The sequence below is a fragment of the Dendrobium catenatum genome, unplaced genomic scaffold (assembly GCF_001605985.2).
Source record: "Dendrobium catenatum unplaced genomic scaffold, ASM160598v2 fragScaff_scaffold_1029, whole genome shotgun sequence".
Taxonomy (NCBI): Eukaryota; Viridiplantae; Streptophyta; class Magnoliopsida; order Asparagales; family Orchidaceae; genus Dendrobium; species Dendrobium catenatum.
In genome coordinates, this window is record NW_021319491.1 from 393906 (window position 1) to 538084 (window position 144179).

Below are 144179 nucleotides of genomic sequence, written 5' to 3' on the forward strand. Positions count from 1 at the left end.
TTCTTCATTGTAAGCATTGAACCAGATTCCTATCCTACAACACTAATAAAAGCGTGTAAAAGTAGTTTTTTGGTGCACTGTAAATGCCGAAATTGAGCTTTTGGATCACCAAATTCGTCGCTAGCAATGAGACGCACTTCCTCCCACCACACTAACAAAAGTGTGTATATGTGGTTATTTTATTGTATTGTAAGCATCCAAGGAGGGTTCTCTTAGTTTTAAGATTTAGAGGGGTTATTCCTTAGTGACTGGTGAGGTGAAGTTGATACAAAGATCGAAGCAAGAGATGCATTCTTTTTTTCATTTCTTATTTTATAATTAATTATAATTAAAATAATTAGTTAAATACAAAAATTAATTAGTTACACTTAGGTTTAATTAATTATAATTAATATATCATTAATAAAATAATTTATTATAATTAAAAAAGGAATTAATTATAATTAAACTTAATTAATTATGATTAAAATAATTTTAATTATAAGTAATTATAATTGAACATAATTAATTATAATTAAATTTAACTAATTATAACTAATTCATAATTAATTATAATTAATTATAACTAAAATAATTACTTATAATTAAATCTAATTAATTATATTTAAATAATAAGTTTTAAGCAGGATTAAAATAGTATTTGATACGATATATGCACATAGGTGTCGGATATAGGATTTGTGCTGATTTGAGAAGGATTTAACAATATTTAAACATAATTTAGCACAAGATATTGTTGGGTTCAAAGATATATATAAGTATTGAACATGATTTATGATAAATCCTATTAAATAGAGAGTTAAGCCCTCTGTTTCCTAAGAGTTTGACGGCTTTAAGGGATTTGACCAAAGAAGCATGCGAAAGGGGAAAGTTACCTTCATAGCGAGAGAGCTCCCGTCTTGGCTTTCGATATAAAATATCGTAACTTCTGATCCCATAGGAATGGGAACATCATCGAGGGAGAAAAGTCGGTTAACAATTAAGGAGGTGGAGAGGGGTTTGGTGGTTAGAGGTCAGGGTGGGGCCAGTTGAAGAGTCAAAAGGAGATGAAATCTTATAAGATTAAATCACATGAAGAGATGGGTGTTGGGCTATGGGTTCGGTTGGAGAAGGTAGAGGCAATGACTAGGGCTCATTGGAGATGGATTCGGGTTGGAGATGCCTGGCTATAGGAGTTTAAACACGGTGTAGGCAATAGTTTCGAGGAGTTTTGGGACATGGTTGGATGATTGCTATGGCTTGGAGGAAGAAGGGAGGTATCAAGTAAAGGAAAGGAATGGAGGTAGAAGTGGTCTGAGGTCATCGAAATAGAGAAGAGGTCTTTGGGTGTTCTGTGATATGGAAGAAGCGTGCAAGAGGAAACCAAAGGATTTAGCTCCTTCTCCATTTATTGATGCAAAATGGACTGAGCTTGAGGTAAAACAAAACTCAATCAAATCCATGCTAAAACAGAACTCTACATCGAAATCACTAAAAAACTAGTAAAAGAAAGAAATCCTATACGCAAGTTAATTAAATCAAACACATTAATTAATCAAATTAATTTTGTAAAGTAATGTCCATAAGCAAAATGCCCCTTTATTACAACTCATTATTTATAGAAATTAAAAGTGGTCGGGCACTACTAACAACAAACCTAAATTCTAATCTTAGGATCGACGCAAGCTGACTTTGAGCACTCTTTATTTTCAATTCTTCATCCTTCTCCTCTTCAGGGTCGTTAGATTCATCGTACCTAGATACCCAAATGAAAAATAAAACTCATCCCCGGAAGGGGAGGTTATTCTTTTCACTAAGGGATATTGTTTCTTCATTCGAATCCAGTTTTGAAAATATGTATTCTGATTCAAAGGCTAACTTTCACAACTCTTAACTTTAAATAAATTATAGTAATATAAAAGTTAAAAAAACTAGACTGTCATGTAAGGTTATCCTAAGCAATCAAATATAAATAAATATCCCAAAAAGTTTAAATATGTGCATTAAAAAGTAAATCATACTTGGTCATGCTCTTATTTATTTGGGCGTTAAGAAGCTAAAGCACCTATAGCAGTTATAATAAATATTTATTTAGCCCCTTTTCTTGCCCTAAACGAGCATGACCACCTGTAGAAATGCCCGGGAGAAACCAGATCAGTCCCAACCTAATGGTATATTATCACCCATCACATTAATACATAGAGTATGGTAATTGTAAATAAATATATTAATCAATTTTCAATCACAACATAGAAGGAAAACTCAAAAAAACTTCAAACACAGTGGTAAATTAGACACCAGGCTAGCCTAAACTAGAGTTGGTTGTCTTACCAAATCATCTAAAGTATGCGTAAAAGGCCGTGTGGCTAGGGTAGATCCTTAATTTGGTAGTTTGTTAAAGTTATATAGTATTCGGGTTTGTTAAAGGTCAAAGGAAAAAATTCATATTTAAGTTTAAATATTAATGTATTAAATCTTAAATTAGATATATTTTAACGATTAAATAATTACTACCTTTATTGCTCATTGAGGCTGTGATGTTTATTTCACCCTCCTTAAGACTAAGCTAATAGCCTTGTTGGTTTGGGTTATCTAGTAGTAATCGGGATTGATTAAGTTATATTAGTTGATTGGAGATTAAGGGTTAATAATTTTTAATCTAATTGAATGATTACTGATTTGAATAATTAGATTTAGATTTTCTAGAATTTTGAAGTTAATTATCAAATTTTGAAATTATTCCAATTATTTAATGTGTTAATTAAGTGGTTAAAAGATGACTTTTAAAATTAAAATGATTTCTGGAATTTTCATTTTTTTCTTAAATATTAGATCTTAAGGTGAGTAATTAAACTCTCAATTTTCTCAATTTGGAATTTTCTACCTTAAGTTATGATTTTTTTAATTTTTGATCTAGTTTTGAACTACGGTTGACAAGAGAGTTTACTTTTTGACTTTGACTTAATTTTGTGGTTTTGATATTTTTATAAAATATTATATTTTAATTAGAGTTAAATTCATTTTAGTTTGATTGAATTGGATTTTTCTAGAATTATGTGTGATTTTTCAGATATTTTTGGATTTTCTTAAATTGCTTAAATAGGAGGGATTTTTAGGTTTTGATCCAAATTATCCCAAACCACTTGGAATCACCCCCAAACGTTATAAATGACCTAAGGGAATGTTTCCAAGTATTTAGGAAATTTTTGAATTTTAAATATTTTTTAATTAATTAATTCAATTAGTTATCAATTTTTATTAAAAACTAAATTAAAGTTAAATTAAGAGTGATCTAATGGGGCTTTTATTTTTCATGGGTTAAGGGTTCAATTAGGATTAATTAGAGCCTTAAGTTTTTTTATGATTTAATAAGAATTAATTAAGAATTAATTAATGTTCTAGAGAAATCTAAAAAAGGATTTTGGGATCCCTAGTTGCTGGACCAAATGGGCACCAAATCAAGTGAATTTTGGATGATAAGATCACCTGATATCAAGGTAAAATTCCTCGAAATTTGAGCTTTAATAGAGCTTTCTATGGTTTCTAACCAAGCCACATGAGGAAACCTCTTAGTCACCTTAAAAAATTCTTATGTTACTACCCTAGGCTTGGATGGAGGTGCAATCAGTCATTCTAAACTCCTTAGACTAAGCACAATTAACACAAGAACATCCAACCATTAATTCTCATTGGAAAGATCATAATGCTAATTTGAAATTAAGGGTTAAATTATGACCCCTAATCCCAAATTAACTCAAAGATCCTATTAAACTTATCAAACATGGGAGGAAAATTTTGGACATGTCAGAGACATGCCCAAATTTGTTCTCCCAAAGTCCCTTGCCATGGTGACATCGAATTAACCTACAAATTCAATAATATTAAAAAATTCAAATTAGAATTGACATTAACACGGGGATAATTGGGACTTGGGACCATATGGCTTTTGAAGATCTCCCTGAGACCTTTTCAATGAGCTTAAGGACACATAATATGGTTAAGTAGACTAGGAGATATGAATTTTTGAAGCTTATCTTAATTTCTTATGAAATTAAATCTAGAATTACATAGTCAGACGGTACTTTATACACGGGTGCCAGCCAATTGACTAACCAATCATTACATCTAACTGTATAAATACTGAATTGATTACAACCATTGGAGAATTGATCGAGCGGCTACAATTAAATGGGCTCTAGAATTGTGTGATCTATTCCAAACCATTTATTAAAATTAATAGTTAGGATTATATCATTAACCTCCCACATGGACTCAAGTCCGTTTATATTTTCTAGCGTGATGCAGGAGAATGCGCTAATGAACTTTCATATAATTTAATAAGAAGGATCAAGATTATAAGGACTTTCAATCCAATTGTGGGATTGCATTAGATTAAAAGTTCTTTTTACACTTGACCAACAATACCTAATTAGGAGCTCGGGAGAAGAATTTACCAAAGAGAAATCCCTAACGAATGGCTTTTTCTCACAGGAAGCTTAAGAGGATGAAGGCAAAGACTTGTCCTTCAGAAGTCTCTACAGAAGGACCACCTTATGCATGAATTCAAGCAGAGGATGGAGATCTTTCACTAGAGTTCACTCGAATGGATGGTTAGAAGAGGCTGGGAGGCTATGGAACAGGAGAGGAATGCTCAGTGATCTCTAGGGAGTGTTTTCAAAAGCTTGGATGTGAATGAGGTGTTATGGTTGGAAGTACCATATTCAAATCATTCATGTGGCCATGGACGACCAGGATCACTTGACGGAACGGTCAAATGGATGGAAAATGGAAAGGGACACCTCCTCCGAGGTATGTGAGCTCGAAGCTAATGAATTGAATCACTAGGCAACCATCGGGATAGTTTAAAATTTTATTTGGGTAGAGGTAAGTTACATTTTTTAAACATTATTTTAATAATTCAAAATTTTGGGGATTTCTTAATGTTCTAATTAAAATTTTGACAAAAAATGGATATATCTTATCACTAGGTAAATTTTCACCACATAACTTTTGATGTATCATAGTTTGAAATAATTAACATATTTTAGTATTTTATTTATGAAGTTTTTTTGGATAATTTTCAAAATATGTCACTTTATTAATCTAAAAAAAATGCTCTAACACATATATATCATGTTGTAGTACAATAAAATCTTCAAAATATAGCTAGGAATAACGTGTGGTAATTTGATAAATTTTTTTAAAATATTAAATTTTGAACATGGATTTCCCCTAAATTTTTGTTGATTTGGTTATTAGTAAAATATTATAAGAAACATTATAATAATTTGTAAATTGAGTACTATACTTGAAATTTCATTTATATATATGCTTAGATACATGTAATGTGCGAATCTAGAGTAGTTTCGATGATTGGTAGAGAAATAATATGTTATCTATTCGGAGTTATAAAGGCCTAAAATATTAGAATGTTTTTGGTGTTATGAATTAGGAGTTATATGGGTATATCATCTAATATGCTTGTACGAGAACTAATAAGGTCCTAAATTCTAAATTATGACAAGGGAAATATTTTGATATGAGAAATTATTATGAAGTGTTTGTTGTTAAACTTCTTTACTATTTTGTTATTTTTCTACTTCTCTACTACTATGATACTTATGATTGGTGTGTTAAAGACAATATTTAATATTTTGTACATATTTAATTAATTTTCAAAATTTTATTGGACCTCTATATGGATGGGTTTCATTTACTATTACTACTTTATTATTTGTAATTTTAATTATTAAGACTTGGAAAGGTTAAATGTGTCCTACTGAGCTGTGATTGCTCATGCCTACTTTTTGTATCTATTTTAGATTAGGAAAAGTAAATGGGATAGGTTGAGTAGAGGAAATGTTATAATAATTGAGATCAAAGTCTAGTATGGCAGATGGAATTTGAAAGTCATGGATTTTCTTTCTTATGTGTTATATGTGCCATGTTATTCTTGTAAATAATTATATTGGTTATAAATATTTATGAGATGAATAAAAATGAGTTTAATTATGAGTATTTATATACTTTAATTAAAGTTTTAGTAGTTTTGTAGTGCATAAATAAATGAAAATTCTATAATTCTCTCCAATTATTTCTTTAAATTTCTATTCTATCACCATTCAAAATGGTATGACCCATTCTATTTGTTGGTTATATCAGGTCGAGTTGTGAAAGATTTTTTAATATCATATCAATGGTTTGGTGGAAGTAACTATAATAGAGCCATAAAATTGATATGTAGTTAGGGAGGGAGAGCTCATGGTAGTATTATCATGTATTCATTTTGTTTTATTTTCACATGAATGTTTCATTTAGTACTATGCATTATATGATTGTACCTGATGAATCTGTCAAAACTAGAAATGATAGATGGGTAAATTTCTAGTTAGACATTGCTAGTATAGAATATGATAGAGGTAGTTAGGTTTGATTCCATTTCTTAATTTGTTTAGCAACACAGCTGATGGGCGAGGCCTCAAGCAAGATTTTTTATATTAGATATGATGACACACACAAGCATTTAGAGATGTTTCTAAGTTTAATTCCTTTAATATTTAAGGGTGTTGTGAAACCCAAGGAAATAAAGGATTAGCTTATGAGATTGGTGAAGACATTCTATAGGGACGTAATGTCTAGCTAATAGGAGAGTTCCTTTAGATATTTTTTTTTTATTTGATGGGGAAGATGAATGTTGGTGGTTGGGACACCATAAAGAAATATTCTATCAAAGGTTGACTTTTTTAATATCTATGAAAGGTTGAATGCTCTGATACCTACTTTTGATTGGTTACAAATGTAGAGGATATATGTGAGGATGGTATATATAAGTAGATTTGTGATGTAGTATGCGATTGGATTTACTATAATGGATTGTTATGGTTCATAACTTGTTAGTACTTCTGGAGAGAAGTGCTATCATTTTTAGAGAGGAATCTGAGATAGTTCAAGGTAGCCCTTTGTACCATTCAACATTACTAACTTTTTTTATGGTGAAGAGGGCTTAATTAATAAAGAATGATCATATGGATACTCAGTAGCAATAGTTTGTTAGTATGAATAGATTTGAAGGAGATGCTTCTAATATTTGCTACAATGGGAATACGAGTAGGTTTTAACCTAGAGATTCTAAGAGATACCCATCTATATTTATTCTTGTGGGTGGCAGTGGAGTAAGTTCTAAGGGATCTATTAGTAATTTTCCTTTATATCAATATTATGGTTGAAGACATCCATGTTAATGTTAATAGATGACTAGGTAATGGTTCTAATGCATGCATATAAGATATATGATTATTAATTATCCTTAAAATGGACCTAATAGAGATTCTGAGGTTAGAGCTAAGAGTTCTACATAAATACAGAGACTAAAGGTTGTTCCACCTAATTCATTTTTTTGAGAAATTTTAGCAAAGATCGTGGTATATTAATAGGGAGATAGATTTTTAGTAGCTAGAGATATCTTAGTAGCTCTATTACTCTAACCTTGATAATAGTCAGATTGTACAGCTTGACTCATATGAGGCTAGGGATATATCTAACATGGCTATAGGTACTAATTAATGTTTTTGTTTTTTTATGTGATGTTAAATTTTATTTAACATAGGTGTTATCCATTCCTTTATTTATAAGAAGTAGTATACTCATATACATCTATCTTTTATACTTTTACCTTATGCTTTAAATATTATTTTAATTACAAGTGATTCTATAGTGGCTAGCAATATCAATTTGAGTCATGAGAAAAAGATTTTTGTCAGGTCTAATAATATCACTTCTTTTTAGTTTTTTATCATTCTGGGTATGAATTGGTTGAGATAAAATGAAGCTCAGATTGATTAAATGAAGAAGATGGTGACTTTATTTATAGGAAATGACAGTTTTATTTTTAAAGGAGTCAGAGAAGTATTATCTTATCTAACATATGCTTTGCATGTATATAAGTTGAGAAGGAAAGGGAATATGATATATTTGGCTTATGTGAATGATCAAAGAATGAATCTTAAAAGTCTTGATGAAGTTCTTATTGTTGAGATTTTTCCTAAATAGTTTGTGAGTAAGTTATCATATAAGGAGATAAAATTTTGTGTTGAGGTTAGTCCTATATAGAGGTAGGAGAAAAAATCTTTTTGGGCCAGCTCTGGTAAGTGATATTACAGAGAAGATCTGTTGATCTGATAAAGGTTAAAAATTGTCATGGATAGGAATTATAAATACTATGATTTAAAACATCATTATAGAGAATTTTAGGCCAAAGACTATAACATCTACAATATAAGATCTTTTTTTATTACATAATATATTAAAAATTCAATGATGACATTTTTCTGAGGAGGGGACATAACTCCTACAGAATTTATGTGTGATTGCACCTATTCCAACCAAGTCTGGTAAGTAAAATTTTTTCATTTATAATATATACGTGTGTCTATGAGTACTCTATATGCATAAGTATGTTTGAAATTATTCAAAAATAGGTCTCAAAAGTTTGTGTTCTTGTGTATGAAAATCTAGAATTTTTTTAGACCACTGATCTCCTTGGCTATTGACACATGACATTGAGCCTTCCAATCAATTTTGATTTGAACTATCACTATGGTGTTATGGTTAGGTGCTATGGCTTTGCTGAAAGTTTATGAGGGTTGTGAAACCCTAATGAACTTGCCAAAGGCTAACTAAGACAGGGGTGAATTGGTATTTTAAAAAAAATTAAAATAAAAAAGAAAATCTTTTTTAAATATTTTTAAATATTTTAAAACAAACGATTCTATCCCACAATGTGAAAGCATAACTAACTAAAATCAAAGATTTTCAACACATAACAAATCACAAATAAAGATGCAGAAATTAAATGCAGAAAAGTAAATAGAAAGAACATAGAAGAATTATAATGGTTTGGTCAACTTGACCTATATCCACTCCCCAGAAACCTCATTTTCAGGTATTGCACTAAAATTACTGTCTCTATTTTTACCCCCTTCGCAAGGCGGAGAATCCTTTACAAAATCATTCTACCGACCAGGTGAAGCAGAGAACCTTGAATCCTTTTACTCTCTCCAGGAGTAGGTAGAGAACCTGGAAATCCTTTTACTCCCTCATGGAGTAGGTGGAGAACCTTAGAATCCTTTTACTCCCTCCTAGAGTAGGTAGAGAACCTTAGAATCCTTTTACTCACTCTTGGAGTAGGCAGAGAACCTGAATCTAATGCTAATGATTGTCTTTCCCAGAGCCACCAAGGAACCTGAAAAGAAACTTGAGGAAGATGATGGAGACCTTGCTTGGAGCAACATTTATGAACCCCTACAAAACTCCCCCTCATAATAATCTCTCTCTCTCTCTCTCATACAAGCTCTCTCTCTTCCTTCTCTAAGCTCTCTCTCAAGATAGGAAACTAGCAAAAGATCATCTCAAGTGATATAATTACTTAAATAGTCGGCTTGTGAAAACCCTAAATTTTCAACTTGCCGTGATAGATAGTCTTGAACGATTAATACAAAATAGCCCTTTCAGTCAAGATGGTCACCTTTGCCATATACAATTAGTTCAAGTATTTATACAAATCATTCAATATGATCCTGCAATCATCTAGGATGATTAGTTTAAGATATTATATTGATCATCCAATACTATAGGGGATGCTGGGTGGCAATCTTCATATCATCCTACAACCCTCTCAAGATGTCCAGTATGATCTTCCTAGATGATTAGAATAAAATTATGATTTTCATCTTGGATGATATGGGATCATCCAACAAAATATAAAAGATCATACAGGACGATCTATATGGATCATCATGTATGATATGATTGATCAATTTGACCATAGTTAGTCTCATAATCATCAGATCAATTTAGGCATAATTTCCATCAATCATCCTGAATGATGAATGTCATCCTGTATGATTATAATAAAATTTGAAAATGAAAATATTACCTAGATTGTGATTGGCGCCTATTTTTTACATTCTAAATTAATTTTTATACGATATTTGATCATCTCGTATGATTAGTTATTTAATAGGGATTCCCTAGTTAGGATTTTTCTATTATTAATTAATCATCTAGGATGATCAAAATCATCTTGCATGATTAGGTCAAAGAAAAGAAAAAATCTCTAACTCACCAACTCACTCCCTTGAGTGTATGTGTGCAAGGTTACTTAGCCTGGGTCCACCAGATACATAACTTGACTCAAGAAAAGTAAAATGTACATTTAAATTAAAGTTACAGACAGACTCAATATAGTCAACCTAATCTCAAATTGATTTGCATTTCAAGAGATCTTATGGACCTAAAATATTAGTAAGCAGGGCAAACAAAATAGATATGTAATAATAGTAGTAGTAAGGAAATAATAATATTTGTTATCATCAAAATCATAATACTTGAGTCTAGATTTGTAACAATCTTCCCCCTTTTTATGATGGCAAATATTATTGTTAAAAATTTCTAAGCAAGGAAAATTTTTTTATTTTTCTCACTTTTTTAAAAGAAAAAATGAGACATAAAAAATATATAATAGAAATCGAATTAGGAAAATTCTACTAAAATATAAGCAAACAACACACTACTCCCTCTTTTGACATCATAAAAAAGAGGGAAAAAAAATAAAAACACTAAAATAGAACAAAGTATATAATGGGAGTAATATGAATTTGATCCCTAGCTTTTGGAATAATTGAGGTGTGAAGAATGAGTTGGATAGTTCAGGCATCTTTCACTAAGGTACTGGTTGCAGAGTCATGATAGGGGGCACTAGTTTCTCTAAGAAGAGTATTAACACAACCCCAATTAAAATTATGATTTGAAGCCAAAATATGGATTTTTTCTCTAGTGGTGGAGAGATAAGAAAATTCAAAGATATCCTAATAGGTTATTTCAACAGGTAGTCTATTAACATATAATTGGAGTGAAGTAAAGTCAAAATTTAGATGGAGATTGGTGAAGAATTCAAAAGTAGTTCATAATTAAAAAAAGCAAGTGTAAGAATAAAGTCAAGAGTGGTTTGAGTGAATAGGTTTAGTACCTGATAGGTCAAAACCTCCTTATTGATAACTTATATAGGATGAGCACATGTATCGTCTAAGATGATTAGTAATAATGGATTGGCCTAATAGCATTCAAATCATCCAATGACTCCTACCACGTGTATCGTCAAGTACGATGTATGAATCATACGTAACGATCACTAATAATTTATTTATATCAGCTATTGGATGTAATGTGATTTGAGTGTTGTATCTTTGTTCATAATGTATAGGATGATGTGAGCAAAACTAGAAAAAATGCAAGACATAGAGTGTGATGATCAAGAGGATTTTAAAATAAAAATAAGAACACTAAAAACATAAAAACACACACAACAACCAAATAAAAATTAGTCATAAATCAAAATAAAAGAACCCATTTTTTTTAATTGATCAACTCTAGTAAATGATAAATTTTCCTTATGAGTAGACTAAAAATTAGTAAGAAATAAATTAACAACATTGAAATTCATAAAGGGTAGAAAACTAATCTTGTGAACCCTAACTCGGACTCCTTACAGGTCAAAATTCTTTTTAAAATAAAAATCTAATTAAAAAAGAAATTAGACAGGAAAATTGATCTTTTCAAACTTCATTTAAGAAAAATATTTGATAGAATAATATTTTTACATAATTAACCAAAATTATGATTTTCAAATTCAAGTGTAAGAAATTATCAAGTGACATATTAATTCTTCTCATATTTAATGATTTGAAAGGGAAGGAAGCTTATTTTTGTGAGCTCATTTTGTGCCTCTTTTTCAATTATTTGGCACATTTTGTACGTCTTTTGATTTTTGATATAATGTGTATTTTGTAAATATTTGGGGTTCATTGTGCACTTTTTTTAGTTTTCTTTAGGGCTCATTTTGTGCCTCTTATCATTTTTACAAGCTGGCTTTCTTTCAAAACCTTTTTAGACTCACAGTTATGTGATTATCTTCTACATATAAGAGAAAAAAACTCACTCTATAATATAAGAAAGAATAAATCACAAATCAAAAGCATATCTATATGATAAATGCAATAACCTGATCAAGAAAACTTGAAAGTAGTTTAATGGCTTTTAGTATTATTCATATGAAATAGATTAATGTAAGAAGATAAAATAAATCTCAATTTCAAAGTCCAACTTTTTAATTTGAAAAAGATTTTGCTTCAAAAGAAATTAACACAAAGGGAGTTAGAGGAAGACATATAATCATTGATGTTTATTCCTTTAACTAATTTAGGGAAGTCAATCAATGCTAGCTAAATTCTAAAATCAAAATTAAGGCAAAAATGTCATTTAAGAAATCAATATCAGGAGTGAGCATTGAAATAATTTTTTTTAAAACATTGAAGGACAAACCACAAAAAATTAAAAACATAAAATAGAAACACAAAAATAAATAGACATACAAAAAAAAAACAAAAAAAAAGATAAAAAGAAATATAAAGCATCAATTTTAAGCATGAATATCTATTACACCTAATTTAGTTCTTAAGATGCTAAAAGTTTCAAAGAATAATGGTTTTATAAAGATATCAGCCATTTGTTTTTAGTGGATACATGGTGCAGCTCTATGTCTCCTTTAGTAATATGGTCCTTAATGAAGTTGTGACATGTCAATCTATTTGGTCATGGAGTGTTGGATTGTGTTATTTGAAATGCATATGGCACTAGTATTATCACATAGGATTGAAATTATACTAAAGGTAATAATAAATCCAAAATTTATTTATTTAACCAAAGGACCTGGGCCACATAACTTCCTAAGGCTATATAATCAGCTTTAGCAATAGACAGGGCAACTGAGTTCTATTTTCTACTAGACCAGGAGAGTAAGGATTGTCCTATAAATTGATATGTTATAAAACTGCTTTTCAATCAACTTGGCATCTTACAAAATCTGAATCAGAATATCCTAAGATTTCAAAGGAGGTGCTATGCCTAGGATACCAAATTCCTAAGTCTTGGGTCCCTAAGAAATACATAATGATTTTCTTAACATGAGTCCAATGAGACTCTTTTGTATCGGCCTGAAATCTAACACAATGAAAAACACTAAACATAATATTATGTCTATTAGCAGAGAAGTAAAGAAGTTATTTTTAATTATTCCTCTATATTTCTCATGAGTGTTGATTGGCTTGGCTTTATCCATTTCATATTTCTTAAGAATGACTTTAATGTATTTTGATTGACCAAGAAAAGTTACATCATCCTTCTACCTTATGCTAAATCCTAAAAAGTAAGTTATTTCTCTTATCATACTCATTTCAAACTCCTTATTATTTTTGAAATTTTATCACATAGATTTTTATTAGAGGATCCAAGTAAAAAATCATCAAAATAAATTTGGATAATAAGTAGTTCAACTCTTACCTTTTTTAGAAACAGGGTAGTGTATACGTTCCCCTTAACAAAGGTTCTTTCTAGTAGGAATGTGCTTAGCCTTTCATACCATGCCTTTGGTGTGTTTTAGTCTATAGAATGCCTTTCTTAATTTGAACACATGATTAGGAAATTATGAATTTTCAAAGCCTCAAAGTTGTTCAAAATATACATCTTCTTTAATCACCCCATTCAAAAAAGGTAATTTTGACATCCATTTGGTATAGTTTGAATTCTTTAAAATAAAAAAAGCTAGCAACATCCTAATGGATTTCAATCTAGCTATAAGGAAAAAAGATCTCTTCAAAGTCAATCACTTCCATTTCGTTATACCCCTTAGCCATCAATCTTGTATTATTCCTAACCACTACACTAGAATCATTTATTTTATTTTTGAAAACTCATTTAGTTCCAACCATGCTCTGGTCCTTAGAGCTTTTAACTATTTCCCAAAAATCATTCCTTATAAATTAATTTAACTCTTCTTATATGACTAGGATCCATAATTCATTAGATAAGGCTTGATTTATATTGGTGGGTTAAGTCGTTGAAATGAAGGTAGAGTGATTTACTTCTTTTTTAAAGCCATGCTTAGTTCTAACACCTTCAAATTATTACAAACATGTTTTTGGATTATGATTTTGATGATAGCAAACAAATCTTATTTCACTACGACTGCCTTTTTTCTACTAACTTTTCAGGACTCAACGATCGGACAGAAATCGGAATCAGCTCAAGACTGGGTAGATTAGGATTGAGTTAGTCTATAATTTTCTTTTTTATTTTTTGAGTCAATTGTAATTGCTTGAAATGACTGACGTTAAGTAACCCTACACACACACACTTGAGAGATTTAGAACTAGTGTTTTTACTCACATTGGCCTGGGCGATAATTATATCATCGTGGACGATCGAGTTCAAAATAGAAGATCTAATTAGGATTTCTTAGTTAAGGCATCCGTAATTAACTGATCAGCCTGGACGATACCTATATCGTCCAAGATGATATGCTCAATATAGAAAGAAATTGCCGCCATAATCAATTTAGGTATTCTGTATTTTTAGAAATCGGCCAGGACGATTATGAGATCGGCCTGGACGATATTACACAATTATGCCTAAATTGATCCAGGAATCAAGGAAGTAATTAAGGATAATTGATATGATCACATCATCCTGAACGATCGCAGGATCGTCCAGGATGATCTATTTAAAAACCCTTAGTTGCTTCTGGACTATAAATATCGGCCAGCTCAATTCAGGGTGATGCTCTGGACAATTTTTCTCTGATTTAAACTGATCGGTCGGGACGATCGTGAGATCATCCAGGATGATCCAGCAAATTTTCAATCGTCCAGTTTGCATTCAGGGCGATGCTCTGGCCGATCTTATGAGATTTGTACTGATCGGACAAGATGATTTCTATATCATCCTGGATGATAAAGTCAGCAACTTATAATTAATGAGCCCCTTTGAAGCTCTTCTATTTAAGAGTCTTGTTCAACATTTTTTAACATCCTTGGCTGTTGTCTTAACCTGAGAAAACCTAAAGAAGAGAGAGGGGGAGAGAGAGAGAGAGGATTTTGTGAGGGGGAGCTTGTGAGGGGATTCACAAGGGTTGCTCCAAGCATTGTTCCACTTCTTCTTCCCTAGAGTCTCTTGTCCTTGGAAGGGTTGGGAGAGGTAAATTTTAGTAAGTGATCGTGGTTCCCTGCCTGCTTAAGGAGAAAGCAAAAGGAGTTGGGTTCTCTGCCTTGCCGGGTGTCAAAAAGGTGGTGTTTTTGTGAGGGCTTCTCCGCCTAGCTATGGGTGCTAAAGGAGAGTCACGTTGGTAGTGCAATACTCGAAGGGCACCTCCGGGGAGTGGACGTAGGTCGAGTTGACTGAACCACTATAAACCCTTGTGTTCTTATTTTTACTGCTTTCGCATTTATTTTCTTTCGCACTTGTTTTTGTAGTGATTTTGTTTGTGAGAATCATTCTTTTTCCTTAAAGAAATTTTTAAAAACCAATTAACCCCCCCTCTTGGTTAGCCTCGGGCTAGTTCTATAGGGCTTAACATCCCTAATGAACTTTCAAGTGGTATCAGAGCACTTTTTAGTGCTATCTGAGCACTTTCAAGTAGTATCAGATCAGGATTCCTAAAAACTAAGTTTGAAAACTTTTTGAATTTTGATCAATGGCTAACTTTGTGAATCGTAATACACCGAAAGGGTATTCTATTACCCGACCACCTTTGTTTGATAATATCACATTTTATTTTTGGAAAACTCGCATGTCTACATTTTTATAATCTACTGATTATCACATGTGGATGCTTGTTAAGGATGGTTACACACCTCTAATTGGTAAACTTAACGGCATTACTGTTCCACTTCCTTTTACTGAATGGACTTTAGATGATAGGGATTTAGCTCAATTAAATGCAAAATGTCGTAATTGTTTTTTCTGTGCTTTAAAATCAGAAGACTACATGCGTGTTTCCACTTGCAAAACTGGTAAAGAAATTTGGGATAAATTGTGTATCACTTATGAAGGAACTAATGAAGTTAAACAATCTCGTTTGAATATTTTCTTGCATGACTATGAACTTTTTTGTATGAAACCTCATGAATCAATTTCCAAAATGTATACGAGATTTACTCAGATTGTTACTTCTTTGCATGCCTTAGGAAGAGAACTTTCAAACTATGAAAAAGTGAACAAGATTTTGAGATGCTTGCCTTTGTATTTTGATGCTAAAATCACTGCAATACAAAATCTAAATATTTGAATACGTATTCAATTGACAACTTACTTGGCTCACTCATTTCTTACGAGCAAGGAGTGAATCAAAGAAATCTTGATGCAGGTGAGAAAAGAAAGGAGAAAACAGTGGCACTGAAGGCACACAAATCCCGCATAAGGGTTTGTTAAAGAGTTTTTAGCTTGCAAAAATTAAAAAAAAAAAATGGCCAATGACACCAAATTGAAAAGAAAAGTATATACACGAAAGTGTATCAAAAATCAAAAGATGCTCAAAGAGCCAATCAAAGTGACAAGAGGCATAAAATGAACCCACTAAATACAAGCTATCCTCTCTTTTGAAAACTTTTTAAACTTAGAAGGACTCATGGGTTATTTGATATTTTTAAAGGCTTGATTTCAAATTGCATGATAGAGACAAATTACTTTTGGTATACTATTTTATAAGATATTTTATTTGTAACCAAGTTTTGAATGGATCTTCTTTTTATCCAATTTATTCTTAGTTAGACCTCTTATTTTCAAAAGATAATTTTTATCCTAAAAGAAGTCCGAGCTAGGGTAAATAGGATCGGATTTTCTACCATTTTCAGATTGTGACATTGTTAACTCATTGATCATTCAAATCTTTAAAATTTAATTATTTGTGAAATTTTTCATATGCTTGCTTTGCTAAAAATAAAAAAATAGAAAAATTAAAAACCAAAAACTTTGTTTTTTTTTCTCTTGTTTTTATCTATTTTTGTTGTTTTTTTGTATTTATTTTTATTTGGGGTTTTCTTTGATCATCCCCATCTGTCCTATGATTTTCAATTCTTGTCACATTATCCTCGATGAAATATCTATCGTTCTGGATGATATGATATTTTCTCTTCAAAATTTTATCTGCTGAACTTTTCTGACCTTTTTATAACTCATCGTCCCGGATTATCCTTTATCATCCTAGCCGATATGATCGAACTCTGTTACAATCATTTTTTATCATCGTGGCTGATACAATGTTCATCTTGGCCTGTGCATTTATGGTCATCGTCCTGGCCGATACACCTGATCGTCCTGGACGATCCACATGTCAGTACATTTAAATCCTTAAAACTGGCCCCGGACGATCCATTATTGGACAATCGTTCTGGCCGATACACTGTTCATCCTGCACGATACATGTGGCACAGATTTAAAATGTTTTAACTTCGGCCGGTATGATCAATTATTGTGCATCATCCTAGACGATACACCTAATCAGCCCGGACGATCTGCTTTTTCAATGGTCATCCGGCTTGACTCCTTGGGATGATCGCCTGTGTCTAATCGTCCTGGCCGATATCGGATTGGCCCTGACAATCGGACCGCCTTTTTGACCAATCGGCCTGTACGCAATAATTGAACCAAATCGTCCTGGATGATTCTTTGATCATTTTGGACGATGTGACCGTTTCTTTAAATTCAGGCCATTCCAGCCATTATTTTCACCTCAAGCTTCTTCTTATCTCATTTTTACTTACTAATTTCTTCCTATGGCTGGTGAGAAGCGAGTCCAACAGGCTTCTGGAAGTTCCTCGAGGGCCACTCTGGACCCTCGATTCAGAGAAGTGGAGGATCAAGCAGCTTACCGTCGATACAAGGAATGCAGCATCACTCTCTCCAGGATAATCAATCCTGCCTACCTTTCATATCCGATACTAAATCTCTTCGCTCACACTTCTCTCTACTTCATTCTTACTCTAGAAGTCCCTTTTGCCTCCAAACTTCTATTTGAATTTTTTGCAAATCTCCAAATTAATGCTGCCTACACTGCCCTAACCTCCTATGTGAATCGATGTCCAGTCGAGATCACATATCAAGACTGTGCTGAACTACTGCAACTATCCACCACCAGGGATAAGCTGCATTTAACTATCTTTGATCCTGACTTCAACTGGTCCGCTGCAAATCATTTTCTACGCCAAACAAACTTTCCCTTTCATGTTGGAAAGACTAGCTCTTTAGTCAAAGATACTAGGACAATCCAACATGTCCTTCGCACTTACATAATTCCAAAAGCCGGGAATCGAATCCACATCACCCCATTACTTTCTCTTACCACCTTTTACATCATGGCCCATAGAGATTTTAATGCTACTGATCTAATCTTTTGATATATTGATCATTTAACTACAATCCATGATCTGGGTCATAAGAGGAAACCCAATCTGGCTTTGGGACACATCATCTCATATGTCTTGAAACCAAATACAATCTTCAATATCCTACTCACCCCAACCATCTTCCTCCCTGCTACTCAAACAATTCGCTCAATCTCCTTCACAGTACTTGTCTCCACCCAGGAGATGGGGAACCTCAGGGTGCCAAGGTGGAGGAGGCTCCCGCTTCCGTTCTCGATTATGTTCCTCTTCGCCAGCACTCATAGTTTGACTAGTTATTATAGATATTTGATCATTGGGAGAGCCATTTCGATGCTTAAGTTGCTGCACAGGAGCAGCAACATTCTGAGGACATGACCCGCTACGAGCAGCACCGCACAGAGGACTTAGCCCATTTTGATAGCTACATTACTCACCAGCAGCAGCATCAGCTTGACCAGGATATAGCCTGGTTCAATGCTCAGTTTACTACGCTAGCTAGCTACTTTTAGCAGGCTCCACCACCTCCACCTCCATCTGATGATCAGGATCCCTTATTTTTTAAGTTTTAGTTTCTATTTTCTGTGGATTGCTTTCTTTTTCTGCATTGTGTTTTTAGTTGTTTTAGTTTTTATTTTTAGTTTTCTCCTCCTTTTTCAGATGTCAAAAGGGGCAGTAGTATGTTTGTACTTGCTCTTGTAGTATGTTTTTACTTGTTCTGTTCAAAACTTTGAAAGCTTGTTTAGTTTTGCATTACTGTTTTAGAATTGATTATCGATATGTTTGCCATCATCAAAAAGGGGGAGAATGTTATAAACATGTTTTTTGGATTATGATTTTGATGATTGTAAAGAAATCTTATTTCACTACGACTGCCTTTTTTCTACTAATTTTTCAGGACTCAAAGATCGAATAGAAATCAGAATCAGCTCAAGACTGGGTAGATTAGGATTGAGTCAGTCTGTAATTTTCTTTTTTTTCTTTTTTGAGTCAATTGTAATTGCTTGAAGTGACTGATGTTAAGTAACCCTACACACACACTTGAGAGATTTAGAACTTGTGTTTTTACTCACATCGGCCCAGATGATATTTATATCGTCCTGGACGATCGAGTAGGATTTCTTAGTTAAGGCAGCCGTAATTAACTGATTGGCCTGGATGATACCTGTATCATCCAGGATGATATGCTCAATACAGAAAGAAATTACCGCCATAATCAATTTAGGTATTCTGTATTTTTGGAAATCGGCCAGGACGATCATGAGCTCGGCTTGACGATATTACACAATTATGCCTAAATTGATCCAGGAATCAAGGAAGTAATTAAGAATAATTGATACGATCACATCATCCTGGACGATCGCAAGATCAGCCAGGACGATCTATTCAAAAACCCTTAGTTGCTTCTGGACGATAAATATCGGCCAGCTCAAATTCAGGGCGATACTATGGATGATTTTCCTTTGATTTGAACTAATCGGCCGGGACAATTATGAGATCGTCCGGGATGATCCAGCAAATTTTCAATCGTCCAGTTTACATTTAGGGCAATGATCTGGCCGATCTTATGTGATTTGTACTGATCGGCCAGGATGATTTCCATATCGTCCTCGATGATAAAGTCGACAACTTGCAATTAATGATCCCTTTGAAGCTCTTCTATTTAAGAAGCTCTTGTTCAACATTTTTTAACATCCTTGGCTGCTGTCTTGACTTGAGAAAACCTAAAGGAGAGAGAGAGAGAGAGAGGGAGAGAGAAAGAGAGGATCTTGTGAGGGGGAGCTTGTGAGGGGATTCACAACGATTGCTCCAAGCAATGTTAGACTTCTTCTTTCCTAGAGTCTCTTGTCCTTGGAAGGGTTGGGAGAGATAATTTTCAGCAAGTGATCGTGGTTCTCTGCCTGCTTCAGGAGGAAGCAAAAAGAGTTGGGTTCTCTGCCTTGCCGGGTGTGGCAAAAAGGAGGTGTTTTTGTGAAGGCTTCTTCGCCTAGCTGTGGGGGCTAAAGGAGAGTCACGTTGGTAGTACAATACTCGGAGCGAGCCTCCGGGGAGTAGACGTAGGTCGAGTTGACTGAACCACTATAAACAATTGTGTTTTTGTTTTTACTACTTTCGCATTTATTTTCTTCCGCACTTATTTTTGTGGTGATTTGGTTTGTGATAATTATTCTTTTTGCTTAAAGAAATTTTTAAATACCAATTCACCCCCCCCCCCCTCTTGGTTAGCCTCGGGCCAGTTCTATTGGGCTTAACATCCTTAACAAACTTTCAAATGGTATCAGAGCACTTTTTAGTGTTATCTGAGCACTTTCACAAATGTATCTCCTAAGATCAATTCATTAGGATGACTTGAAGAACATCTCCAATCTCTAGGACTTATATTTTTCAGGTTTTACCCTTTCTGCAACCTCTTCTTCTTCTACCCTGGACCCTTTAGAATTATCAAATTAATGAAATATAACATGAGTGGTTTCCTCTACCACTTGTGTCCTTTTATGGATTTCTCTAAAGGATTTTCGTACATTTGAGTATCCTAAGAAGACTCCATCAGATTTTGGTTCAAACTTTTCTAATAGAGATTTTCCATTATTAAGAATGAATGCTTTACATCCAAAGCAATGATGGTGTGAAAGGTTGGGTGTCCTACCCTTAAGAATTTCATAAGGTGTCTTATTCAGTTAGTATCTAATATTAACCCTATTCAGAACATAACAGGTTTGTTCACCACTACTGTCCAAAAGTATTTAAGAAGTGAGTATTCAACTAACTTGGCTCTAGTGGTTTCTACTACAGTCCTGTTCTTCCTTTCAGCTACCCGGTTCTACTAAAGGGTTCTAGAAGATGAATTATTATAATCTATCCCTTACTCCTTACAATAAGATTCAAATTTCTCATTTTCAAATTCTCCACCATTGTCACTATAAATGGTTAAAATTTTACAACCTAGTTTTCTTTGAATCTAAGTGGAAAATGTCCTAAATTTCTTGAACTATTCACTTTTATGAGATAGGAATCTAACCCAAGTAAACCTCAAATAATCATCAACAAATACATACCCAAAGACTTTCCCTCCTAAGCTTATAGTGCTGACAGGTCCAAGACAACCATGTGAAGGACTTCTAAGCATTTGTTAGTGTTAATATCTTTGATTGAGTGGAAGGAGGATTTGACTTAGTTTTTTAATTAACAGACATCACACAGTTAGTCTTTATTGAAATCTAGTTTGGAAATTCCTCTCACTAAGTTGTTTTGGGTGATCTTTTAAGGTTTTTCATTCTTGCATGACACAATCTCCTACGTCATAATCAGGATTCATCAGCAATAGTTTTAAGTAAAAAGTAGCATCAAATTTTAAGCAATTTAGATCAAGCAATGTTATTTATTCTTCTTCCCTATAAAACAATGTTATCATTTAAGCTTATAATACAGCTGGTAGATATGAATTTGATGCTAAAGCCTTTATCACAAAGCTGGCTTATTCTGAGCAGGTTATATTTTAAGCCATCAACCAATAAACTATTTTCAATGATGAAATTTTTGGAATTATCAATTATACCTGAGCCCGCCACTCTCCTGGTGGTGTTATTTCCAAGTGTCTCCTTGCCTCCTATCATGACCTCCAACAAAATGAATTGATTTGCATCTCCAGTCATGTGCCTTGAACATCTGCTATCTAGATACCACAGGCTCTCATGAGGCCTTCTGTGAGAGCATCCCTATAAAATCATCAGATGTAACATTTGGAAACCCAAATAGGTTTGGGTCCCATCTTATAGAAAGAAGAATGAGATGCATGCATGCTATGCTGTGAATTTTAAACTTTTGTCTCCACACCAAATGTGTTCTATAGTGAATGGTGCAAGTGTGGGAGATATGTCCTAGCATGCCACAAAAAAAATATCTAAGACTAGGAAAAGGGTTTACTAATCTATTTGGGTTATGGTACCTCTTTCTAGGTTTGAGTGATACATGTTATGATGAAGAGTTTTAAAATTCTTTAATTTAAATTGGTTGCTTATTATTATCTAATGCAATGACTTTTGTTCTTAATAACTCATTAGATTTTTTATATCTTGAAACATCAAATTTTAAATAATGTTCACTACTATCTAACTGACATGCAAGAGTTTTTAAATCCTTACATATATTTTCTAATTCAATATATGATGTTTTAAGGAATCATGCTCATTAGTTAATTCAGAATGCTTTTGTTCAAAATAGTAAATTCATCTAACAAATCCATGTGATTGTTATCAAGAGTGGAATGATCTTTTCTTAAGCATTCATGCTCTTTCTGTATAATTAAAAAGTCAGATTTAAGGCTAGCATGTGATTTTATAAGCTTCCTATGTGTAGTATGAATTTTTTTAGAAACTTCAAATAATTAATCATAGGTAAGCTCACATACCTCCTCTTGATTAGAATAATCATGATGATCTGACATTAAGCATAGGTTGGTTACCTCCTCTTCTATATTAATTTTAGAAGAGTCTGCCCAAAAAGCCTTTTGGGTCATTTGCTTGCCCTTCTTGAATTTAGGCTTTTTGTCACCCTTCGCCTTGCTTGGGTGAGCTTTAAAAGTTGGCCAATCAGACTTCAGGTACCCTGGCTTCCTGCATTCAAAATATATAACATCAAAAGAATTTTTAGAATTTTTATCATTTTTACCTTTATTCCATTGCTAATGATATTTTTTATTTCTCTTTAAAAAGCTCTTGAATTGCCTAGTCATCAGTGCAATGTCATCATCGTCTTGTCTCTAGAGGAGTCACTATCAGAATCATTAGCCTTGAAAGCTACTATTTTCTCCTTTTTCTTTTCTTCTGTATCAAGCTGCTTTTGACTCGCTCATAAGCAATAAGTAACCTAAGTAAGTTATCAATGTAATAAACATTTAAATCTTTGGATTTAGTAATGACAATTATTTTCGCATCACAAGAAGAAGGTAAACTATGAAGAATTTTATTAACTTTTTCATAGTTTGTAAGTTCTTCTTCTAAGGCATCTAGAGATATAACAATCTGAGTAAATCTAATATATAATTTAGAAATTAATTCACTAGATTTCGAGCAAAAAAATTTGTAATCATGAAGAAGAATGTTTAGCCTAGATTATTTGACTTTCTTTGTTCCTTCTGAAGTAATGCAAAGTTTGTCCCAAATCTCTTTTTCAGATGAACAAGTGGAAACTCACATATAATTTTCAGATTTTAAAGTATAAAAAAAATAGTTCAAACACATGGCATTCAGTTGTGGTAAACCTCTATCATAAGTAGTCCATTCAGCAAATAATATTTCAGTTTTAATGCTATTTACTAATCTAAAGGGTGTAAATAATCATTCTGAACTAGCATCCACATGTGATAATTAATTGATTGTAAAAAGGTGGATATGTGAGTTTTCCAAAAAAACAAAAGGAATATTACCAAATAAAGGTGGTCTAGTGATTGAATATCCTTCTGTGGTGTTACGATTATAAAAGTTAGTTATTGATCTTTTTTCAAAAGGTTTCTAAAAGCTTAATTCATGAATCCCGCTTAACACCACTTGAAAATTCGTGATGGTTGTGAAACCCTAAGGAACTAGCCCGAGGCTAACTAAGAGGGGGTAAATTGATTTTTTAAAATTTTCTTAAAGAAAAAAGAAAACCATTTTGAAATCTTTTTAAATAATTTAAAACAAATAATTCTATCCCACAATGTATAAGCATAACTAATTAAAATCAAAGTGTTTCACCCCAGAATAAATCACAGATAAAGATACATAAATTAAATGCAAAAAAGTAAACAAAAAGAACACACCAAAATTATAGTCGTTCGATCAACTTGACCTATGTCCACTCCCCAGAAACCTCCTTTCCATGTATTACATTAAAAGTAGTGTCCCTCCTTTTGCCCTCTCAGCAAGGCAGATAACCCCTTACAAAATCTTTTCACCGACCCGGTGAAGTAGAGAACCTTGAATCCTTTTACTCCCTCCTAGAGTAGGGAGAGAACCTTGAAATATTTTTACTCCCTCCTGGAGTAGGAATAGAATCTTGGAATCCTTTTACTCTCTCTTGGAGTAGGAAGAGAACCTTGGAATCCTTTTACTCCCTCTTGGAGTAAGCAGAGAAACTTGAAATCCTTTTACTTCCTCCTAGACTAGGCAGAGAATCTAGGAATCCTTTTTCACTCTCCAGATGAAGGTAGAGAACTTAGATATGATGATGATGATTGTCTTCCCCATAGCCACCAAGGAACCAGAATATAAACTTAAGGAATTTGATGGAGACCTTGCTTGGAGCAACCTTTGTGAACCCCTCACAAAACTCCCCCTCACAATAATATCTCTTTTTCTCCCAAGCTTTCTCTCACTCACTCTTCCTTCTCTAAGATCTCTCTCAAGATAGGACACCAATAGAAGATCATCTCAAGTGAAAATACAATTGCTTTAATAGTGGGCTTTTAAAAAACCCTAAATTTTCAACTTACCATCAATTATCATCTAGGACGATCGATAGATCATCCTGTATGATTAGTAAAAAATAGCCCTTTTAGCTAAGATGATCACTTTTACCATGTACAATCAGTTCTAGTATTTATACGAATTATCTATAACGATCCTACAATCATCCATGATAATTAGTTCAAGATATTATATTGATCATCCAGTACTACATGGGACGATGGGTGGTGATCTTCATATCATCATGTAACCCTCTCGGGATATCCAGTATGATCTTCCTGGATTATTAGAATAAAATTATGATTTTCATCTTTGACGATAGGGGATGGTCTAACAAAATATAATAGATTGTCTAGTATGATCAATGCAGATCATCCAATATGATATGATTGATCAATTTTACTAATAATTAGTCTCCTAATCATCAGATTAATTAGGCATAATTTTCAATAATCATCCAGGATGATATCATCCTGTATGATTAAAACAAAATTTGAAAATTAAAATATTATCTAAATTGTGATTAGCAACTTTTTTTTATAATCTGAACTGTGATTCATGTTCAATCTTTAATTAATTAGTGTGATTTGTTAAGCAAACTTTTTTTTGGCAAAACCCACAAAGGGGCCTAGCGTTAACAAAAAAATAGATTACAAGGTCCTTAAATGGAACCTTCAGCTCGCTACTGCTCAGAAGATCTATAAAACAAATTAAAAGAAAACCTACAACTTGACTACTCTGTTTTCTACAATTTATAAAATAACCTAATAACATTCTAAGTCTGTAAGAGAAAAGCACCCAAAAAAGGAAGAAAAAAGTCAACAGTTTCAGCGCATCCTTCCTACCAAAATTATCCATTTATCCCCAAAATTCTCAATTCCTTCAATCTGCATGATAATCAATTTGTAAAACTAAAACATATATAACAGGATACATGCAAGATTATAACTAATCAAAATAAAAAACCAAAGGATATAAATACCTTTGATGTAATCCATTTGCAGCCTACCAGCTCTATAGAGCAACAAGTAATTAGCCATACTATAAACATCAACAAAATATACAAGAACACTATTGAACGAATGATAAGTGCAAGAAATGCTAATAACCGAATGCAAAAATAAGTTAAGGTCAAAATGACAAAGTTTCAAAAACAAAAGGAATTCAAAGTGTACTCCTTTGTGTGAGAAATTGTGATTTCACATAATAAACTGCCTAGGAAGCAAAATATGAAGAACCAAAATACTAGGAGACTGAATAATCCTCAAACAAGGCAGACCCCTGTATGGAAAAATGACATTGTATATGTCCTGCCACATTAAAAAAGGAAACAAAACAATAATAATATCCAAATGAATCAACCCAGCAATAAGTAACTCCTGCCCATCATGGAGGAACCAACCCAAATATATATGAGCAGAACATAAAGGTAGCAGAAAGTAAAACCCCATAAAGATCCATCCATATAGGAATAAATAGAAATAAATAACCAGCAAAACATACCAATTACCGGAATACGAAAGAAGCAATAAAGAGTATATCTAAACTGAGAGATAGTGAGCACAAGCACCAAATAAAAATAAAACTGGCAAGAACCAAAAAGAAAAGAATTAAGAAACTCTAATATAAGGTATTCCCATAGAATCAAGCCTTGTTAAACCCAATAGTTTGGGGGAATAGAGGATCCCCCAAATTTCATAAAATTCAACAGATTACAACCCAATTCAGCTAAATAATATGTATTAGCTTTTCCTTCCCTATATATATGAGTTATAGAAAAATTAGTAAGATACAACCACAATTTAATCTCTCTAATAGTATAGAAATAAGAATGATTAGCAATGCCATTTCTAGAAAGAAATTGGATAACAAGCTTAGCATTAATTTTAATCCAAATATTACTAATCTCAAAAAAAATGCATAATTGTAACCCGTACTTTAAAGCCTGAACTTCAGCCATAATCACAGTGGTAATAACAGAGGGACCCATAAAGGCAACAATAATATGGCCATTGAAGTCACGCATGATACCACCATAACCAGCATTCAACTTTTTGAACACACCATCAGTATTAAGTTTATAACAACCAATGCTAGGTTTAATCCATCTAACTAAAATGTCTTTAGAACTTGTTATTAGGCCCTGGACCCAAAATACCAAATTGCTCAGCAATTTTAGAGAAGTTGTTAAAAAAAATCTAAATTAGTCAACTTAGCCAAAAATAATTGTCTCACTTTATCCTTAATCACAAGGGCAACGGATGAGGCTTTCATAATAATATTCTCATGTTTAGCCTCATTCCTACTTTTCCCAAGAAACCAACAAATAATGGTGGGTAACAAATTTTTAATATGCCTCTTTATAGGAACCACCCACTCATGCATGATACTAATGATGCCATTATAGTTCTTACAAAATTTATTGGTAAACAAATTGTCAAAATAAAGCCAAACTTTTAGAGCAACAGACCCATTAGCAAAAACATGATTCATATTCTCAATATAATAGTAGCATTAACATTTATAAACAATATAAAAACCTTTTTTTATCAAGATAGTGTCTACAAAGATATAATTATTGAAAATCCTCCACATTAATATAGAATAAGAAGTCAGGATACCTCTTTGCCAGATGGAAGATAAAATCTTATAATCAAGTTGCACATTCCTAAAAGAATGCCACACCACTTTGAACACAGAGCTCCCATTGTTAGATTTATAAAATAAAATAAAATCTTTCTAATCAAGTTATAATGGCACTTTCAAGATGAGATTAATGACAAAATCAAGAACTATATCAGCAAGGTAATTCGAATTCCAACTCCCATCATGAATAAAATTAGCAGTTTACAGGCACGGTTGGTATGATATTGAGTAAATTATTAATAGAAGAGAAACCAAGCTAGTTATCCTGCCAAAAAAAATGTCCTTTCACCCCAAACCCCATTGAATGAAATTTTTGGCAGAGCATTTAATTGAACAAAGCATTTTCCAATTGGAAGAATCCCCATTTTTGAAAAAGCAATTAAGAGGATATTTAACAACACAATATTTTGCATTCAGAAACTTTGACCAAAGGCTTTCTTAGACCTCAAATTAAACCCGAGTTTATATGAAAAAATAAGAGCCATGTCACTTAAATTCTTAAAACCCAACTTTCCTTCTTCTTGGACACCAGAGAATCTACCCCAAGAGGCCCATAAAATAGCAGATTTACTATCTTTGGCACCCCAACAAAATTTGTTAAAAATCCTTTCAATTCTAGTGCAAGTATTCTTAGTTGGAGATAAAGCGTGAGATAAATATATTGCAATAGAGCAAAGAACACTTTTAATTAAAACTAACCTTCTTCCAAAAGAGAGAAAATTAAAAGCCCAAGTAGAAAGTTTTTTATGAATATTAGAGAATATATCCCAAAATAAATGAGATCTCCTCCTACCTTTATAAAGAGGAGTACCTAAGTACTTAAGGGGTAATTTCTTATGTAAAAAACCATACTTGTCCTAAATAAAAGAGATTCTGGGTTGAGTTATGGATTTAGCAGTGATAAAGCAACTTTTTATAGGATTAAAAATTAAACCACTAGCCCTTTGAAAAAGAACAAGAAATTTAAAAAGGATTTTAAGCATCTTCTTGGAGCCATTAGTAAAAATAATAAAATCAACAGAAAAACTTAAATGAGACACCAAAAAACCACCAATAGTACGATACTACAAGTTAAGGTGATTTCTAAAAAGTTCATTAAGAATTCTAGAAAGAAATTTAGTAGCTATAATAAACAAAACAAGATGTAAAGGATCCCCTTGTCTAAGGCCATGAGAAGAGTTAAAAAAAACCATGATTCCTACCATTGATAATAACAAATAAAAATCAATGTTCAATATTATTCTTAGTGATCCTAATAAAGTATTTATTAAAATCAAAAGAATGAAGCATAATGTAAAAAAATTCCCAATTCATATTATCATAAACTTTGGTAAAATCAATCTTAAAAATGACATTCCCACCCATAATTTTATCTTCTAAATCATGCACAAGCCACTAATCTAATAAAACATTACCAAAGATAGAACTACCTTTAGGAAAAACTATTTATTCAATAAAAATAATATTAGGAAGAATTAAAGCTAATATAAACATAATTAATTTGGCAATGAGCTTGTTGAAAAAATAGCACTGACTAATCGAGCAAAAATCACTCCAAAAGTTAGTACCCTCACTTTTGGGGATCAAAATAATAGTAGTAGAGGTAAAACATTTTGGGTAAGAATTACCTTTAAAGACATCAACAACAACATTAAGTAAATCCTCTTTGATGATATGCCAAGTTTTTTGAAAGCATTTAGTAGTTAAACCATCTAGCCAGACCACAAAATCAATATTCATCTCTTTAATAACCAACTCAATCTCATTTTCAGACAAAATTTTAGTGAACATAATGTTATCCTCTTCAAACACAAGTGACAGTATAAAAGAAAATTTCAAATCAAAAGCATAAATAAAGTTTTTGTTAAACACCTCCTTAAAATTCTTAACATGAGAATCATAAACCAAATCAGGAGACTCAAAATGTTGACCTTCAAGAGTGGAAATCTTATGAATATAACTAGTAACTTTTTTATGGTTAGAAATATTGTGAAAAAAATTAGTGTTTCTATCTCCCTCGGCTAAAAACTTACAGGCAATTTTTTTTTTCAATATGCTTCTTCTTGATCTTGAAGATTAACTAAGATGTCCTTGACCTTATTTAAAGAAGAAAGGTTTTGTGTAAAAGGAATATTCATATAAAATATTATCAGCAAAATCAACTTGCTTCTTAGCTTCCACAATATTAGTAAATAAATTCTTAAAAACATATTTATTCCACCAATTTATATTTTATTTTAGCCATTTGAGCTTAAGCCAAAGCCAAATCATATCAAAATAATTATTATTGGGAAACAACTGAGCATGCCAATTAGCTTCAACATTAGTAAGGAATAAATTATGCAAAAGCCACATATTTTGAAACCTAAAACTAGAAGTAGAATTATCCTTCATAGAAATGTTCAAAAGTAAAAGAGCGTGATCAAAGAGGGTTCTAGACAAATGCTTAATATGGGTCTTTTGGTACTTAGAAATCAAACATTATTAAAATTAATATGATCTAATCATGTAAATTAGAAGCTAATAATGTATCATTAAAATTCTCCATGGCTTGGTTATTTTGTAGTTTCCCCCCAATTCTCTCAGAAATATTAGTGATAGTATTGAAGTCACCACCAACCATCCACAGTTCAAAATTATTAGAAGAAAAATCCATAATTTCATTCCATCAAATCCTTCTTTCAAATCTAAAACAAAAAGCATACACAAAATAAGCAATCAAGAAAATTGATATTAGTGTGCACAATTTTAGGAAAATCATTAAGAATGTTTAAAGTAACCCAATATTTCCAGAAAATCCAAAATTTTTTGGTACAACTACTAATAGAGCAATCAAACCCAAGTTTAGTATGCATGGAAATAATCTTGGAAGCTGGAATTAAAGGTTCAAGTAAAACCAAAACATTAAAATTATAAATCCTACATAAGTTCTTAACCCTGTCCCAATAAGGATGGTTTCCCATGCCTCTTGTATTCCAAATGAGAGCTTTAACCATTGGCAGAAGAATTATAAGAAGATCAGGTAACTCTAAAAGTTTGACATTCAGAGAGTTTATTGCTTTTAGATTTCTTCTTCCCCACTTTAGTATAACCCTCATCCACCTTATTAGCATTTGAAGGAGTAGACAATATAGAGACATCATTCATACCTATAGATTTCCATAATAAAGCAGCATCTTTGTTAGAAATAATTTCTCCTTTCTCTCTGTGCTCCTCCTCATCTCCTTCCTCATTCTCTACTTATTCACCATTGCTGACATTTCACATTGATTATGCATTACATTTTCATCACAATTAACATTGGAAGAATCAATATCTCTATTTCCATTTTGGAGTGAATCCTTCATACGCAATCTTCTAGAATCCAAAAATTCATCTTCTATGTCTTGACCAAATAATCCATCCTTTGGGGCCACAAGATGAGATTCTCTTAAAGAATTATTTCCATCATTAGTTTCCTCCTCAATATTAGGAATATCTGTAGGTATTGTAACAATGTTGTCGTGATCAATCATATTATCATTGTTCATTCCTAAAGGGATATGAATCTCATGATCAATACCATCATTCTTACCAAAATGATCCACATTTTTTCCTCTTTTCTCCCTGTTAAACTTTAAAAAGTGTAATTTTAAAAATATATTAATTTTCTTTGGGAAATATTTAATTTTTGGAATTTTTAGTTTTGAAATCAAATTCATCTTTATGAATAATATATAGCCTCAAGAGGTGAACATATCATTCCCTAATGGATTTAATTACAAAACTTTGAATTTATTCTAATTATCATAGTTAAACTCGGGAAAGAATTACATGTGACCCCGAAGGGTCAAAATAAAATTTAATCAAGTATTTGACTATAATGATCTGAATAAAAGATCATTAATTTCATAATCAAACTTATTATAATAGAATGATATATCTTCCCAAGAAAAGAAAATATTATCTACAATCAATCAATTGAAAATGACGATAATGATTGTCATGTTTAATTTTCTTAAAGATAATTAATTGAAGTTTTGAAAATAGATTTTGAATAATTAGATCTAGGTTTCTAAATCTTTTATGAGCATAAACCCTCGTAGTTAATTATATTATAGGGAAACTGGAGTATTCCTATGAATACTCTAAATTAAAATAGTGGTAGAAAATTTATTTAAGAATCAAATATCGATATCAAAGGAGATAAGGATTGAAATTTTCAAGTGGGATTGGATCAAAGTTAAGCACTTATTTCTAAAATCAAAAGAGGAAGGGTAGGAGGAACCCGGGATTTTAAAACAATTTAGAAGTGCCCCACTCTAACCTAAGTGTTGGGCTTGAATTTGATTGAAAGAGATTTAAGTTTGAATGGTTAAATTTATTAGATAGTTGGGATTATATTCACAAAGGTTGAGGTCTTATAACCTGAACATGCTTAAGAACCTAAGTCTACATTGGGTACTAAAAATTAATGACCCGAACCTAGCTAATACAATGCAAATTTGGACTTACCCTGACCTGGATTAGAGAGCTAACTAACCACCTAAGCACTTCAAAACCATGAGTTTTGTCTTTTATGTAAGAGTGATAAAGCTATTGTTTAAAGTTAAGTTTGAGGAATCAGGGCCGACACCTAGAGCAGATCCTAATTTGGCCCCTTAATATATATTGGGTTATATGAAACATGAAATAAAATATAATTAAATTTTAGACACTTTTAAGTTTGTATCTAATGCAATGCATGCAAATTGACTCGATAAATATTTGAAATTTGAATGAATCAATTTTAAAAAGGCTTAAAAATAGATTTTATCCTAGAAGAATGCATAGATTCCCCTTGAAAAATCTACACCCTCATAGGTCAGGTGGTCTACCAGAACCCGTAGGCGGGGATGTGTCTAACAAGTGGAAAGAAAATGTAATGAATATGCATATGAGAACTCCTGATGAGCCTGAGCTTACTTCTTAAAATGTTAGAATTTTTATGTGAGTTTAAATTTTTTAAATTTAATTGAAATAGAAAAAGTTTTAACGATCCCTCGTAAGCCTTTGATTGAGTTCAAGGCTAAAACAAAATTGACATACAAAATGCACAAAAAACTACTAAAAGTAGGCAATCCTAATCATAATCAACATCAAACATTAATCAAGTCAATTAATAAATGAATCAATTAAAACTTAATGTCCATAGGCAAATGCCTTTTAATATTACAAACTCATGTTTTGTGAGAAAAGTAAAGTGGTCAGGTACCACTAAAAATAAGCCTGGATTTCTAATCCTAAGACTCAGTGACTTTGAGAGTGGTTCTTCTCATTATTCACTTCTTTGTCCTTCTACAACCCCTTAGATCGTCGGGTCCCGATATCCGAATGAAAAGAAACTCTCCCTTGGAAGGGATGTTATCTTTTCTCTTTGAATATTTTGAAATCATCATAATTTGGTTCTCCAAATGGAGAGGGACTCTCACCTGAGGGATATCCCATCCTCTTTGGATTCCAAATTAGATGTCTAATCCCATTCTCAAAGCACTTTTGATATTTATAACTCAAATATTTAAATTATATATGAATATAAAAGGAAAAATCTAGACTCAACAACCTATAGGTTTATCTTAAATAGTTATAATCAAATAATCTCAAGCACTTAATATATATATCAAAAAAACTAAATGATCAAATTCATAGCCATACCTGACCATGTTCTTTTAATTTAAAGGGGGACTCAGCATTTCTGAAGCATCTATAGAAAATATTTGTCAATTTAAAACTTAATTTTATACCCCCTTTATTTTAATTATCCTCTATGAGCATGGCCACCTGCATAAGATTGAATTAGCATAAATCATCCCTAACCTAGGGGTAGATCTAATGTACAATCAATCACTTCATAGATTATAAAAATTAAGTAAATAATCAATCAATCTAAGCTAGCAAATAATATGCAATGAAAGCTTAAAAAATCTGGCACACAGCAGAAAAGTAAACACTAGCCTAACCTAGATCTTGAAGTGGTGTCCTAGCAAACCATCTAAAGTGTGTGAGGTAGGTTGTGTGATTTAGATATGTCTTATGTAAAGTAATTAGTTATAGTTGCTCGATTTTCTGGTTGGTTGAAAGGCTTAAGGAAATATTTAATCAAAGTTTAAATATTAATAAATTAAGATTATTTTTAATATATATTTAAAGGTTGAGTGATTACTACCTTTATTATATTAGGGTCATGAAATTTATTTCACCTTCCTTGGGGGGCTAAACTAATAGCCTCGTAGGCCCGGGTTACCTAGTAGTAATCAATATAATTAAGTATTTTGATTTGATTAAAGTTCAAAAATTGATAAATTTTAATTAAGGTTGGCTGATTACTTATTTTAAAGTTTGATTAATATTTTTTGAATTTTTAAATCAATTATTGAATTTTTTTGAAACTATTTGAGTTATTAAAATGCATTTAATTAAAGGGGTCAAATTTTAAATTTTTTATTAAGCTTAAATTTTGGAAAGTGAGTATTTTTTATAAAATATTAGACCTTAAGATGATCAGTAGTTGGACACTAGTTATGAAGGTTTGAAGTTTTGACTTGATTTTGACTTAAGTTTGACCAAATAGTTGACTTTTTAACTTCAACTAATTTTTAAGGATTTGATATTTTTAATAAATATTAAATTTTAATTTGACTTAAATGCCTTTGAGTTTTCTCAATTTAGAATTTTCTAGAATTAGTTATTATGTTTCAAAATTTGAGTATTTATTGAATTTATTTAAATGGTTTAATAAAGGGGCTTTTATTAATTTTGCTCCAAATGAACTTTACACTCCTTGAAATCAACTCCAAAGGTCAGGAATAATATAAGGAGAAATTTTCCAGTGTTTAAAAATTTTGTGTAATTTTTCATTATTTTTAAATAATTAAATTAATTAAATATTAATTTTTAATTAAAATTAAATTAAACTTAATTATATAATCAAATTAAAGGGTTTTATTTTTCTAAAGGTAAGGTTTCAATTTTAGTCTGTTTGAGATATTATATGTATTTTTTTGAATTAATTTTGATTTATTAAAAAAAAAGTTAATTTTTTAATGTCTAATTAAAGAATTCATTAAATAATTAACTTAATAATTTTTTAAATCAGTGAATATTCTTCTATGGGTTGTATATATCACTAAGTTCAAGTGTTCAAAGTTTTAAGTCAAAAGAATGTATATCCTAATTTTTAAAATTAATATAAGTTTTTTAGCCTGAGGTCTTTAATTATTATCCTTAATGGTGCCACTAAGTTACGTATATTTGAAATAGGTTTTACTAACCCTTGACATATATATGCATGCACATATATACATTACAATCCAATCCAAGACTTAGGAGAACCTTAAAGCTTGATGAGTGTGTGCACCCTAAGCATGCAAATCAAGTTAAAACTTAATTAATTGAAATATTAATTAATGAACAATTAAAAAGTTTATTATTCATTGATTAATCATCACTCTTCATAAATTATATTCAATCATGCTCAATCTAGGTTTAAAGTTTCAAGGGATCTCTCAAAATTCAAAGATTTAATAAATATATATTTTTAAAAATAAAATTTAAAACATATATGTATAAACCTATATATAAGAATATAAGAAATTAAAATATTTAAAATTATGAAAATTTGGATATATTAATTGTATTTTTTATATGAATTTTATTTGAATTTTCAAAGTTTAAGGCAATTAAATGTATTTAAAATAATTCAAAATTAATTAAAATTAAAAATAATTCTTAAATTGAGTTTAAATAAATCTTAATGGTTTCTAAAAATTTAAATTGTTAATTTATTTAAATTCAACTTTAAATAAATAAAAATTAAATATTTAGCTTGATAGGAGTTTGATTGGATGTATGGATTGATTTGACCAAGATATGTAAGTTTAACCAAGTTCATGGCATTAACTTGGTCATACCCACACTGGTATGACTCATGCAAGATTTGAATGGGTTTAAGGTATACTATTAAATGGTCTTTGAAGGTTTGAAACTTTTCTTGAATTGAATTTGAGTGTGTATAGTGAATGGAACTTATATTGACTGGATTTGACCAAAAATAAATCTGATTGACCAAGTCAACTAATGACTAGCTTAGGGTGTCCAGTCATGTCCACATCATTAGGGGGAGTGATAAAGGGGTTTTGAGTGGATTTGACATTGATTTAAGGCTTGACTTTATATAAAAAAGCTTAAGAGTTGATCTTGTCAACCTAGGTTGACTTTATAAACTAGGTTGACCCAGAGCCAAGGTTTAGACTTGACATATTTGAAATGATGTTTGGGGACCAATGGAGGTGATCCCAAGGTTTGGAGAGCTCAATTAGATCAAATCACATGTATGGATCCTTAAGGAGCCTTTAGGTCAACCTAGGTTGACTTGGTCAACCAGGTTGACTTAGGGTATGGGATTGGGTATAATAGGTTTGGTTTGACATTTGAAACTTGCTGGAAGTGGTTGCATTCAATTTGGATATCATTTGGTCAAGAGTCACTATTCACACCCCTAAAGAGTATTTGGTCATTTTGGGCCCTAGTCAAGTGGGGGTCAAAGTGGGTCAATCAAAATATAGTTTATCACTCAACATGACATAATCAAGGGTCCATAAGTGATCAAAGAGCTTGGAGAAGGCTCCAAGGTCAAATTCCATTGAGAGAAAGGTCTAGTGGCATAGGCCATAAATATTTAAAAGTTTTACAGCCTTTAGATTTCAATCCAATTTCAGGGATTAAAGGTCTCATATTGAGATCAAATTTGGAGAGTTGCCTCTAGAGACATGTCCTATAAATATGTAATTGATAGAATCTGAATCAGAGGTCATTTGATTGAGTTTTGAAGTGTTCGAAAAATCCATGGAAAAGGCATTCAAGACCATAGCCTTTGGATTTGGGTTTTGGATTTAGATGCTTGAATTTGAATTACCCATATCATTGATAATCATCTGAATGATTGTTAGTAATTGTAATAGGATTGAAGTTTGATCAAAGGGAAAATCAAGGTTTGAACTAGAACTGAGATCAAGATAGGTTTAAAGTCTGGGTAGGTTAGAAGTCTAGATTTAATTCAAGTTTGAATTGAATTGAGATATGGATTGGCTTGGATTTAGATTGATCTAAGATCTAGATTGATCCTAGAGTTTGGGTAGATTTAAGGTCTGGATTGATATATGGTCTAGGTAGATCCTAGGGTTCAGAGTCTAGGATGATTCTAGAGTCTAAGAAGTCCTAGGGTCTGGGGTCTAGAAGAATCCTAGGAACTAGGTAGATCCTATGATCTGTATTGGTTTGGAAGAATTCTAAGGTCTGGATTAATCTAAGATCTAGATAGATCCTAGGGTCTGGATTAATCTAATCAATGCATGATAGATCCTAAGGTCTGGATTGATTTGGAAGAATATTTACTAATCAGTGCATGTCATCTTAAGTGCTTAATCCCCATTAATCTTGATAGCCATGAAAATAAGACATGGTGCAATATATTTCCTTTTGAAGCACAGTCATTTTAGGAAAATCATTTATTAATAATATGAATGTTAATATAAGAATAGAACCCTAAAAATACAACCACTTAATTTTTTTTTAGGAAAATATATCCGAATTTAAATCGCATATTTCTCATCCAAAATAAAAAATTATCTCCAACTAAAAAGCAAACTAATAATTGATTCATATACTATTTTCACTAAAATTCGAAGTTCTAACAACAACAAAAATAATCTTCTAGAGGTGATGACAAACCATTGTTTGTTAAGTGTCCCTTGTGTATTTAATTATAAGATCATTAATTTGCCTATTACATCTCATAATGAACCACTCATTTAAGCTTTGTTTGGGATAGCTTCCTTACTGCTTTGTAAAGCAACCTCTTAATACAAAAATTGAGTTCAAGAAAACTTTGTACTAAAAAATTAATTTAAAAAATAAGAAGAAAAATATCCCAAACAAAACCTTAGACAACATATTTTAATTACATGTAACACATTTTAAACATCTCTTATAATATCTCTAAACCACCACCCATCTCAAATATTCATTCTTACAGATTTTGCACTCTATTTGACGATCATGATTTTAATAATATATTTTTTGTACCTTTAAAAATCTCTTATGATACTATTTTCAATGAATTACTTGATGAGCTTGGCTTTCCTATAAATGATGTTATATTTTTTTACTTGAACACATTTCTTATGACCTTTGCTTAGTAATAATAATAATAATAATAATAATAACCGTAACCAAAATTAGGTACAAGTGGCATACTATGTAGATAGATATAAATGATCAAATAATAGCATAAAATAAGAATTAGTCCTTTTTTTAATCTGTTTAATTTGAGATACTCTGATAATTACATGAACTAGTACACTTATATATATGGATGATTCATTTTTTGAGATCATCTAATCTAATGCATCACATTGATTGCTTATACTAATTATTTCATTACAAGCACAAAATTTTCAGTCTTCACTTTTATATGTTAATACCATTTGACATAAATAATTAGACATATACAGTGACGGAGCCAAAATTGTGAGAGAAAAAATCATTAATTTAAAAAATAAAACACAATATTTTTCATCCAAACTTTATATCAACATTAACGATTTCAAAGTTTTTTAAAGACATCATTTTAAAAGAATAGATTATATAGTAAAATAAACTTATAGTGAAGAAGCACATATTGCCTGCAATTTATGAGTCTTTATAGTTTAAAATCACTGTACAATCATTTTATTATTAATGCTATTAAAATTATTTTTTTTTAATATAAATAATCAGACAATTATTCATCCAAGAGTCTCTCATACGATTGCATAAATAATTCTTTACAATTAAAGAATATCACCAATTTATCATTACAAGATTTCATATAGATGATAAAATTATCAAGTTAATTGTCTAATATAATGAGATATATATTTGAAAAGTCTGATGAATAAAATTTAACTAGGCATATCAATCGTTCTTTATCAAAAGCTAAAAATAAATTACACAAATTCAAGCATTCCACACACATAAATAGCTCTGTATTTATTTCTATAGTAAAATAAACTTACAGTGAAGAAGCACATATTGCCTGCAATTTCTCTTTACAATGTTAGTAAAATAAACTTCATATTTTGAAAAGCATTACAATATTTCATATAGATGATAAAATTATCAAGTTAATTGTCTAATATAATGAGATATATATTTGAAAAGTCTGATGAATAAAATTTGACAAGGCATATCAATCTTTCTTTATCAAAAGCTAAAAATAAATTACACAAATTCAAGCATTCCACACACATAAATAGCTCTGTATTTATTTCATCATATCATTGATGAGCACTTGAAATTGCATATCTATGATAGCATAAAATAGTTCAATTAAATAATGATGTATACTTATGGTTGCTTGAACATTTTGCTTAATCTTCCTCACATTACAAAATTATCATTCATTTTTGAAACAACTATATTATTTTCCTCACAAAATATACATACCTTCTCTATTTGTTGTCCTAACATTCCCCATCATTCCAAGGCCTTCAAACCCTTCTTCCTCATAAAATTGAAAAATAAAATAAAATCATCCATGAAAAAAAAAAAATCTGATCTATAAATTTTCAAAAACAAAAACTTCCTCCACACTTAACCAATTGATCTAAAAAACATACCTCTAATTTTCTAAAATCCAAAGGTCCTATCCCCTTCTAAGTAAAGAAACCATAGTAAGGAAGAAATAGTCTAAATCAGCCAGCTAATCCCAGCTCTTTGTCAATCTCCTCTACCCTTCCCATCATCCTTCACCGTTCTATCATTTTTTTTCACCAACGTTACAAACATTTTCACCACATCCCCATCAATTAAACAAGATCATTGGTCTAGCAGGACAAAAGACGATGATGAAACTCTGAAGTACTAAGAGCTGAAGACCAGGTTGCAGGCTCAATGAACTGTGTGCACTACGAGCTAAAGACCAGGTTACCAAGACTTTTATCGATCCTATAAATGATTAAACAATTTTGCTCATATTGTTTTCTCAACTGTATTGTTCTTTAATCTGCGTTGAAAAGTACAAACTGAGAAATTCAATTTCACTATAATCGATCCTATAAATGATTAAGCAGACTTTATTCAATCGAAAATAAATAGAGAGTAGAACTGCCTGCAATTAGATCACAAACTCAACTCTATTCCCTCGAGTCCTGTAGAAGTAATAATAATTGGTGATTACCAATAATATACAGCAGCATTACGTTTTCCAGTGATTTTGTTCCGAAAAATAAGAATAGTTCAGCTTGTCTGAAATCATAGCAAGGAAAACAAAATTTATCTCAAACAATATTGACAGTGAAAGAGGCGTAAGGATAAGACTCCGCTTCAACTCCTATGCCAGCCACAACAGCAGCGTCATCATCAGATTTCCAGTAAATGCTGCAAGATAATCAAGGAGTGATATTAGCATCTGGCACAGAAAGCAACGCATACATGCAACTTCTCACTTACAGAGCAAACAGGAGTCCCATGCAACCGATCATCATCATCATTGGACTTCTCCAAAATATATGAGGATGGCTTTATGAATTCGTTTCATTTGTTTTTCATAAGTTGTTGATCAATGAATTGAATATCTTCTTACAAAGCATTTTGAACTTCTATCCTTATTATCATAAGTCTATCATTTGTCCTCCCTACTATAAAAACTTGTCTTTATATTAGAAAAAAAAAACAGGCTAATGTAGGTTTCGAATGAACCAACCATTATTAGTTTTGCCTTTAAATTGTAAGAGGAAAAGAGGGGGCCTAAGTGAGCTAGAGGTAAAAAGATAGAGAGAGAGATCAGGCAAGCCACCAAATAAGAGATCGGGCAAGCCACAAAATAAGAGAAAGAGCTAGATCAAGGGACTGATAAGCCACCAATCGATTGAGATGAGGAAAAAGGAAGAAGGGAAGCTGAAGTTAAGTGAGGGATACCAAAAGCAAGCACTTGAGAGTGGAAGGGAGATCAAGAGTTGGCAAATGAGACAAAGAACAAGCGAGCGGTTGATATCAAGTGGTTGACGGCAAGCAAGGTAAGCCTTTACTATTAAATGAAAAATTGTTTAAGAAAATTTTTTATTTAAAATAATAATAACTCAAGTAAACATTAGACTTTAATTTTCAGATAAATACTAAAATTTTAAAAGTTATGAGAGACAAAGAATGCACTTAAGTTGTGGCTTTGTAGCTTTGTGGCTGGCAGGTAGAAGAGATCTAAGGAGTTCAGCCACAAGAAGATTCGATCGAGTGTATATCGGGCTTGGATGTGTGGAATCAGCACAAGGAAAGATCATCGTCTGCGTGCTAGAGGTTGGATTCGGCGCAGTGGCCGAGATGGAAGCTGGGTTTGTGGATTTCAGTGGATTGAAGAGACTCTAACGTGAGGTAGGGAGAGGAGGTAGACTTGAGCATGGTTTAAAATTGCACAATAAGAGGTGCACCTTAGTGCAATTTCACTTGTTTGAGCCTCAAAGATTACATCTTCCTCCTAGGTATGCTGCGCGCCTCGCCTCATTTCTACGAGGCAGAATGCCTCTTAAAATTTAAAAAAAAAAAAACACTAAACCTAATATTTAGACATTTGATGCTTAGACTTTACCCTTATTTTGAAGTCGTGCCCTACTTCATTTCGAAGGCGTTCGCTGCATCAAAATCAACTTTTTTGCCTCTTGCTTCGACTTCAACGTCGACTTGGCTTCCTTGACTTCAACTTCACTTCCTCGAAGTCATCTTCTTCTTCATGTTCTTCGACCACGTGCCTTCGACCGTGAGTTGGACTGCGACTTCGACTGCTTTGACATCAACCGCGCCTTCTTCTTTTTCCTGCGACTCGTTTTTCTTCTGCGCATCCCTCCTTGACTCTTTAGCTCCCCGCCTTCCTCTTCTTCTTCGCGGTTGGAGTTCGACATAAGCACAGAGGGAGTTCGGCTGGAGTTCAACACCGTAAGAAAAATTTAATTTGGGTTTTGGCTATGTTCACTCTGGATTCCAAATGTGGTCAACATATATATATCTAGAGGTTTAGAATATCTTTTTTGTATACATTCTATGTTGCATTTTTATTCTCTTAGTGGTATTCCCATATCCCATTTAAGCTTTGTAGATGATTTCATAATATTTTTTCTAATGGTTCTTTGATTAGTGTTAAAATACTTATAAATTTTTTGAATACAAAGTCTCTTGTACACCATCATAGCCATTAGACCTTTAGTACAAGTTTTAAGGATTGTGGATGCAGAGAAGAAGCCAATTATGGGTTTCATCTATAATGCTATAAATAAAGCTAAAGAAATGATTGTCTGCAACTTAAGGGGTGAAGAGGAAAGCTATAGGAAAATTTGAAATATTATTGATAATATATGGGAGCTACAGCTTCACTGACACTTGCATGCAGTAAACTATTACTTAAACCCTCAATATCAATATGCAGAGAATAGGTCTACAAATTCAAAAATAAAGTTGGGATTATATCATTGCATAGATCAACTGATAGGTGATGCCACTGAAAGACCAAATGCTGACATGCAATTAGTATCTTTTAAGTATAAAGAAAAAAAAATTTATTACAACAAGAAAATGACACTATTTCAAAACGATCTTTAGGTAATTTCATTTGTTGTTTTAATCATTTGATTAAAATTTATTCTTTGAGCATTGACTATACTCATTTACGTAAATCTTAGTTGAGTGGTGAATTCAATTTGGTGATAGCACTCAAGAATTGCAACATTGTTGTGAAAGTTTTGTGATTAACATGTTCTTCATATGGCTGTGAACAGAATTGGAGTACCTACAACCAATTGCATACAAAGAGGAGAAATCGTTTGTCAACATTGAGGATGAATTCACTAGTGTACATTATATACAATAGGAGACTCAAAGACAGAAACTTGAAAAAAAAAATGTTAAAGGATGACGAAGATCATTTGCTTTGTAAGGATATGACATCAGATGATGAATAGTTTGTAGATGATGAAGTAGAAGTGATGTTGTCTAAATTACGAGATGAAGACTTAAATGTTAATTTCTTTGAACTATATTTTATGTTGTCTAATTACTGTGATGTTTGGATTTTACTTTAATTTCATACAACTTATTACTTGACACCTCATCTTGTATTTTTTATATTTTACATTATTAGATTACTCATTAGTATATAAAAAATTTATCATTTTATCTTTACGCAATTTTTTTATTTTGAGGATTACGCCTAGCCTCACGAAAGAAAAACGCCTCAAAACCCGATTACGCAATTTTAAACCTTGGACCAGAGGATGTAGAAGGCTGGATGGGAGGAATATGATGGAGGGAGGTAGAGACTTGCAGCTGGATTCAATTAGAGGGGATCGAATGGAGTTTGGCTGGTGTTCATGTATGCAAAAGAAGTGAATGAAGCCTTGCTCTTCTTCATTTTATCAACACGAATAGGGGGATGAAGCTCAAGGCGCGGAATGGGCTATTGTAGCGCGTTCAGAAACGAGGTTGAACTACAGGAGATGGCCACTGTAGTGACGGCAGCAAAAATACTCATTAGATGTATTCGTGAACGAACTTATTTGATAGTTCAAAAACCCTTGTTAGATATGTTTATGAATAGACTCGTTTGACAACTTAAAAACACTCGCTAGATATGTTTGTAAATGAGCACATTTGGTAGTACGAAAATGGTCACTAGAAATATTTACAAACAAGCTTGATGTAATTACTTGTTAGTAGGCTCGATGGGACTCGTTTGTTAAGCTAATGGAAATCTTGAAGAAGAGCTCATACCTCGATAAGACTCATTTGTTTAAAGCTCGATGAGCACAAAATAAAACAAACATGAATCAACTACAAATCAGACATGAACATCCATTAAATTAAATGAGCCAAGTTTGACACGAATAAAAAAGTTGGAATCGAGTTTGAACAAGTTGATAATAAGTGAACTCAAATATAAACAAGCATCTGCTGATGGGGACATCAGTTGGAAAGTCTACCGTCAACGTGGCCGTAAATCAACGGACATGATTTACCCGATGTACTTTTGATTTTATTATTGTCTACTTATTGATGTAATCTTTTTATTTCAGCATTTTCCGTTTTACCCTTACTTGAGGGATTGAGTCTTGTAGCCCATTGAGGGTATTTGAGTCTTTTTGCTTTAAGTCATTGTATGAGGCTATTTATAGCCTTCATCTTATTATTTTGAAGTAATGAATGATTATTATGAGAAATTTCTTGCCCTTATGTGTTGAGAGTGTTTGAGAGTTCTTGGAGAGAACTTTGGAGAAATCCCTAGGAGAGGGAGATCGGATCACCCACCAACCTTGGAGACGAACGGGTTCGTGGTCTTTCCTTATCTTTGTCTTTCCTCCTTCCACCACCATCACCGGACATCTTTACAACCAAACCCTTCTCCATCTCCAAGCCATCGTCTCCTCCCAATCGAACTTCCCCCCACCTTCTCCACCATAAGCCGCCGGTCACCTCACCCGACCCCTCCTCCTCCCTCAACCTCACGGCCCAAGCACACACCTGGTCTTCCCATATCGCCGGCCCTAACCCCCCTAGCCGTCGGCCCCCCACTTCCCCTTTCCTATTAAAATCCTTACCTAATTTGGGTGATTTACTTTTGGACAGAGTTTCAAAATTCAAATCCAACCAATTTGAATTTGAAATCTTTCCTAATTTGTCATTCTATTTTTTGGAAAGTTTTAAATGAATTCTATTTGAATTTCAAATTCAAATTGGATTTAAATACTTCTTTCCTAAATCCCAAATTAAGTAAACCAATTGATTACACTAGACCCATATCTCCCCTATGGATGCCGCCGGCCTCATCCCATCCTTCTTGGCTATAATTAAACTTATTTCCTAATCCGCCACTTTTGCTTTTGGGAAATAATTTCAAATCCCCATCATTACTCCTAGCCGAAATTCCCTATGCCAATTTACTGTTTTATTTCCTAAATCTGGAATTTGAAATAGGAAGTAAAACTTTCCCCCTAACTCGCACCCCCCCCCCCCCTCTTATGGTTGCCTCCCTCTCTCTCACATTTATGCCATGCTTGAACCGGTGCTAGAGTTCTCCTTCCAATTTCCTTTACTCCTAAGCATAGAAATCTGAAAGTCTTCTCAGATTTTGGTCCCAAAATCTGAAATTCTTTTCAGGATTTTGGAAGAAGACTTGGGACTTAAACTCTCTCCACTTATAAGAGAAAATTCTTTCCTTTTGCTACCATCCGAGAGGTGTATCAAGACGATTCTCCGCAAAGATTTTGGTCCCAAAATCTGAAATTCTTTTCAGGATTTTGGAAGAAGACTTGGGACTTAACCTCTCTCCAGTTATAAGAGAAAATTCTTTCTTTTTGCTACCATCCGAGAGGTGTATCAAAACGATTCTACGCAAAGGTGTATCAAGACGATTCTCCGCAAAGTGATGTTCTTCATTGATTCGTGTATTTTCATATTCTACTACTTCGTAGAGAGATTTTGTTCAAACAAGAGATTTTGTTTCACTGTCGCCATCCATTAGTAACGTAGGATTGTTACTTCTTTTGCTTTTAGACCTCTTGTTAGACCAAGGTTATGTTGAAAGCTACCTTGTATGCATTGCTTTAATTTTCTTAAATGTTTTTACTTTGCTTAGTCTCTCGCGTAGCTTAGCCTAAACGGACATGACCGCTTAATAGTTTTATTTCGTGGTTTTAGTGGTTAATAACGAGAAATCCAAAGTTGTTCTTTAAATATTTCGTGCAAATTTCCTGTCTCGTATTTAGTCCTGCATCATCTGCTCAATATGGCTCGGCATGTTTGCAACCCTATCAAGAACTATTCAATTTTGAAATTATGCAAATGATTGAATTGGTAAATAACTATAAAAAAAATAAAAAATCAAACATCATGTAAGATTCGATCAAGAACTAAAAAGAGATCTAAAAAATCATTTTTGAGATTATACCAATAATGGTATGTAATAATCATATGCTTAAGGCACCTTTAGTTATTGGATAAAAAGCATACTTTTTTTTACTGCACATATATCACTAACCACATGAAGGTGGCATCACGGAAAATATTGCAAGTGCAACTAATTTAAAAACTAAATTTGCCAGTAAACCTCTGCTGATGACGAAACAATAATACTAATGGCCAGCTGTTGAGAAATAACAGGATTAAGAGTTACCAGTTGAGATTCCCACAGAGCTGCTCCAACAAGCTCCGTACTTTCTTTTCACTTTTCGCTGGCGGTGCAAGAGCTGCAGCCTGATATTAATCCAAAAGAAACCACATTTGTCACTCTTATAACAAGATTCAAAGGCCAAAAAGCACTCAAGATGACATTTCAATACCAAGAATGATGGCGGCAAACCATATCTAAGAATGCTCTCAGAAAACACACGCACGGCACAGAAGTGCATCCAGGAACTGAAAACCTGCAACAGAAATGTTAAGAAAAAAAAAACATCATAAATCATTCAAGAAAGCATTATTTAGAGGGATTAATAAGTGAACAAATGAAATATTAAAAAATAATTTCATGGAAATTTAATAATGTGGCCACTTCTGTGTTGACGTATCAAAACAAATGATTTAAAATTTTACAGCTTACATAGTTAGAAACTTGCACTTAATATGATTAAGAGACAGAGACATAGAGACGCTGAATAAATGGCAATAGATTCAAGATAAATTAACAAGTTCGTCATCTTTAATGTCTTCACACTTCAAGACATCAAATTATATGTTTAAGGACTACACCTCTTTGAAACCTCTGTTTGTTAACTACTATGTTACGGATCAATTGTTAAACATCTAACCGAATGCATCAACTGCATTTTTTAAGATAGTAATACATACTAATTAGAAAAGAAAAATGACCTTAAATTTATATTTATCTCACGCTGGCAGCTATCTCACAGCCATCTTCAAAAATATTATAAACTAGAAGATTGATTGAACCTCACGCCAGCCTTTATAGTTTTACTAAGTGGATGTTTCGTTTAAAATCGTGCTGCTTGATTTTCTAAAAAAGATGCATTTTAAACTGCAATATGCTCTTCTAAATGATGAGTTGCTTGAGTTAAAACCCTCCATTCTCAGCCTTCCTCACCCATCTTTGCCTACTCTGTAATTTGATGAAACAAGAAAAAACTACATTAAGTAAGAGGTGACCAGCACTCCAACTCCCTCAGTTGATCTCTACTCATCAGTTAAAAGAACCACCTCACTATCAATGACTATACATATACAAACCTATGCAGTACAAAAGAGAAAAAAACAAGCATGGACAACCAAATATATCAATACACCCATAAATATTTGGGTACATATATGCAAAGTATATTTCCCAAGATACATCCATATCCCTCCTAGATATGGTATGATTATCTACAAGTTAAAAAGAACCGCAGAGTAGAACATATAGATTCTTATCACATACGTAATAGTATATTAGTTCCCAATATCATACATAAAAAATAGTAAAAACAGATGACCAATTGTATGTATAATAGTACATATATAATAAGACAAGAATATATAATTATCTACACTTGTGCAAAATAGAAAAATAATAATAAAGAAAATTGAAAAAAACTTTGCTTGGTAATGCGCTGCCTGTGTTGCTTTTGTAAAAGCTACCATTCTAGTTATGTCTAGGACATGCTATTCAATACAAATATTTTGAGGGTATGTAAACCCTTCGCATCACGAAAATGGAAAACTGGCTTGCGGAGTAGTTCAATCATCTTTGTGAGAGCAATGACTCACACAACACAGCATGGCACAACAAAGGGTTGCCAAATGAAGCGTTATGTATTCATGTACTACATATACAATTCCATAAATAGCTTGGTGTAACATAAAAGAAATTGAGTAAGAGAGTTTTATATGAATCCTGGGCAACCATTTTCATTTGTTCGAAATCAATATGCATTATTTTATTTTTTTTTAAATCTGAGATGACTTGATAGTTTGGTATGGTTTGAAACTATTTCTTTTTAGAACTTAAAAATGTAATTTGGCATATAATAAAATGGCTTACCAACATGGCATCTGAAAAACACTTTATTATCAGCCACATTTCCCCAAATGAATAGATACAGAGACGAGAACAGTTTAATAGTATCCCTGCCTCTTTTGTACATGATAGGAATGCTATAACCATAAAAGTAACCGTTCATTTTTCTAGTGCGTGTACCTATTCTCCTAAAACTTTTATGTTTTGTGAATCAATTCAACCACTTCAGATTAGTCGAAACATAGAAACACTCCGTAGTAAACAATACCTCCCCATAGCTTGCATAACACCATTGCAAAAGAGAACTTCTCAAGTTATCTTGATCCTGCATAAGTTTTTCTAGCTCTTGTTTGCGATTCTCTTGAGCTTCTGTACTATATTCAAACTCTCGAACCTGAAAACACGACGGCCATAAAAGAACACGTCAATAATAAGAGAAACATGTCTAAAATCCTCCGTAGTGATAAGATATAAATATTTAAAAATATTTTGCAGCTAAAAGCCACCGAGTCCGAGAACATAAACTGAATAACTAGATTGGATCTATAATGAAAATTTGATTTTTTCATAAAAAAGAGATACTTGCCTGAAAACCTCTTTCACGTGCGCTAGTTTTAAAATTGTCAGCAACTCTGCCAAAGAGTGTTACGGTGTAGAGAGCATACTCGTTGTCCTCGTACAACTTCTTAGATGATCTAGGTACCTTCATAAGATTTGATAGTTAACATTACTAACACAAGACAAAACAAAAAAAAAAAACTGATATAAAAAATATATCATCAAAGGAGATGAGATTAAATATGCAAGTAATGATTTAAGAACTTAATTCAACGATGTAGGTCAAAAGGTCTCCCTTGAAATTATTGATAACAATATTTAAAAGGCAGTTTTGGGGATTGCATCAAAGCAAGATGAAATAAAAATGCCCCTGGGCAGTCAGTTGGGGCATTCCTCCTATAGGGCATATACCCCACAAAACAAGGCATCATCAAAGGCGCCCAAGCTCGCCAATAGCCCCATCATATAAATTGAATTATTAAACTCCTAAATTTTAGCCTATCATAAATAACTTCAATATCTATGAAAATAAAAATATTAATGAATGATTGTCCTTCAAATCTTATAAAAGTCTTGTCAAATCAATTCCTCTTCTACAATCCCATATAAGCATTGAAGCTCTAAGCTCAAAACATCTTCGCCTCCCTCACATCACGTCTATCTATGGTTCTCCCATGATTTTGCAAAGACTCCTTCAGCGCTCAATGTTACCCTCATCAACTCACTACTCATCTTAGTCAAAGCCCTGTGCCAATTGACCATCCATATTATTTTCTTTTGACATTTCATTTTATTAGATTTTAAATATTTATATCACTTAGATTTTGGATTGGATGATGAAGATAAAATTAACACCCAAACAGAGTCCATTTGGAAAACAGATTGCGCCAATGTGTTCAAGACAACAGAAACTAATGACCCCTAATGTGTATTGCATGACTAATTCGAGCGCATCTAACGAGAACGATGATCGATTAACACAACACCAAGCGAAGCAAGTTTGACATCCTCCTACGTTAGAATGCCTCCTAGGAGAACCAACCTCATCAAAACCAAGGGTAGTTATGGTAGAATTGCACGTGAAATCTAACAACTGAAAACTAGATTAGAGGCCTAAGAACATCATGATAAAGAAACTCATTCATTTCATTCGAATAACCACCACAACAAACGCAAAATAAAAAATCCTTTCTATTAAGTGTGTTAAGAATCGTCCGATGAAGATGAACCTTACCATAGAAGAGAAACCATAAGAAGATAGCAAGATTTTAATGTTAAGATAGGCTTTCAATATTTTGAGGGAGGATTAAATATTGATGATTTTATAGAATGGTTGCATAAGAAAGAACGTATTTTTTAGCATAGAGAAATATCGTTAGATCTTAACATAAAATTAGTAGCCATTAAACTCAAGAAAAACGCCTCCATCTGGTGTAGAAACCTAAAAAAACGTGAATTAAGGAGGGAAAAATTAAAATCATTATATCAGAAAAAAAAAAAAGAAATATATATCATCGCAATTTATTCAAAACGCTTTTATAAAGTTGCATGGGTTTCAATAACGAATTTTATTAGTAGAGGAGTACATTTCGGAATTTGAATAATTAATATTAAAATGTGACATTATCAAACCTTAAAAACATTCAATTGCCCAACTTATAGGGGGTTTATCTCCTACCATTGCCAATATCTTGCAATTACAATGATATTGGACATTATCCAATGTCACCAAGCTAGCCATAAAAATTGAAATAGACTCCAACAACAACAACAACAAGCATTTATCCCACTGTGGGGTCGGCCACATGAATTCTTTTTCTCCATTATGTTGTGTTAAGGGTAAAATTATCATCTAAATCTAATAAAGAAAAGTCATTTATAATATTTTCTGACCAAGTCTTTTTAAGTGTACCTTTACGTTTCACTACCATCTTAAAGAATTTTCCCTTAAGTTTGAGAGGGACTTTTCTGTCACATAACAAGCCCGATGCATTTCTCCAGTTCAGCCATCCAACTTGAATTCTACTAATAATATCCCCATCTATGTCACAATTACTATGAACAATATACCCAAGATATCTAAAACGTGTGCACTTATTAATTACTTGATTGCCTAAAGTCACAATCCCTCCACTAGATCTATTACTATTAAAATTACACTCCATATATTCAGTTTTAGATCTACTCAAACAAAAGCCTTTAGACTCTAAGGTTTACCTACATAATTCAAGTTTACCTTCAACTCCCTCTCTAGTCTTATTAACAAGAAGAATATCATCAGCAAAAAGCATACACTAGGGTACAACCTCTTGCAAATGTCTAGTAAGAACATCCATGACTAAAGCAAAAAGATATGGGCTTAAGGGTAATTCTTGATGCAATCCAACTGAAATAGTAAAATACTTGGTCAAACCATCTTGTGTTTGAACACAAGTAGTAGCTCTTGCATGCATATCCTTAATGACTTGAATATAAGCATTATTAACACCTTTCTTATCTAGAAATCTCCATAGCACTTCTCTTGAAACTTTATCATATGCTTTCTCTAAATCAATAAAAATCATATGTAGATCCTCCTTATTCTCAGTATACTTCTCCATCAAACCTCTCAATAAATGTATAGCTTCCATAGTAAACCTACCTGCATGAATCCAAATTGATTTTGAGAAACATTAGTGTCACGCCGCAATCTATGCTCCATAACTCTCTCCCATAGTTTTAAAGCATGACACATTAACTTAATTCCTTTATAATTTGCACAATCTTGTGCATCATCTTTATTCTTAAAAATAGGAATCAGCACATTCATTCTCCACTAACCTGACATCATTTTAGTCTTAAAAATAATATTAAAACATTTAGTAAACCAAAAAATTCCTTCATCTCCTTAGCATTTCCACGCCACTATTGGAATATCATCAGGTCCAACAGCTTTTCCACATTTCATTTTCTTTAAAGCCTCTTAAACTTCGATTTTACTAATATGCCAATAAAAAAAATTATTTTCATTTAGGGTGCTAAGATCACTAAAGTCAATTGAAAAATAACTCCATACCAAACAATTTACTTGAAGCCTAGGACAAGGTTTTTGTAGAGCTAGCAAGGAACCTCTTGATGAAACACAGCGATTCCATCCTAAAAATACTATCCCAAATAAAATACAAGCATCCGAAATTAATAGGGCTAGTACCTCGACTACCAAGAATCCATTAATCAAATGCTTTAGGTGTTTAGGTTTTGGACACATCGCATCTAATTGTCCAAATTGCCATGTTGTATTTTAGTGGAAGAAGCCCGACATGAGAAAGAAAATGAAATTAAAAATAATTTGGAAGATTAGAAACAATTAATTTATGATGAGATGGAGAACTCTTAATAGTATGTAGAGTTTTAAATACCATTGTTAAGCCTGAGGTTGATGGATTGGGACATAATACTTTCTACACTAGATGCACAGTGGAAAGTAAAGTGTGCAATATGACTATTGATGGAGGTAGTTGTAAGAAAGTTGTGTACAGTCAAATGGTGAAAAAATTAAATTTACCTACGCATGAGCACCCAACACCCTAAAAGTTATCCTAGCCTAGAAAGGGCAATGAAATTAAAGTGACAGAGAAACATTTAGTCCAATTTTCCATAGGAAAGAAACTACATGATGGAGTATTATGTCACGCGATCCCTATTGATGTCTATCATCTTTTATTAGGACAATCCTGACAATATGATAGATGTACTATTCATGTTGATATTAAAACACTTATATACAATTGATAATGAAGGAAAAAAGGATAGTTCTTATGCCAATGAAAGATGATCCGAACCAAAAAACGAACACTGACCTCGTAACCTCTAAATCTATGTTCCTAAAAGCCATGAGAGAAACTCCCTCGACTTATGCTTTCATACTAATGGAAGAAAACTAAGAAGAAAAGGTTATCCCAAAATTAGTTCAGACTTTATTACAATGCAAATTGAAACATAAATCAAGTGTCCAAAATAGAATTGTTGATATCTTTAGTCGAATATATCCTCTCTTTAGTACTCTTCAGTCAAAAACAGTTGATCTTAAGATGATCAAAAGAACCTAATACCAACAAAGAAGAATTTTGCATGATGTAGTTATCCTATCAAAACACTCAACATTGCAATATTTTAACCCTACTATGAATAAGAATATGTTTTAATGCAATTTGCTGCATTTCTTTCAAAAAAAATAATAATAATAAGAATATGTTCAAGACATTGAGGATGAGTCTCCTTCAGCCTGGGGAGAATGATAAATAAAGATAGGCGGGTAATTTCTATTAAAAAAAAGTCTCTTTTGTCTTATTTCTTTTATTTGGGCTTTATTATTGTTTGTTCCTCTTTTTGTCTTTTAATTTTATTTTCTTTTGTTTTATTTATTAATTAATTAAGGGTGGAGTGGTAAATTATGTCTCTTTTAAGACTTGGGGTCTATAAGTACCTATAATTTCATTTGGAAAGAGTATGTTGTTCATTTGGATTTCTCTTAAACTTAAGAGGGAGAGTTTGTAGTGGAGTCTTGGACTTCACCAACATCATTCTCCCACCACATTTGCTCTCATTTACCATTCTTTTCATCATTCCAAAAGCAACCTCTCCATTTCTGCTCTTGGAGCCACCAAACCAGCCACGGTCTGGGTTGTTTCCAGCCGGCTGAACCATCAAGAACAGACTCTTCCCAGCTGCTCTCAAACAGGGCTTTCCAGCTATCCGACCCAGAAAAAAAAGCCCCCGTCAGTGGAAATTTTCAGGTCAGACGGCAACTATAGCATGAAGAAATGTGTATTTGCAATGTCTTCAGCAGAAAAGTGGTTGTTTTTAAAATTCTATGTTCATGTTACCTATCTACTGTGATTCTTTCAAATTTTTCCTCCAGGTTCAGACTTCTGGAAAGCAAGAAAGAAAGTTTGGTTACCTCAATGCCCTTTCAAGTGCTGACAACATTCTTGTAGCTTGCAAAAGCAGTCATTAGCTGGGAATAACTATCCTATCTATTCTGGGAAAAAGGCAACACTACCGGCCAATGTTTAAAATTGCGCAATTGGGTATTGAGGTGTTTTTTGTTCATAAGGCGAGGTGTAAGCCTCAAGGCGTTTTGAGGCGTAAGCCTCAAAATCAAAAAATTGCATAAAATGATTATAAATGTCAAAAGTGATTTTTATATAATACCTAAATGATATGTTAAATGATAACATATTAAATTTATATTGAATTATGAATTAACAAATTGGCATACACGTGAAACAAAAAATTACACAAGATCTAAAGTGACAAGTAATAAATTATATGAAATAGAATTAAAATTCAAATATTATAAAAGCAAAATAATATTAAATATAGAAATTGCATAAAAGTATCATATAACATCAAGTTCAACTCCAAATTTTCTTGTTTATCAATTATCTACTAATTTACATTTAATTCTTAAAAAAAGTTGAAATAGTTGACAGCGATTTAGAAATTATATGCACTGTCATCACTGAGGTGGTCTTTATCTGGGTTGTTGCATAACAAATTGGTCTATCCCCTGCCTCATTCAGTAAAGTTGAATGCCTCCCAATATGCTTCTTTTTAATTTATTTTAATCATATTCATCTTTTAGAAATATTTTCATCAAAATAAATATGAGATTAACGTTCCAAAATTTTTAGGGTGGTTATGTGCAGCTTTCAAGTGATTGTCGGTGATGACTATGACGGTGTTGGTTACAGCGAAGGCCGCAAGATGTAGGTAGAGGCAATCGAGAGAAAGTTGTTGCGTTTGAATTGCATGAAGATGTAATTTATGTTAGTTTTATCAAAAAATTATACAAATAGGGTGAGGCGTAAGCCTCGCGCAAGCAAGAAGGCGGGCCTCAGCCAAGTTGAGGTGCAAGCCTCATAAAAAAGTTAGAGGCATAAGCCTCGAGGCATTTTTCACTAGAATTACGCTGAGGCGAGCCTCATATTGTGCAATTTTAAACAATGCTACCGGCCAACAAAAGCCTCAAAAAAGCCCAAATCTTTCTACAATTATTCATTTATAAATGCCATAAAATTTTGTCAATGATTGTCCTTTCTTTGCTTTATTTCAATTTTCTCCACTCTAATTCATTTTTTGTGTTAAAGATTTATTCATTTAGGTGTAAGGAAGTCTTGTAGGATTTGTCAATTAGGAATTGGGAGCCTTTGTTGACTTATTTTGTTGTTGGTGAGATTTTTTTTTGTCATTTTTGGTTTGTGATATCAAAATTTCTTTTTTGTTTATTTTATTTCCACATTGTCTCATCTCTTTATATATAAAGAGTGTCAATCACGAATGCTACAGAAAATCACCCAAATACCTTTTGCTTGTGAAATGGACAACGTCGATGCACTTAGAAATCAAAATTATCAAAGGCTCCCTTCATGCTCGACTTGATTAGAGAACAACAAAAATAGTAAACTACAAGCGCGACATTGTGCGAAATTTTTTGAATGTCGTCCATTTGCAAAACGGATTATGCCATCATGACTAAAACATCAAAATTATCAAAAAAGGACCTCTCGCAATTAACATGAGAGAACGAGGTTGCAAATGGCGAACTACAAGCGCAGCGTTATGTGAAATTGCCAAAATAAGATTCGTTCATGAAACAAACTGCACCATTACATTCAGAACATCAAAAATACTAGGAAAAGACACTCGTATTTCCTAGGTGCCGCACAAGAAAAATGGTAAAAAATTCACCTGCATGAGCAACTAAAATACATGTGAGTGACTAAAATCTAGTGAACAAATTGGCATGCATTTAAATAAATAACTATTTCTTATTATTATAAATATTTTACATTTAATTTAGTATCATGTTTTTAATATTTAAATTAATTACAACAACAACAACAACATCAAGCCTTTATCCCACTTAATATTTAAATTAATTAAAAAAAAATCCAAATTTTTGGAATCTTTTGGCACACTTGCATGTCCTCTTTTGCTACAATGAAAAGACAATCCAATCCTTTTTTTGTTTTTTAAATTAAAAACAAAACTTGCATAACTAAACCTACCCCCTCCCTCATTCTCCTCACTCACCCTCACACATGCTCACGCATACAACTGCCCTTATCTCCCTCACTCGATGCAAAACACGAAACACCCCCACCTCTCTCATGCAACCTCCAAGCAACCCGATGTCGTCGTCCTCCCCATGCACAACCCACAACATGACGCCGCCCACCCTGCTAGCTTCCCACGCCCAGCAATCATAATCCCCTCTTCTAGCACCACTCTAGTAGCTATCGTCAAAACTCATTGCGCCCCAAAGATGCCATCCCTCGCCCGTTGTCGCATACCGCCAGCAACCAACCATCACCTGCGTAGCTGATGCCACTCTTCTCCTTCTTCATTTTTTCTTCTTTTTTCTTACTCTTACTATTTCTTCATCCTTCTTCTCTTTGTTTCCCTCTTACTCTCTTTCTAAACAGAGAAAAATATCTCTCATGCATTCATCCTCCACCTCTCCCTCATCAACACCTCTTTTTTTTCACTCTCTAAATCAAGAGAAAACTTAAAAAAAAAAATCTCACTTTTCATTTCTCTCTCTCTAAACATAAAAAGAAACTCATTTCTCTCACTAGCCCCTCTTTCTCTCTCTAAATAAAGAGAAAACCCTAAAAAAACAATCCTCCATCTCTCTCTCTCTTTCTCTCCCTCTAAACAATGAACAACGTTATTTTCTCTCTAATCAGAAAGAAAACTTCCTTAACCCTTTTTCTCTCTAAAAAACAAAAAAACTCTTTCCATCTCTCTTTCTACAACAAGCCTTTATCCCACTATGTGGGGTCGGCTACAAGAATCATTTTTCTCCATTGTGTGATCATCTCTCTTTCTTTCCCAAAAAAAAGCAAAAAAAATATATGAAAAAATCAGAAAAAAAAAATAATAAATAAAAAATATATTTGTGTCATATAAGCTTGCAACCTCACCTATAGCCATCAATTCTATCAATGCCTTTTGTGGGCTCCAAAATTTTGAGTTTTTGTGCCCCAACCTCTCCACCTATATTCCGAGAGAATTTCAACAGGTTATGTTTTAGGGGGAATTTTCGAATGGTGTCTTAACATGAGTTGACACTACACAGATTTATGGTGACTCCACTGGGAATGATTTCTTCTTTCATCTTTTGAACGAGTTGTGCACGAATGAATCTTCTTTAACAAATTCGGTATCCATAGTGCATTGGTGTGATATGTTTTATAACGAGAGATGTTCAAGCAATTACACGGTCGAGGCAATTCGATGTTAGCCATGTATGACCTCGTGTTCATCGGTCATCTTTTCCCTTTGCACTCGCTCACATTGGTCAACACCTTTGTGCGTGCAGTTATAAAATGCAACTAAAAAAATTATAAAAATTATGAAGAGAGTTATTATCAAGCAAAACATCTCTCTTGGATACTTACCAATATTGCGACCCTGCTAACTAAGCCTTTCATGTTAAGAAGTGGCAATGCTAAGGCTTCCTCATCTGAGGGAAATTATTCAAGAGGCAGAAGACAAAAAAAAATGTTGAACTCTTAACCTGAGCAGTCATCTACACGACCAACTATAGAGCCATAACCAAGTATTCCCACCTACAATAAATTTACAAATTGAAATGGGTGAAAAAAAAAAAGCTCGACTAGCGATTTGAAGGGATCTGTTTGGGCTTAACAACACCAAACCTCAATCCCTCAAAAAAATGTGCCCGAGACTCATTCCGCCAAAGTGCATAAAGTTCTCAAATTTACTAATGAGAAGAAACTGATTAGGAAGAAACATCATAGATAGTTTGTAACTGAGGCCAAAAAAAGTCACCCAAAGAAAGTTGCCTATCTCTAGTGTTAACTTAAGACCAATAAAGCCAAGCTCCGTATGTTGCATATTGGTGTGTGATACTTGGACCATATGTCCATAAATCCGCCACCGAATAAGCCTAAGCATCATGGATTTTTTACATAAAATATCCTTCTCTTATAGTTAATGTGTGCTAAGAAGCTACGATGAAGAACATCACAAAATTTTATCAATTCATAAAGGTCTCTCTGGCATGCAAAAGTTTGGAGTAGAACATGGAAGAGCTTTAATAATACTATTGATGTGCAACCAAGATAATCAACAATCTTTCATTCCAAGGGATCCCATATCTAATTCTACATATTTGGACATCCCTCAGACCAACAAGTCTCTTACTTACATCCAATTCTATTTTCTTTCGAGTGATTCTTTAGTTTCTAAGGGGATGCTTGGTTGAAAGCATTCCAAATGCATGAGTTTTGAGAATATTGATGTTTAGTTTAAAGTAAAGCTAATGAAATGTAAAATTTTAGTGTATCTAGAATGCACCCTCTAGTGCAAATTTAGTGTATTTGGAATTCATCAGATTTGGGTGTTTTCCAAATAGACCATAAATTCATTGACATTATTGCCACTACTGCCACCCACCTCCAGTCGCCGTCGCTGCTGCCACCACTCGCCTTCGGCCGCCACTTCCAATGCCACTATCGTCGACCGCCACCTGCAATCATAACCATCGTCCATCACTAGAAACCATTGATGACTAGCCAGTTGTCATTACTAGCTGCCACTGCAGGTCACCACTGACACTTTTGGCCATCCATCACCACCATCTTTGGACTTTATACTACATTCATTTTATATAAGTCAAACAAAAAGTAATCACTTGCATTTATTTTACACACATCTATAAAACTCCAAAATATTTTAAATACAATTCATTCCTTTTATATTGCATTCCTTTTTAGCCAACCAAACAGCCCCCAAATGCTAAACAAGTAAAAGCAATAGAACATTATTAATGGAAAATGACACCCCATTCAACCTTTTGTGAAGGATTGATGTACCCTGTCAAGAACTCATAAAAATAAGTTGGGATGCTTCATCAAGTCATCAAGATGAGTAAAACAAGTATGGGATCATAAAGGGATGTGCATGTCAACATTTTGAGCAATGGATATAGTCCAGCAACTATCATCAACAAACTATCAAGGTTAGGCACCACTAACCATTGTCTAAAATTCAAACACCACATCAAAGATGAACAGGTTAGTGCACAAATGCCCTCCAGCCTAATTCTCATTATTAGCAAGGGAACATCATGACAACACTAAAAAAAAGCAAGATTTCACAATGCTTACTAAAAAACTCATAAAAAAATTCAACTAAAAAAATTATGTGATTTCATGTGCTTCATCTTCTAAAGAAGACTTCTATCTACAAGAAAGTATCACTCAGATTAGACATTACTTGACTGACAAAAACTCTCTTTCCTAACATCCAGAATCCAGATGACCCAGTGAAAGCCTGTTAAGGAGAGTTGTTGATTTCAACAAATCCTTTACGGCTCAGGTATTAATTTCTAGAAAAAACACAAGCTTGGCATAGGATTCAAGTACTTCAAGTCAACTTTCCAAGAACATAGAGAAATCTCAAAGATTCAACCGTTAAGGCCTCAAACAATAGTTTTTTGGAGCCTCTAGTACAGAGCTGTGGTACCAACATTACCTCTACTTGTGTAAATCATTTTCTGTGAAAATTTTTGAGTTCTTTACCAAAAAATTATGAGGATACGAAGTTTCTCCATTAATTTCAAACTGAAATGGTATCTTCATGAAGAATTACAAAAAGGCAAAAGAAAGAACAAGAATAAAACACATCCACCCAATAAAAATGAAATGACTTGGTCATAATGGCATCTTTGCTCCAAGGCTAGACCATCAGGGAATAGGAGACAAATAGCGAGACTTATTGTTTTGAAGAAAAGCAAACTATCTAAATAGTATCAACAACTTTGTACTGACCAACACAAACTCAATCTTAAGACAATGGTGAAACTCCGACCAATGTCTACCTTTACCATCATGACAATGATGTGATTGCAAATTCTGTGAAGACCGCTGAAACGTGTTCATGCTACACCAGCAACATGAACATGTTTCAACCACATGAAATCATGAGTTCTTTAACCAAAATTAAATTTTTTTTCTTTAAATAAATTTCAGAAATTTTCATCAAAATTTTACGAGAAAGTACTCTACTACAGAATTGCTCCATTGATTTCAAAGAAAGAACAAAAAAAAGTAAGGAGAAAGCACATAAGCATCTCTCTTTGCTACCAAATACAAGCAAAATGACTTGGCATAAGTGGCGTCATCAAAGCTCCCCATCATGCAGTAGGAGGCAATTGGCGAGACCGTGAGACTCATTTTATTTCAAAGAAAAGCACGCCATTCACATAGTATGAACCACGTAGCACTAAACAACACTAACTCAATCTTAAGATGACGGTGCAACTCCAACTACTATCAATTGTACTTTAAGGTCATGACTCATGAAGATGATGTGATTGTGAATTCTATGAAGACCACTGAAAGGTGTTCAAGCTGTATCTGCAACATGAACACCTTATAGCCATTTGCAAAATTAGGTGTTTTAACCAAAATTTGATCTAGAAAGCACCTACGTACCATAAACTTGATTTTATGCTCAAGGTACATAGCTTCATTCCATTTTATTCATTATTTTAATTAGAATATAATTATATAGTAATTTAGATTCCGTAATTCATAATTATATAATTTCTATTATATTTGATTTGATCATTTTATTTAAACTTGGGTGCTTTTAACTCGAAAGAAAAAAAAAACAATAGATCTAAATCGATTTGATCATTTAATAATTATGATTTGTATAAAGGTCAATGAATAGTATAATACAATATAGTGTTTCCTCTTCCGGTGATATGTGCGTTTCAATCATCTGAAGTGCAGCTTTCTTTGCACTTAGGCTTCAACACAAAAAAAAAACACTTTTGTGCAATGCATTGTATCTTTGTATGTTAACAAACATGTATTTAACTTGAGTAGCAGGAAATTCAAACAATATGAATGATGAAAGAAACCAAAAAAAATTGTGAAGAAAGACGCAAACTTTGGCTATCAAGAAATTTATGATAATCAGTAGTGTTGAGGAAGAAGCACATGAAATTTCACTGCAAGAAGGCAATAAGAATATTTTAAATCAATTCAAAGAGCCACAAAAATTTATCCAAAATGATGTATCCATATCCTTTTCTTCAAGATTCTTCTTGATAAACTTCCATGATTTCAATGGAGAACAACTCAGTTCATAGCCTAGAGGGATAATCACCTTGATTTTCTAATTTACGGTTGCAAACAATGATGTTTTAAAGTGAATCATTACTCACACTCAATTAGAAAGTAAATTTGAAATTCTTCTTGCATCGTAAAAGTATTTTTGAACTCACAAGCCAAAAATATCCAAAAGTAGGGGAGAATTACTAGAATCATAAGATTCATATCTTATCAAGAACAAATTTAACATAAATAATACTTCTCACGGTAATTTAGAAAGAATAAATTAATACCGAATTCACCAAAAAAAAAATTTATACCGAATTTTACTTGATTCATTGAACCAGTGGCCACATAAGCTCAAAATGACATCCCAACCCCCAAACAAGGTTTGATGCGTCATACAAAGTTCATGTTTGTATGAAGCACTCAAATCGACTTCTAAACAACTCAAAATGACTAAACCTGACGAACCCAACCCAGCCTCTATAGGTGATGTAAAACAATGTAATAGTTATAGGAATTGCAAGGAAATGTATAAAAATTTTGATAGACTTGTAATTACAACTTATTGTTTCACAAGATTAGATTCCTAAGAATCCTTAGTTATCATTTTTGCTTTGGCATACAGTTACAAAGTAGATTAGAAAGAAACTTAAAATAGCTTAAAAAAATTAACGCTAAAGCTTAATGTGCAACTAACATAAATCCACTAGTTAACAATTAGAGCGATCACCTTGAATTTCTCTCACTCACACTCTTGAGGGTTTTTAGCGGAAGAATAAATTCAACAATATTAATGGCGTCACCATAAGACAGAAGAGGCTTACAGTATCGCCCAATGAAAAATTATCTGTAAAGGAGTTGATTGATATTGGAGGATTTGCCACTAATCGGGTATTTGATGCTCGTCAATGGCGGTCGTCAAGGAGAAGAAGATCCGATCGATGTAGTCTTTGACGGTGTGATTGATCTCAAAGTTGATGTCGAAAAAGGGTGATCTAAGCACATCTATTCGTCCTTGATAATCGTACCATGATCTTGTTCAGGATCGATCATTCATGGGTAAGGAGGCCAAGGGAGGTTGTGTGCCTTCTTCCTTAGATGATGTATCAAGCAAGGGAGAAGAGATGTAAGGGAAGGGGGAGGGGCTTGGGTGGTCGCCAAGGCTAAGAGATGGGCTAACTTCAACTTCAGATTTTAGGGTTTGGTTAGGGAGGGAAAACAAATTCAAAATCGAAAATTTAATTTCAAATTTTAATATTGGGAGAATTTGAATCTCCTCTAATTGTGAATAGGTTGGGGCGGCACACCTTAATGGGTGGGGGATTTGATTGAGAGCATTGGTGGGAAGGAATTAATTAAGAGAGAGGGAGAGAGGGGGTCGGCTAAAGGAGGAGAGGGAGAGGCGTCCACATACAATTGATGTGGCCACATGCATTGAATGATGAATTGGTAATCGATCTAATTTAATTTCAGATTTTGTAGTAATTAGGGGATCTTCCAAAAATATGTTTATATTAATTATGAAAGATTTTGAAATTCAAATTTGTTTGAATTTGAATTAAGAGACCTTCCAAATTAATAATGTTCTAAATTATGAAAGCATTAAAGGGGTAATTGAAATCAAAATCAAGGGGATTGGGGTTTTGGATTGGTCGGCAACTAGGGTTGGGCTAGGGGAGCCGACGGCTATGGAGGGGGACGAGCTTGAGGGTTTAAGTGGAGTAGGGTTGGCGGTTGGGTCTAAGGCCGGTGCTTTGGGTAGGGGAAAGGGGTGGTCGGTGGTGTGGGAGGGGGAGAAGGGGGTGGTCGACTGTTTGGGTGGAGATGGGGAAGAGGCCAGTGCTTAGAGAGAAGAAAAAGAGGGAGGAAAGGTAGGGGAGGGGAAACCGAGAGCCCGGACATTTCCTACGGCTGGCGAGAGTTGTTTTATCCTTACCTAGGGACTTCTCCTCTCTCTAGAGCTGTCAACACTCAAGGAAAGTAGAATGCAGAAATTTTCATTAATCATCATAAAAACTCATAAAATAGTTAGGGCCCTCATATATAGGCTTCAAAGTAATAAAAGACACAAAGACTAAAATGTCGTTTGGGCTACAACACAAACTAATCTCTCACAGCAGTACAATGGTAAAGACTAAAATATAAAAAAATTAATACATAAAATGCATCGTAAATAAAGACTCTGAATCATAGCCGTTGATCTACGATTTCTCAGGTGATACACGTGACGGAATCTCCTGCTGATGTCCTCATCATTCTCCCCGAGTGAGAGAATACTCGACCCTATCGAGTAAGCGTCATGAGTGCCTTCATACAACTCTAGAAAGTCGATGTCCAATCTCTGTAGCTCATCACGATCAATCCACGTGTTCTTCGTCTCCGGTTTTCCTTTCCATTGAATTAAATACTTTTGGCGCCCACCTTCTTTGGAGAAAAAGATTTCATCATTAAGTATTACTTCAATTTTCTCGGCATTAGGTAAGGTAGGGATATTTGAGAGTGGAGGTAGGCTAGGGTTCTCACCAGGTAGGGTCACACAATGCTCAATATTTAGTAGATTTGTGGGGTTAAACTCTGGTCCCTTAAAGGCTACTAGATCTTCGATGTTAAACGTATGATTCATGTTAAAACCTTAAGGTAGGTCTAGCACATAAGCATTATTATTTATTTTTGATATAATTTTAAAAGGTCCAGCACTTCTAGCTTATAACTTTTTAATGGTTACTTGTGGGAACCGCTCTAGACGAATCCGTAATATTACAAATTCTCCAACCTCGAATTCTTTAAATCTTTTCTTAAGATCCGCATTAAATTTGTAATTAACATTGCTTTGTTCAATTTTTTTATTAATTTCCTTGCGCAATTCCTGGAGATGCGATGCAAATGCAAATGCAGACTCAGATGCTATTAACTTAGGACACATAGGGATCAAATCTATAGGCTTCCTAGGTTGGTATCCGTACACAATTTCAGCGGGACTTAGACCCGTGATTCGATTAACAGAATTGTTATAAGCGAACCAGTTGTAGGAAGCTTGGAATCCCAATCTCGAACATGTTGACCTACCAAAGTTCTCCAGAGATTGTCTAAACTCTTTTTAACAACTTCAGTTTGTCCGTCAGTTTAGGGATGAAAAGCAGTGGAAATTTGAAGCTTAGTACCCATCTTATGCCACAAAGTCTTCAAAAATAACTTATAAACTTAATACCTCGATCAGACATTATAGTTTTAGGTAACCCATGTAACCTAACAATTTCATCAAAATATATCTTCGCGATTCGAGAAGCATCAAAAGTTTTGGAATAAGAAAATGGACCATCTTAGAAAAATGGTCAACTACCACGCAAATAGAGTCATGCTTTCTAAAGGTCTTAGATAGTCCAAGGAAGAAATCAATGTTACGTCCTACCAAGGGCAATTAGGTACTGGGAGGGGTGTGTAGAGTCTTATATTCTGTTTACGTTGCTTAGCCAGCTGTCAAGTGTGACACCTTATCACCAATTTACTAACATCAAGTTTAAGGCTAGGCCAGTAAAAATGTTCTATAGAGGCAATGGTTTTAGTTTGTCCAACGTATCCAGCTAAACCTCCAACGTGTAATTACTAAACGAGAAATTCTCGAAGTGACATGTTGGGAATGCAGAGCTTTTGTGATTTAAACAAATATCCATCTTCCATAAGGAAATCATCGACTATTCGTTCACTCCCAGTCATCAGTAGAGAATAAGTATCCTTAAAGTTAGAGCAATCTTTATAGTCCTCCTTAATACGTTTGAATCCTATCACTTCATCCCTCATTTCTCGAGTTACCATCATACGATGACTTAATGCGTCATCAGCTTTGTTTTCAGACCCTACTTTGTGTCTGATCGTATAGGTATACTCTTGCAAAAATTCAACCCAACGACCATGTTGGGCATTGACCTTCTTTTGGGAGTTCATGTAATGCAAGGCCTCATGATCAGAGAAGATAACAAATTCCTGTGGGAGCAGGTAGTGTCTCCAATACCGAAGGGATTGAATGATGGAATAAAATTCTGTCATAGGTGGAGTATCGTTGTGTAATGTCATTAAATTTCTCGCTAAAATAAGCCACGGAATGTCCTTGAGAAGGACTCCACCAACACCAATGTCAGAGGCATCACAAGTTACTTCAAAGACATTAGAAAAATCAGGTAAGCGCATGACATGGGCTTCTAATATTCTTCTTTTGATTTCTACAAAAGCTTTAGAAGTAGATATGTTCCACTGAAATTCTCCTTTTTTTTAGACAATCAGTTATTGGGGCTACGATGGTGCTAAAATTCCTTAAAAACCTCCGATAAAATGTGGCCAATCCGTAAAAACTCCGAACATCTCTGATATTCTTAGGTTCATGCCACTCATTAATTGCACGCATCTTTTTAGAATAAGCTGATATTCCTTAGGAAGATATAATAAATTTAAGAAAGGTAACACTATTTGTGAGGAATATACATTTCTTAAGGTTTGCATATAATTACTCTTTCCTCAAGACCTCACAAACTTGCTTTAAATGATTCAAATGTTATCCCACCGAATTGCTATAGATCAAAATATCATCAAAGTAAACTACTACAACTTTTTTCTAAAAAAGGGCTGAGGATTTGAGTCATAACCCTCATAAAAGTGCTAGGTACGTTGTTAAGGCCAAAAGGCATGACCATCCATTCATATAAACCATCCTTAGTCTTAAATGCAGTCTTTCATTCATCACCATAACATATTTTGATCTGGTGATATTCGCTCTTGAGATCAATTTTAGAAAAAGATGGTGGCTCTAGTCATCATGTCTAGCATATCATCCAAATGGGGAATAGGGAAACGGTACTTTACCGTGATTTTGTTAATTGCACGACTATAGACACACATTCCCCAAGAGCCATCTTTCTTGGGAGTCAAGAGTGCAGGGACGACACATGGGCTTAGACTCTCTTTAATGAATCCTCGTTGAAGTAAATCATCAACTTACCCTTTTAACTTAGCATGTTCTTCCGGATTCATACGATAGTGAGGCGGGTTGGGTAGGTACTAAGTCAATGGCATGTTAGATATCCCTCAAAGGAGGGAGTTGGTTTGGTAGATCAGGGAAAAAGTCAGGAAAAGTTTCAAGGAGTGGTTTGACCTCTTCCGGAATAGGTTCTTCTGTTTCAACAATTGCTTCTCGGGCTACTAAGGCATACATGGGTGATCCTTGAACAAGTTCAGCATCTAATTGTTTTGCAGTTAAGAGATTTAAGCCTTTGCTAGATTTGATAGGAGTGGGCTTAACTTCCTCTTTAGAGTTCTTGGGTTGGGAAGGTAAAAGTTTAATCTTCTTTCCGTCATGTTCAAATATACGGGTGTTAGATCTCCCATAAATATGGACATCGTTGTCAAATAACCATGAGCGACATAGGATGATTTGACCAACATCCATCGTCAAAACGTCACACCAAATCTTCTCCTTGTATCCCACAAACTCAATGGGATATAGCTCCTATCTTTCACTTCCAAAGCAGTTGAATTGATCCAAGCAACCTTATAAGGGTTCGGGTAGGGAGTCGTTTTCATATTAAATTTGGTAATCATGGTGGAAGAGACAGCATTAATACAGCTTCCACAGTCGATAATGACCTTGAAGTTCTTATTACCAATCTTGGTGAAGGTGTGGAAGATAGAAGTTCTCCGCCAATCATCATTCAACCTAGGTTGGGACAAAGCACACCTAACAACTTACATCTCAACGTGATTCATCTTTTGCAAGAAGTGAATCACAACGGTGTCCTCTTCACAGAAGAAGTCTTTCTCGTCATCAATGTGAAGAACCAATCCAATATCTGGCTCATCCTCATCATCGACAACCTCTTCAATTATGGTGACCTTATATGGGTCGAAGCATTGCGAGGCAATGTGGGCATATCCATGACATTTAAAACACTTGGTTCCAGGGTTAGTTTTCGCACGCTCAGGAGTTTTACCCTTGTAATTAGGGCAGGGTTGGAATGGGCCAATAGTGGGCCGACTAGTTATAGGACCAGGAGGTTTGTTTTGAGGTTGACTAGAAGAAGTTTTGAAAGGAGGTGAATGGGAGTCTAGGTTTCTAGAATGGGACTGATTCATGGACTCTTCAAGGTTGAGCACAAGACTACAAGCAGCTTCCAGAGTAGTAACTCCTCTTACGAAGAGTTCATTACAAAGGTCTTCCCTAGGCCAGCTCTAAACATCGATAGAATTTGGGTAGGCGTAGTAGTCTCTTTGCCGCTACACTGAATCATGTAATCGTCAAAGGTAGAAATGTAATCTTTCACGGATTTATTACCCTGAGTCAGTCTATTCCACCTATCTAAGAGTCTGGGGTAATAGGAGGGGGGAGATATTTTTGTTTGGGCTCTTGCTTCATAGCTCTCTAGTCAGTGATGGGATATTCCCCTCGAGCTTCGTGCATGTTTTCAAGGTTCGACTAATATTGACTAGCTCTTCCAGTAAGCTTCATTTCAGCGAACCTAACCTTCCTAGCTTATGATATATCATACCACTTAAAATAGCTATCCATCTCTTTTAAGCCAATCCAGAAAAACTTGTGGGTCGAGAGCGCCATCATAGAAATGGGCATCTATTCGGATGTTCTTGAGTAATTGTACATCATTATCTCGCCAATTGGGGTCATGACATACAGGTTCGCAATTGGGCCTATGTTTATTATGACGGTAGGGATCTCTTGGTGGTCCTTCATGAGCGTGCCTCTTTAACGTAGGGGGAAGGAGGCCTAGAAGGGGGTGTACATCGTGTGGTTCCCTAGTCTTTCAATGTTGTCTAAACGCTTTCCAGCTTGGCGGCGAAAATTAGCTAACTCACCTTGGGTATCTCTCATTTGTTGGGTCACAGTTCATAACTGACCTACAATAAAGTCTAAGGTAAATTGAATTTGTTCGGGGTCCATTGACTCAAGTTGGGTAACTAATGCAAACACAACAATAATGTAAAGATGTATGGAAGGGTGGATGCAACTATGATGTCTACTAAATGCAAGTGGGGAATCCTAGAATGCAACTACAACACAACCATGCTCTGATACCAAGATGATGTGAAACAATGTAACAGTTATAAGAATTGCAAGGAAATTTATAAAAATTTTGATAAGCCTTGTAATTACAACTTATTGTTTCACCAGATTAGATTCTAGGAATCTTTAGTTATCATATTTTCTTTGGCATGCAATTATAAAGTATATTAGAAGGAACTTAAAAAAGCATCAAAAAAATAATGTTAAAGCTTAATGTGCAACTAACATAAATCCACCAGTTAACAATTAGAGTGATCACCATTAGTTTCCCTCACTCACACTCTTGAGGGCTTTTAGCGGAATAATAACTTCAACAATATTAATGACGTCACCATAAGATAGAAGACGCTTACAATATCGCCCAATAAAAATTTATCCATAGAGGAAGAAATTAATTTCAGATTTTAATGTTGGGAAGGTGAAAATAATTTGAATTTGAATCTCCTCTAATTGTAGATAGGTTGAGGCGGCACACCTTAATGGGTGGGGGAAAATGATTAAGAGCATTAGTGGGAAGGAATTAATTAAGAGAGAGAGAGGGAGGGGGGCTTGCCAAAGGAGGGGAGGGAAAGATGTCCACATACAATGTATGTGGCCACATGAATTGAATGATGAACTGGGAATTAATCTAATTTAATTTCAAATTTTGTAGTAATTAGGGGATCTTCCTAAAATATGTCTATATTAATTAGGAAAGGTTTCGAAATTCAAATTCATTTGAAGTTGAATTAAAAGACCTAAATTAATAATGTTCTAAATTAAGAAAGCATTAAAGGGATAATTGAAATCGGAATCAAGGGGATTGCGGTTTTGGATTGGCTGGCGGCTGGGGTTGGGCTAGGGGAGCCAACGACTATGGAGGGGGGCGGGCTTGGGGGTTTAAGTGGAGTAGGGCTGGCGAGTGGGTCTAGGGCCAGTGCTTTGGGTAGGGGAAAGGGGTGGTCGACGGTGTGGGAGGGGGAGGAGGGGGTGGCCAGCTGTTTAGGTGGAGATGGGGAAGAGGCTGGTGGCTTGGTGAGAAGAAAAAGAGGGAGGAAAGGTAGGGGAGGGGAAACCGAGAGCCTGGACACTTCCTGCGGCTGGTGGAAGTTGCTTTTGCCCTCACCTATGAACTTCTCCTCTCTCTAGAGCTCTAAACACTCAAGGGAACTAGAATACATAAATTTTCATTAATCATCATAAAAAAACTCATAAAATAGTAAGGCACTCATATATAGGCCTCAAACAATAAAAGACGCAAAGACTAAAATGCCCTTTGGGCTACAACACAAACTAATCTCTCACAGGGGTATAATGGTAAAGACTAAACATTACAACAACAACAACAACATCAAGCCTTTATCCCACTACGTGGGGTCGGCTACATGAATCCTTTTTCTCCATTGTGTCCTATTAAAAGCCAAAATAAAATGCATCATAAATAAAGACTCTGAATCGTAGCCGTCGATCTACTATTCCTCCAATGATAGACGCGTTGGAATCTCCTGCTGATGTCCTCATCAATAGGTCCTTAAAACCAACTGGTAGACACAAATAACCATCTTGGGTGACGACGACCTTGCCTTCAGCAATTAATGAGCCGCAAACTAGCCCTTTGGGTTCACCTACCACAAACAACATTACAATGGCCTCCAAGTCATCACATGTTTGTTATTGTGCAGTTTGTTCAAGAAGATTCAAATATCTCAAAGCTATTGAAACACTAATACCCCAATATTTGGTGAGCTTTTTGATATAGTTGCTCCTCATAGGGACAAGAGTTAATGCATATAAAAATGGTGGAATATTATCATCCATTTACATTAGGTTTGTTCAAGAGGCAACAAACTTTATTAAACTTGTTCCCACAAATCTAACCGTAAAAATTTTGATCACTCACAACCAAGAAAGACATAAGTTGTCTGTTAAAATGTGATATAATCAAATTGCCAATTCGATACATAAGAAACAATAAATATTGGTCGTCATCATGCCCCGTCCCAGGTTATTCTAAATCCATGCAAGTTGTCTAGGCAAACCCAATGGTTGTATTATTCAATCTTAATTTGATCATGAAAATCCAGGATCTCTTTAGATTGTTAATGAAACTGGCAAAAAATATTCTAAATGAAAATTGGAAAACCCGTCATAAAGACTATGAATAGAGTGCTTTTTTAGCTCATTTTGCATGTTAATCTCAATGATGGAAAAGGTTCTAGAGAATTTCACTTCAATTACATTAGTACACCATCGATAGTCATCTTTATTCATCATAATAATGATGTTGGATGCATCATATATGGTGAAAATATCATGTGATTGGTTTCCTTCTGAATATTTGTTGGCAATCAAAATTCAAGTACATAGTGCACCAAAATTTATGCCAACGCTACCCATATATGCAATAGTCATACTATCCAATTATATCATCGACCCCATATCATACGCTTCTACTGCATGTACAACCAACATATGTGAGAAACTATCTTGGTGCCCTTGACATTTCCTTTTTTGGTCACAGAAGGGGCATCTTTTCTAATTTTCTCTTATTGTTTAATGGTGAACTATCTTTGTACAAATTTTCTCCCAAACAATGAAAAAGGTTTAACTAGCAAGACCCTTTGATCTTTTTCCCTTCAAGGATTTGTCAAACAAAAATACTTGTCTCTTCTACCATGTGTTTCTAGAGATGTAAGTTATGACAAAGGATATCTTAAAATTCTACCAGATTGTAGAAGCCTATCTAGCATGCAACAACAAGCACACACGCCCACACAGAAACATAAGCTATATAAGCACGCACACCTACAGGCAAATATCAAGCTAACCTAATGAATACAAAAACAATCACCCCCATATGGAGACAGACTTGTATGCCAAAACCCATATGCATGTACATGTGTACATTATCATCCATTTTCAACATTAGCTCTCGTAAACACCAAACCACAAAATTTGTCAAATTTCACAAAAAGATTATGCTATAAATATATTTTAAATCATTGATATATTTGTCTTTACCTAAGAGTAAACTAGGTACCAAACAAATTCCCATTACCACTACCACTATCACCTTATAGTTAAAAAAAAAAAACATGAAGGAAAAATAGTAGGTTGAAACATGAACTAACATAGAAATGAGCAAATCTTCAAGTTTATAAGCCCATGATACACAAAATTAGCAAATATTCAACAAAAAGACATACCACGTAAGTAGTCAATGTTTCATAGCTTGACAACCAATCCTTCTGAGAGTACTTTGGAACAATTGTTAAAAGAGTGACCAAATGTTCAGATGTGATGATGTCCTCCGGTTTTACTATATTGGAAAGATCCCGAACAGCCAAGCTGAGAGTAATGCAGTACAGTGTTAGATTAAAAAAAAGGAACAAAAGAGAATAAAATAAAATTCGTCATAAAATATACTTGGACAAAGCAAGAGACTTCAAATACAAAAAAGCTAATGCATGAATATTTAAAAGCTAATCAATAAATTCCATAATACCTTCCAGTTTGCTTTCTATTTATCGCATTAAGTTGCCCACGCACAGTATTATATTCTGCAGCTCGAATCTGTAGGGAAAAATGAAATTTTCAGTGACATGAAAGCTGGTTTATACATAATAACAACAACAACATCAAGCCTTTATCCCACTATGTGGGGTTGTGGGGTTGGCTATATGAATCTTTTTTCTCCATTGTGTCTGTTAAGAATCAAATTCTCATTTAAGTCTAATAAAAAAAAGGTCATTTCTACTATTTTCAAACCAAGTCATTTTATGTCTACCTCTACCTTTCTTAACATACGCTAAATATAATACATCTACTCTCCTAACCGAGTGATCGGAGGGCCTCCGTTTTATATAACCAAACCATCTAAGGTGACTCTCTCTAATTTTATCTTCAACTGGAGCTACTCCAACATTTTCACGTATATGCTCATTTCGTATCTCGTCTATAAGAGTAAAGCCACTCATCCACCTGAGCATCCTCATCTCTGTAACACTTAACTTAATATTAAGCTTATCTTTTAATGGCCAACATTCTGCACCATAAAACATTGCAAGTCTCACCACCACCTAATAGAATTTTCCCTTAAGTTTGAGGGAGGACTTTTCTAACACACAACAAGCCCAATGCATTCCTCCACTTCAACCATCCAACTTGAATTCTACTAATAATATCCCCATCTATTTCAGCATCACTCTGAACAATAGACCTAAGATATCTAAAACGTGTACTCTTATTAATGACTTCATCGCCCAAAGTCACAATCCCCACACTTGATCTATTACTATCAAAATTACACTCTATATATTCAGTTTTAGATCTACTCAAATGAAAACCTTTACACTCTAGGGTTGACCACCATAATTCAAGTTTGGCTTCAACTCCCTCTCTAGTCTTATCAGCAAGAACAATATCATCGGCAAAAAGCATACACAAAGGTATAATCTCTTGCAAATGTCTAGTGAGAACATCCATGACTAAAGCAAAAAAGATATGGGCTTAAGGTTAATCCTTGATGTAATCCAACAGAAATAGGAAAATACTTAGTCAAACCACCTTGTGTTGGAACAAAAGTAATCGCTCTTGCATACAAATCCTTAATGACTTGAATATAAGCATTATTAACCACTTTCTTTTCTAAAACTCTCTATAGCACTTCTCTTGGAACTTTATCTTCTAATAAAAGCACTTTTTGATCTTCATCCTTAATGCACTTCACTTAAACTAAATCGTTACTACTCCTACATCTTTATTTGGCTAACTTATACATATATCTTTCACCCTGCTAAGTATCTAATCTATTATATAAATCATTAAAAGTTAAAATCTTTGCTTCGCATATTGCTTTCTTAAACTCCTTACGGGCTTCTTTATATTTTCCCTTTATCAAAGTTGTTATATCTAAATTAATTTTTATAACAAAGTTGTTTATACATAAAGCAAACAAAAATGTAGAAACATAAGCCTGGATAAAAGTGTATGGATTTGTCACAATTCATATTTCTTTAGATTATAAGCCCAAACATATTAAAGCACTAATTCCCCATAAAAATATATTATGATGGCCCACAAAAGAAAGTTTGAACAACATGCATCCAAAGTTTGTCTTACTTTTAATAATGCTCTCCTTATATATTAAGCTGTTAATTTGTCTTCAATAAATTTGTCAAACAAACAATAAAAAAAGAATGGGCCTATTACCTTGACAGGTAAATACAAATGAACCTTGGAGAATTTAGATATAAAAATACATTAGAGATAAGAAAATAAGAAAAAGGATCAGTTGCACCTCTCACAAGCATCATAAACAAGTAGTTCAATCAATTACTTAAATAATTTCATTTCATTTTGTTTGAACGAAAAAAAAAAAAAATTGTGTTTGTAAATAGTAAGTTGACGTATCCAGACTACGTTAATCAATATTGACTTCAAAATGTGAATATTGAATTATTTTTAAGCTATCATTGACAAAGTATTCAGTTGAAAACCAGTGACATTCAAACTATGTTTGCCACAACACATGATATAAAGTAGTGAAAGAAAGGAACGTGGCTTCCTTAAAGGTTATTCACTCAACATCAAGTTAATTTAGTTGATTGGGTGATGTCTACTACCATGTATGAAAATGCAGATATAATTTCAAAGATCTGCAAATTGTACATTTCATGTAATCATTAGATAAAGAAAAAAAAGTGACCAGTCTACTCTCATTATCCTCAAATGCTTTTGAAGGATCATTAAAGGTTGGAAAAAAACGTTAGTTAGTGAGCTTAAATAATTAAAACAATGACCTAAATGATTAAGGTAAATCAATTAATTATCTAGATTAACATCAAAATTTGCAAATATCTACTAATTTCCTAATACCTCAAGCAAAAAAAAATGTCCTGATTTGAAGAAATTAAAATTATATGTAGTTAATAAAAAGGTCACGGAACAACTAGCCAAAAAATGCTATGCGGCTCGATTTAGACACACTAAGGCAACATAAGTTGAACCAAGCTGTTCATACCCATGAGAAGGATAAGATTGCATCACAACTTCTCCACATGCTACCTCCATAATACTAATATGTTCCTAGTCAATTCAATGACATTCCGCATGACTCAATGATGCTCCAGATTGCTTGATGCGCAAATATTTCTGATGTGGCAAAGGGTTAGCACTCTCGAAAGGCTTAAATGTACTAAGAGATCTTCTAAAAAAAGTTAAGAAAACTATGTAAGCTTTGTTGAGTTTGAAAAATATGTAGGATCAAGGAATTGGACAATATAATGGTCTGCCATGTATGGGTGGAGTCCAAAACTTAGAAAACTCCAATTAAGTATGAGGTTTTATATTGGCGAAAATAAGAACTCTCCACATGAAATAGTTAGAATAGAGTGTCAAAATAGTTCTGGAGTTTTTCATAATTTCTAGGACTTCTAAGAGGTTTTATCGCAAGCTTGAACAAGACTAGGTGTACTCCAAACCCTTCTTGTCCGAAAAGCCTAGAAAGGTATGGGGACTCAAGTAGAAGAGATTAGGGGTGGAAATAAGGTCTAGAAACACTTGTGGACGAAAGAAAATAGTTTCTAGTTTAATTCTAGAGTGTTTCACAAATTTTAAGGACTTTAAATTTTTCAAAAAGAAGCTAGAAAAAAAATAGGTCATGTTTATCCCTACGTTGCAGATGCCTTCTAAAGGGCACTGGGTTAGGGTTTTGTGTGAATTTTGTGATAGTAAGGACTAAGGAATGATAAAGAGTAAGGAATACAACAACAATTAAAAATTAAGCTAAAATGCAAGGCTAAAGGAATCATCCAATTCCTCCAAGGGGTGAGGTTGACCACCAACATCTTTCTTCTTGGAATAAAATCAACTAAATTTTACAATAACATATCAATCTTCTCATTTCATTACAGCATTACTTGTGCTTCTTACATTAAATTAATTTTTAAATCAAACAAAAAGGAAAAAGGAGAAGAGCCAGCTACTATAGTGAGTAGGATAGAAAGGAGGGCTAAACACCCCTTCACAAGTGTTTAGCAGGCGATCCAAAAGGAAAATGCCCATTTTCTATTTATTCTTATGCAAATAAACATTTTTCAAATGATTTTTAAATTTAACTCCTCAATTTTTGAAAATCTAAACTTCAAACTTTTTAAAATTTTGAAATTTCATGGTTCAATTTCTAAATTTGAACCTCAAATTTACATATAGCCACAATATGAAAATAAATACATAGTTTTTCCACAACAAAATACACAACAATTAAAAATGCAACTTAAACATAAGATTCGTCATTTTACTCATGGTCATGTGCCCTTATTCCCTCCTGGTCATGGGTTCTTATGGTTGATCTTTTTTTTTTCTCCATTGGCTTCTTATACCATATAAATTCCCTTAGACTCGAAGAGCTTTTCTCTGACAGGTCAATATAGCTATCCACAACCTCTGGTACAAACTTCTCAAGATAATCTCTAGTAAATCAAGAACCCTCTATTAATGGTTTGTCTTTTCATCTCATAAAATATCTATAATATCCATTCTTACTAGTTGGCATCTCATGAATGATAATATGGTCCACCTCAAAGAAGCAAAATTGGCTGGCCATTTGCAAATAATAATTTTGTCCTCTTATAAAAGAATCATCCTACACGTTCGGAGGGTTGCTAATTTGCTTATATGATATCAAATCCTTTACCAAAAAACAGGACCAATAAAAACATGTATTTTGACAATTCAAAAACATATGCTTTTCAATCAAATTTTCTAATAATTTCAAATAACTCATGTGCCCTAGCTTATAGTTTTGTAATTTTTATTGATGTATATCTTTCATGTTAGATTCAAATCAAAAATGCTCCCCAATATTTTTTTCTTTGAAAGTTTTTTTTCTGGAATGAGTTTATTTTATCTTAGTCAATTTTAATTATTTTTTAACATTATCATGAAGACACTAAAAATTTATGCAAAAGTGAATCTTTAGTCAAAAAATGCATGTGAAAGTATGCGAGCAAGATAAATTGGCTTCTTTAAATTATATTCAAACTATTCCTAATGAGATTTTCTTTGTAGTTGTTGAAATAGTGCTATTGTATGCAAAGTCGAGTATAAGAATGTGTATGTACAATTTCTTAATCTTTTATGCACAAAGTATTTAAGAGATTTCCCAATATTATGTTTACTACATCAATCTGCCAACCAATCTAAGATTGAAATGTTGAAGAGGACTTTAATATAGTGCCTATTAACTTCCACAATATTTTTCAAAAATATGATACAAATTTAACAACTCCATCAGAAACATTTGTAGAAGAGAATCCATGAAGCCCAACAATCTCCTTGAAGAACAACCTATTCTATATGTAACACATTGAATTTTGAGTGAAGTAATAAGTGAGATATTTTGCACTAATGATCTAAAACAATAAATATGCCATCATGTCTCCTAGAGGTTCTAGTAAGGCCACATACAAAGTCTAAAAAATATTCTCCCATGGCCTAAAGGGAATAAGCAAAGCAAAAAAATTCTTTTTGCTTGCCTATATGTATAGCATTGAGTGACTAACCTCTCAAAATCTCTCTTTAGAGAGAGCTAGAAAAAACACATCATAATAGGTGCATGGTTCTAAACTTTTGCACCCCCATGATGTAACACCATTATAAGGAACTATATAATGGATGTCCTAGAAATAAATAAATATCCCCCCCCCCTCAATCACCACATAAGAGCTATCGAATGATATGTTTTTCTAGGCATGTTCTAAGTATATCAAATAAAAATATGGACAAATTTAATAATCATTATTTAGCCTTTTAAACCCTAGAATATGAAATTCAAAGGATGGGATAATCAATAAAACTTTAGAGAGGGAATCTGCAAGTATCTTTTCTACCCAAGATTTATGTTTAAGCGCAAAGATAAAACATCGATGATATTCTACCCATTTGGCACATCTGTAATTCAACTTCCTCTAAGAAATATTCTCATTTGATTTCATTATAAATTATTACCTTAAAATTTTACCATGTAGACCTATAAAAACAATTATAAAAGGGCAACTCAACTCAATCACTAATCTCACTCGCACCATCACTCTCCTTGTCAGTGACCATCACTCTCCTTGTCATCCAAGGTCGAATCAAAAAGGAGTGTTGGATCCCCAAACATTGGGTCAAGCTTGCATGGAAATGAGCTTTGTCAAGCTAAGGATGACTTGGTACTTGGTGGATATGAAGAAGGCGGTGTAATTGTCCTCAATCGCCATGACCTTTTTCGACAACCTAGCAACTTCAGCCTATGCAAGCTCTTTCGTTTGTTGTGCGGCTTCCTTCAAGGCCAAAACCTTCTCCAACTTCACTTGTGGGCTTCCTCCTCGACGAACCTGGCCCGTAGTCTGTCACTCATCTTCAGTGGAAAATTGTGCTAACTTTCCACATATAGCTTTATACTGAGGAGTAAGCCTTCTTCAAGGGCTCCACCTTTGCCATTGCTCGTCGTTGGCTGCAAGCAAGTGCGAAGGTGGTTTGACGAGCATTCTCATAAAACTCATCATCTTGAAGCCAAGCTTGTTCTAGGTGATTATCTTTACTACAACTCGGTATTTTTTTGTACAACTCGGTATTGCTCTGTATAGATCGGTATAACTCGGTATTGGGTCTTCACATGATGGTATTCCTCGTTATTACCAAATAATATCTAGCAATACCGAGCAAATACCAAGTTTTTTTTGCGGGATTTTAGTGCCGACCGGACGTTCCTCTACGTACATTCACCGGACCAAATAAAAGTTCGTGAATATGACCTACCTTAGAAATTGAAGAATAAAGTCCTCGACCACCATAGCTCTTTGGTTTGCATAACACATTCCATGCCACATAGTGAATCCCAAATTTACCATCCTTCTTATGCCAAATAAAACTTCTATAAGTTTTATCAATTTCATAAAGAACTCCCGAGGGAACAAGTGAAGGGGAAGCTGAAAAAATTGGAATAGATAGCAATACCAATTTTACAAGCACCATACGTCCTTCCAACGAAATGAACTTGTTAGTCCAAACATTAAGCTTTGATAACACCTTCTCAAGCAAGCTCTGAAAATCTGCCGTAACAAGCCTCCTCAAAGCTATTTTGACTCCTAAGTACTTCATCTCCTTAACGGTTTCAAAATTCAAAATCCGGGAAATTGCCTTCTTTCTTCCTAATTCTGACAGCTTTTCCAAACAAAGCAACATATTTTTGCAAATTGATCACTTGTCCCGTCCAATTGCAATAGTTGTAAAGAATGGATTTAATTTTCTTTACATAATTTACCTTAGCTTCAGAAAATATTAGAATATCGTCTGCATATAAAAGATGAAATATTCTAGGAGCAGATGGAGCATTTGATGGACGCATAATCATGGTGAACCCCAAATGAAAATTCAATGGAAACAATATTCAGCAACAAGAAAAGTATAAAGCTGAAATCGTAAAGCAAGACAGAAGAATACACAAACCTTCATGTCATCCTCGATCTTGGCTACCTGACTGTGGATGGTATCAACAATTTCTCGAAGTGGCGATACTGTGGGATATTTGGACTCATCCCAAACGAACCTGTCCTTCCAATAAAATGATGCATTATCACGAAAACGCCCCATATTTTTTTTTAAAGGAAAAAAAAAACAGCTATACCTTTATGCAAGTAGGTAATAAATCCCTGCCAAAAACTCACTTAAATTCGATTACCTCGTGAGATAGGTATCCACGGGAACCCCATCCACTGTAAGAGCCAAGCTGTCAATCCCAGAAGCCCGTTCCAGATCTTCGATTTGCCGCCGTATCTTATGCGACACCCCTTCTATGAAAGTATTCAACTGTGGATCTTCCAATCAGCAACATGCAAAAGCAATATTCCTAGAGGAGAATGCAGTATAATTGAACAAGTACCTTCGAGAGATCGTCGCTCAGAGAAAGAAGAGAATCCAAAGTACCCACCCGTAAGTCGGGAGTGTTGAACTGTAAGAAAAAGAATAAAACTCACCCAGACAAAATCAAACCTGCAAAGTTTAATAAGTTGTTGATGTCATAAAGATCACGGCTTTCGACTTGCTTACCCGGTAGAGAGGCGTGTCGAAAGCTTTCTTGGAGATCAATTCCTGAAGACGGCTCCATAGAGCAGAAGCTGACGATTGGGCGGGTAGGGATACCACCCAATACCTCGTCGCCATTGCAGATTCGACCTCTGATCTGGGAATTAATCAAATCTATCTTCGAACGATTTAACTCCAAAGGATTAACGAGGCGTAATGAGATAAGGCGGATCTAACTCATCTGAAATTTCCCAAACACAGATGCTTGGCTGATGTCGGCCCTGAAAATTTACGAATAATGCTCTCCTACCATTCTTAATCCACTCGATAAATTAACGAGCCCATAGTTGCTTCGTAAATTTTCAGGGCCGTATATATATAATTATTAGAAAATATATATATATATATAATTTTATCATTTATAAAAGTATATACTTTTATAAAATTTTATTCAGACTTACTAAGACCATCTCCAACCGAAAATGTCATTTTTCACTCCAAAATGCAGGAAAATCAAAAAATGTCGTGTTTCATCTCCAATCCAACGCCATTTTGCCGCTAAAACAGTCGTTTTCTTTCACGCCTTTCTTCCCAACATGTTCGGTAGAAAGAAAAAAAAGGCGCAGATGAATAGTGCGACGCCAATATTGACGTCGCACTGTTCATACGCGATCAAATGGTGTCAAAAATGGCTATTGATTGGAGCAAAGCAAGAATGGCAAACAAGTGTTTGTCGTTCGGTTGGAGATGCCCTAATAGAGTGAGAATTAGGGGTTTCAAAACAAGTCGACAGGTCAGGTTCAGGTTGAACCCGAGTCTAAACATGTCAATCCAAACCTGATCTTTTTTTTTTTATAAACGGGCAGGTATTTCAACCCAGGCATGATCCACGTGGGTTTCCAGGTTGACCAAACACGAACTGCGGACCTGTTTGATACTTTGATTAAAAAAATGGTTTGTCTCGTGAACGGACCGACAGAATCGACATATCTTCGGACGTGTCGGAGTAGATGAGGTCTCTTGACCGAACAACGAAGTGCGAACAGATCGTTAGACCGAACGGCGAACGGACCAATGCGGTTAGCACTCGGCTTCTCTTCTGACTCTCTGGACGCGCTAAACAGACCAGATGGCGAAAATTGGTGGACTAACGAGAGTCGCGCGATAGACTGACGCGTGTAACACGATGGACTGACGCGACTTGGTCATGACTTATGCCACGGTGGGGAAAGACGTGACGAACGAACGCATTTCTTTTGATTTCCCGAGTCAAATCGGGTTTATTTTAGGTCTTCAGGTCAACACGATTCATTTTTGCAAACGGGTCAAAGACTCAAACATGAATGCGACCCATATGGTAAACGAGTTGACCCGAACTTGAAATTTTTTGGTTCGGATCATGTCTATTTTTGACACCCCTATAACAGCTTCATCAACTCTTTGGTAGTCGAGTTTTGGATCATGTCAAATTTTGACACCTTTAGTGAGAACCCTTATAACAGCTTCATCAACTCTTTATCTCCTAATCACATTCTTAGTTTATGACTATTACAGAGTGAGTGATGGTCTATATTTGATTATCATATTTGAAATTTAGTTATCTTTTTTATTTCTCTTTTAGGGATGAAAAAAGGCTTCTTATTCTAAATATTAAACCCATTAATTATCTTTTTATTTCTCTTTTAGGAATGAAAAAAGGCTTCGTATTCTAAATACTAAACCCATTAGTCATTAGACTTTAGTTTGCATCTAGTTGTCTTTTTAAAGTCATATTCCAACCATATTTGTCCTTAAAATGATGATTAAATTAGCGTCGAACAATCTTAACATTATTTGAACCATGCTAGAAATTTATTCAAATGTTATTTGATAATTTTTTAAATGATTGGCATAATGTATGTAATCCACAATTTAACGATATTCAAATAAACGTCGATGTATAATATTATCGCCTTATTCAAGCACTTTTTTTGAACCTATCTTCGATCATGCATCCGTTGACCTCTAAATGGCCAAAGAAAAAAATTAAAAAAAAAATTACTTGCATACCTCTTCGACATCGTTTGCACGTCATTCTCCAGATGAAATCCTGTGATACATGTTATTCGGACGTCCTACACCATCCTTTGCACGTCGATGAAGCTCTCGCACGTCCTCCGCACAATTTCCATCCAGCTCGCATTAATAGGGGATATGGGCGAGGTTGCATTCGTTCGCCTCGTCTTCTCCCAAAAGCCACTCGCACACAACCTCCTCTGTTCACAAAATCTCGTCGATCATCCGACTCCACTACCTACTCGACCTCTGCTCCAGACCGATCTCCCACAACAAGAGCTGCACCCTATTGTTGTGATTTCCCTCCTGCTCAGATCCACACAGCCTCTCAATACCCTCGACCTCCACAGCAACCAAATAGACCCAACCTCACTCTCAACTAACACCTCTTCCCCGTACCGCAAGCTGTTGAATCTAACAACCTTCTGATTCCTCAAACCCTCATAACTTCAGGCCGATCTCTACCCATACCTGAGATGATCTTCATTTGACGCTTCAACCCCTACGATCAAACCCAACATCTCCACCTCCTTCGATGATATTCCTTACTGCTGAATAGGAAATAGTGATGGGAGCTTGCTTATTACGAAGGTAGCCATCTTTTTTCCTTTCACACGCTTCTTCCATAAAATCCCTAGGCAAACGAGGGAAACAAAGGATTTAACTTACTGTTTGATAGAATTTAGCTTAAATCATGCTCAAATTCATCCTAAATCTTGTTGTCAAACCTCATGCATCACCCATATCCTCTATTAAATTTAATTAATCATAATTAATTAACTTTAATTAATTATCTTGTAATGTCTCGAGCCTCATGTAATCACGACATCGACCTCAACATAGTCTTCAACGTAGACAGCACTATCGTCATGCCCCGACATAATTGACACAGCCGTTGACATCGTTGTCAATCATTATGCAAGGTATAAAGGTTCAAACCCTATCCTCAATGGATGCAGCGTGGTGAGCAACAACATATGAGCGCTTTTCTTAGCGTAGTAGGAGAAAGCTCGCTGAGGTGCTTGCGACGAGGTAGGTAATCCTCATATATGCTTTTCTTAGCATAACTAAGCAAATTTTAAGTACCCATATACGCATAAGTGCCTACAAGGAAACAACTGTGCTTTTTCAAATAGGTACCCCTTAAGACCTATACACACCATTCTTAGCATGGTGGGATTAAATAATATGATCGTGGTGTCATACAGCCTTTCTTAACATGGAGGGAGGCTATGACTCCCCAAAATTTGCCAAAATGGGTGATATGCCGCGATTCTACCAAAATTCTAAGTGACAGAGGACCTATATTTGAACATAAATGCACATAACTTAAATAAAGAGCAAGTGACTTGTGTAAACAAATAGGGGATCAAACTTGAACTAAACTACAAAAGGTTGAACATTGAACTCTAAAATGCATAATTAATTTAAAAATGCAAATCCTAAAATTTAGTTCAAGCCATTCTACTATAAACGAACAAGTAGGAAACTCATGATGAATAATATCCCAAATACACATAGGCGTTCAATCGACTTGCAGTACTCAAATAAATTGCAAGCAAATGTGCGTAGTGCAATATGTAACAAATGCAACAATGACCTCCAAGCATATTCAACTATGCAAATAACAGTGACTAAGCATGCAAGAGATGTTTGAAGGCTTTGAAGCAAGTATAATTTGCATACAACTTTCCATTATTAAACAAACACACACTAAAGTCGCATGTTCATGGCGAGGGTGGATATGATGCAAGTACATGCAGCTTGCAATAAACACTTAGGGTGTCCATGCATTTGACAACAATAGTACCCCTGTATGTACATTTAACCACGTAAGCATTAATGAGCAATCATGCTGTGAATTGCCTACCAAGAGAAGGTCGAAGATCTTGAAGAAAATGTAATGTAATCATTGTTGCCTAATAACAAAGAGCACGTGGTGGCCAATTTACAGGCAATTGCATGAGACAATGACACAGTGAGTTACTCACAATCATATATGAAGAATGCAACCTAATTAGAAATGAAGTGAAGAAGGCTATGGTGAAAGTAGTCAACCTGTAATCAATAGTCGCTAACTGACAAGTGAATACACTAGTCCTCTTATGAATGACGATGGAGGACAAGCATTGGATGTAATAATCTCCCATCAATCAAGGTCAATTTGCTTACATATGTACGTGATAGTATCTTATGAACACAAAGCCAAAATGCATGAGAAAGTTAGCAATAAATATAATTTAGTCTGCTTCAACATTAAATAAGTTGAAGGCACTGGTTTGAGTGCAAGCAAAGATAGTTGATATGACCTACGTGTGGATAAAAAAGGAGAATATATCACAAGTACGGTGAACCCCTGTGGACACAAATATATACACCATTGCAAATAAATGTAGAAGACCCATCATGCTACAGTAGTCCACCTATAGGTGACGACAAACAACTGCAGGCATGTCACTCAATATTGCAAGTGTATTTCAAAGTGATCTCTTGCATGCATTTGTAGGATGCCAAGGATTTCATTCAAGCGTGCCTTTTAACATTGCAATTACATGCCAAAGTATCCTCCTGCCTGTATTTGCAATATGCAGAAGGTTTCACTCTAGTGTCTCATTTCACACTATAATTACATTTCAAAAATGGTATTATGTATACACATGAAAGCATCATGCAAAATACATGTAACAATATATACCCACATAAGCCCTGGTGAGCTTGTTATGGGTATACATGTGATATTTGAGGTTGCTACACGGGTTAAATGATAAACCCAAGTTTGAGCTCGATCCTACTATGCAAGTAGATAAGAGTCGACACGGCTTAAACTATCAAAAAAAATATATGGTTGCGTTGACCTAGATATTTTATTTTAAAAAATTCACTAATAAAGTCATAAAGCAATGACTGACTCTATCCTCTGTTGAGAAGATAATATAATCAATAAGGTTTAACTGATAAAATAAAAATCGCTCATTAATATCCTAATGATGATCGTGTTGAATGTAAATCTCAATCGGATGAGTTAATTCTCAAAAATTTACCAAAAGCACCATGCCTACATCAAACTCATTCCTTCATCGGAAAATAAGACAGAGTTAATAAGGTTCAACTAATAAAATAAAATTTTTCATACACCCTGAAGATGACCGTATTGACTGAAAATCTCAACTAGAGGGAACCCAAAATATTTAAAAATTCCTCCCAAACTCCCAAATGCTTGTAAAAATTATAACAAAATTTCAAAAATATATAATCTAAATAATTTGAAATAAACCATCAAATACTGAAAGTAGAAATATTCATCCATCCTTCACAATAATTTGCTAAGGTGGATACATCTGAAAACTACTTCATCTCATAAAGAGCTAATATCTAGTATAGAATATAACTAGGATTCATTCTCAATCTATCTCTTATCAGTAAGGATGTAGTGTGTCCTTTAACTGATGGTTTCACCTCAAATGGCACCACAGGTAAATGGTTATGATTGGGACACTCTAATTGAATGGTTTTGCAGTCAAATACTGCCATTATATTACAATCATAGTCAAATCTTATTTTTTCCCTGAACGATGTCCAAAAATAAACAACACCTAAATAGTTCTGCCGGCTAATTCTTTCTAATTTGAGCCTATCGTCCCGGCCGATACGAATATCGTCTAGGACGATGTGCTTAATGATGGTTGTCTTAACTAGGATACCCTAATTAGGGTTTTTATTTTTAGCTGATCGTCCAGGCCGATTTATGGATCGTCCCAGACGATGTGACCAAAAATAGAAAACTCTAAAATCAGATAAAAAAATTTTCCCATGTGTGTGTGTGTAAGGTTACTTAGTATCAGGAACCACATCGTTTACAATAAACTTAAGAAAGGAAAAATTTTACAAACTGACTCAGACTTAGTCTACCCAATCTTGAGCTGGTACAAATTATAATTTGATCTTGTAGACCTGAAATGTTAATAGGCAAGGCAGTCGTAGAGAAACAGAAGTGTTTGTTATCATTAAAATTATACTTCTTAAAAGCATATTTACAACAATTTAAAATATATTATATATTTTAAATTATTTTTAATTTTAATTAAAAGAATTTTAAAAATTGAACAATTTGAAATAAAACATTAATTTTTTGGACTAATTTAAATTTTTAATTATTTTTTTGAAATTTTGTTAATTATAAAGGATTTAAAATTAATTAAAATTATTCAAAATGAATTCGACGATAGTGGGAGGACACGCACAGCTTCTAACTGGCAGGATTAAAGCTGCGTGGTGGCGACAATCATTGGCATGATTGTGCAGGAACCCAGTGATTGGGCGGCGCTGCGGTTTCGATTCGCATAGCACTTATCCATGTTAGCAAGCATTCCACATCATTGGATTCCCCACACTTAAGGATCAATAGCTCAGATCGAGCCGAACAGAGTGATTAACCATGAAAATGAAAGCGTAGTTAATTAGAACAGTGGAATGATGCTATCTAGATCTTTGATTGTGAGATCAACGGTCCAAAAAACTTACACTTAATGCAGGGTAGACAAAATGCCCTAAAAATGAAAAATGATTTGTTTTCTCAGTCTAGAGGATCAAATTGCATGAAATTTTAAATACAAGTAATATAAATGAACAAAAATAATGGGGGTTTGAAATCGTATTTTGAAATGCACTTAATCAAAAGTTATTTAAACTTGAGTTCCCTAGTCTAGGGTTTAAGATTTTACCAAATATAATTGGTGGGATTTTAAGATTTTAGACTCTTTGAGCTTGTAGATTATCCACATATCTTTTTCTTATTGAAATCATGGTCTGAAACATACTGGATTGAAGGATATAGCCCTTGGACGGAGTTTGCCTTTGGTTCGCCAGAGAACTTGTCGTTGGTGAGCTTTTGATAATGGGGTTCAACTGTGGACATGAAGAGAGGACTGTGAGGAGCTTGAACAAATTGGAGTCTAAGCTTGAGAGGCTAAGAGTGGAGAGAGAGAGAGAGAGAGAGAGGGGGTAACTTGAAGAATAAGCCTTTTTTTTAACCTTTTACTTTATTCAAATGTCCCCAGCTTGAATGGACACCTGGGATTTGTTTGGATACATTATTTGATTGCCTCCACCTATCCCAAAGAAGTTGGAATAGTGCGGGGGAAAGACAGGGAGGTACAATGATGAGTAGAGGCTATTTTGGCTTCATATCATAAGAGGAGAAATCATAGGCCATTTAGGATCAAATGAATGACTGAGATTGGTTCAAATAGAGTTCAAGAAAATTCTAGCTAGAACCTATTTGGATGGCTAGATGGGCCTGGCTAAGCTAGGAAAATCGGGTTGAAGGGTTTGACCATTCCAATGGGTTTCACATTCCCATTGACTATTTAACTAGTCAAACAGTTAATAAATGCTTATGTGGACTTGAGGGATATATAGTTTGCCATTGGGATGATGTAGCACAAGTTATGAGTGGGGATGTGGGTATTTGAAAAGGAATTGACCATTCAAAGTCCTTTCAAAATCTTTGATATATATATATATATATATAGGGAGGTTTGACCATGGGTTAAGGATTGACTAAATCAAAGCAAATGTTATTTGACTCAAAATGAGTTGGATATATTTAAATCAATCATTGAAGTGAGCTTGAGAGTTTAGAGGGCTTGATTTGGTTAAATGGGTTGGTTTGGCCCATTTGAACCCTTAAGGTGACTAGGACTTGGGTTTGAGCTCAATAAGTTTGGTTTGATGTTTGGAGTCTTGTGTGGGTAGTTTTATGGGCCATAATGGTCCTAATGGTCAAAATGACTATTTAGACCCTTAAAGGGCTATAGGGTCAAGGTTGACTTAGGAGCTGGGTTTAATCTCAACAGATTTGAAATGATAAATGAACTATAGTAGAGGTGGTCCCAATGGTTAGAATGGTCATTTGGGTCAAATTAACCATTTGGACCTTAAGGGGCCATTTAGTCAACCTTTGTTGACTTGGTCAACCAGGCTTGAACAAGGTCTCGATTTGAATCCAATACACTCCTAATGATGTTTAGGATGCATTAGAGGAGATTTCAAGATTTGATTTGACTGGGCAATGTTGAAGTTTAAAGGAAACTTCAATTTTGCCCTTAAGGGACATTTTTGTCATTTTGACCCTTGGTCAACTGGGCTCAAAATAGGCCCACCAAAATGTAGATTAATACTTAACATATCATAATAAAGGGGTTGGACATGATCAAAGGCGTTGGAGGAGGCTCCAAGGTCAAATTCCATATGGTAGAGGGTCCAGTGGCATAGGACATAAATATTTGAAGATTTAATAGCATTTGAAAATAGATTTAGTTTCTGGGGCTAGAGGTCTTAGATTGAGTTCAAATTTGGACGGTTGACTCTAAAGACATGTTTGATCAATATGCAATTGATAGATCATGATTTGGGTTGACCAGGGTTTGAAATATTTGAAAAATCACTAAAAAACTTTTAGGACATAACCTTTTAGCCTTGGAATTTGGTCACAATTTTTGGGGTTTGTCTAGTTTAAATTTGATTTCTTCAATTTGAATTATCCACATCACTCACAATCAGTTGGATGGTTGTAAATGACTTTATAGGATTGAAACTAAATTCGAAACTGGTTTGAAGTCTTGATTGAGGTTTGAACTGGGATCAAGATAGACTTGGAGTTTTGATAGGTTTGAAGTATGGGTTTGATTTGAATCTAGATTGAATCCTAAATCGATTTCTAGATGATTGAAAACTGAAGAAATGTCAACCATCAGATCAATTAGGTGGAGATTTGGATGGGTCCCTATGACCTCATACAAAAATAAGGTCAACAATATATATATAGTCGAGAATATCACTATGATTCATTCTAAATATGTCTCTTACCTGTAAAGATGTGTCACATGTCCTCTAACCAGTGGTTTCATCATCAAATGGCACTATACCTATGGTTTCACCGTTAAGTGGCACCATAGGTAAATGACTATGACTGGGATCCTCTGAATGGGGCGGTTTGCCATAAAATAACACCATTATATTATAGTTATGGTTCCCACCCGTATGTTCCCCAATGGTATTAAATATTTGAGATATGAATCAATATGATATAATTGATAGGGCACAAAGCCCTTTGTCATTTAAGGTGAATTCAAAATTGTCCCATTAGACAAACATCTACTCCAAGTCTACAAGGTACCCTTGGATGACACAACCCATGACTGCTGACAAGGATCCTTCTGTTATGTTGGTTTGACTACCTCCTCTGACTAAGTAGACTAGGGACCACGATGGCCCGGGATGACTGAACCATGGTATCTTGATCGGGTTCATCATCATTCCCCCCACCATCCGCTTTAAAGTGCATGGTGGTAAATTTCCAAATTTTAAATATCAAATTATCAAATTTCCAAAACCTAAACCAATGCTGCTACTATATGCCAGATATCACATATCCACGAATACGATGTATTCACCAACGACTAGCCTTAATCGAAAATTCTCTCTCATGATTGGGAGGGGTAACTAACTATAGGGGCTTATGCCTATAAGAAATAAGAACTTATATCATAAATTCCTCGCAAAATGAGGGTGAAATCTCTAGGTGTGTCTTATCTACAATCCCAATATGCATTTTGAAAATTTACCTTGGAACTTAATCTATTAAAACTTGAAAGCAAAAAAGCAAAGTCGCGGGGAGGCCGAGGCGCTAATTTTAGGAGCCCACAAATGCTCAATATAGGTCAGTCTTTGATGCCTGATGCTCATTTTCATGGTTGTTTATCTCACCTCCTATAAGGAGAATAATTGACTAAACCGCTTTTCATCACCCTAGCATCCAACATTCGTAATCAATTTTTATCTAATGACTGTCAATGTAAACTCATGTTATCCATTAATGTTTGATCCCCTAATTTCTTAATTACTGGTATCCTCTATGTAAGAACAATGATCGAGCATACTGCAAGTCATCTCTCTATGCTAGACAATCTCAATTGATTGTCGTCCAATCCTTGTCTACATTTAATGTTACTATCCACTGATGTTTGATGTCATCCTTCTTAGTAGTTTATCTCCTCTGTTAAACGAGAATGACTAAATAGATCACGAACGGTTGCCATACGTCAGATATTCCTTGATCATTGGCATTGCACATTATCTAGCACTCATAATGTATCTTTGCCCAACATCTGCTAACATATGATGTTTTTCAACTACTGACAACTAACGTCCATGTACAAACATTGATCGAGACAACTGCCCACCATCTCCCGATGTTAACTTATGCATATCAAGAGGCTTACTTCAATTACGAAATATATCCTCGACTGTTTATGACAACTATATTGTATTAATTCCTTCACCACTTATGGGAATGATATGCTTTGGTTAAACCCCATGATTTTTTTTTTTGGCTTTATGGATCTTCCACATACAATATCTCATAATATCCTATCAGCTATCTAATGTATATGTGAGATATTCATGCCATGTTAAGATAATAATATCCTTCTCTAACCTACAAATATTCAAGCACTTAATAAGGCCGACTAGATCAACTAGGATATAGGGTCCACCACCAAAATTCACCGCATCACCTAGGACTAAGTTGAGTTGATTAAAACCTCCTAAGTAAGACTAAACCTAGGTCGGTAGGACTTTTATAAATCACTCATGACCATTTAGGACAACTACTACCTAATTAGGTGAATCGCAATCATGCAACTGGTACAATCATGGATCAACGAAGACAATTTTTTAGATAATTGAGTCAGCCAAAATCATGATTGAAATTTGGAGATCAAATTAAGACATCAAAACCATATTAAACTAGTTATTGTTTAGTGAATTTTACTCGGGGTCACATTAAATCAACTAGGACCAAGTTAGACCAACATTGATCAGTCTATCAATTGAGGTTTCGCTTGGGACGACTTTCTTGCTGCTTCTTAAAGCTACTTTTTAGTTAAAAAAACTTAACTTTTGTACTAAAAAACCGCTTTAAGAAACAGGAAGAAAAACGTCTCAAACGAAGCCTGGGTGTGCTTGACTAACTTGACCGCACCTTATTGTCAAATTGGCTCTTTTCAAACGGAGCAAACCAGAATCTGAGCAATGTGAGCTGACTGAATATGCCATAAAATTACCAATTCCCTCTTATATTTTTTAGACGTGATTAGTGCTTTTGATATTACTTTTGAACCTCTTTTACCATCATTTTTTTGGGGGGGAGTTTCTCGTGATACTACATGGAGAAATGAGAAATTGATGTAGACTTATACATTCTTTGCAATATAAGCCAAAGATAAACATAACTTATTAATATACTGTGTAAATATATGCAAAAACCATAGCCAGTTTTGTTTTCAAGCAGCAAATAAACAGTAGGAAAACAAAAAAAACGTTTGAAACAAGATGCCATTAGTAAAGATCATCCAAGGTTAAGTTCTCCATGGATCCCAACTTAGGTGTAGATTCAGCTGAGTAATTTTCCAGTTTCTCATCAGGAACAGTCATTAACAAGTCCGCAGAGAAGGCACAATTGAGACCAAATGCCATATTCATTCCATCTCCTAACGGTAAATACAGATCAGAATATCTTGCTCTAGCCACCACTATATCAGTAACAATGGAATCAAAGATTCCATCTTCTATTCCAGGAAGTGAAGCAAGAACTGGCTCTTGCATTCCAGCCTTCTTAGCTCGAATGACCTGTAATCAGTGCAGTGAGCTTCAATTAGAGTTTCAGTAAGATAAAAGCATATAAAATTATGATAATAATCTTAAGATTGTGCTATACATATCTATCTTTCTCATTATCCTTGTAAAGCATGATGAAATCTCCTGATATAAGTCCATGGCTCCTTACAAACTCACCTTAAAACAATTTGAACAGTGAAGTTCGATAGCTTGTTGGATCGAGATGACAGTATATGTTTAGCAGTGAAAGAATTTTAACTATAATCTTACCAGTATTCTCCAATATGTACATTCTGCTCTTGTTGTTAGGCCAAAACCTTCATTAGAAATACAGAGGAATCACTTTTAGTTTTGGCTATTTCTGTTTCTGAAATATGAATTCAAACCTGAACTTAAAATTCCAAACTCGAGCTGTGTCCAAATCGATCATTGGCAATGAGATGCCTTCTCTTACAGTGAGGATTGGAAGATTGGCTTCTGTCTCTTTCTGAAGCATAAATTCATCAAAGTTTTTTCCCAAAGCAGTAAGTTGCTGCAATATGTAGAAAATTAATCATCTGAATGCTGACCTTAGGAAGAACAACTCTTCCCAGCGAGCCGACATCACTGTTCCTGAGTTCCTTCTGGAGAAGGAATCTCAAACCATTCATGGCTAGCTGCAATATTGAAGTTTATGTGAAGAAATACTAAATTTAATACTCTTATGAACTATAAAATACCTAAAAAGAATTAGATACCAACAAGGAATGAAACAAAAAGTGCAGATAGTAATAAAAACTAAGTTATGAATGAATTTATATATGTCTGTAATGGTTGTTAGGCTCGGCCAGTTATCTTGCTCTTTTCTTTCCTCTCTTTTTTCTTACCCGCATTTGGCTATTGAAGTGCCTAATATATTTGTATCTTTAAGCATATTTCCCAATACTGCATTTGGAAAGTGGCTAAAAGGTTTGTAAAAATATAAGGTTTAAGTTGTTCATGATATCTTAATCTGAAACATTGATTTTGGACCAGAAAGAGAGGGCATTAATAAAAATCTTATATGCTGATTTAGTATTGTGATCAGTATATAAAGTTCAACAAATTGTTTTCCAATTTGGTCTGCATATTGGCCACTTGTGCTTCCTAAACCACACAATATGTGATTGGAAGTTCAGTACAGATGGCGGGCACGAAAAGCTGGTGTTCAAATACCTAACATTAGGCCAAACATAAAATGCAATTCAATAAATAACATAAGAAATTGCTTTGATTTAAACAACAAGGAAACATTAACAAAATAAACCCAACACATCATTCACATATGCTTCAAATGAGTATAGGTTGAAATTGGATAGCAGTTTGGCATCCAAAGAGCCAAATGTGGTTTGAATTGAATTTGAACTACATTGATTCGAGTTAGTTCACTATTAGATCCAAAAATACATACATGTATGTGAAGTGTAAAGCTTGCCCCAAACTACTTAGGATAAAATTTGATTTTGATTTTCAAGATTGATGGTTACAAAAATTAAGATCCATTTATGTTTTTGATTTTTTGAGATTGTGGCTACATAGTTCAAGATTCATTAACAATATGATGGTTACTTAACTAAAGTTCCATTCACATTGATTTCTTCCTCCCTTTTTTTCTTGAAATAAATGGCTACTTAACTAAACTTGAGCATGCTTATGACTATTAATGATCATGGCCTAGCTTAAATCATTATCCAATTGAGATGACCTATAGTTAAGCCAAAACTTAGCTCAAGATAGAAGCAAATGACTTTAAGCACAACCTTAACCTAGGTTTGCTTCACTCAAGATTGGATAATTCCTAGCACAATCCACAACTCTGTTCCTCAGGGATTTCCACTTTCTTTAAATGCAACAATCTAAATTGTGTCGACATATTCAATCATCTAATTACATGAATTGGTGGTGAACAAATAAGCTTGTTTGACCTATTTTAAAGTCTTTTTTCACAATTTTAAATTTTTGCTATTGTTCATATATATATTTTTAGTTACAATTAATTATGCTCGAGAGTGATAGTCATAACAGCATTTTTATCAAAAATTTCAAAAGAAAGAAAGTCAATCTAAGACCTCTTTGTTAGTAACCCAAGTGCACGTACAACCAACATATTAAGTTGAGTTGTGTTATTCTTGACTTTGGAGAAACAGAGAATATGAAAGACATTAGATATGATGAAATACAAATAAAAGGATAATAAAATAAATTTTAGATACAATAAAAAATTAGATGATAAAAGCTTGATGGAAAAATGAATAAATTCAAACTTGGTAAGAAAGGAAAAATCTGTGATTGTGCATTTTTATAGAATAAATAGTTATACAAATATGCCTTCAGATTGCCTATGCATGTTTTCGCGTTATAAACATATCTATGATTTAAACTTAATAGACACCATTTCATTGATTTTTAATCAATAAAAATTCATATTCTCATACAAAAATCAAACATCTATATTTCATTTGTGTTTTGACTCTAAATTAATATTGATTAATATTCAATATTCTATACCTATTCCAAAGCAAGACACATAATTAGAAACCAATTGCCAACATATAGATCTAGCTAGCAATCACTATTTAGTTGAATGATATTTCAATTGTGTTTTGACTTTAAATTAGAATTGATTAATTATATAGCACTATCATTATCTTAGGTACCAAGAAAAACAAATATCATTTGATATTTCTTGATAAATTTGAATCAAACACCCACTTGACAATCTAAAGCTTGCAACTGTGTACCATCAATGTACCTAGTTGATCAAAATTTCATATTGACGTCGCTATCCATAATAAAGGCAAATATTTAGGTGTTATTAAATTTGGAGTTGCACGACATTGACAGCAACCATCATATCTTAAATTGAAAGAATAAATCAAGTAATTAGAAGACTAGAAATCATGGGTGAATCAACTATAGTTTTGTAGGGGGCTCATTATATGAATAATTAAATATAAAAAAATATAAAATATATTCGAATAAATCTCAAAATTTCCACCTTCACTACAAAAAAATACAGCTATCGTAGCACTATTTTTGAGTTATCACGGCTAGTTTCTTTGCAAATTGGTGCAAAATACCTAGAATTCAACAACCATAAAAGTAGACATATTTGATTATTTATATGATATTTGAATTGCACCACATTTTACTGACTCAAATCTGCTAAGTATGCACCATGGCTACTCTTACTCCAATAACAAGTAGGACATTTATTTGATAGAATTTGAATAAGAATTGTGGGCTCCGAAAATTCGGCCCCGTCCTCCACCCGCTCGTTTTTCTTTTATTCCGGCGAGGGAGTTTTAACTGAATAAGTTCCGGGGTAAATTTTGGAAGGCAGATGGGTTTGTAGATAAGACACTACCCAGAGATTTCGCCCTCATTTTGTGAGGACTTTATGATCTGAGTTCTGGTTTCCTATAGGCGCAAGCCCCCCGATCACGATCACGAGAGAGAACTTTCGATTAAGGCTAGTCGTCAATCAGATACGTATAGATACGTGTTATCCGGCATATAGTAGCAGCGATGATTGGATTTGGAAATTTGGAGAATTTGAGAATTTGGAGTATGAAATATTTGGGAAATATTGGAAAGTTTGATATTTAAAATATGGAATTTCACCACCTAGCACTTAAAGCGGATGGTGGGGGAATGGATAATGGGCCCGATCAAGATCCCATGGTTCCGTCGTCCCGGGCCATCGTGGTCCTTGGTCTACTTAGTCAGAGGAGGTAGTCGACCCAACCTGACAGAAGGATCATTGTCGGTAGCCATGGGTTGCTTCGTCCAAGGGGACCTTGTGGACCGGGGTTGAATGTTTGTCTAAGGGGACAAATTTGAATCCACCTTAGCTAACAGAGGGCTTTGTGCCCTATCGATCATATCCCATTGATTCATATCTCAAAGATTTAACGCCATTAATGAGCATATTGGCTCTATCCATAACCGCTATCTGTGGTGTCATTTGGCGGCAAAATCACTCGGTTCAGAGGGCCCCGGGTCATAACCGTTTACCTGCAGTGCCAATTGGTGGCGAAACTGCCGGTTAGAGGACACGTACCACGTCCTTACTGGCAAGAGATTATTTGAGAATGGATCCTAGTGATATTTCGACTAGGCATTTGGCTCTTTGTGAGCTGAAGTAAACTTTATTTGTCCGCCCCGACAAACTATTGCGGAGGGTGGATGGATTTTGCTTTAAGTTTTTTGATGGATTTATTTCAATTTTAAATATTTTTGGACTTTGATGATTTTATGGAATTTTGGATTTTGAATGGGTATTTTAGGTGGAGCTTGAAAGTGTTTGGAATAGACTTTTGGGAGACAATTAAAAATATTTGGGAACCCCTCCGGTTGAGATCTGTATTCAACACGACCATCATCGGGGTGTTTGGGGTCATTTCTCTTTTGTTGATTGAACCCTGTCAACTCTATCGGGCTGTCGACAGAGGATCGGGTTTCGTAGGCTTTATACCCTTGAGAGTGAATTCTTTTGATTTTAGGCTTTGAAGGCCTAATATGAATGTATTAAAACAAATATTCTGGTCTCCACGGCCACATATTTGCTTAATGGTTCGAACCCTGTCGACTCCTATTGATCCGTATAGAAGGATCGGGTTTGAATTTGAATTTACTTGTTGACCCGCGCAGCATCCCTAGACGTCACGTGTGTACCAATAACACGCTCGCCGGGACCCATGCGGGTTCTTTGATTGCTTTTACCCCCTTTTAGTGTGCCTATGTGTATACAAACTATTGTGCATATGCGGGGGTATTCTTGGAATAGACGCATTCTGTCTGCTTGTACGGAGGTTGCAGATCCGGTGGTGTGGCGTATCAGCTTTTGGATAAAGTTGTTCGCTGCTTCGTACAGGTAGACTGTCGTGCACTACTCGTTGCTTTCTGCAGGTGGATCATAGTGCACTAACTAATCTCCTGCCTTTGAGTTGTAGAAGCTCATAGGAACTTATATTCTTTATGCATTCTGCTATGATTTTGGTCTTTATAATACATCCATTACTGCCGGAGGTAGATGTATTCATCTTTAGACTGAAGTTGACTACAAGATATTGTATTTACTGTAGTCTTTCTGCATCTACCCATAAGTGGATGTTGTATATACATTCGTATTCATAAATGATTTGTATGGATTGCAGATCTTTTATAGTGACTTGTAGGAGTTCGTATTGTTGCTTGTGAGTGAATCGATATTTCACTTTTATTTGGGATTTTAATGAATGACCTTCATTCATTCATTGATCTCTTTATTTGCAGGGGATACATGTCTTCTACGATGACCTCCTACAAGTATTTTGTAGAAGCTCCATTGTTTCTGCATCGAATCCACCCTTTCACCAATCTCGGGTGGTTTGTTGATTGTTTTTTGTTTGTAGAGGACAGGTCTTTGATTGCCGGTCTCCAGTATTGCCATCTCAATCAACAGGCATTGTTGCTTGTGAGTGAACCAACATTTCACTTATATTTGGGATTTTAATGAGTGACCTTCATTCATTCATTGACCTCCGCCTGCATAATCAAACTTAATGATTGATATTCAGGCAATCATGCATTCATTAAATTTGATTATCTAATTATGGTTCAAATCCGGATTCACATCCACTATGCTTGATCTAAATCAAGCCCCGGTGTTCAAATCCTTCTGAAGTCCAACTCAAGTTTCTTGCTTGAGTCCAAATGTTTGAATCATGTTTGATGTGCGAACCAAATCCGATTTGAGTTCAAAGTGCTATGTCCCCTGCAGTCCTTTGAGTTCAATTGAATGTTCAAATTACTCAAATTTGGGTTCCAATTTTGATTTTTATTTTAATTGATTTTGGCATTTAGAAATCATTTTGAGTTTTGGTTATGGTCCACAAGTGCACAGTTCATTTGAGTCCACATCTTTATTCTTTTGAGTTCAACAGGTCCAGGTACGATTTCACCCAAAATTTCGGCAGCCTCCCGGCGTCTCCCCTGTTTAGGGGAAAACTACGAGAAACTGGGCCTTTCCCACCACGCGCAATAAAGGCGTATATGGTAGGTGTCCTCTGACGAGAACACCGTGGCCATGATTTTTTGTTCCTCCCACCACGCGCAATAAAGGCGTGTATGGGGTCTTTGACGGTACCTGTTTAAATGATATAATTTACTTTCCCCCCGCTCGGGGTACTTATAAGTGACCATGCCTCGCCGTAGGTGCCGCACCGGGGTTCCTTCCCACCACGCGCAATAAAGGCGTGTATAGGCGATATAATTAATAATTATTATAACTAATTAAATTTTAATTTACCAAAATTGGTCGAAGAAATGCTCGGGAGCAGAAAATCATATAAGATTTTTATTTGGTATCCAGATTTACAGCGAAAATTAAGTCGGATTTATGTTAAATCCAGCCGAACGGTTTATGTGCTCGTGTTAAATCCCGGCGATGGGTAAATCCCAGATTAAGGATTTACGGCTTAATACTGTATTTACTAAATCCCTTGGTTCGGCATATTTAAGGGATTTGGCCGAGCAGAGCGCGTGAAGGAGAAAGTTACCTTCAGCAAGCGAGCTCCCTGTAGTTGCTTCCGATCAAATGTAGCAACTTCCGATCCGACAGTGAAGGAAGTGTCGGGTATGGAGTCGGACGACAGGGAGGAGTTCGGTCGGTGGAGGTAGGTTCCCTCTCTCTCTCTCTCTCTCTCTCGGCTTGGGATCGGTATATGCAGAGGAGGGAGCTCGACGGGATGGAGATGGGATATCGTGTGAGCAGCGGGATGCTTACGGGAAGGAGAAGTTGAGTGCCGAAGAAGTGAGACTCGCTCTCTATTTAACGACACAAACGGGCGGGAGCTTCTAAGGAACGAGCAAATCCCGGGAGATGACGCCAACGGCGCTGTTCTGTACGAGGTAAGCTATTTGAACGGGATTTACGCATGGATTCACGGAGAAGCGACTGATTCGGCATTGACATACAGTACCTTGGCAGAACTTCGGTAAGATTTCGGGATTCAACGAATATAAGTTATATACGCATTGGATTTATTCTTTCTTCTCTTTTTTGTTCTTTGTACATAGGTCAACAAGAATCTCTTTCATATTAGGCTTTTTCAAAAGGAGCTTCTTTCCCGCTAACTATGAGTGACAGTTGACTCAACAAAAGAAATTCTTCATTAGTTTCATGAAACCATTAACCATGCATGCTACTATGGATAGATATTCCCATTTGGGGTTCATTTTTGAAAGCAAGGCCTAGTGCCTTATATCGCTCAATTAATTTAGCATTCAAAATTTTCATATTATTGTCAACTATTTTTTTGTAGGTTGTTTTATTGCAATTAAATTAGTGTTGATAATTATGAGTGCCAACTAGCTCAACTCTTAAGGACCTAAGGAATTATTGCCTATATTTTGGGATCAAATTTTCCCTAATATAAAACAATTGTAATGAAATGGTGCACATTTGGCAACTTACTTTGGCGCTTACATTTACCATATTCAAAATTATGAAACGTATAGTTTATAACTCTCATTAAGGCACGTTTGGGACAACTTTCTTACTTCTTTCTAAAACATCCTTCTAGTATTAAAAAATTTCTTGAACTAAAAATTTTTGTACTAGAAACCCGCTTTAGAAAGCAATAAGAAAGTGATCCAAAATGAAGCCTAAGGATATTGAAATAAGCTTGATGTTTGTGTTTGTTTCGATAATTAGCTTGAGTTGGACTAATTTTACTAGCTCATTTATTTAATGAGCTGAATATGAACAAAATATTTTTTTATCATGTTCAACTTAATAGCGCACACACATGCATACATGCATCTATATCATATATTTATATTTGTAATCATTGATATAAATATGCTTTTCGAGAAATTTATTTTCTTTCCATTCCATTTTACTAGCATGTACTTCCCTGATATTTATCATAAACAAACTAAATAATTGACAATATTTAGAATACTAAAATGGTGGAAAACTCAAATTCCATATGGGAATTATTCAAATATTTGGTGGTCAACCATTTAGATTTATGCAACATATTGACTAAGTGCAACCACATAAATGTTATGGTCACACCATCGAAAAAAGAGTTAAGTTGTACGGTTTGCCTTGAATAGTCTAAAATATTCAAAATTTAGTAGAGAAAAAAATAACACTTAAAAAAACAAAAAATTACATAAGTTGCTGATAGTCCAAATCAAACCCTACAACAAAATTCATCCAAAAAAATGTCACATACAATTATTAAGTTAGTGAAGCAAGTATTGAATAATGAAAATATACAATATTTAAAAAGAAATTTGAACAATTATGCTCCCAATGCACAAATCTAAAGTACTTCATTCATTATTATGTATTTTAAGTTCATCTAATGTTGCAAATTATCACTACATTATTGATTTTGTTGGTTTTATCCTATGGACTTTTTGTGTGCTCTTTAAATCCTCAGTAGGTTCCAGTTGCTAATAAGCATTTCCAACAAAAGTTTTTCTTGTAGACGAAAATCTCAATTATGTCTTCAATTCTTGAAAAGCAAGATGCAAGGCCTCCAATTATCTCAAAGTAGATCGCAAATAAAAAAAAAAAAAGATCCAAAAATTGGCTAAGCAAAATGGAATCAATCAATCAATTCCTCCTGTTTTCCACTAAAAATAAAAATAATCTCTTCTTATACATAACTAGAAAAAGAAAAAATATATAATTTTGTCTATTTAAAAAAATTGTATTCAAACAATCCCATAACAATAAGAATAACTTACTAGCACATATATATTAATAATATCTCCATCTCTATTTATACATTTGAAGCACCGAAATATTCGAACCTAAAATAAAAATTTTCCCAAATTTCAAATTTTGCTTGAAAGCTAGCAAATCTAAACAAAAATTAGATGAGAATATAATGACTATGAATTTAATGATCATTATGACTTCGTTCGTGACAACTTTCTTAATGCTTTCTAAAACAATTTGCTAGTTAAAAATTTTCTTATAATTGAAATTTTTTTAACAAAGCTATTTTAGAAAGTAATGAGAAAGATGCCCCAAACGAAACCTATAGATACCTCAAGATGAGCGTAATACAAGCTTTGATATATTAATTATATATTTTACTAATCTTAAAGCAAGTCTAATATTCTCCTCATAATTAAAATTATATCCCAAACTTTCTCCAGCCATTCCACCATAAGAAAGGAAACCCTAAGCCCCCACCCCCAAATTTGGTCAAATAATATACATGAAAACATTTCTACAAAAGATAAATAAAAATAATAATAATAAAACGAAACAAATAGCATAAATAACTCATTGCAGCTGCAACTAATCTAACCCCTCAAAATAACTAAAAAAAAAATTAAATTTACATAAATATAAAGTTATTACTTATTTATTTTACCCATATGACAGAAAAAAATATTATCTCTTATCTTCCAAACATTTACCAAGCTTCAAACACAAAAATCAAGAGACGTGCCACAGATTCAAACACAGGGCCCCATCAATCAGAACAAAAAACTTTGCAACAATAACGCAAAAAATAAATCACTTAATTATTAAAAAAATAGTTTAACCAAATTATTAAAAAAAAATCTCAACATTTACTTTAAAATGTATGTTGTAAATTTTATTGCTTTTCAAAATTTAAATTCATCAACAAATCCCCCCCAAAAAAAAACCGTATCCAAGAATTTCCCTAAAGAAATAAAAATTTAGAAGCAAAAGGAGAAATGCTTGTTCTTACGGGTTCTGGTGGAGTGGTGACTGAGCGAGGTAGTATAGGCGGTGAGGAAAAGCCGGCGGCGGCGGCGGCGGCGGCGCGGCGGTGTCCGGTGGAAGTGCCCTTACGGCGACGAACGGCGAAGCAAGCCTCGGTGAGGAGGTCGGGAGAGGCGGCGCCACTTTGGATTCCGGCCATGGAAAGTACGAAGTGGGAAGTGATAGAGAGAGAAAAGAACAGGAGCATATATGAAGATACTGTAGAGATCTACCTATTTCGCTGTTGGGTTTAGGAGCGGCGGTGAGGTTACCGAAGATGGCGGAGTGTCCTCTGCATGGGGAGAAGCCCACTAAGCGGAAGGGACGTGGAGAGGAATGGTTGGCAAGGCTTGCTAAGTAAATTTACACCCGGGTTTATTGCTAAAGTTGGAAAATTCTAATGGATGCTGATTTTTCAGTGTAGAGGAGGAGATTCAGGGAGACATAATATTTTTTAATTAAATTTGGGTGATGTGAAGATATTTTTTGATTAAAATATTATTAATAATTAAAATTTCATTAAGGATGAAAATCATGCTCCATATATATATTTAGAATAAAATTATCTAATCTTATTAACATAATTAAAAAATTTAGAAAGGGGTGACCTTAAGATTGTGAACATTATTATGAAAAAGAAATATATTAGACCTAGCCCAATCAAAATAAATTTTATAATTTATAATTATAGATGATAAAAAGATATATTTATCTAAAGTTCAAGAATATGTCAACATAAATTATGATATTCAAACTCTGGTGAATATATACTATGATTTTAGTGAAGGAAATCTAAATATGTTGATGTTGATGGGAGACAATAAGGCTGAGATAATCCATCCCTTTAAAAAAGAGGAACTAAATTGTCTCAAGTTGATAGGTGATTAAAGATGATCATGATAATCCCTCTTCTAGAATGAAGAGAGATTAAATGACCAAGAGACTATATGTAATTGAAGGTTGTTTGAATGGTATACTTCTTTAGAGCTAGGGAATCAAACTAAATGATTAGGAGTTACAAGGTGATCAACAAAATGTGATTATGCTAGTTCTTCTCCTCAAATAAATTAACAGATTTTGACGGGTGATTGAGAGTGATCTAGTTCCAATTCTAAGAGAAGGAGAGCAAGAGAATGAACAACTTGAAGACAACTTAACAAGCATTCATGTTGTAATAACCTCAAATTTATTTTCCCCAATTCCCTCAAAATGTAATTGATTCATTGCAGCGCTGGGTGGACAACATTTGTGGCATTGAGCTCTCCAATTTTATGAAATTGGAGATCTCGTTGTGTAGCTAGTTCTAGAGTGTTGCGGCACTGGGTAAGAAAATTAATTTTTTAAAATAAATACCTAAAAGTAATTTCTCTTAAAATCCCTCACCTAAGTCTCCCCATGCTCATTTTCACTACCTTGTTGGGGAAGAAAATAAAGGAGAAGGAGAAGCGAGGGAAGAGAGAAGAGAAGCGAGAGAGAGATGAGAGACAATTATTTGGAGCATTTTCATTTGTTGAATCTATTATGATATTTCTTCTAATCATTGTAGTTATCCCGAATCCTATCTTTATTTTTAGTAATTTTTTGTTTGATGATTTTAGTCCTCCAAAAATTAATAAAACATATTTTCTCTGGATGTATTGAACTTTTATCATATAACCATTTGGTTGTGATTGATATGATTTTATGGGCATTTTTACAGTAATATTATTTTATTTTACTTGGCAAATTGTTAGTTATGATTTTTTTTACATTAATGAATAGTAAGTAGATTAGCACACATTTCATATATTGTAATAGGGTTATTGCATTCCATGCATGGTATTGAATTGCATAGAAAAAAATGATAAAACTGATACATGATGTTGAATGAGGTATTTTCATATAAACTATAAATTTTAGCTATGGACCCTATAATTAATACGAGTAAGCTTTTAAAATAATAATCCCTATAGAGGAGAGTGGGCTAATGGGTTTTCCTTAAAATAAAGATTTATGGTGTAATATTGGATGTTAGCCTATAAATAATTTACTAGTTATACCATCACGTAGAGAGTGATGACCCTTTATTGATTTATTGAAAGCCACCTTATAATGTAAATAATTGATAATAATTGAAATATATGGAGATATGAATTAACTGATGATCATAGATTGATTAGATGGATGGAATAATGAAAATATTACTTAAAAATTTGATGTCCTAACTTATTAAACAAAATTTATATGATATTGATGCCTACATTGATATGCATAAATAAAAGCATATGAAATCAAATAAACATACATTACATAAGAATATACTCATGGAAATGGTAAAGATTAAAAATATTTATGCAGTATTTACATGTGACTGTAGCATTGATAATAGTGATAGAAGCATTCATGATTCATATATAATATGCAATGAATACAACTGATAGTATTGTACCCAATATTGTACTGATTATCTTGGTATGAAATTGATGTATTTACTTTTCAAGCATATAATAGTGGCTATGTAGTTTAGTGTAATAAATTCCGAGCTTTCCTCATTCACATATCACTTTGATTTGTATCACTAGTTTATGATCATTATTTATATTGATAGCTACTGACTTGATATTGAACGAGATAAGCATGCATGTTGACTTTTGAGACCTTGTATTGAAAGCTTTAATAATTTTAGGATTCTGTTAAGCTTTGTAAGCTCATTATGTAGTTTTTATTGATTTTAGGTTTTGGAAGGGATAAAAACCCCGTGGAGTGAGGCAAATCAGTATCTTTAATTTTTCTTTTATTATCTATATTTTATTTTATTTTATTGTAGTCAATAGCCTAGTGAGATAGGTCAATGTTGTGATTGATCTTCATGCTATTATAAATCAGATTTTGATAAATCTATATATAAATATTTTATTTTATATGATTTATAATTTCTTCTACTTTATTTATTTATATCGATGGAGCCTTAGTGGCTCTGGAAAATAAAAAAAGAGATAAAACATATGATACTTCCAAAATTTAGATATTTGTATATAATAGTTTGTATTAAAGGAAGATTTTTGAAAGAATTAAATTATAACCAGAGCTATATGATTGATGGTTAGTGGGATAAAAATGGGTTGTATAGATTTTATTCTTTGTATTTGATTAATAATTATTACGTTGGTTGATTAATAACCATTGCATAACATATTACTGAACACATGATTGAATGTTATGCATAGATTTATGATTAAGTTACCTTATTGAATTTATGATTTATTAAATGTTATGATTGATAAATCAATGATCAATAATTTATTTGATTTACTAATGATTGTACAAATTTGATTTGTTATACGTATTTGATTTTTGATTTGATTTTAATGTTAATTTGATTTGAATGAAATAGTTTTTATCATGTTGTATTCTTATTTTATCTTATCATGTAGTAATATTGGAAATATCAGGGATGACTTTTCTCTAAGATGGGTGGATCTTAATAATCTCAAATTTTGGTTAGTTGAGTGCTAAGATGTTGGGTGGACAATGCCAAGATGTTGGGTGGACACTGTTGTGGCATTAAGCTCTCCAAATTTTTAGAATTTGAGGTAATGTTGCAGTGTTGGTTTTGGAGCACTACAATGTTAGGTTAGAAAATTTATTTTTTGAATAAATATCTAAGAGCATTTTCTCTTAAAATCTCTCACCTAAGCCTCCCCCACCCTCATTTTCACTACCTTTTGAGAGAAGAAAAAATAGGAGAAAGAGAAGAGAGATGGAGAGAGAAGAGGAGAGATAAAACTATTTTTAACATTTTCATGTGTTAAATATATTACGAGTTTTCTTTAGATCATTGTAGTTAATCCAAATCCTATCTTTGTTTTTAATGATTTTGTGTTCTATGACTTAAATTTTCCCAAAATTAATAATAAATACATTTTCCACTCATATATCAAACTTTTGCGAGGTAAACGTTTTTATGTGTTAGATATATTTTTTATGGGCATTTTATTAGTAAAACTATTGAATTTCATTGAATAAATAGATAGTTATGATTTTTTGAAATTAATAAATAGTATATAGATTACCATGGATTTCATAGATTATAACAGTATTATTGCATTTTCATGCATGATATTGAATTGTATAGAGAAAATTATACGACTGATACATGATGAATGAGAAATTTACATAAAAGTAAGAAAGGCTAACTGAGAAAACTATAATTAATATGAGTTAGGTATTAAAAGTATAATCCATATTCAAGAGGGTAGGCCAACATGCTTTTCTTAAAATAAAATTTTTTGGTATAATTCTAGATGTTAGTCAATAATTATTGATTGATTACACAATAGGGAAGAGAGTGACAACTCTTTATTAATTTATTAAAAGACACATATTAAAGTAATAATTAATAATACATAAAACATATGGAGATATGATTGACCAATCATGCTGGATTTATGAAAAACATGGATGATAAATGGAAGAATAAAAACACCACTTAAAATCTGGATGTCCTACCTCACTGAATAAATTTATAGAATATTGATGCATACTTTTACACACATACGTACATAAAAGTACATGGAGTCAGATCCATGTTGATCTCATTTTTGTGTGAGGTTAAAAACATCAAATCAAATACAATCCTAAATCAATCAAAATTAGAAATTTAATTCAAAATCCAAAATCTAAAATCATTTGTTAGAATCTAAATCCAAAACCTCTTGGTTCAAAACCATTTTTTAGGAAAATTTAAAATCCTTCAAAACCCTATCAAATGATCTTAAATTCATGATCAATTAGTTGCATATTGATTAAACATATCCCAAGGATCAACCATATCAATTTGGAAGCATTTTAAGCATTTTAACCCTAAAAACTAAATTCATTTTCAAAGGCTAAAAAGTTTTAAAATATTTATAGCCTTTGTTGCGAATCTGATTTTAGGATATATAATTTTGATGATAGCAAACATTACTGATACTTCTATTTTTCTATGATTGCCTTGCCTACTAATATTTCAGGTCTACTATGTTGAGTAAAATTCAAGCCAGCTCAAGAATGGGTAGACTAGGATTGAGTTAGTCTATAAGGGGGTTTTTACCTTTGCTTGAGTTGATTGTAATAAAGTGGGTCCTGATGCTAAGTAACCTTGTACACACATGCTCAAAAAAAAAGTATATCTATTTTTAATTTTTTCTATTTTTGATCATATCATCCAAGATGATCTAAAAATCATCCTAGATGATCAAGTAAAAATAAAAACTCTAATTAGGGCATCCTGGTTATAGTAACAACAATTAAGAAAATCATCCTGGATGATATTATCATCGTCCAGGACATTAGGCTCAAATCAGAAAGAATCTACCACCATATTTATTTAGGCATGTTTTATTTTTGGACAATGATTAAGACATTGTCGATGCAGTGCAATTATGCTTAAATTAGTCTGATAATTAAAAAAATAATTAATGTTTGATTACTCAATTAAATTATCCTAGACGATCACATGATTGTCCAGGACAAACAGTTAAACAAACTTTAGTTTCTTTCTAGATGACCTGAATAATGCTCTGGATGATATGTATCGATTTAAACTAATCGTCCGGGATGATCCCAAATTATACTGGATGATCAGTTATTTTTTCATTGTCTAGACATGCATCCAGGGTGATGTTTTGGATGATATTAATCATTTTGTACTAATCAGTTCGGACGATCAAGTTATTTTTTCATCATCTAAACATCCATCCGGGGCGATGTTCTGGACCATATTCATCATTTTGTACTAATCGACCTAGACGATCGTGAGATTATCCTGAACGATCAAGTTATTTTTTCATCGTCCAAACATCTATCCAGGGCGATATTCTGGATGATATTTGATGATTTGAATGAATCATACAGAATGATATATTATTATCTTGGACAATCAAAATAAAAGAACATTCTAATAGTCCAGACTCTTCTAAACCATCCTGGCTGACTGAGCTAAATTTTTACTGATCGTACAGGATGATCAGTCAATCATCCTAGATGATCTTTAATGATTATTTACACATTAGGGCAATTTTGAAGCCCTTCTATTTAAGATCTCTTATTTAATCAAAAGGAGATATTTTACTACTTTCCTGACCTAAGAGAGCTAAGAGGAGAGGGAGAGCAAGGGAGAGAGAGAGAGGATTTTATGAGGGAGAGTTTGTGAGGGGATTCACAAAGGTTTCTCCAAGCAAAGATTTGAGTTGTCTTCTCTAATTCTCATTCCTAGTTCCTTGGAGGTTCGAGAGAGGTCTACTTTAGCAACTGATTGAGGTTCTCTACCTGCTTCAAGAGAAAGCAAAAGGAGTTGGATTCTCTGCCTCACCAGAGTCAGTGGAAAGTTGTTTTCTATATAGGCTTCTCCACCTTGATGTGGGGGCAAAAGGAGAGACACTGAGTTTAGTGAAATACTTGGAGGAAAGGCTTCGGGGAGTGGACGTAGGTCAAGTTGACCGAACCACTATAAAATTTAGTATGTTCTTTCTTATTGCATTTTCTGCATTTAAATTTCCACACTTTAATTTTTATGGTGATTATTTGGTTGTATTTGTGATTTTGTTTGAGAGAATTTTTTAAAACACTAATTCACCCCCTCTTAGTTACACTACGGGAAAACACACGATTACCATCAGACTTTTCGGCGGATACTTATGCGTCGGTATTAACGATGCATGTAATGGTGCATTGGTGCGATGGAAAATTTGTGACTTATTTTCCGGCGCAAAGCACGCCGGAATATTTCGACGTCATTTGTGCCGGTCTGTGCGTCGGAATAAACCAGCATTTCACTTGTTCTGATGCATGTTATAGTGAAAAGTAATCGACTCCATTACCGACGGATAAGGCGTCGATATATTTAAACTCAACGAATTAAATCCGGTGCATTATCCGCCGGAATTGTTTGCGGCGTCCCGGACGCCGAACAATCCGCCGGCGAAAGCCCTATTTTTTGAGCCCGAGCCCCTCTGGCCGCTCACTTATTTCATTCCGTTCTCTCACATCTCGCTATTTCGCTCGTCTCCCTCAAGTCGCTCGTCGTAGATCGAGGTCGCCGACGGTCACCAGACGTCGCCGACGGTCACCGGACTTCGCCGACGGTCACCGGACTTCGCCGACGATCCTAGCATTCCTAGTCGCACCCACGGTTGTTCATCATCGTTGTTATTTTCCCGGTCTCTAGACATCTCGATGGCCTGTTGATTGTAAGTTTTTTTTTTCGTATAATTTGTTTGGATTCATGCTAAGTTAGTCTATTATGGAAGCTATACATTTTTTGAGAGTTTTGATGGACACTTATAGAGAGAGTAAGGAGGATCTACATATGTACGTTGTGTTTAAACACATTGCATGCATGTGCATGCTTTGACCAAATATTTTCTATTTAAGTTGGATTACATCAAGGATCATAGCCCATATCTTTTTTGCTTTAGCCATGGTGAAATATAGAGAGAATAAGAAGGATTTACATATGATATATATTGAATTAGAAAAAAACATATGATAAAGTTCAAAGAGAAGTGCTCCGGAGAGTTTTAGAAAAGAAAGGAGTTTCCTATTTCATTTGGATTACATAAATGATGATCTACTCAAGGTGATTTGACTAAATATTTTCCTATTTCATTTGGATTACATAAATGATTAGCTTTAAGCACATATCTTTTTTGCTTTAGCCATGGATGTTCTTACCATACATTTGCAAGAGGATGTACCCTAGTGTATGCTTTTTTCTAATGATATTCTTCTTGCTGATAAGACTAGAGATGAAGTTAAGGTAAACTTGAATAATGAAGGTCAACATTAGAGTTTAAAGGTTTTCATTTGAGTAGATTTAAAACCGAATACATAGAATGTAATTTTAGCAGTGATAGGCCTAGTGGGGGGATTATGACTTTGGGCGATCAAGTCATTAATAACAATACATGTTTTAGATATATCAAGTCTTTTGTTCAAAGTGATAGTGAAATAAATGGGGATGTTATTAGTAGAATTCAAGTTGGTTAGTTAAAGTGGCGGAATACATCAAACCTGTCGTGTGATAGAAAAGTACCACTCAAACTTAAGAGAAAATTCTATAAATGGTGGTTAGACCTGCAATGCTTTATGGCACATAATGTTGGCCATGAAAAGGGAAGTAAAAAATTAAGTTGAGTATTGTAGATATGAGGATGCTCAAGTGGCTGAGTGTCTTTACTCTTAGAGACAATGCTAAATGGAGACAATGCTTTAGGCCTATTGTGTGATAGTGGAGGAATGCTTCAGGCCTATTGTGTGATTGATAGAAAAGTATTGCAGAGATGAGGATGCTCATGTACATGGATGAGTGTCTTTACTCTTAGAGACAATGCTAAATGATCATAATTTTCTACAAGCACCCTATCTTTTTACATCTATATATAATCAGTTTTAGATTTACTTAAGTGCGATAATTCATTACTTATTTTCTCTTATATGTAGGTTATGGATATTAGAAATCAAAGAAGTTGGATGTATAACCGATTATCTCAAGGTCGAAATACATTAACAGATGAATTCATTAATGGGGTGAACATTTTCATTCAGATGACCTCCACTACTACATCCAGCTTCGCATCCAGTTCACATGAGACCTTACATGCTCAACAAATAAGTGCCCTTCAAGCAGAGCTAGAACAAGTAAGAAAATCACAAGCTGATTGGCAAGCTCAGTTGCAAGAACAGTTCTAAATGCAGATGCAGATGTAGGAGCAACAGAATCAGTTGTTGCATGAATTGCGCAAAATGAGGGACCAGATGAGTGGAAAGAGGTAGCTCCAGCTGAGGAGGAGTCCACGGATTCAGAGTAGTTTACTTTAGGAACTTGTTTATATCTTTGAATATGTAACATTGAACACTATGTGATATTTTTAGTTTGTTGTTGCTATTGAACAATTTCTTTTAATGAGTATTTATGTTTTTGTGCATCTGTTGAAGAATTTTATGTTGTGGAATTGTTATAAACTATTGTGGATAGATATTTGTATAGGTTTGCAGGTGTAGAAATCTGATTGTTGGCTGGGAAGGTATTTTTTTTGTCAATGCTATAAGTTTCAGACAGATTTTGAGTCGGAAAGGCGACAGAAACAACGATACAATGAATCAGATCGATCATGCTGGCGTTTTAATAGGCACCGGAAATTACCGGTGCATTTTATGGCGTCTGGTCCACCGGAGATTTTAGACGCTACTTCGGCGCCGGAAATTAGCCGTTTCTTATTTACGGCGCACCTACAATGGTTTATGCGCTGGTAGTTTTTGTCGAATACATACGACGTAAACTACCGACTCATTCATCGTCGAAATTATCGATTGTAAGTCTCCGTCGTTTATATCACATTTTGTGCCGGTAATGTGTCGGAACGTGCGCCGGAAGGGTTTCCGGTGCATTACAAACGTCGGAAGACATTTAGTGATGCACGCCAAACTGGCGCAAGAAAAACTGACAAAAATTCTCCGGAAACTGAGGATTTCCATCGGATATTACAGCTTACCAGCGGATATTATCTGCCAGTAACAGCGTGTTTTCATGTAAGCATCAGGGTAGTTCACAAGGGCTTAACATCCATAACAAACTTTCAAGTGGTATCAGAGCAGGATTCATAAAATTTAGGTTTTAAAACCTTTTGAATTTTGATCCATGGCTAACTCCAGAAATCATAATACTGTAGAAGGGTATTCTATTACCCAACTACCTTTGTTTGATAATATACCTTTTGATTTTTAGAAAATTTGTATGTCTATATTTTTACAATCAATTGACTATCGCATGTGATTGCTTATTAAAGAAGGTTATTAACCTCCATCATGTGAAATTAATGGAATTAAAAATGAACTTCCTTTTACTAAATGGACTTTTAATGATAAGAATTTAGCACAACTTAATGCGAAATACTTAAACTATTTTTTCTGTGTTTTAAAATCGGAAGATTACATGTGTGTTTTAACTTGAGCTGCTAGTAAAGAAATTTAGGATAGATTATGTATTACTTATAAAGGAACAAATGAAGTTAAACAATCTTGGTTGAATATCTTACTGCATGACTACAAAATTTTTCATATAAAACCTACTGAATTGATTTCTGACATGTATACTAAGTTTACGCAAATTGTTACCTCACTACCTGTCTTAGGAAGATAACTCACAAATTATGAAAAAGTTAATCAAATTTTGAGATGCTTGCCTTCTTCATTTGATGCAAAGATTAATGCAATTACTGAATCTAAAGATTTGAATATTTATTCGATTAATAACTTACTTGGGTTAACTTAATTGGGTCACTCAGTGCTTATGAGCAAGGGGTGAATCAAAAAAATCTTGATGCATATGAGAAAAAGAAGGAGAAAACTAAAGCACTGAAGGCCAACGACACAGACACTAATTCTTTTGGGTCTGAAAGCGATGATGTTGCCTTAATCACGAGGTAATTCAAAAGCTTTCTAAGGAAGAAGCAAAAGAATCATTAGAAGTAGAATAAATGTAATGGTAGATAAAATTTTAAGAGTTATAATAATATGATCTATTTTGAATATAGGAAGCTGGGACACAATAAAGCTAATTGTCCTACACTTAAGGCTCATCCAAGCAAGGAGAAGGGTGAAGAGAAACCCAAGTTCAAGAAGGATAAGATGCAGTTCCAAAAGGAGTTATGGGTGGATTCTGCATCAAACTCCTCTAAGATTGAAGCTGAAGAGGAGACAATGAATCTGTGCTTGATGGCAGACGATCATCGTGGTCAGAGTGATCAAGAAGTGATATGTGAACTAACGTATGAATAATTTCTTGAAGTTTATGAACAAATTCATGCATCATATAGAAAACTTATGAAAGTGAATTCTAGCATGAAAATTGAATTTATAAATTTACAAAAAATAACATGAAATTTTACTTAAAGATCACTATATAATTGATAGCAATCACATGTTATTACTTGATGTGTTTGATATTTTAAACAAAAAGTATATTGAATTATCTTATGTATATGATTCCTTGAAGTCATCTCATATTGAGTTAAAAAAATAGTTTAAAAAATTAAAAGCACTTGAGGAAAATAGGACTACTCACACACCTGATTCAAAGCCAAAAGTTGTGAAACCTAGGAAGAGGCACTATAACCTAAATAGATTAGTAAACCCTTTCCTAGTATTAGATTTTTGTATGTGGCATGTTAGGACACATTTCATACACTTGCATCATTCACCGTAGTACACATTGAGTGTGGAGGGAGACCCAAATTACATGATTCACAGCATAACACGCATGTATTGCATTCTTCTTTCCATAAGAAGGGACCCAAACTTATTTGGGTTTCTAAATCTAACATTTGATGATTTTGTAAGCTTGCTCTCATAAAAGACTTTATGAGAGCATGTGGTACCTGGATAGTGGATGCTCACGACACATGATTGTAGACACCAACCAATTTGTTTCGCTGGAGGCTAGGGCTAGAGGAAAGGTTACTCTTGGAGACAAAACCACCAAGAAAGTGGTGGTTGTAAGTATAATTGGAAACTCCAAAAACTTTTTAATTAAAATGTTTTTCTTGTAGATGGACTAAAACATAACTTTCTAAGCATCAGTCAGCTATGCGACTAGGGATTCATCATAAATTTTTTAGTAAATACATGCATTATTAGCTTGAATACTAATATTATTTTGCAAGAAAAGTGTATCAACAATATTTACATGCTTGATTTAAATAATATTGAATGTGCTGCTTCATTTTACTTAAAAATTATTATTAATGAGTCTTAGTTGTGGCACAGGAGGTTATGTCATACCAGTATGAAAATTCTTAGGAAATTGACCAAAAAAGACCTAATTAGAGGTGTCCCCAAGCTTACATTTTCCAAAAAAACACCTTTATGATGCCTGCTAACTAGGAAAGAAAGTCCAATTCTCTTTCCATTCCATTAAGGACATTAGCATCTCTAGACCTTTAGAAGCCCTTCACATAGATTTATTTGGACCCATTAGCACTGCCAACTTAGGGGGCAAAGTCTATGGATTTGTTATTGTCGATAACTACTCAAAGCTCACTTGTATTAAATTTCTGTCATATAAAAATGAGTCTTTTGATGAGTTTAGAGCATGCTTCACTTGGATTCAGAAAATACTAGGTTGCGAGATCTTGATCATCTATAGTGACCATGGGAGAGAGTTTGAAAATGAGAGATTTATAGACTTTTGTGAGGATCAGGGGATTAGTCATAAATTCTCAACTCCTTGGACCCCTCAATAGAACGGGGTAGCTAAAAGAAAGAACAAGACCTTAGTTGAGGTCGCTAGAGCCATGCTTGCTGAGTATTCACTTCTAAAATACTTTTAGGCTGAAGCGATAAACATAACTTATTATGTGTTGAATAGGGTGAATGTTAGAGCTAAACTTGATAAGTCATTCTATAGGATTCTTAAGTGTAGGACACCCAACCTTTTTCACCTCCATGTCTTTGGTTGTAAGGTTTTTATTCTTAACAATGGGAAGTCACACTTAAGAAAATTTGACCCAAAATCTAATGGAATGTTCTTAGGATATTCAAATGTGGGAAAATTGTTTAGGGTGTTTAATAAGAGGACATTAGTGATGGAGGAGACTACTCATGTTGTGTTTGATGAATATGATCCTAAGAAGTCTAGAGTTGAGAATAAAGATGAAGTTAGAGAGATTTCCCAATGAGTTAAAAATTTGGAGAAGAGGGTAGAGCCCCAAAACACTGAAGGAGTATGTGAGATTACCCAAGGAGTAGAAAATATAAATATGGAGGAAAGGGTAGAACCTACATACACTTTGTCTAGATATTAAAGATATTATTCGAGTTATCCTAAAGAACTGATCTTAGGAGACCCTTCTAAAGGTATTAGGACTAGGTATTGACTTAGGAAGGAAGTGAACCACTTTGCCTTTGTCTCAATGATTGAACCCACCAACATCAATTAAGCCATGTCTGATGAGTTTTGGATCTTAGCCATATAAGAGGAATTAATTCAATTTGTTAGAAATAATATTTGGGAGCTTGTAGAAAGACCAAAGGGATAAAGTATAGTTAGAACCAAATTGTTCTTTAAGAATAAGATGAATGATTATGGTGTGGTGGATAGGAATAAGACGAGATTGGTGGCTAAGGGGTACAACTAAATAGAAGGGATTGATTTTGAGAAAACCTTTGCCCCTGTAGCTAGATTGGAAGCCATTAGAGTGCTACTATCATTTGTATGTTATAAGGGATTTAAGCTTTTCCAAATGAATGTCAAGAGTACCTTTTTAAATGGGATAATAAAAGAGGATGTGTTTATAGAGCAAACCCCAGGTTTTGAGAGTTCCTAATTTCTAAATCATATTTATAAATTAAAAAAGGCATTATATGGATTAAAATAGGTACCCAGAGCTTGGTATAAGAGGCTTAGCACATTCTTACTAAAAAGGAAGTTTGTTAAGGGGAGTGTAGACACCACCCTTTTTTTAAGAAAAGTAGGAGATAAATTACTCTTGCTCAGATCTATGTCGATGATATACTTTTTGGATTATCTGATAAAAGGCTATGTGATGATTTTTTTTTAAATAATGAGTAAGAAATTTGAAATGAGTATGATTAGAGAATTATTCTATTTTTTGGGGTTTAACATAAGACAATTAGATAATGTAACCTTTCTAAATCAATTAAAGTACATAAAAGACAACTTTAAGAAATATGAAATAGATAAAGCCAAGCCAATAACCACTCCCATGACATCCAATGTTTAGTTAGATAAGGACTCATATGGAAAATCTATTGATCAAAAGAAGTATAGAGGGATGATTGGATCTTTACTTTACCTGACTGCTAGCCAACCTGATATAATATTTAGTGTTTATCTTTATGACAAATTTCAAGCTGATCCTAAAGAATCCCACCTGACTGTAGTTAAGAAAATTCTTAGATATCTCTTAGGGACTCAAAACTTAAGAATATAGTATCCTAGGTACAACACTTCTTTTAAGATTATTGGATATTCTGATTTTACAGGATGTATGGTGGATAGAAAGAGCACTTCTAAGACTTGCCAATTCATAGAACAATCTTTAGTCTCTTGATATAGTAAAGCAAAATTCTGTTGCACTTTCCACTGTTAAAGTTGAGTACATTGCCTTACAAAGTTATGTGGCCCAAGTCCTATGGTTGAAGTAATAAATTCTAGATTTAGGATTACATGTAGGCATAATTTCAATCCTTTATAACAACACTAGTGTCATCTACATTTCTAAAAATCTCATCTAACATTCAAGGACAAAGCACATTAACATAAGACATCACTTTATTAGAGACCATGTGACCAAAAGAGACATTGAGTTATACCATATGACAATTGAGAATTAATTGACTGACATCTTTATAAATCACTGGCCTTCGACACATTCAACATTTTAAGGATCAGATTTGGTGTGATTGATATAAATGCATGAAATTGATTCTTACTGATTTTTGAATTTTATTTTTGATCTGTTGTTTATTGTTTTTTTTTTACAATAATTTTCTTTGTTTAGTTTTTGTTGTTCTTTTCATGTGTTCATTTCTTTTATTTTAATTCTCTTTATTTTTTATTTTTCTTTTCTTTGATCACTGCTTAATTGATATTTTGTGCCTTATTTTTGCTTTTTAAAAATTTGTAGTCAATATTTGATATCCCTAAATCAGTTAAAGGAAGAAATATCGTTGATTGTTTCCCTTCCTCTAACTTCTTTTAGTGGTGTAATTTTCTTTTCTAAATAAAATTGTATCTAAATTAACAACTAGACTTTGCGATTGAGATCTTTTATATCTTTCTACAGTAATCTATCTTATATAAATAATATTTAAAGTTGTTAAATCACTTTTATGCCTTTGTACTCTTGTCGTTGTATTTATCATATGGATTTGATTCTGTTTTGTGGTTTATTCTTCCTTAAATTAGAGAGTGAGTTTTTCTTTTTTAATATATGTAAAATATAGTCACAACTAAGAGTATTTAAGATTTTTGAAAGGGATCTAGCTTACAAAAAACGTCAAGGGCATAAAATGAGCCTAAACAAATGATGAAAAGATGCGTAATGACTGCAAAAAAATTGAAATATACATAAAGTGTATAAAAAATTAAAAGATACGTAAAGTGTGCCAATCAAATGATAAGAGGCATAAAATGAGCCCACAAAAAACAAGTTTTCTTCTCTTTCAAATTTTTAAAACTTAGAAGAATTCATATGTCACTTGATATTTGCAAGGACTTGTGTTCAAAATTCTTAGTTGTGGCTAATTACGTTGATATACTATTCTATTAGATATTTTTCTAGAATCAAGTTTTGAAACGAATTTCTTTTTCTTATTCAATTAATTTTTTTGAGTTAGATCTTTATTTTCAAAAGAAGGTTTGCCCTGTGAGAAGTCTGAGCTAGGGCTAACAGGATTGGTTGTTCTACCATTTTTTAGATTTTTGACTATGTCAACTCATTGATTTTTATAAATTATTAATTAAATCACATGGAGAATTTATCATATTCATGCTTTGATAAAAAATTATTGTTTTCATTCTTTTTGTCACTTTTATTATCTCTTTCATATTTTATTTTTATCTTTTACTATTATTTTTTATATTTTTGGGTCTTTTCTGATCATCTCCATCCATCACCAGAATTTTAATTTTTTGTTACATCGCCCGGACGATCTATGCAATCCACTCTTGAAATTCCATGTGACGGCTGATATGACTTATCTTTTTATGATCATTCAGGATAATACATTATTGTCCTGTACGATCTGATTGTCTTCTTCTTCAATTATCTTGTGATAGTCCTGGACGAGCCTCCTCACCCTGGATAATCTTCTTAGTTTTTTCTCAGTTATTAGTAATCATCTTGGATGATCCACATGACATGTTCGTTACACGTCTTTAATTCGGCCGGTATGATCACTTATTTTTGATTGTCCTGGACGATCCACCTAATCATCCCGAACGATATGCTTTTTCAGCGGTCGTTTGGAATGACTCGAGATAATCGCCTGTGTCTTTTCATCCCAGATAATATTTGATCATCCTGGATGATATTACTGCCTTTTTAACTAATTATTCCGAATGCAAATATTTCACCAGATTGTCATGGCCGATTATGCGATAGTACTGGACGATCGATTCATTTCTTTATAAATTGAGGATATGAAATAATTTTTCTCACCAAAATATCTCCTTTCATTATTGCTCTCTATGTTTCTCTATATTTTGTGCTTATGGCTAGTGGCAAGTATTGTATGCTGGAAGCTCCTCGAGGACCAACCTTGACCCTCATTCACTGAGGCAGCCGACCAAGCCATCTATCTATGTTACAGGACAACTAAAATCACCTTATCCTTGACTGTCAACCAACGTATGCTTTCCTATCCTATTCTCAACCTTTTTGTACACACCTCTCTGACTTTTCTCCTTATACTTATCAATCCCTTAGATTCAGAGCTGCTTTTTGAATTTTTTGCTAGCCTATGATTCAACTCCTCCTTTATTGCACTTCAACCTTATATTAATAAGCATCTTATTGAGATCACATATCAAGATTGTCACGAGCTCCTACAATTGTCCACCACTGGAGTCAAGCTTCACATATTATCTCAAGACCCCGATAATGACTAGGCTCAAGCCAATCACTTTCTTAGGAATACTACTGTCCCCTGTCATGTTGGGTAGTCTAGCAGCTTACTCAAAGATGCTAGGACAATCCAACATGTCCTTCGTAACTTAGTTCTTCTAAATGCTGGTGACCATGTCCATATAACTCCACTCCTTTTAATCACGACTTTCTACATCATGGCATATCATGAATTCAATTCTATTGATCATTTTTTTTCACTACATTGAGCACCTCACTAGTATTAGGGATCCAGGACATAGAAGGAAGCCAAATCTTGCCTTAGGACACATCATAACCTATGTCCTGGAATCCAAATACAACCTTCAATATCCTACACCACCAAACTTTTAGCCTGCCTTCTATACCAACAACTCTTTACACATTCTTCACAGTACTTGTGTCCACCTGAAGTACGAGGAAGCTGAAGGAGCTGAGGAGGAGGTGGCTCTTGCACCTATTCATGCACTTGCTCTGCTCCGCCAGCACTCACAGCTAGATCAACTGGTGTAGCGCTTCGACCAGTGGTAGGTAAAGTTCTAGTCCTACAATACTGCACAGGAGCAACAACATGCAGAGGATGTTGCTCGCTTTGACTCGTACGTAGCTCACCAGCAGCGCCAGCACGACTAGGATATGGCCTGGTTTGGGGAGCAGTTTACTATTCTTTCTAGCTTTTTTCAGCCACCACCACCTCCTTCAGATAATCAGGGGTCATCCTACTTATAGTTTGGTTTCTTGTGTTATTTTTTTCTGATGTACTTTATTCTTTTTAGTAGTTTCTATTTCTTTTTTTTTTAGTTTCCCCCTTTTTGTGATGTCAAAGGGGGAATAGTTATACTATTTTTTAGTTGTACTATTTTACGCTACTTAGTTGTACTGTGTTCGCTTTTTAGAAAAATTTGAACTGCTTGATTTACACTATTTTTTTCTTTCGATTGAATTGCTTGAATTATTTTTGTTTTCTATCATCAAAAAGGGGGAGATTATTGCAAATATAATTTTAGGAAATATAATTTTGATGATAACAAACATTATTGATACTTCTATTTTTCTATGACAGCCTTGCCTACTAACATTTTAGGTCCACCAGATCGAGTGCAAACTAAGCCAGCTTAGGATTGGGTAGACAAGGAGTGAGTAAATCTATAAGTGGTTTTTTACCTTTCCTTGAGTTGATTGTAATAAAGTGGGTCCTGATGCTAAGTAACCTTACACACACACACTCAAAGAAATTTTTTATCTATTTTTAGTATTTTTTAATTTTAATCACATCATCCGGGACTATCTAAAAATCATCCTAAATGATCAGTTAAAAATATAAACCCTAATTACGGCATCCTAGTTAAGGCAATCGTAATTAAGCATATCATCCTGGATGATATTATCATCATCTAAGATGATAGGTTCAAATCAGAAAGAATCAGCCGTCAGATCTATTTAAGCATGTTTTATTTTTGGATATCGTCTAGGACATTTTCCTGGATGATGTAGTGCAATTATGCCTAAATTAGTCTGATAATTAAGTAAAGCAAATAAGGTTTGATTGCTCGATCATATCATTCTAGACGATCGCAGGATCGTCCGGGATGAATTGTTAAACAAACCTTAGTTTCTCCTTGAATAACCTGAATGATGCTCTGGATGATATGTATCGATTTGAACTAATCATTCGGGATGATCCCAAATCGTATTGGACAATCAGTTATTTTTCATCGTCCAGACATGCATCCAAGGCGATGTTGTGGACAATATTTATTATTTTGTACTAATTGGCCTGGATGATCATGAGATCGTCCTAGATGATCAAGTTATTTTTTTCATCGTCCAGACATCCATCCAGGGCGATGTTCTGGATGATATTCATTATTTTGTACTAATCGGCCCAGACGATCGTGTGATCGTCCTGAATGATCAAGTTATTTTTTTATCATCCAGATATCCATCCAAGGAGATGTTCTAGATGATATATGATGACTTGAACTAATCGTACATGATGATATACTATCATCTTGGATGATCAGAACAAAAGAACGTTCTAATCGTCCAAACTCTCCCAAATTGTCTTGGCTGATTGAACTGAATTTGTTCTGATCGTACAGGACGATCGATCGATCATCCTAGATGATCTTTGACTATTAATTATAAATTAGGAAAATTTTGAAGCCCTTCTATTTAAGATCTCTTGTTTACTCAAGAGGAGATCTTTTACTGTTGTCCTGACTTGAGAGAGCCAAGGAGAGAGAGAGCAAGGGACAGAAAGAGGATCTTATGAGGAGGAGTTTGTGAGGGGTTTCACAAAGGTTTCTCCAAGAAAGGATCTAAGTCTTCTTCTTTGGTCGTTGTCCCTAGTTCCTTGGAGGTTCAATAGAGATCTACTTCAGCAATTGATCGAGGTTCTCTACCTGCTTCAAGAGGAAGCAAAAGGAGTTTGGTTTTCTACTTTATCGGGATCGGTGGAAAGGAGTTTTCTGTATGGGCTTCTTTGTCTTACTGTGGTGGAAAAAGGAGATATACTGAGTTTAGTGTAATACCCAGAGGAGAGGTTCCGGGGAGTGGACGTAGGTCAAGTTGATCGAACCACTATAAAATTTGGGATAAACTTTCTTATTGCATTTTCTACATTTAAATTTCCACACTTTAATTTTTGTGGTGATTATTTGGTTGTATTTGTGATTTTATTTGAGAGAATTTTTAAAACATCAATTCACTCCCCTCTTAGTTAGCCTCAGGATAGTTCACAAGGGCTTATGGAAAATCACATTGAAAACCTCCACAAAATCATTGGTCAAATTCATAATCATTGTCATGATGCATTGAACTAATTTTGAACGCTTGGTGGATCATGGATGACCATGAAACCTATAAAGCCATAAACCTCATAAATTAAACTTTTTAATAAACATCAATATGACTCAATCAAACCAAACTCTTAAACCATTTCAAAATTATCCAATATGATTTGGAGAGTATTGAACCTAATCCTAGCTTTGGTCAAGCTTGGTTGACCAAGTCAACCATGATTGATTAAAAGGCCCCTTATGTCAAACTCTTAAATTTTAAAAGAATTTTTTTATCTACAACAATTAAAAATTCTCTTAGGAGTCACTATAAGTGTAAATCACATTCCATCTTTGCAAGAACATATATAGTGTAGTGCTTTAATTATCTTAATTTTCCATAATTTTTGGTCACTGGTGAAATATCTTAAGAAATTAGCACTTATGAGAATTTTGGGACTGTTAGGCGTGGATTTTGCAGACTTATTTCATCAGAATGTTTTGAACATGATTAGCTAAATTATGAATATTTTTTCATAATTTTTAGACTCTATAATTTGAAAATATAAAATATTATAGATGAAATTAATATTTTAATATTAAAAAATTAGAATAATTACTTAATATTTTAATATAATATAATAATCCACTAAACAAAATATATTAAATGGTATTAATCCACTCCCATTTTGGTTCATAGAGAATAAGAGAAGAAAAATAGGAGAAATTGAGAGAAAAAAGAGAGGAGAGATCGAGAATAGTATAATATAATTTTAGGCAACTTCGAGTCATTTTTATCCGTCAGCATAGTTGGGATATATACTTGTTTGCCTCGAGGTAGCACACATTACAACAACCTCAATTTTTAAAAATATAAAATTTTTATTTAATTTTTTATTTTCGTTAGTGAAAAGTACAGATAATTTTATATTGGTAAAACTTTCACTATGTAACTTTTTATATGTTATAGAGATTGAAATTACAAATATTTTGAATATTTTTTGAAAATTTTACAACAAGGATTTTAAAATTTGTAGGTTTTTAATAGAAATTATGTAGACTCTAAAAATAATATTATAATACAACAAAATTTTTAAAACATTATTTTATAAAATCCCTAGTAATTTGATTATTTTATAAAAATATACTTTTTTTGCTTAGTAGAGTTTTTTTATTATCTACCATTATAGAAAAATGTGTAATTATGATATATACTCAATTACACTATAATTGCTATAATACAATTATATATATATATATATATATATATATATATGAATAAATTATATTTATTCGGAGAGATAAGAGGTCAAAACCCTTTAAGATTTTATCTATGTCAAAGATTATTCTGATGCCTATAAGGTTTGTTCTGATGGCTATAAGTCATATTGTTGTAACTATGAGTATGTTCTGGTGCTATAAGTATAAAAAGAAGTCACGAGAGACCATAATCTTTTGAGATTCTATTGTGTTCAAAAAATGTAATATGAATTACTCTATGATATGAATTATAATTTATTATCTTCTTAGTAATGTTATTTAAATAATTGAATAGCTATTATGCTTTTATTAAATTTTTTAGTATAGTGATCCATTATACTGCATTTAACTACTTAAATATTTATCAAAATGTTAAATAAAAGAATTTAAAAATTTATATCATATTGGGTGGCAAGTTGAGCTATTATATCTCACTGTGATTTTACTTTTAATTTTAAGGATCTGGGAAGTGAAAGAAAATTGTTGAATAACATTTTAGAATCAGATCTAAGTTTATAGGTATTCCTATTTTGATTTTTGTATAATAATGACTGGTTTATTCTTCAATTTTACTCTATAGCTTCGATATATAGCCATGTACTATAGTAGATATTTTTTTATGAAAAAAAAAATCTAATGGATGAGTTTATTTTTAGTATATGGATGCTTAATAGCTCTATTGTCTTTAGTTTATTTAAAATGAATATTAGAAATGAATCTGAAATATTCTAAATCTTACAATTTGCTTTTCATAACTCAACACGACTAGATTTATCTTGATCAAGTTGGGTTGTGATAAGTTTTTATGGTATCAAAGTAATAATTTTGAAATGGATCATAAAATATAGCTAGAAGAGTTGATCTATAAGTCAAGTGGGAAAGTTTTGAGTTTATTTTGGTGTTTAATATTATTTATTTTTATGTGCATGTATGTTTAATTTCATATTTTGTATGATTATGGATCTATTAGTCCCAAATATGACATAAGGGTAGAGTGGAAATCAGGCAGCTCCTGTACATAATACTATTTCGATAGTGGGCACTATTATAGTTTCACTATTTTCTTATTTGATAGGCTAGATAATGGGTGAGGTACAAAGTAATGTTTCTACTATGATATTTGATGAGGTAGATAGACATATACATATATTTTTTGTGATTAAATCTTTTGAGGGTTGTGGGTACTATTGAGCCCAAAGTAATAGAGGATTGGTTGAGAAGATTGGAGAAGATATTTTATGGTATGTAGTGTCCTCCTAAGAGAAAGATACCATTAACAGTCTTTTTATTAGATGGCGAGGTAGAGTATTTGTGGATGAGCCAATAAGAAGAAATTTTTTAAGGGAGATTAAATTCTCTGATTACGTAGGTTGAGTTCACTGATGTATTTCAAGCTTGTTTTATACAACATTCTGCACAATAGTAGATGTAGGAAACTTTTTTGAAGCTAGTTTATGTGAGCATAATAGTTATATAATATGAGGTAGAATTCACGGCTTTAGCTATATATGCTCCATAGCTTATTAACACTCCCGTAAAGAAGTGTTACATGTTTCTAAGAGGATTTTAGGATATTTTAAGCTATCCTTTGGTGTCATTTCATATTTTTGATTTCTCTGAGTTAGTGGAGAGAGCTTATCTGATAGAGAATGGTTGGATGGCTACTCAACAACAGTAGACTACTAATAGGAAAAGGTTTAGTGGCAAAACTTTTAATAATGGCTTTTCTTAGAGAAGAGAAGATTTACACCTAGAGATTCCAGGAGAGGTGGACAGTCAGTATCTATAACAGTCTCTGATAGTGGAAGCATAGCCAATTTTGGTTTTGTTAGTGGGCATCTATGTGCCAGAGTTAAGATAGATATCATTTTAATTAGTGCTATAGGATGTTTAGATAATTCTTTAGATGCAGTTAGATGGGGCACCAATAACATAGTGTCTATAAGCAGGATTTGATTGATGTTCTGAGCCCATATCTGAGAGCTTTATTAGACCAACAGGAAGATCGATGGCAGTTCCACTTTGTAATTTTTTTTCGGACTATCTGGTAGAGTTGGTGGTTTTTCTTTTATTATAAAGAGGCCATATGAAAGTGATCAGGGATATATTGGTAGTATTGTTACTCTAGCTCCAATTTAGCCACACATAATTAATTTGACTCAATAGGAGATTCGTGATGCTTCACTTGTTATAATAGGTATGATTTATATTTTTAAGCATCCATGTCAGGTTTTATTTAATTATAGATATATTCATTAATTTTTTAGCAATTTTTTACTTACTACACTTGCCTTCAATTATACTACATGTTTCTCTTTCTTTTATCTTATCGACTGGAGATAAGATGATAGCTAGTAAATTTTATTTATATAGTATTGAGATTTTGATAAGAAGTAGAAATCTAGTTTGATTTTATTACCCATTTTCTTATATGATGTTATTTTGGGTATGGATTGATTGAGTCGATATAAGGATTAAATTTATTTCTTAAAGAAGTGAGTGACATTATTTTTGGGCAGTGAGAGGCATGTATTTTAGATAGTTAGATGACTTATATCCTATTTGATCTGTACTATGGAAGTAGATAAATTATGAAAAAGGGGTTTCATATTATTTCTAGCATTAGTCAAATATAGGAGAATAGATTATGGTTTTCTTTCTAATGTCCTGATAGTACATAAATTTTTAGATGTATTTTTTGAGGAGTTAGTCAATTTGCATCCAGATAGATATATAGAGTTTTGTATTGATGTATTTTTTGGTACAACCCTAATTTCCAAAGCTCCATATAGGATGTCACCTAAGGAGCTTCAGGATTTGAATATTTAGCTTCAAGGGTTGGTTGATATGGGATTTATTATTCATCCTAGTTTATCTCTATGTGGAGCACCTATTTATTTGTGAACGATAAATGATGGTATAATTGATGGAGGTTATGGAGTGAACTTTCGAATTGTATAAAAATCTAGGGTCTATCACTCTTAAATAATACTTAGATTTTCTTTAATATAAAAATAATAAACCCCACTTAATATATGCAAGTATACGTGCCAAATCAAGTAATAAAATAATAGAGTAGAGTGTCAAACCCACAAGAAAGTGTGATTTCTTAGAACAAACTACTACTATTTATTAAATTACAATAATCATCCAGCTTAAATGAAAATGATATTTTTGGGAGATTCTGTCATTGAATAAAATAGTAAAGAAATCTAGAATTCATTGAAAAATAAAATACATAAAATAATATATAATTTATACTAATCAAATTCTCCCCAACTTAAACACTTTCTTGCCCTAAAGAAAATAAAGAAATATATAATTCTTATTAATTAAATAACTAAAATAAAAATTGATAATTCAAAATAAATAAAATATAGGATAAAATCACATTCTGAAGTAGGCCTAGGTTGACCCAGAATGACCTAAATCCTTTTAAATCTGATTTCAAATCAAATCCACTAGTGCCTTGGCTCAATTCTATCCTCCCCTGAACATACTAGGTCAAACCCGACCTATTAGGCCTAGACCCATACCTTGGGTCAACCTGGTTAATTCGGTCAACTTAGGTTGACCCAATTTGTTTAATTGGGTCAATTCAAATTCAAATAAATTCAAACCCCATTCTTGGCTCAATCTACTCATCCCTTGGGTCAAATTGAGTAAGTTTTTTTTTTTTTTTTTTGAACAAAAATGCAGAATGCATTAAACTAGAAAAGAAAAACATATACAATCAAGAGAGCCCTAAAGCATCACATTCCTCCTTCAAACAAAACAGGAAAGAAGAAGGAATACCATCCCCAAGAAGATCATCCCACAAGTAAGATCTCTCTAAAGCCAAATTAGCACATATATCAGCTAATTTGTTATTACATCTACTAGCCGAAGAGAAAACAACTTGATTAAAATTTAGCAAAAAAGCTAAACCTTCATCAATATTTTTACTAACCTTCCAATCCTTGATAGAATTTTGAAGCATCTTCACGATATTGAAATTATCTCCCTCAATGATGACTCCTTGAGCTTCAAACATCCATTCCTTCACTACATTTCTTAGATAAAGAATAGCCATAAGCTCCAACTGTGAAATATCCCAATGCAAACATCGAGTACCAAAAGCTCCCAGGAACCTGCCGTTCCCGTCTCTAGCAACACCACCTATCCTGGCCAAATTATTCCCTTTTAGAGCAGCATCAACATTGATTTTAATCCAACCGGTTGGAGGAGGACACCAAGGAATTAACAGCGATTGCTGATTAGCATCCCAGTTTACCGGCTGAACATTCAAAAAAATTTTCTTCACAGCAAATGAAGTAGCATTCGCTGCTATGCAGCTTCTGAATCTTCCTTCTCTCCATGAACCACCTTACATCTACTCTTCCAAACCAGGAAAATAACGAAACATAAAATATTAGCACTAAGAACATCCTTACTCACAAGCTTTTGAAGTCCTTCCTTGCAATCCAAAAAGCCATTATAAAGTGGAATGGGAAATCCCCATCTATTAAGTAAAAGGATTACCTTATGAATTTTACAGCAATTTCCAACTAGATGACTGTTATCCTCTACACCTTCACAACCCTCAGACATCCAGCAAAGGTGCTTAATTTCCTATTAACTAGGAAATAATTTGAGGGAATAGCCTTCATACATAGTCTCCACCAAAAGAGTTCTATTTTCGGATTTAATTTTATCTTTTTCAACCAATTCCAATGTGTTACCTCAACTTCATGCTCCAAAGTAGCTTCAAAAGCCAATGCTGTAACAGATTTCTCGGAGAATTTGTATTTCAATTCCAACATATCAGATTATCTATTGGCAATGATAGGGATGTTGGAAATTAAGTTCACCAGCTGCTCACCAAAAGAAGCCTTAAGCACTTCCAAATTCCAGCTCCCATTGGAAATGAAATTACTGAGTTTGAAATCTGAAATATTTTGAATATTGACAAAAGTGGGCCAAGAAGCTATACACTTGTCCAAAATCCAAGAGTCATTAACCCAATTGACAGAATTTCCATTTGAAATACTCCATCTAACAATGTTTTTGAGAAATTTAGCTCCCATGATAATAATCTTCCAAGTTGAAGAACTTCCTCCCTTCACCGAATTGGACCAAAGATCTCCCCCATACTTTGCTCTAAGGACTTGATTCAATAAAGAGTGAGGCTTCATATAGAAATCCCATGCGAATTTGGCTCTAAGAGGACCAACTCTTGAAACAGTAGAAAACAGTCCCCTACCACCTTCCGATTCTGGCTTACAGAGCAGCTCCCATGAAGCATAATGAATACCAGCATTTCCATTATTTTTACTCGAAAGAAACCCTCTACACATCTTATCAAATTCCTTAAGAATACTCAAAGGGACCAAAGAGAGTGTAGATAAAAACTGGGGCAAAGAAAGAAAAGCCGACTTTACTAATACCAATTTACCTTCCAGTGAAATGCACTTCTTCCCCCAAGTATTAAGCTTGTTGTGTGCAGCTTCCAACAGAACCTGAAAATCCGAAGCCACCATCCTTTTGAGGGTCATCTTCACACCAAGGTAATTGATATCCTTTACCACTTTAAACTTTAGCCTCTTAATAATCTTTTTCTTGATACTTCTATTAGTGAACCTCCCAAACATAATCATAGACTTCAAGTTGTTAACCTTCTGTCTAGTCCAATTACAATAATTGGAAATGATTTTCTTCAATTCCTTAACCTCCTTGTAATTAGCTTCTACAAATATTAAGATATCATCTGCATAGAGTAAATGAGATACTCTAGGAGCCAAAGGAGAAATAGAGATTCCCTTACCATTTCTTCTAGCAAGCAAAGCATCAGACAAAACTTGAGAATGAAAAATGAATAAAACAGGCGACAAAGGACAACCTTGTCTGAAGCCACATTTACCATCAATCCATCCAGATTTTTTCCCATTGATAAGAATACAAAATTTAGGATTGACAACACATTGCAAAATAAGTTCCAAAAATTTTGAAGGGAATTTAAATTGAGAAAGAGCTTGCCTTAATGTTTGCCATCCCATACTATCATAAGCTTGTTCCATGTCAAGCTTGATAGCAAACATTCCACTTTTAGCCTTGGACCATCTGAATTTATTGAATACCTCCTGAGCCAACAACACATGATCGGATAACGAACGTCCTCTCACAAAAGCCACCTGATCATTAGATATGATCTTATGTATTACTCTCTCCATTCTGTTAAGGAGCATCTTAGCAATAAGGTTGTAAATAGTCAAACAAAGACTAATAGGTCTTTAATGGACTGGTTCTTGAGGGCTCTTGATCTTGGGGATTAAAACAATCATTATTTCCTTCAAAGATTCATCCATAAAACCTGAAATCATAAACTGTTTCACAGCAATCCAAGTATCTCCTTTGATAGTTTGCCAAAAATCTTTGATGAATGAGAAAGAAATCCCATCTACACTTGGAGAAATACTCCTCTTAGAGATCTCTTCCACCACCTGAAGTTCTTCCTGTAAGAATCCAGCTTCCAACATTCTCTGGTCTTCCAAACTAAGAACTTTAGAAGGTCTCAGCCACCCTTCTAAAATGCAGTCCCTGAACTGCCATTTGCATATGAAAAAATCAGAGAATGTATCCTGAATTACAGATTCTTCCTCCGAGAAAATTCCACTCCCTATTTTAATATGACTGATCCAATTCAAACTCCGCCTTGCACTAGCAAACGCATGAAAGAAAGAGGTATTACAATTCCCTTCATCCATCCATCTAGCTTTGGCTCTTTGCCTCCACCAAGTATTGATCCTAGCCAATGTAACATTGAGTTCGTTGATTTTAAATCTCAAAATCTGCAGCCTCTCCACAGATAACACCCCTTCAGATTCTTCCAATTGAATTTCCAAAATCTCATCCTTCAATTTATCTCTTAAAGCATTTAACCCTTTGTACTTTTCCTTGCTCCAATAGAACAGTGCTTTTAAAGTTCTCTTGAACTTCAAATTAAGAATAGTAGCCGGATCTCCTTTACAATTCCTCTTCCAAACACTCTTCACTAAAGCAGATGCACCATAATAGGAAGCCCATACTTCTTCATATCTGATTGTACTCTTGGTATGCTCCAAAGGTTTAAAAACCTCCAACAAGATTGGACAATGATCCGAGGACACACGAGATAGATTCTTCACAAGAGCAATATGAATGAAATTCAAAGCAATGGTATTGATAAGGCATCTATCTAGCTTTTCCAGAATTCTAGCTCCACCATTCTTATTATTACACCAAGTAAATCTTGGTCCCATTGACTTAATTTCATGCAAATAATTTCTAATCATGAAATTAGTGAAATCTTTAGAACCTTGGTTAACCGAAAATTTCTTCCCTCCTCTCTTTTCAGCTTGAGAAATTATACAATTCAAATCACCCCCTACGACAAAAGGAAGGTTACCTGAGCAATGTTTCTCTAAATCTGTCCAGAGAGTTCTTCTATTCTGAATTTCATTGCTTCCGTATACAAATGCTACCATCCAGCTTCCCTTCCCTAAAACATCAAGCTTCCCCACTATCATTTGAGAAGAAGCTTCCAACACAGAAAAACTAGCTAAATCTTTCCTCCATAAAACCATCAAACCACCCGAAAGACCAGCAGCTGGCACCTGAAAAAAATCCCATTGCACTCCCAGCGACTTCAACAGAAAACAATCCTCCATTGCATTAATCTTCTTTTCCAATAACCCCACAAAAAACACTCTAAAATCTTTGACAATCTCTTTAAGATATAGAATAGCCTCCACCTTCTTGGCTCCTCTACAATTCCAAAAAAGAAAGGAAGACATTATTTAAAAATGGGAGAAGGCCCCCCAACCTTTTTAACTTTACCTCCATCCATCTTCCTATGATGAGGAATAATATTCCCTGATCCAAGAGATTTGAGTTCCTTAATCAACTTAGCTTTCTTTTCCAAAGATTGACTTCCTCTCTTCCCACTGAAAGGGATTAACACTTCACTGCACATTTCCTATGAATTTCCTGGGTTCTGCTTGCCATAAGAATCTGATTTGATCATCTCCATCTCGTTTCCAAGAGACAAGATCTCTCCTTCTTCAACACCATTGCAGTTAAATGACTCATCTAATTCAGCCAGCATTTTAAATATGTTATCTACTTCCATTGCTCCAGAATCCTCTGCAGCATTTTCCAACATACCTTTAACAGTTGGACTCATGCCCTCTTGAACTGTCTTTGTTACACAAGCTTCATTCACCATTACATTAGGCACCATTGAATTAACCATATCCCCATTCAGATAGGAATCTGATTTTGGAGCTTCCCAAATTTTTGATTTCTCTAGATCTGAAATGCTGACCTTAGGAACATACATTCTCTTCATACTGAAGTGACTGTTCCTATTCCCCAAACTCCTTTTAAAATCCATCTTCACCCTTCTCTTGTTCCCATGTTGGACCTTAATCCAGAGGTTATTTTTTCCTTCCTCCAATGCAATCTTTGCACTCACTTCCTTCAACAGTTTTGTCTGACTTTCAATACCTTCCACTGGCTGTACAACCTTAGAACAAAATTCTGCCTTTTTCTTTCCTTCCTCACATTCTTTACTAGAATGGCCAATTCTACCACAATCTGAGCATATTTTGGAAAACCCTTCGTATTCCACTTTCTTAAAAAAATTGCCTGCTGATCCTTTCACCCAAACTCCCTTTGGGAGCTTCATGTCAAGTGGAATTCGAATACATATCCGAGCAAATTCCCTCATACTCCATTGAAACATATTCCCATCAAGTAAATATGGCTTACCAATTAACGAAGCAATTCTGCGTATATTTATCTCATCCCAGCAATGGAGAGGTAAGTTGGGTAGCCGAATCCAAACAGGTGAAGAAACACCATTTAGAGACAAAGGATTAAAGTTCACAGACCATTTGTCCAAGCCTATAACATATCCTCTAATCCACCAAAGACCACCCAAGAGAACACAACTTACAGCTTTATCATCTTCGAACGAGCATAAAATCCAACCAAGGCCCAAACTTGTAATATGGAATTTACCATACCTCTCCCATTGTCTCCTCAACTCCATACTCACTACATGAAAAGGAATCTCATCACCAAAAGTCTTCACCACTATAGCTCTTTCCAGCCTTTTAACATTTTCCATTTCCTTTTCAGCATTAAGCACCACCATTTTCCCATCTTCAGATATACAGTCTCCCAGATCCAGGTTTTCAACATTAATGTCTGGTTTTTTCCTCCAAGACGATTGTGTCCACACATTATGCTTCTGCCCCTTAACAACTTCAATCGGACCTGTGGCTTCCACATTCAGAACCTCCTCATGTGCCCCCGCAATTTTACTCAGAGGCAATTCTGCAATCACATTCTCCGCATCCTTTGAAACTCCATCAAAAATATCAACCGAATTCTCAACAATAGGAGAAGATTTTGAAGAACTACGATCAACCTCAAAATTGACCTTTAAACCTCCCGAGGATGAAGCAACCAAATTTTTATTCTGCAGATTTTCCTTTTCGCCTGTAGCACAAGGTGAGATATCCAAATTCTATTTCAAGACATCCTCCCTAATAACATCTTTTCCCTTACCAGAAACATGGATAATTGGTTCTTTATTATCCAATAAACCGCCCTCCTTGATCACCAGATGTTTGTTTACAAAACTTATGAAATTCTTATTAAAACCATCCAAGATCTTGGATCCGCCATTAAAGACTTCTGAAGGATCAAGAACAGGATCAGAGATTCCATTTCTATAATTCTTCCATGTGTCCGGAGGAATAAGTCGTCAATGATCCACCGCCGTCCCTCCGAGCTGACGAATTGTCAAAGATCCGGCCAAACCCGCAACCGGCGCGTCGTCCTGCCTAAAAAGAAAATCAAAATACAAGAGCTTCTCTCTCTAGGAAAATTCCAATTACTTCAGGTAGAATGGTGAAAAAATTGAGTAAGTTGACCAGGTCAAACTTTGACTTGGTCAACCCAAGATTTTATTGGGTCAATATAACCTATTTAGGTCAATTAAAACCACTTTAATGCATTTAACACCTTCCCAATTCATCTCTTGAGCAAACCACGACTAGGAAGTCTTGTTCCACTCATAATTAACCCAAGGATCGATCATGACCATCCATCTAATGCCTTAGCCTATAAATAGGCTAATTAGGGTTGATGTGAGGGACTTTTGCTTCTATTCTTTTTCCAAGAGCCCCTAAGCCGATATATCTCATTTCCTTCTTCCATTCCCAATCTAAATCCACTAGTGAAAGCTCGCCAGCGAAGATCCTCCGAGGAAGCAAAGGTCAAACTCTTCTTATAAAAATCCGTGTCAATCCACTGTATTTTGAAACACATTTTCTTATAGAAACCAAAGCGTAGACAATTTACAAGTGCAATAAGACATTAAACGGGTTAAACTATCCATAAACTGAAGTAAAATTGCAAACCCTAAGTCACTAAACTTAAATCTAAATAGCTTTTCATACACTATGTTTTAGACCACGATATTGATACCCCATGAATGCTCTTCTTAATTTCTACCTAAGTTTAAAATTTCATGCAATTTGATCGAGTCGTTTGTGAGAACAAGTCAATTTATGCATTTTGGGTTTGGTTTACATAACCTGAATGTTACGTATGATTGGGATCATTGATCATGCGATCAATGATCCGGATCTATTTATTCTATGGTCTCATTTGAACCGTAGGATCGATCCTACGGTCTCGCACTCGGTCTGGCGAGATCAGGGATGTCTGCTCAAAATAATAGATGATCCAACGACTCTAGAAAGCTGCTGACGTGTTTAAGTGAGATCACGGATGGTGGCAATCAGTGCCATGTTCATGCACCAATTATTGCCAATAGTGATTGCCTGTGGAACACGAGATCTATCCTGAGTTGCCAAGTGTCATCTCAGGGCTTTTTCTAAGTTATTTATTTATTTTATTGGTTTTAAAATTATTTTAGCTTTATAATTCATAATAAATTCAATTTTAATCCAAAATTTAATATAATACATCAAATTGATCATATTTTTATCCTCTTTAATTTAAAATTTATCTTAATTAAAAGTATTATGTATATTTTAAATTATATTAATTATTATATATTGGTTATTTTAAATCAATAATTAATTTTAAAACTATTAAAATATTTTTTTAAAAAATTATAATTATTTTATAATTTCAAAATAATAGCAAATGCGTTTTTAGTTTAAAATTTATTTTAATATCTTATTATTTTAAGTAAATATTATATTTAGTAATGTATTATTATTGTAAATTACCTTTCTCGGGTGACTGGTAGATCTCCCAAATATTTATGTATTTGTATACATTGAATTATTTTTAATTATATTAATTTTTAAATCCTATATATTTATTATATGTATTTTAAAATATTTTGAAATTACATATATTCCAAATTTCCTAATTTTGAATGATCCACTTTGTGTAATTTTAAACATAGATTATGCATATGAATAGCATTCAAGGGTTGAGGATTAGTTGGTGATTGGATTCTAATCATTCACTAATCACTTCGTTAATCATGCTTTTTTCTTATTTTATCATCTTTTTGCATGTATAGGACGCACACTTATGCCCTCTTAGATCCAAGGATTTGATGTGTTTATGTTTTTATGCATTTAATTTCCTTCATGTTATCCCAAGGGTTAGTTTTGAACACTTGATTTAAACCTGCTTAACATAGCGACATCATAAGAATTATAATTAAGGACTAGTCTAACGAACTTAAAAAAATTCTAGGAGCTAGAATAGGTCTCCGATTGGCATGAAACTTTAAAAATTTGAACTTAGTGACATTTTAAACTTCACAGAATTTTTTAGGAATTTTTAGGATCTTTTAAACCTCTTAATTAATAAATCCTAATTTCCCCATAACTTTAAAAAATTCTAATAATTTTATTTTAAATCATAAAACTATCCATAATCTATCAAACTCCTTAGAATTCAATTCTTAATTTCAAAAAAAAAAATAAAATCCCCTTAATTTGACTTTAATCAGAACCATAATTTAATTTTGATTAAAAATCACTTTTTTGATAAAATTAAAGTATTAAAAATTATTAAAAATTCCAATTTTTTTCCAAACACTTGGGAACATCTCTTTAGATTATTTATGACCTTCGGGAGTGATTCCAAGTCATTTGGAGTTAATTTGGATCAAAACCCCTAAAATACCCCTTTATTAAATAATTTTAATAATTTATTAATTGCACAAACTTTGAAAATTCATAACTAATTTCTAAAAATTTCAAATTAGGAAAAATAAAAAAATTCAACTCTAATTAAAATCTAGTATTTATAAAAACTATTAGGCATGTAAAACTCCAAATCCAATAAACTCATAGACTAATGACTCCTGTTAAGGCATAATATTTAATTAAAATTCTAAAACCCTTAAACCTAGCCTGTTTCCAATAGTGACCTTTTGGACCACTTAAGCCCAGGCCTTCTAAAACCCGTTAATTAAACTTAAACTTTAAAGATTACTACCTAAATATTAAAATGGTTCTATAAATTAAATTGACTAAAATGAACCCCAACTCATTAATATTTAAAGCTTAATCAAATCTTCCCCTATTAGTTTTCAACAAACTTGAATGCAAATCAACTTGAACTAACTACTCGACATATGAGCTATCCAAAGCCACACAAAACTACTACACACACATAGATTTGCTAGGAAACCACTTCTAGCCCCAAGATTAGGGCTGGTGATTTTCCTTTTCTTCTTTCTATGTTGTGATACTTTTATATATGGCACATATGATTAGATGACTTGACTTGCTCTGATTTGTTGTGATGATTATTTATTTCATTACTATGCTTTCTTTATTTTGCTTATGATATGGTTTGTGCGATAGATTATCCATGGACTAGGGGTGCTTTTACTATTAATAATATTTTATACATGTGGCCATACTCATACATGGCGTTGATTAAAGGGGGCAAAAAAAATATTAAGCTTTAAAACTAACGCCATTTTTTGTATATATTTCAGAAATTGCTAAGCCCCCCTCCTTAAATTAAAAGAGCATGGCCAAGTGTGATTAGCAATGTATTTTATTTACATATTTAAATTACTTTGGATGTTTCTTTATTTAACTACTTAGGATAACCATGCAGAAGAGTCTAAATTTTTATTTTTTAAATGATATAATTTGTTATATAATAGAGTTGTGAAGGTCTTTAAAAGCATGATATTTCAAATACTAGGTACCCAAAGAGAGAAAGAAAGCCCCCCTCTTAGGGAGTTTCTTTCTCATTTGGGTACCCCTCCGAGGGATGATCTAGAGGAAGACAATCCTATGAAGATGATCCAAAGAAAAAAGATCTGGAGGAGGACGATCCACTTGAAGATGAAATGCATTGCTTTTAAGACTTGCATCATTTAGTAGGATTATAGTCTCGGCTATTATCGGTGGGGCCTGACTACCATTATTTTCATGCATACCCTGGGTTATACTTATACAACACTTGCTGTGAACTATAGACTTTCTTTTACTTTGGGTTGATCTATATTGATATTTTTACTTTGTGTGCATAGTAGAAATTGTATGCTTTTTTTTAGGTTTCTTTCTTGCATGTGCTTAGCATAATCTCGCTAGGCTCTTTAGGAATAAAAATCTTTTTCTACTCGTAATAAAAATATAAAATTTTAATAATTAAATAACTTAGAAATCTAATAACCTAGGATATAGCCGAAACTATGGGGTTGCATGCATATTAATACATTTCTCTTGTCCCTTACTATAAGACACTCCCCGCTTGTAGGTAGAGTCTGAATAATCGCGCCTATAAAGATGAGGTGCCGAACCTGGGGAAACCCAGTCTTTTCTAAAAAAATATTTTTTATAAGCCTTTTTAAAATTTCATACATACTTGATTTAAGAACTTTTAACTAGCATGTATTACATTAAAAACCTACTAAATAAAAATTTTAAATGCATTAGCTCTAGGAACATTCACCCTATATAAGTCCAAGACCAATTAGGAAACTTTCTAGTTATAAGTTTTACTTCTAATACCTGAACTACCTACCTATTTTTCATAAAGACTGAACAGCATAGATTTTATGTGCCTAGGTGGTTAGCTGGCTTTCCTTTTCAAGTAAGATATAAGCCCAGAATGCATTAGTTAGGACATGGGTGTTAGTATTGGGTGTAGAACACTAAACCCACCTTAGATTTAGAGTTCAAGGCTACTACATTTGGTGTCTCATAGTACGCCTCATTATTGGATAAGTTTCCTTTTATTTAGGATCTATAAATCCTACATATCTATGTCACATTGATGATGTCACCTCCATCCTTTCCTTCTGTATGCTTTGAGTGCATTTCCTTCTTCTTCTCCAATTCTTTTCAGTGTCTTAGTCCATCCAAATATTGGTATGAACAGTGCATGTTAACTAAGCCCACTTGAACCCTTTCTTCACTTTGAGTAGGAACTTTCTAGTTTCTGCCCTCTTTGTCATCCCATTATGGAAAGAATAATGTCAGAACCTTAATCCAGAGTATTCTTAGGTTCCAACCTGAGATGTAATTAACCAGGGGGCTTGCGCCCATGGAAAATGAAATTCCACAACAAATAAACCCCACTTGAGCTAATATATAAGGTGAGAGAAACCCCGTGACATTGATTAGATTGTACATATTATTATCCATCAAGGTGTGTGGGTGAAAGCCACTATCCTCGTTAGTTAATCGTATGTATGATATAATCTACCCTCCATTGGCCTGCTTGTAAAGAGCGCGGAGGCCTACGATTGTCTCATCCCTTAGGATGGTGTGATCGTATCCCCTTCGCATTTTGTCTCCCGTACAGAAGATCCCTTTCGGAGGTCCATACTCCTATCTTATCCTTTATGAATTTAAGTATAAGATTGTAGTAAGACTTTAAGCTTTTATCTGATACCAATTTTTTATTATACTCACTTATTTTTTCTTATTTTTTTATTTTTTTTTCTTTTCATATTTATTTTTGTGGAGTATATAGTTAATAATTTTGAATAATAATTTTACTTAAAATATTCTTACAATCTTAATGAGTTTAATGTAAGAATTTATAATGCTATAACATCATGTTATTGTGATCCCCCAAGCAAAGAAATGAAAAAGAAATAAAATAAAAACATGCTAAAAAATAAAAGTATCATATAATATATCTCTCTGCTCAAGCAAAGAATAACTCCTAGCTAGTCTAGTATGGGTCTTCCTCTTCCACATCATCATTACCTCTCTTAGTAGGCTAATAAATAAAAGGATCATAAAATGGAGTAGATGGAAATTGAAGCTGATCATAATGCTCGACAAAAGGACTACTTCTAAACATTCCTATTATAGCATCATCAAAGTCAGCAGTGTATCTGTAATGCTTTTCTTGATGGTTCATTCTATGAGCCATCCTCATTTTCATATCAAGCTGCCAATCTTTTGAATCCTCTTATAATTATGTCACCTTTTCTATATTCCCTCTACGTTCATCTACCTGATCTCTCAGAGTCTTAGGCGTTATAGAACTCCTGTTGTTGTTATTAGACCTCTCAAATATGCTAGGCTCATTGAGGTCTTCTTCCTCCTCTTGTTCAGCTTAATTGAAGCCTAAAATCTTTCTTTTAGTAAGAGCTGTAATGGGGATTAATTATTTTTCAATTTGATCCCCCTTACTAGAAAAGAGTGCTCTAATCCAACATAAGGGGTTCCCCAATTGATGTACATGAGAGAGGAGAAAATAAGTTTTCCTATATCAAGGGAATACCCCATTTGAATATCATAATTTAAAAGGGCATGATTATGGGTAACTTCATTAATTTTTCTACTGTACAATAAACAAGCTAAGATAAAATAGTTCCAGGCCATAGGGGTTTGGGTCAGGTAGGTGGAAAGAAAATTGATAATTTTATTTTCTCTCTTTTTACAACTAGCTCTATTATTAGTTCCACCCAGTATATTTAGAATATCTTGAGGATCTAATGGTGTCCCAATAAAAATTGGGTATTCATCAAATTCAAAGTCCTTAAATTTGTAAATTTTGTTTATAGCCATAGATCAAAAGGGACCCACTTACTCTTAATATAAAATTTATTTTACACATCCTTTTTCCATCTACAAAAATTCTCTAACTACATTAATGATTGTAGTAAAAGGCTCTTCACAAAAATGCTCTCAAACTCTACTGACAGTGATTTGGTAACTAGGACTATGAAAGCCCCTATCTAGTATTAGTTTTTTGGTCACAACTAAATCAACAAATCTAGATTTGACATTAATAGATATAAGTCTACTTGTATCATAAGAGGAAGAAGCCCTCTTCTTTCCAAATGTCTTAAGGGCCATCAAACTAGAGTAGATTAGAAAGGAGAAGTGTTTGAAGAATCATTTATGCTATGAATGAAAAGAAAAATGAACCCCCTCCCAATTTTATAACTTAGTTGAGTGTTGTGGCACTGCAGGAAATGGTGTTGTCGCGCTCAATCGATAAATAAAATGACAAAGTAATCAAACTAACAAAATATTATAGTAGTCCAGGCCATGAAGCGTAGTAGGGTTGATTTTAAAAAATTGAAGTGTTTAACACGTGTAGGCACAACGACATTTGTGTCATTAACCACCGTGATTCTATTAATGAAATAATAATGAAATTGCAAGTGGCATCATGGAGCCATTTACCAACACTGCAATACTTACCAAAGTTTAATAATTAAAGTTATGGTGGTACTTAACCATGCTTTTGTCTTGAGTAACTAATCACTGTTGTGCTAATATAATCAGTGCAACAGTGCTTGATTAACAAGAAAATTATGGTTCAAAATGAGCATTACTTGAGGTTTAATACTGTTTTACCAACTTTCAAAGTAATAGCATTTAGGAGAGTAACACTATGGCATTTAATCACACAGTTTTGCGATGCTAACTTAAATTATTGCTCATTCTTATTTATTAAATTTTAATTATAACTTTAATCATTAAAATAAACAAAATGCAAAATATGCTAAAAATAATAACATATGAAATATGACACAAGTAAATTCAAGCAAATAACATGTCACTAAATATAAATTTAGATTACCTCCCATATAATGCTAAGTTTATTGTCTTCAGCTAGACTTGTCTAGATTTATCAATTTGGTTTTGATATATTGCTACCAATCCTCGAATAATTATCACTTGAATCATTTTCCATTTATTTAACTGCAGTACTACTTGAAAATGATCCAAGAGGTTTACTACTGTTAAAAATTGCAAGTAAGCTTAATTAGGTTTCCAAATTTTTAATAAAAGTAGCTTAATTTTATATTTGAGTTTCTAATTACATCACTATATCTTCCAATGGCAATTTTTAACTTCCAAACTAATTGCTTTGATTAAATCCAAGATTATATACATGTTTAGAATTAACAACAGATTGTTAATCATTATTCCAATTTACTCCTTGATTATTTTGACTAGAATTTAATTAATTATTCCCATTAATATTATTTGAAACTTGGATGGTTTTGCCAACCTAGATTATATGTGTTGGAATAAGAATTATTTTATCTTCCAATCAAATTAATATTTTTAATCTCTTGGTCATTATTAATTTTAATTAACTTTTGATCATCCAATTATATAAATAATTAAGTTTTAAATTTTGTACTTCTCCTATTATACTTAACTTCTCAGAAATGGTTGCAGCTTATGCAGTCAAAATTGACAAATCATCATATTTATATACTCATACTACTCTCTTAGAATTTATCCTATTAACAGGCCACTATAAATTATTAGTATTCATTTTCTCTATTAATTCATATGCTTCCTTAAATAGCTTAGATATTAAAGATCCTTCATCTATAACATCTATGATTGCTCTAGGAGATCCCACTAATCCATTATAAAATGTTTGAATAACTAACCAATCATGTAAAGTATGGTGAGGGTATTTCCTAAGTATTTGCTTAAATCTCTCCCAACTCTCATAAATCAATTCTCCTTCAAATTGGGTAAAACAAGTTATATCATTTCTAAGTTTAGTAGTATTTGAAGGTGAGAAATACTTATCAAGATACTTATGATGCAACTCATTACAAATGATTATAGAGTTTATGTTAAAGAATTTAATGATATCTTAGCTTTATCTCTTGGAGAAAATGAGAATTATCTGAGTTTAATAGCATCATCACTAACAACATTATACTGAAATGTTACATAAATTTCTAAAAAATTGGCTATGTATAAATTGGGATCTTCAATAGGAGATTCTCAAAACTAGAAATTTTGAACCATTTAAATTATGACATGTTTTAATTCAAAATTATTAGTTTGGATCAAAGGTTTATTAATGCTCTGATTAATTTTATCTACTAAAGGGTAGAATAATACCTAAGTGATCTAGATTGATCTTGATTTAATACAGGTTGAGCCAATTTCTCTAACTATTTAGTTTTTCAAGTTTTTTAAAGGGTTCTTTCTATTTTAGTGCCAAAAAATAAAAGTTTCTTTTTATGTCTATAAAGTATGCAACTAAGAATATGCAATTAGTAAATAAAATAAAATATATAAGTAGATCAAATTATATAATTAATTCAACAATTTAGTTAAAATTTACAAAAAGTAAATACTTCTTTGGCAATAGTGCTAAAAACTTGATGGAGGCTATGGAGTGAACTTTTGAATTATATAAAAATCTTGGGCTCTATCACCCCTAAATAATGCTTAGGTTTTCTTTGATATAAAAATAATAAACTCCACTTAATATACGTAAGTATACGTGTTAGATCAAATTACAAAGTGATAGAGTAGAGTGTCGAACCCATAAGGAAGTATACTTTATTGCACTAAACTACAACTAGTTACTCTAATTGTAATAATTATCATACTAAAATAAAAAAGATATTTTTGGAGGTTCTTTTACTAAATAAAATAATAAAATATTTGATAAAATATTTAATCTATGTATTTTGGATTAATGAATTTAAATTATATATTATTTTCTAATGAAAGTTTTCATGGTAATGTGATTAAGAGAATATACATTTCTAAATCTCTATGGAGCTTATAGAGGTGAAAAAGATATATGTTGATCTTATACAGTAATAATATCTCCTCAAAAACTAAGAATATTTTACATCTTATGTCTAGGCATACAAACATCTTATCTCAATACTCCTATTGGTTGTTCTTACATTCCTCCATCAAAGTTATACATCACACTAAATTTTAATTACATATATGGCCACTATATATATTAAGTAAAGAGCATGATAATATTAAAAAGATATTTTAATAGTTATAGAACAAGTTTCTTCACTAGTACTCAACATGCATTTTACTTCATGAATCCAAAATAAAAGAATTAGTCAGCTATATAATAGATAACAAGCAAACTCATAGTTATTAAAATCTTGGAAGAATAAAAATACAAGATAATAATATCACCAAGAAGGATTAAAGTATCTCCTCTACACTCCTTGTCCCTTTAAATTATAGAGTTGTATCAAGAAACATAGGCTAAACACTCTAAATGATTGTATCTTATACATTCCTAGCCTCTCTTAGATTTTACTCAAAGAGGGAACTAGAGAAGTACTATAAAAAGTATTGAAATTTATATAAGTAACTAAACTCTCCTAAAAATATAATATCATAACTATTTATAGAAAAATATATAAAGGTATCTAGTGTTGCAACACTTGAAATAGTGGCAACGTGGCGCTCTTGAAGTGAATTAGTGTCTCCATGCTGAAACTTTTACACCGCCATAGTGCTGGCTAATGTCGATCACTTATTTGATGAATAATCGCATCTCTTCACTAATAGAATGTGGTCTTGAAAGTTATAACTGCATTAGAGCACTCCGGTGCCCAAGTACAAAAATTAGCACCAAGGCATGAGAAATTATAGCGCCATAGCATTTTAAAAAAGTGAATCTTGTACCACCAAGCTAACTTTCTAACGCTACTGCACTGATAATGCTACAACACTATCTATGTTGTTGTTATGGTGCTTGTAAATAAAGAGCTCGACATTGCAATATTATAATTATGGCGTCTCAGCCGTATTAAAGGTAGCCCCATAGTGTTGTTTCATCTGATGCTGTGGCACTATAATCTCCTTAAAATTTTTGTTATTATTAAGTTTTTCCTGTATAAAAATAATTTAAAAACATTTTGACTAAAATAAAATATAAAATATTATATAATTTATACTTATCAATAATGCATATATGCATTGATTATAGAGAGTTGAATAAATTCAATATCATGAATAAGTATACTCTGTCACATATTAATGATCTATTTGATCAACTTATTTGATCTTCTATATTTTCAAAAATTGATATATGACCTGGATACTATCAGGTGAAGGTGAAAGAGGCTGATGTGATGAAGATGGCTTTAGTATAAGGTACAAACACTATGAGTTCTTAGTCATGCCATTTGGGGTGATGAATGCACTAGTCATCTCTATAGATCTAATGAAAAGAGTGTTCAAATATTTTCAAGATCAATTTGTGATAATTTTCATCAATGATGTTTTAAATTATTCTGCTTCTGAGGAAGATCATGTCAGACATTTGAGGATTATTTTAAAGACTTTGAGGTAGCATCAATTATATGCAAAATTCTCCAAATATGAGTTTTGGTTGAAGAGTTACTTTTTTAGGGCATATGGTGAGAAGTAATAATATTTCTATAGATCCCTGTAAAGTTCAGGAAGTCACATATTGGTCGAGGTCTACTATTGTATTTGAGGTATGTAATTTCATGAATATAATTAGATATTATTGGAAGTTTGTGAAGGAATTTTCTCAAAATTTTGCACCTCTAACGAGTATGACTTATAAGTAAGTAGCTTTTATCTAGTCACTAAAGTGTGAGGCTAATTTTATAGATGGAAGGATTGTTTAACTTTTGCTCCAATTTTGGCTCTTCTATCTAGTACAAAAGGATTTCAAGTATTTAGTGATGCTTCATTAAGAGATTTAGAGTGTGTTTTGATATAGTATGGTAGAGTTATAGCTTATGCTTTCAAGTAGTTAAAGCCACCGAAGAAATATCTGATGTATGATCTAGAGTTAGCTATTTATGTATTTACTTTGAAGATTTAGCGGCATTACTTGTACAGTGTGATATATGAGATTTTCATTGGTCATCAGAGTCTAAACTACATATTCACATATAAGTATTTGAACCTAGTGTAAAGGAAATGTATTGAGTTAATAAAAGACTATGATCTAAAAATAAGTATTAGCTTGGTAAGGCTAATATCGTGGCAGATGTTCTAAATAAGAAGCTTCTAAATTATTATGTATACAACTCACTTTTGATGTGTATTTAATATGTGATATGGAGAGATTACAATTAGAGGCAATTTCTTCTAGTTATTAGAATTATATTATATTTGCTCAGATGACTATTCAACCTTTTTATAAGAAAAGATTCAGAAAGCTTAGAAGTCAGATGTAGAGTAATAAAAGTTGATTGAGCATATCAGATCTGGTAAGAAATTTGAACTTTGAGTTTCAGCTTCTAATTTAATTTTTTTCAATGATAGACTGTGGGTTTTTAATTTTGGAGATTTGAGACAAAATATTTTGTATGATGCTCACTATTTAGGCTATACAATTCATCCAAGAAGGAGAAATATGTATGGAGATTTGAAGGGTGTGTTTTGGTGGTTTTGATTGAAGAAGAATGTAGAGGAATTTATTTTGAAGCCTGAGTTGTGTATGTTAGTGAAGTCAAAGCTGAAAGTTCATTAAGGATGTTAAGCCCGTATGAACTAGCCCAAGGCTAACCAAGAGGTGGGGGGTGAATTGATATTTTAAAAATTTCTCAATAAAAAATACCAACTTAAACTAAACAAAAATTAAACACAAAGAAAATGAAGTGCATAAATTAAATGTAAAAAATAGTAATAAATAATATAAAAATTTATAGTGGTTCAATCAACTTGACCTACATCTACTCCCCGGAGCCTCTCCTCCGGGTATTGCACTAAACTCAGTGACTCTCCTTTTTCTCCCATAGCAAGGCGGAGAAGCCTGTACAAACCTCCTTTCCACTAACACTAGTAAGGGAGAGAACCCGACTCCTTTTGCTTCCTTCTAAAGCAGGCAGATAATCCGACTCCTTTCGCTTCCTCCTGAAGCAGGTAGAGAATATCGATCAATTGTTGAAGTAAATCTCTCTCGAACCTCCAAGGAACCAGTGACGACGACTAGAGAAGATGACTTAGATCCTTGCATGGAGCAACCTTTATAAAACTCCTCACAAACTTCACCTCATAAGATCCTCTCTTTCTCTCCCTTACTCTCCCTCTCCTCTTGGCTCTCTTAGGTCAAGACAGTAGTAAAAGATGCACTCTTGGGTAAAATAAGAGGTCTTATATAGAATAGCTTCATATTTACTCTTAATTATAACAAACCAGCATTATCATCCAGGATGATCAGTCGATCGTCCTGTATGATCAGTACAAATTCAGCTCAATCAGCCAGGATGATTTGGGAGAGTCTAGATGATCAGAAGGTTAATTTGTTCATATCATCCAGGATGATAGTATATCATCCTGTACGATTAGTTCAAGTCATCGAATATCATTCAGACCATTTCCCTAGATGGAGGTCTGGATGATAAAAAAGTAACTTGATCATCTAGGATGATCTCATGATCGTTTAGGCTGATTAGTACAAAATGTCACATATCATCCAGAATATTGCCCTGATGGATGTCTGGACGAAAAAAAATTAACTAGATCTTTTAGGCCGATCTCACCATCATCTTGGATGATTAGTTCAAAACCTCACATATCATCCATAACATCACCTTAAATGGAGCTAGGCCAATTATGGATCATCCATGAAGAACTAAGGTTTGTTTAACTGATCTTCCCAGACGATCCTGAGATCACCTAAGACGATATGATCGAGCAATCAAACCTTAATTGATTTTTTGAATTACTAGAGTAATTTAGGCATAATTGCACTACATCATCTATGATGATGTCCAAAAATAAAACATTCCTAAATAGATCTAGCAATTAATTCTTTCTGATTTGAGCCTATCATCCAGGATGATGATAACTTCGTCCAAGATGATTTGCTTAATGTTGATAGCCTTAACCAGGGTGCCCTAATTAGGGTTTCTATTTTTAACTGATCATCCAGGACAATTTTTGGATCATCCCGAATGATGTGATTAAAAATAGAAAACTCTAAAACAATCAGAATTTTTCCCTTGAGAGTGTGTGTACAATATAACTTTGCAATAGGACCCACATTGATATAATTGTTTCAATAAAGGCAAAAGATTACAAACTGACTCAGTCCTAGTCTACCCAATCTTGAGCTGGCTTGAGTTGCACTAGACCTTATGGACATGAAATATTAGTAGGCAAGGCAGTCATAGAAAAGCAAAAGTATCAGAAATTTCTTATATCATCAAAATTATATTTTCTGAAATCAGATTTGCAGTAAAAGCATTAGTGACTGTGCAGTCTTCTGTATTTGTTACCTATTCTAGAGTTAAAATGGTAAGAGGTGAGGACATATTTTGTTGTATGTTTTCTAAGATCAAGGCAGGTTATGATGCTTTCTAAATTGTTATCGATCAACAATGAAGTCTACTCATTTTATTCAAATTCAATATACCAATCCAGTAGACGTATTAACACAGACATATGTAAAAGATATTATCAAATTACACAATGTGCTAAAAGTGATTATATGTGATCATGATGGCAGGTTTACCTCTAGATAGTGGAGAGATATTCAATAATAAATGGGTAAA

At 33.6% G+C, this 144179-nt stretch overlaps 3 protein-coding genes and 1 non-coding gene across 4 annotated transcripts; 1 reads left to right on the plus strand and 3 right to left on the minus strand.

Annotated features, from left to right (window-relative positions):
* Positions 1–39512: 39512 nt before the first annotated feature.
* On the minus strand, positions 39513–78537 carry LOC110113011 (V-type proton ATPase subunit C). The gene is made up of 11 exons (XM_020845419.2): positions 78222–78537; positions 78055–78123; positions 77854–77981; positions 77622–77721; positions 70633–70700; positions 70334–70475; positions 47971–48087; positions 47653–47778; positions 45715–45798; positions 45549–45628; positions 39513–39775 (listed from the first exon to the last, which is right to left on the minus strand). The coding sequence occupies exons 1-11, from the start codon at positions 78333–78335 to the stop codon at positions 39676–39678; spliced, it is 1128 nt and encodes a 375-aa protein (XP_020701078.1). The 5' UTR covers positions 78336–78537; the 3' UTR covers positions 39513–39675.
* Positions 78538–89651: 11114 nt separating this feature from the next.
* On the minus strand, positions 89652–99853 carry LOC110113014 (B3 domain-containing protein LFL1-like). Its single transcript, XM_020845421.2, has 6 exons — positions 99680–99853; positions 90500–90586; positions 90317–90417; positions 90201–90247; positions 90031–90107; positions 89652–89942 (listed from the first exon to the last, which is right to left on the minus strand). The coding sequence occupies exons 1-6, from the start codon at positions 99851–99853 to the stop codon at positions 89652–89654; spliced, it is 777 nt and encodes a 258-aa protein (XP_020701080.2).
* A 26798-nt stretch (positions 99854–126651) lies between these two features.
* LOC110113013 lies at positions 126652–128067 on the minus strand. The gene has a single exon (XM_020845420.1). The coding sequence runs from the start codon at positions 128065–128067 to the stop codon at positions 126652–126654; it is 1416 nt and encodes a 471-aa protein (XP_020701079.1).
* Positions 128068–138314: 10247 nt separating this feature from the next.
* On the plus strand, positions 138315–138421 carry LOC114580462. The gene has a single exon (XR_003701860.1). It is a non-coding gene; the product is annotated as a small nucleolar RNA R71 (small nucleolar RNA).
* Positions 138422–144179: the final 5758 nt, after the last annotated feature.

Excerpts from the sequence above, each read along its gene's own strand:
- LOC110113011 (XM_020845419.2), bottom strand. The coding sequence starts at position 78,335 with ATGGCGACGAGGTATTGGGTGGTATCCCTACCCGCCCAATCGTCAGCT. Across the intron at positions 77,982-78,054 it reads TGAGCGACGATCTCTCGAAG|TTGAATACTTTCATAGAAGG; the intron begins GTACTTGTTCAA and ends GAAGATCCACAG. Across the intron at positions 77,722-77,853 it reads GTGGATACCTATCTCACGAG|GTTCGTTTGGGATGAGTCCA; the intron begins GTAATCGAATTT and ends TTGGAAGGACAG.
- LOC110113014 (XM_020845421.2), bottom strand. The coding sequence starts at position 99,853 with ATGGCCGGAATCCAAAGTGGCGCCGCCTCTCCCGACCTCCTCACCGAG. Across the intron at positions 90,418-90,499 it reads GAAGAGTTGTTCTTCCTAAG|AAAGAGACAGAAGCCAATCT; the intron begins GTCAGCATTCAG and ends TTTATGCTTCAG. Across the intron at positions 90,248-90,316 it reads GTTTGGAATTTTAAGTTCAG|GTTTTGGCCTAACAACAAGA; the intron begins GTTTGAATTCAT and ends TTTCTAATGAAG.
- LOC110113013 (XM_020845420.1), bottom strand. The coding sequence starts at position 128,067 with ATGGAGGATTGTTTTCTGTTGAAGTCGCTGGGAGTGCAATGGGATTTT.